Here is a 144,179-nt window from a genome sequence, read left to right on the forward strand (position 1 = left end):
CAGATATCCAATTTCAATCTTATCACACCCGCCAGCATCCGGCCCATATCCCTCCAAACCCTTCTTATTCAAAGAACCATCGGAATGCCTCTGAAATGTCGCAATTGTACCAGCCTCCAAAACCTCCTCTGGCAGCTCTTTCCTTACAAGCACCACCCTCTGAATGAAAATGTTAACTCTTAGGTATCTTTTATATTTTTACCCTCTCATCATAAACCTATGTCCTCTAGTTCTGGACTCACCGATTCGAGGGAAATAATTGAGCCTATTTATCCGATCCATGCCCCTCATAATTTTTAAACGTCGGTAAGGTCACCCTCAGCCTCAGATGCACCAGGGACAACAGGCCCAGCCTGTGCAGCCTCTCCCTATAGCTCAAATCCTCCAACTCAGGCAACAGCCTTGTAAATCTTTTCTGAACCCTTTCAAGTTTCACAACATCTTTCCGATAGGAAGGAGACCAGAATTGCACACAATATTTCAACAGTGGTCTAACCAATGTCCTGTACAGCCACAACATGACCTACAGCACCTGTACTCAAAACTCTGACCAATTGCGGCAAGTATACCAAACGCCTTCTTCACTATCCTATCTAACTGAGACAGCACTTTCAAGGAGCTATGAACCTACACTCCAACGTCTCTTTCGTCAGCAACACTCGCTAGGATGTTACCATTTAGTGTAAAAGTCCTGCGAAGATTTGCTTTCCCAAAATGCAGCACCTCGCATTTATCTGATTTAAACTCCATCTGCCACTTCTCAACCCATTGTCTCATCTAGTCCAGATCCTGTTGTATTCTGAGATAACCCTCTTCGCTGTCTACTACACTACAAATTTTGGTGTCATCTGCAAACCTACAAACTGCACCGCTTATTTCCTCTTCCAAATCATTTATGTAAATGGAAAAAAGAAGAGAGCACAGTACAGAACTCCACTGGTCACAGGCCTCCAGTCTGAAAAACAACCTTCCACCACCGCCCTCTGTCTTCTACCTTTGAGCCCGTTCTGTATCCAAATGGCTAGCTCTTCCGGTATTCCATGAGATCTAACCTTGATAATCAGTCTCCCATGGGGAACCTTGTCGAACGCCAGACAGAAGTCCACATAGATCACATCTACCGATCCGCCCTAGTCAATTCTCTTTGTTAATTCATTAAAAAACAAACTCAATTAAGTTTGTGAGACGTGTTGCCCACGCACAAAGCCATGATGACTATCCTTAATCAGTCCTTGCATTTCCAAATGCATGTACATCCTGTCCTTCACGGTTCCCTCCAACAACCTGCACACCACCGAGGTCAGGTTCACCGGTCTATAGTTCCCTGGCTTGTCTTTACCGCCCTTCTTAAACAGTGGCACTACATTTGCCCACCTTCAGTCTTCCGGCACTGCACCTGTGACTATCGATGATACAAATCTCTCATCAAAAGTCCCAACAATGACTTCTCTGGTTTCGCACAGCGCTCTCGGGTAAACCTGATCATGTCCTGGGGATTTATCCACCTTTACCCATTTCAAAACATTCGGCACTGCCTCCTCTGTAATCTGGGCATTTTGCACGATGTCACCATCTATTTCCCTCCAATCTGAACCTTCCAAATCCTTTTCCACAGTCAATACTGATGCAAAATATTCATTTTGTATCTCCCTCAATATCTGTGGCTCGACACAAAGGCCGCCTTGCTGATCTATGAGGGGCCATATTCTCTCCCTAGTCACAATTTTTTCCTTAATATATCTATTAAAGCACTTTGGATTCTCCTTAATTCTATTTGCCAAAGTTATCTCATGTCCCTTTTTTACCCTCCTGATTTCCCTCGTAAGTATACTCCTACTTCGTTTATAATCTTCTAAGGATTCACTCGATCTATCCTGTCTATACCTGACATATGCTTCTTTCTTTTTCTTAACCATATCCTCAATCTCTAATAATTCTAAATACCATTGAGTATAAATACTGTATCGTTAACAAACATTCCTAATTTGTTAATCTTTTCTTTATTGGGTTCATTCTCGTGAAGCTCCCTTGAAGACGCCCCAGTGCCAACAAATTGTTCTGGCGGCATGGACGCCAAATCTGCACACAATGTTCCAATTGTCGTCAGACAAGAGTTACACAGGCTCAGACGTACATCCCTACTTTCATATGCAATTCCTCTCAAAGTAAATGTAATAATTGCATTTATCATCCTAAATACCAACTTATTCTGCAAGTGTACCTTGAACAAATCCTGGAAAATAATTCAAATCCCTATGCATTTCAGACTTCGGAAATGTCTCCGTATTTAGAAAAGAGTTCATACCTCTCTTCTTCGAACTAAAGTTCATGACCTCACACTTCTCTATTCCCCTATACAAATCCTTCTGCACCCTCCCCGCCCCCTCAATACGAACTGGCCCTCTACTTGTTTTGTCCCATCTGCAGACTTAACCTGAACGCACAGTTCCTTCATGTAGATCGCTAATGCAGACAGTAAAATGTTTTAGACCCGAACCTGAGCATTGTGGGGCGAACACTTGTCTTCAACATCCGTGCTGAGAACGCACTTTTCCTCTTCACTCCTCAGTTTTCTGTTAGACAGCCAAGACTCTGTTCAGACATTTTTCCTACTCGATAGTCTCCCATGCAGCATCTTGTCAAAGGCCTTCTTTATGTCCACGTAGTTAAAATGCATGGACTCTCGTTTGTTTGATTGCTCCTTACTTCCTCAAAGAATTCTTGCGGTTTATTAAGGCAGCACTGCCTCTGAACGAAACGTTACTGACTTTTCTCTATTTTACCACCCACAGCCTAGTATGCAAAACTCTCATCGAACACAATGAATTCCAAGATGTTACCCATGACCGAGGTTCGGCTAAACGGTTATAATTTTCGGTCTTTTGCCTTAGCCAGTTTTGAAACATGTCTGTTGCATTAGCCTTTATTCCATTGCGCTCAGAGTCTCTCTCATCCTCATGGTTCCTGAAACATCACCATTAGGGTGTCTATTATCTCTTCGGCTATCTTCCTTAGACCTCTGAGATGTAACATATCTGGTATAGCTAATGAATTCATCTTCAGGCCATTCAGTTTTTCACATCTTCTCCTTGACCAGCACACTCAGCTCTGCCCCCTCCCCCTCTTGAGTTTTTGAAAAACAGATATTCAAACATTCAGTGGCTCATCTGAAGGAGTATGCCACCATCACCAGCAAATGTGGAGAGATCACCAACGAGAGCAATCAGTATATGCGCCAGCCGGAAATCATGGATGAACCAGTAACTACACAAGGCCAAATGTGTTTATTCAATGCTGACGACTCGGACCTTAAGAATAAATCCAGATACAGCTTCGATAAGGCCATTAAAGATACGAAGAGACAACACTGGACGACGTTTGAGAACCAACTTAACCACGTGGACATCTGTCGCTTTCAAATGGCTAAAAATAAATGAAGCCAAACACAATTTTTCACACCATACATCCCCATCTCCCAGCGGGCGCATATCGTTATAGAACCCCAGCAGTGTGGAAACAAGCCATTTGGCTTAACAAGTCCACACCGACCCTGCAAAAATTAACCTACCTGGATCCATTCCATGACGCTATTCGACTTGACTAACCCCTCACTAATGCACCTACCCATTACGTCCATGAACAGTATGTGAAATTTATTATGTCCAATTCACCTAAACTGCACAAAATTGGATTAGTGGGAGGAAAGCGGAGCACCCAGAGAAAACCCACACAGACACAGACAGATTGTGCAAAGGCCTCGTTGACAGTTTCCCGGAGCTGAAATGGAACATAGATCCCTGCCTCAATAAGGCAACAGTGCTAAACACTGAATCATTGCATTGTCTGCTTGGTTGATACAGCAGGTCATTGCAAATTTGTCGCCTGCCTGAAAGCCATCGTGCACGTACTCTCTCAGTCAACATCACATACATCCGACCAGCCTTTTTATGAGTGAACTCAAGGAAAGTGAATGGCCCAAATGGATCCTCCGGCACTGTGTGGATCAGCTGGAGGGAGTACTGGCTAACATCTTTAACCTGTAGTTGCTACAATCTGAAGTCCCCGCCTGCTTTAAGTAGGCCAACATAATCCGGGTATCACACAAATCAAATACAAGATGTCTCAATGACTACAACGCTGTGGCTGTCACCTTCATAATTATGCCTCCAGCCTGAGTTGATCTCTTGCAATTTGTCGACCTACCCAATAGGTTCACGTTACATATCATCTTTCTAGCTCAACACTACTCACTGGAATATCTGAACATCCATATGAACTACATCAGGCTTCTACAATGTGACTACAGAACCGCCTTACACCACTATGTTTCTAACCAAGCAGATCTCATCGCTCTCAGACCTAGGTAGTGGCTATTCCACCTGCAATTGGAATCCTCAGTTCTTGACCCACAGGCCATAAGCAGTGAAATGAGACAAAAGCATATCCTCCACCTCTATGTCGGTGCCTCAAAACATTATGCACTCAGCCCGTTATTATAGTCCGTGGATCCGCATGAATGTGGCCAAGCTCCGTTCGACCTTCATCTACAAGTTATTTTTAGGTTCGATATCAAATAATACTGCTACAGAAAAAAAAAGTGCTTTACGATGTTATGCAAATCTAATAATCATTACCTCAGTGTCACCTAAACTAAAGGGCTCATCATATATTTCAGGAAGCAGGGACTCGAACGCACCATTATCTACACCAATGCATCTGAGGTGGAGAAAATCGTTGGAGCCAAATGCCGAGGAATTGCAATCATTAACAATATAACGTAACGTTCCATGTGAACTCGACAGCTAACAGGTCGCAACGAATTGACATAAAAATGCTTAAGGGAATGACTGTTCGTTTGTCAGCCACTTTGATTAGTGTTGGTCAGCAATGAAAACTTAGCTCTCTGGAATTGCCTCTCTGGTATGCCATCTTCCGCATTTTGAACTCACTCATCATTGAGATACAAGCTTGTGGGCACCCCAGTCCTTCATAATATTTTCCCAGACTTTTTTATCTTTCTTTTTGAGTTTTCCACAATGAATGCTATATTTAGGTAGCATTTGGTAAGTGTACTTGCACCCTGTTAACTGTCAATGAATGTATTCTCACTCACTACTTCAGAAAACGTTTTACTTTTCTCCAGAACTTGAGTTTTGTTCAGTCCCAAAAGAGTTACGGGATTACATCTCATTTTTTTTTTGCTAACAAATTTTGTCTCAGTGTGTTCATTCAAACCACATTCCAATTTCTGCTAACCGCTATGTTCAGTCCTTTTTGTTTTGATAAGAGAAAGGATAATGATCGTCCTTTCCGTCGGAAACTCATTTGAATCTTTTCGTCTACTGCGTTTGAAGGTTTTTGGAACCATAACTTCTTCGCAATCTAAGATTCTCTGAATAATATTGACCAGAGCCTACTTTGCATATTGTCCCAGACTGATTAACTAATCTTGGAGAAACAGCTGATGAGTTTGAAACGTTCTTTTGTTTATCTTGTGCGTCAAAAACTGCTGCTGATATTGAGGTTACAGAGATACTATTGCTGCACTTGTGACGTTTATACGCGCCCTATCTGCTTTCAGATATATTTTGCTGCATTTGCCATGGGCAACTTTCAGTCATGTTGTGAAGCGCAGACTTGATTTGTCCAAGCCGAGACTGAGGGACATTTCACTGACAGATGTGATTATGTGCTTGTGAATACGAACAGAAAGGCTTTGCCAAACGCAATAACAATATGTTTCAGTACGCAGAGGAATGATGGATGGATGGGAGTTTTGTGTCAGTTCGGAAACATTACGTGGAATATTGACTCACAATTGCATCTTCAGTTTTGAGGTTAGGAGTGTCATCAGCATATTATTGGTTACATTCAGACTGTATTTCATTGCTCCAGGTTCAAGTAGCAGATAGGATGAGCCAGTAAAAATATATCCTGGAAGTGTCAGTTGTTAAAATTATGAATGGTCAGGATATGATTTCAGCAATCAGCTCATGGTTAAAAGGATCATCACATCTGGAACTCATCTCAGCCGCAGATGTTGCTCAGGCATGGGATGGAGTCAGGGAAGGAAATCGAGTTTGCAAACAAAACAGAAGATAGTGACCTTCAGGCTACAAATATTTACATAACAAGAGCAGGGGTGCAATGAATCATGATTCAAAGATAGAATGCTAACGGTCAGCACATAAACACGAGGGACAGTGTCAGAAGCAAAGAGGGAGAGTGTGGATGAACAATTTCACATATGTGGTTAGTAGTGTTTTTTTAGACTGAATAAGTGGACTCGAAGTCTCAACAATAACTTCAGTAGAATCGAATGTTAAGTAAATTTATTTTTAAAAAAGTAATACAGTTTAACATGGTTAATAGAAAAAAAATGGGTAGCGAGACTTACCAGGGACACCAACGATAGCCAGGATAGGATAATAAAAATGTGAACAATTAAAAGAGAAATTTTGATCCGCTGTGATAATGGCCATTGGTTATAATATGTCGAAAGATACCAAACAGCCGCAGATAAACCTTTGGCAATTGTTAGAACATTGCAATCGATCATTCTCAGACTTTGATTCATTTTCTGTACATTCAAATTTCTTGTTCTCAGACACTGAACTCTCCTCTCCCTTTCTCTGGAGCTGTTGATGCTGTCGGTGACGGCTCCACTCTGACTGTGGGATCACTTATTGAATGGCATCAATTTATTATTAAAATATGGAAAATCTCCACTGGGATAACAAGAATCCAGTGAGACTGACATTATTCACAGGCACTGAACAAACATTTTCAACTAACGCAATTATCACTTCGCTTTCTTCGCGCAATAGTTGAGAACATTTTCTGTCTGTATAAAATGGATGTCTGTTGCTGAACGACCAAACATAAACACTCCGAGGGTTTTTAATCTTTTATCCTTATGTATGGGAGTAGAGCCAGGGATATGCAAGATTGTGTATGTTTCAAACCATTTGGAAAATAAAACAAGGATAAAATAATTTACTTGCTGAACAAAGTGACTGCACAGTACACTGGTTAGGACACTTTTGTAACATTGTGTGCAATTGCGCTCTGCTTCCTATTGGAAAGATATGGAATTCGGAAAGATACAGAAAAGAATATTGCCAGAGTTGAAGAGTTTGTGCTCTTGGGAGAATCTGAACATGATGGGGCTGTTTTCCCGAGAGTGTTGATTGCTGTAGACTTTTATAATTCCACGAAGGGCAATGACGTAGGCCACAAACACGGTCTTTTTGCTGGGAAGGGCAAGTACAGATATGGAGGGGAATGATTTAAAAGTGATCTTTAGGACAACTTTTATCATGCCGAGGATGGGGCATATATGATGTCAGTTGACAGAGGAAGTTATGGCAACTGGGATAATTTAAAAATTTCACAATATATCTAGATCATTATATGAATAGGAAAGGATTTATGGAATATGTGCCAATTTCTGGAATTTTGGACAGATAACATTATTTATTGTTCTTTGACTTTGTGCAATCCTGCTACTGGTTTAAGAGACCTGTTATATATTTTTTCACAATGTTGAAATATCATTCAGTGCATTGACACTGCTGCTCAATGATTGGAAGAAGCATTTATGCACAAAATGTGCCTGGTACGGACGGATAGGAGGAGGTCATTCAGCCCACTGGCGGCTATTACTGTACCAGCTGAACAGGCTGAAAGTTGGAATGTTGGCAAATATTATAACGGAAATATTGGAAAGATAAGGAAAAGATACAACAGCTGCATGTGGTCTTCGTGAGACTGTACCTGGAGTACATAATCTTAGCGTTTTAGAGACCTATTGGTCATAGATGGAGCCTTTGGGCCAAGCTGGTCTAGACCTAGCTAAGTGTTCACTCAAATGCCATTTAAATATTGTGAATGCAGCTGCTTCAACCACTTCAGCTTACAACTCAGTTCATAAGCATACCACCCACTGTGTACATATGTTCCTCCGCAGGCCCAATTTTATTCTTTTCTTTCTGCCATTCAGTTGATGCCCACTCGTCCTCCATTCCCCAGTGCTAGAAAAATGTCTGACTGCATACGCCCAATGCATTTCTGCCATGATCTTATGCATCTGAATAAGGCCTGCCTCATTTCCCTATGCTCTAAAAAAATGTCCTAAATTGTCCAACGTCTCTCCATAACTCAGTCCACTTATTCCGAGCCACATTTCTTCTGCACTCTTTCTAGTATTCCAAGTGTGATCTCACTAACGTATTGCACAACTGAAAAATCACTTCCCATCTTCTTTACTCAATGCCATGCCAGATGAAGGACCGTGTGCCAAAAGCGTTCATCACCGGCCATTCTACCTTTGAATCCACTTTCAGAGAAATGTGAGATTGAACACCAAGGTCCTTCAGTTCCACTACCCTAATTAACTCCCTGCCATTCACCATCAAACTTCTACTTTGGTTTGAAACTACTTCCAAAATGCAACACTCACACTTATGTATATTAATCTCTATTGTCTATTTCAGAGGAAACCTTTACACCTGGGCACTTTCCTGCTGCAATTACTGAGAACCTTCCTCACTGTCCACAATACTGCCTATTTTGGTATCATCTGCAAACTTACTAATCATACCTTGCACATTTTCACCTGAATCATTGATAACGACATCAAACAGCACTGGCCCCAACACCGAACTCTGAGGAACGACACGAGTCACAGGCCTCTACCCCTTTCAATATTGCACTCTGCTCCCTGTCATCAACCAATCTTGTATCCAACTTGCCGGCTCATCCTGCAGTCCATGTAATCTAACCTTCTAACCTCACGTGGAGACATAACAAAACACTGACTGAAATCCGTATAGACTTTTGTTTTTGCCGACCAGCCCTCGTCAACTTTCCTAGTCACTTCCATGAATGAATTCTAACGCATTTGCGAGTCATGACTTCTCACTCACAAAACCATAGTCGGAGTCAAACCCTGTTTTCCAAATGCATGCATATCTTTTTCCTTGGAATGTTCTCAAGCAAGATATTCAGGACAGATCTTGTCCTTAGTTCTATAGTTCCCAAGTGTTCCTTTACAGCCATTGAACAATGGTACAACATGGAATCAGAAGAGAACTCAATTCGAGTGTGAGGTGGAAACGAGAGATAGTTAGGATCATATAAAGATAACATTACCGAACAGAATGGTAGGCAGAGAGTAGATGAATGTAAACGAACTGTTGGTCTGAAGTGCATAAACTTTAAAGAAATGCGTATTGTGGGCAATGCAGATGAACTTACCCTTTGGATTGGAGCCTGCGTGTATGACGTTATCGCGATCACAGAGACTTGTTTGAAGGAAGGCATGATATGGCAACGAGAATTTCCAGGAACCAGACAGGACAGAGAGGGAAATAAAATGGGTGGAGAAGTTGAATTGCTGATTCGGGATAATATCAAGGCGGTGCAAAAGGAGGGCACAATGAAGGGCTTGAACAGTGAGGCAATATGAGTAATGCAGAGAAAAAAGGAGGATGCAGTAACATCGTTGAGGCAGTATTACAGGACAGATTTCAAATTTTCCAACTTTGGCTGGGATAGATTTATATCAGTTGTCTGGAATGGACAAATTTTAAAAAGAGCGTACAGTACATTTTTCGAGAGCAGAATGTCAATTGTTCAAAGAGGGACCTTGTGTTGAGGAATGAGCCAGGCCAGTTCCCACAAATTCTTCTGGAATAACGGCTCCAATTCTGTCAGTTTTAGAATACACGTACAACAAGTTGACAGTGGTCCCAAGGAAAGAGTATATTAGATTACTTACTTACAGTGTGGAAACAGGCCCTTCGGCCCAACAAGTCCACACTGACCCGCCGAAGCGCAACCCACCCAAACCCCTACATTCACCCCTTACCTAACACTATGGGCAATTTAGCATGGCCAATTCACCTGACCCGCACATCTTTGGACTGTGGGAGGAAACCGGAGGAAACCCACGCAGACACGGGGAGAACGTGGAAACTACACACAGTCAGTCGCCTGAGTCGGGAATTGAACCCGGTTCTCAGGCACTGTGAGACAGCAGTGCTAACCACTGTGCCACAGTGCCGCCCACAGCACGAAGAAACTTGGCACAGGGTAGCTAACGACACGAGGGCTTCAACTGGCCAGTTTGGGGATTGAACCCACGACCTTGGCGTTATTAGCACCACGCTCTAATTTGCTGAGCTAACCGACCAACGTGAAGGCCAATTGTATCAAAATTCGGCAGGTGCTTCGAAATGTGGATTAGGAGCAGTTATTTGACCGGAAGTCCATATTTGATATGTGGGAGGCGTTCAAAAATAGTTTGACCAAAATGATAGGAGAGGCAAGATTCATGAAATGTGGATGACAGGAGGGTGGTCACGAGGGATCTTTCTGTTCTGTGTTCTCTCTCCAACACTGTATCTATGACACGACTTGTGGACCAGTGTCTTCAATTATTAGAACTCCTGTAACAGTTCCCATCTCTGTAAACACCTCCCCGCTCTAGAATACCTCTGCGTACTTGTTAGATGTTTCATTCTAGATGGCCATCTCTATCTATGTAACTAGGTCCAGTTTCGAAAACATACCTTATCTTGTATACTCCGCCTCCAGTAACTGGAGGCATGGAGTCATCATGTACTAAAAAAGATCGTTCGGCCCTACTTCCCCATGCTGACCAAGTTTAGTAAACTGAAGGAGTCGCATTTTCCTGCGTTTGGCCCACATCCCTTCGAACGTTCTCCTCTCTGTGCACCTGTTCAAGTGTCTTCTACATCTTGTAATTGTTTTTGTTTTTTTAACCATTTCACCGAGCAGTTCCTTCCATATACGTGCTTTGCTCTGTGGAATATATTGCACGTCACGCCCCTCTTTAAATCTTTCCTTTCTCATTCAAGATTTTCCCATTTTTTTTTGGACTGGCCTACCCTTGCCTAATCCCTTTACATATGTCCCGCATCGATTTATAAACCATTATAATGGAAACCTATAGGCCGATTTGCCAAAGGGATCTCTTCAGGATAATGTTAGAAATACCTCCATGTACTCAACACTCTGAGCAATAAAGTCATGTGTACCAAATACTGCTTTCATTTCACTATACACATGTGATATCAATTCCAAGGTACATTGCAAAGGTACCCTTGCTTTCTCTCTCCATTCGACAACGTTGCCCAGGGCACTACCATTAACTATGTTACTCATTATTTGTTTGTCTTAATAGCATCGAACACCTGAATTAAATTCCATACTGTGTCCTTGGCTGAATGGTACGGTTGATCAAGATCCCCTTTGTAAATTGCATTCACTGCCCCGTAATCTTTAGATGGCACAAAAGTATTAGTGATGCCTCCTATCCTTTCACCAAAATTGTTCCTTAAATGATACACAATAGTGTGAACAGAGCAGACCATTACTCTATACCGCCTGCCACATGCCTCCAGTCTGAACAACAGCACTGAACCTCCACTCTCCTTCTCCTATAATGAAGACAATTCTGTATCCAGTTGCCTAGATCTTCCTGATGCCATCTAACATTAACTTGCTTTCCTGTGTTTTCTGCTAAGCTCTGTCAAAAGCCTTGCTGATGTCATTAAAGAAGTCACTGCAGTGCATTAATCAATCTTCTCGGTCATATCTTAAATAAACTCAGTCAAGTTTGTGAGACATGATTTTGCATTAATAAAGCAGTGCTGACTATTCATAACCAATCCTTCCCTGTCCAGATCTGTGAAAGTCCTGATCACAGAATCTCTTCCAACAATTTACTTGTCTATCGTCAAGTTAATTGGCGTTTAGTTCCCTTGCTTTGTCTCGAGATTGGTCAAAAATGCATTATATTCTTAGTCATAGTCATACAGCACGCGAACTGACCCTTTGGATGAAGCCGACCATAATCGACATTTGAGCTCCTCCCAGCTGCCCCTTCCGGGGCCCATACACTTCCAAACCTTTCCCACGTTTTTTTTAATGTACGTCTCTTTCCTCTAAACTGAAATATACGGCTCCTGGTCTCGAAACTTCCCCATCTTCGGGAAAATAAAACTAACCTTTACGGTATCTATCGCCCTCATTATTTTACAAGACTCCTATAAGGTCGCCTCTCAACCTCCAGGCACCAGTGAGAAACGTATCAGCCTCTCCAGTCCTTCATTATAAGTGAAAATTTCCATGCCCAGCATAGAGAGCTGAAAATTGTGAAGATTAATGATATCCTTCAAATAACTGGGCGAACAAAACTGGACGCAATATTCCAGAACACGCCTCACTACACTCCTGCAAACACTCAATGTGACTTCCTTTATCCTGTAGTCAAAGGATTGAGCACCGAAGACAAGTGTGCCAAGGCCTTTTTTAGCCACCCTATCTCGCCGAGATGCAAATGTCAAAGAATAATGTGGCTGAAGTTCCTCTGTCCTACAATACAGCGAAAGGCCTGACCTTTAAATGTATAAAGTCTGCCCCCGATTTCTGGACCAAAATGCAAATCCTCAGATTTATCCAGATTGAACTCCACTTTCAGTTTTAAATGCATACACCGATTTCATCAAGTTTACTTTGTAATCTTAGAAAGCTTTCTTCACTGTCCACGATGCCACCCTCCAGTCTTCAGCACATCACTCATTGTTGTCAATGTACAAAAATGTCTGCCGGGGGCTCATCAACCTCTTCCCTATTTTCGCACAATTTTTGTGATATACTTGAACAGGTCATAAGGACTTTACTACCTTTGTGTTATAAAACCTTTATCAACACCTCTTCTTAAAATATAGAGTTTTTTTAAGTCATAAAGATGTACAAAGGGAAAGAGACCATTGGTCCAAATCGTTCATGTTGATCAGATAATCCAGATAGATCTAATCTCTGTTGCTAGCATTTGTCACACGTGGCTCTAAACCCTTACTATTCATCCACTCATCAAAATGCCTTGTCAATGTTGCAATTATACTAGTGTCTGCTGCTTGCTTTTTCAGCTTGTTCCGTACATCTATCACTGCCTACAAGAAAAAAAACCCTTCAGTCCATTTCAAATATTTCCTTCGCAAATTAAGCCTATGTCCTCTAGTTTTGTAATTACAAACACATGGGAAAATAGCTTGTTTATTTACTCTATCTATGCTCTCCATACTTTGATAAACCTCTGTGAGGTCACCTGTCAGCCAGCGATGCTTCAGTGAAAATATTCCAAGACTATTCAGGCTCTCCATGCACCTCAAACTCTCGAACCTGTCAACATCTTCTATAACGTTTCTTAAACCTTTGAATTTCAACAATATCATTCTCTGCCCGGAGTCCTGAGTTGCATACAATATCCCATTAGTGGTCTAACCAATCGCTGTTTCGTTGCCTGCCTTCCCTTATGATTCTCCACAGTAACATGTGAAGTGAAATGCTTGTTTCGGAACATACAGATCCGCCATAGTTGGCCGCATTGTTCTTTGAGGGCCCCATCTTCTCCCAATTACGTCTTTGTTCTCAGTTTACTTGCAAAATCTCTTTGGATATTCCTTAAACTTTTCTTTCAAAGATACTTCATGTCCTCTTTTTTGCATTCACGATTTCCATCCAACGTGTATTGCTACAAACACGATGATGCTGAAGGGATTCACTCCTTCCACCTGAATATATATGATATGTCAATCGTTTTTCTTCATCAGAGCCAAAAATTGTCACCCAACATTTCCTAATTCTGTCAGCATGAGCCTATTTTCTAGTAGGAACATGCGGGCCCTGAATGCTCATTTTATCTCACTTTTATATCAATCCCATGTGTCAAACTTCACGTTTACTGCAAATAGCCTCCCCAAACACCTGTTGCAAGTTCGTGTCGAATGCTATCAAGACTGGTGTTCTTTTTTTTATAACTTTCCCTTTTGGACCACCCCTCTCCTTTTCTAGAGATATGTTCAAATTAATACGATCGTAGACACTTTGATAAATTGCTCAACTATTAATGCCTCAGATTTTGCGGACCTTGTTTCCCAAAGGGAAGTCAGTTTCCGCCCCTTTCACCTGTCGGGCCATTTACATATTGATCGAAAGTTTTCTGGAATACACTTGGCAAATTTCTCTGGTAGAAATGCTTCACATTGTCGCTCTACTCGTCGAGGATTCGAAAGGTTACACACAAACACTGCCATTATCATCCTATTCTTTTTCGTGATGGCTCAGATCTCCGATAAATTTGCATCTCAGACTCCCAATGATTATGAGGGTCAGTCGAGGAATTGCATACAACTGATTAGCCAATCTTATTTTTTCATTCTAGTAATGAAGATTCCCTGGGCAATCCCGCAGCAATATTTTCTCTTAGTACCATTGTCATGTTTTCCCTCATTTTGTCTCCATTTCTATCCTTCCAGTAGCATCAGTATCTTGGGAAATTGAGCTGTCACTGCTGTCCTCACTCAGCTGTGCTTCATAATATCCGTATAATCCCAATCTCATGTTTCTATTCATGCCCTGAGTTCATCTGCCTGCCCTGTCAGGCACGTTGAATTGAAACAAATGCAATTTGATGAATCAATTTCCCTCATATCCTTCAGTGCTCGAGCGTGTGTTGTCTTTTTAAGTTGCTCTCATGAACGCCTGTCAAAAATTACAGAGCAGCAGGTGACAACCCAACAGCTTTATTTGGCAGTACGTTCTTCTGGAACGCTATACCGTGTTCAGTTAGTTGAACCCCAACTTATAGTACAGCTTCAGTACAAGCCTCCACCTTCTTTTGGTAATCACAACTGTTTCAGGTCCTACAGACCTGCCAGACCAGTTTAAGTCTTCTCCAGTATCTCTAGCAATTCGGCCCAATAGAATAAGAATCCCAGCCCTGTCCCCGATTCAGATACCTTCTACACCTGTGTTGACATCTTCAGGGATTAGCGAATTTTTCACAGATCTGACGCATGGGTTGAAACTCTGGATCCAAGTTTGCTCGCTGGTGTGCAAGTTTTGCTTTTAGATGTTGCGTCACAATGTTGGTAACAATAATCTATTACCCTCGGGTCAAACAGTGGTGGTGGTAACCAGCTTTCTATTTATGTGTTTAGACTTCATCGGTTGGTGACGTCATTTCCTCTGGTTAGGTCATTTCCTGGGGGTTTATCATTTCGTGTTTTACTTGCTCTTTCAGATTGTGGAAAATGTTGTCCATGAACTCTGTCCACGGATTTCTCTGCAACACACAAGCAAGCAAATCGCATCCAGAAAACGTTTGCCGCTCTCCCCTACATCAGTGAAATGACATACATAACTGCAGACTACTCAGAACTCTTGGCATCATAGTAACTCACAAACAATCCACCAAACTAAAACAGAAACTAATGAATTGAAAGACAATATGCATTCGACAAGCAAACTCGTGACAATTACAAAACACCTTGCAAGAATGGTAACAAATATTACATTGGACAAACAGGATGAAAACTAGCCACCAGGGTATATTACTATCAACGAGCCACAAAACGACATGACACAATCTCAAAAAGATCCTTACATGCAGGTGAAGAAGGACATCACTTCGACTGGGACCACATCCATCTGACGATAAGCCAATCAGGGACATGCACCGAGAATTCATATCAATATGGCATGCCAACAGGCATTCTATCAACAAGCACATTGAATTAGACACTGAGAAAAGAACAGTAGAGGGCAGCACCACAAGAATTGACATCACCACAACAAATGACATCAGCAACGGAATTAAAAGTAAGCACATCGATTGAAAGTGTGGCACTAACACCTGTGCTCCACTTTTGGCTCATTGATGGTGTTTCCAAGTATGGTTACGAAACATGTGAACACTAAATTTAAAGCTCAGGCAGCAAATTTACATCAGAACCTTCAGTACCCTGAGAACATTTTACCAAGATCCCTTTGTTCTGCAGTACCCGCCGTTGACCTACTGCTTACTATTTCCACCCATTGCTTATTAGATTTACCAACGCTCATTACCTCACACTGATTAGAATTAAACTTCACTTACCATTACTCTGCTCCGTTTATCATCTAATCGATATTAGACTGTAGCCTGAGACCCCCTGCCTCACTGTGGATAACAACCCCAATTTTCATGTTATCTGCAAATATCCTCATTGTAGTTTCAGGTTTCACGTCCAAGTTACTATGGTACAGAATAAATATCAATGGGTTATGCACAGATCCTTGTGGAACACCGTTGGTGAAAGGATATGAAACAGCAATTTTGGATCCAATTTACCGAATCGCCTTGGATCCCATGGGCTCCTTCCTTTTGGACAATCATTCATTTGGTACCTTACCAAAGGCCTGCATGAAGTCGAAATAAAACGCATCATACGCACTGCCTTCAACATTATTTTTATAAACCATTTTAAAAAGAAAATCTCGACAGAATTCTTCAAACAGCCACTCCCTCTTTCTCTCATGCACACACATACATATAGGTTTGTGGTGCGAATTGGCATTCGCAGAATTATGGTTGAAGATATATTCTAAATGTTCAAAAAGAGCATAAGCTACAGACTGTCAACGCAGTCAATCCATGAATTTTATTTTTTCATATATTCCTACTATAGAAATAAAGCAGTCTGAATCAAGTTTGGGAGACAGGTAGACTGTAATGCATTGTCTGAGATGAGATTAAACGCTTTTATTGGTAAACCTTCGGAAGAGATCACAAGAACGTAACTTTAAAGGAGTTCTGCAATTTACATATTAATGAATCGAAACTATCACCCATTCTAAAATATCAAAGATTGAAATGCAATCTCGGTATGTTCAACTGATCTTTTCAGGTGCATGACACTAAACGTTTGCTATAATGTGTATGAGAGAAAGCATGCGTATGAGAGCGGGTCTGCGTAGGTATGTTGGAGTTTGTATATATTTGTGCTTGGGTGTGCGTGAGAGAGTGTGTATAGTGTTGTCGAATAACCTCTCGTATGCCAGGAACGCGAAGACTCGATTGAGGCCATTGGTTTAGACAGGCTATCAGCCTCTGCTCAGCCACTGTGCATTGTTGCATGTACAGAAGTCCCCCTTGAAGGATTGTCATTTGAAGATCCGTGGCCGAATTCCCCTGATCGATAAAGTGTCCCACACTCCACCCTGGTGTGACCACATTTGGAGTATTGCATACAGTTCTGGCCAACACATTATAGGACGGATGTGTAAGCTTTGGAAAAGGATCAGAGGTGATTCAATAAGATGTTGCCTATTATGGAGGGAAGGTCTTACCAGGAAAGGCTGAGGGACGTGAGGCTGCTTTCGTTCGAGAAGAAGGGCGAGAGGCGGTTTAATTCTGACAGATCCGGTAATTAGAGGGTTAACTAGGTTGAACTGTGAGAGCATTTTTCATCGGATGGCGATGGCTGGCAGGAGGTGATATAGCTTTGAATTGAGGAGCGACAGACATACAGCAGATGTCAGAGGTAATTTATTTCCTCAAAGTGTAGGAGAGGGATGGAACACATTGCCTGGAACAGTAGTAGACTCGCCAAAATTAAGAGTATTCAAATGGTATTTTTATCGGTATGGACAAGAATGTAATATTGCAGATTATATGGATTTCATTTTGATTCACTGGTCGACGCAACATCGATGGCTGGAGGCACTGCACTGCGCTGAAATGGTCTATGCTCCATTAACTATGACTTGGAAGTAACGTCACTATCTGTGGATTGTTGCTTGGTGTCCATTCAACTGTTTTCATAGTATCTGCTTGACTTCGCGAGCAGTATCCAATGACCCCACTGGCACCAAATCTGAAAACTGCACCAAAATCGACCACACCTTTCAACTGGAAGCCACTGAAGTTCCCAGCTGAGGGCTCAATTTCTGGGCCACCACCAAAATGAAAACCGTTGATCTTGCGGGAGACAGGAATGAATTCACCCGATGAATACGACTCCGGGAATTCTTCGAAGTTGTCTGCACCGATCGAATGAGCCACCCGGTGAACCAGAACATGCATCAGAGAGATTCATTCAGGAGCGTGCAAAGAAATACACGATTTGAAGCCCTCTGGAGGGCTGCTGCCATGGCTTGACATGTCTGCACAAAATGTCGGGTTGTATTTTAACACCAGATTCACCAGCTCTACTTACAAGGTAGAGCAAAACGACACCCAGTGACAACGCAACACCATTCATGCTCTCAAAACTCGTCACAGCATTACTATCAAACCTGCAGATATAGTAGGAACGATGGTCATTCAAAATAGAACGGATTACTCCGAGGAAGCGTAGAGACAACTGAACAACCAGGATCACGTCAGACAACTGCTGGCCGATCCGTTCAAGAAACAGACCCATTCACAAAACAGATCGATCAAAACTTTTCATCCAGTTTTTTTCAGGGATCCATACGCACACTCATCTCAAGTGATTCTTGCGTAGGAGAATGCTACTGCCTTTGAAAGATACACAAAGCCAACACTTCTGCACATCTCATCCTGTCAGGCAACGGTTCCCTGAGTGAGAAATTCTCTGGCTATGTAGAAGGAATCTTGAAATCAATTCTTTCGGAATCCCCAGTTTTTTTTCGCAGCGCTATAATTGCTTAACGGCGAGAAGTGGAGCCGAAGGGAAAGCCTTATCAATAATGAGTTGCAGGCCGAGCGGAAAATGGCATAGTTTCTCCGCTCCCAGGAAGTTCTGGAAAATAAAGGGTATACCGTCAGTTCCAACCCTTGATGGTCTGCTGTGGAGGTCATTACCGTTCCTCGCTGTGGCTCGTCCAAACTGCCGATCGATGAGTTGAGCATCGCTCGCTGTTGTGATGAGGGTGTCCTTTAGCACCTTTTGGTGTCCATCGTATTCTTCCTCATCTGAACAGATCCTGTGTATGCGTTGTCCTTCTCAATAGAGGACGGATTTTATAGCATGATTACGCTGGCAGCCTGAGAAGTGCAACGTCATGACCTTATCTGTAAGTTTGAGATGAATAATGTAGTAAAGAAGCCATACAGCTTTTTTTCATGGCACTGATTAGAAAGGTTTGAGGCTGAGGTATAATTGTATAAAACTTCAGTTTGACCACATATGGTGTAAGATGTGCAGGTCTCATTTCCATACGACAGGAAGGATGAGGAGAATTTCGAGATGGTACAAAAGAGTTTTGCCAGAGATTGTGTGAACGAGAGTGTGAAAGGCGACTGACTGTGTGGAGTTTGCATGTTCTCCCCGTGTATGCGTGGGTTTCCTCCGGGTGCTCCGGTTTCCTCCCACAGTCCAAAGATGTGCGGGTCAGGTGAATTGGCCATGCTAAATTCGCCGTAGTGTTAGGTAAGGGGTAAATGTAGGGGTATGGGTGGGTTGCGCTTCGGCGTGGCGGTGTGGACTTGTTGGGCCGAAGGGCCTGTTTCCACACTGTAAGTAATGTAATCTAATCTATAACGAATCTTTAGACATCCTTCGATTGATTTTGCAAGAGTGTTGGAGGCTGAAGGCGAGCTGGAAAAGGCAAATGAAATTAAGAGAGACAATCGTACTGTCGATAGTCAGAATCTACTTTCCAATGTGAAAGTGGCAATTACATTATTTTAAGCTGATCGTGTTAAGATTTACACGAGATGTGCGAGTCATTTTTATTTCACATTGAAGGTAGACGATGCCGACTGAGGTATTCGAAGTAGAGGTGTGAGCAAAGTTGTTTTGAAATGGCATATAGATAGATGGGCCATGTGTGGGCAGATGGTATTAATTTGAAATGGCATCATAGTCAGCACAGCCATGATGGGCAGAACGACCTATGCTGTTCAATTTTCGAACTTGCCAGACTTTATCCTGTCAAACCACTCTGAATCTTGAACATTACAGAAAATTTCTCTCACATTCTTCGAAACACCAATCGGTTCAAACTCAGTCTACTCAAACTATTCTCATTAGAAAATACCTCCATTCTCAAAATCAGGCGAGTGAACCGTCTCTGGCTTGTCTCCTGTTCAAGGATATCTTTGCTCAGGTCACAGTTTTAGCAAGACATTCCTGTTTTTATTCGCCTTTACCTTTTTAAATAAACATAGCGTTTGATTTGACTTTTGTGTTATCTGTTGAAACTGGAAGTTACTTTCGTCAGTTTGATACAAAGCAACTCTGAAACCGTTTGTCCAAGAGTGTGTAACAAAACGGCGTGAGCCTAACTGTCAGATGGGAATGTGCTAGAAGATATTATAAAGGATATAACAATTTTTTTAAAAAGGCCCTTTGAACCAATGGGTGTACAGATAATTTTATTAAGTGGAAATATATTCGATGAATATGTTGGATTTTAATACTTGGTGTGTCTTCAAAAGTTAGAATAAGTAAGGTTGGTGAGGGGAGTGGCAGCTGGGTGAGTTGATTTATTGGAAATTTTAGTAGTCTCGTGACAAGTTTCAAAACGGGCTAATGAGTAACTGGAGAGACTGTATGACCCGTTAAATGTCATTCGTTTCACAACTTTCGCATGAAATGCTAAATAAAAATTCCACGTCAATAAATCTGAGGTAAAAAGACATTGAGGTTGGAACTTGGGAAATAAATAGTGATGCGTTGAAAAGAATTGAAAATAGAGAGCAGGAGGTACTAGAGGTCCAAACGTAAATGTAGACAAAACCTTCGAACTTGATGAGGTGTAAGCCAGGACATTTAGAATGATCAGGAAGTAATTGCGAAGCCTAACACACAGATGGTTGTGTGCCCCACATTCACAGTGAGGAGGTGGGAGGCTGGCAGGTGGCAAATATTGTTCCAACACGTAATAGCTGCAAGGATAATCCAGAAACTGCAGATTAGTGAGAATGATATCAGTGATGGATGAGGTATTGGAGGAGATTCTGAAGCAGGATTTTAATGCATTTGAAAAGATAAGGACTGATCACAATAGCGAACATTACTTAAAACTGGCATTGTGTCTCACAAACAGGATGGAATTTTTCAGATTGGTGCTAAGAGATGATGAAGGCAGAGAAGTGGACGTCGTCCAAATGGAATTCAGCAAAGTCTCCGAAAAGTTTTCACACAGCAGACGGATTAATAAATTGCTGCCACACAATATGAGGGAGGCCTCAGCAACTGGATGCAGAATTGGTTGGATGCCAGACGTCAGGGTGCTCGTGGAGGTTTGTCTTTGAGAGTTGAGGCCTGTTACCAATGGTGTGCCATGCACATCAATTCTGGGTCGACTATGCACCATTTACATAAACCATTTGGCAAGATTTTGTGTGGTATGTTTCGTGAGTTTGTGCATGTCACTTAAAATGTTGGGTTGTTGGGAATGAGGAAGGTTGTATACAAATGCAACAGGAGCTTGATCAGCTGGTCCCAAAGACTCTGGCATGTGATATGCTATACTCTGTTCAGACAAGACAGAACAGGATTTAAACTTTTAATCGCACCGCACATAATAGCGTTATTAAACATAAAGAATGAAATCTACAATACACAGTCCCTTGAATTTGACGTCATAATAAAACAGCGTTGTGAAGAAGGTGTTTTGAATGTTTGCATTCATTGGTCAGAGCATTCAGAATAGATGTTTATGGATGCAAAGGATATTTGTGAGGTAATTATATTTGCATGATTGATCACCTGTAAAAAAAAACCTCCACGGATTTTCATTTGTGCTGTCAGGAAGGACATTTAACGTTCTTCACCGGTGTAGCCTCAATGTGAAATGAAACCCACAGAAATGCTGCAGATTCTAATCTGACTGGCGAACATTTAGTGGTGTGCAAATAATGATGGTTCAACAAATGACACTGCCGTGCTGTGGATGAATAAGTAAAACTGCATGTTTCCTCTCTCGACGTATGCAAATATCTCCACTGCTAAAATTCGTACTGGCTTTGTAACATGTTTGAAGACTTTACCAATCTCCGTACCATACTCACCACCTCCAGCACCTGCAATTCTCCTTGCTCTATCAGCTCATTAAACCAATGCAGTCTTTCCTCTTCCTGCTGCACTTATCCTGCAAGGAGACCGCGTGCAATCCCTTTAACATTTAAATCCGCATTTGATCGCCGTTTGTGCAATCCAAAAATACATTTCAGAATTGCTACGTTAGTTGCTAGTCTTATAAGCCTCTCTTCATCGATTCTTATCCTTTACGTTTTGACTGGGGGACAGGGGGAATTTTCTTGTTGACGTTTTGTGTGTTTCAACAGAACTTCCTTTTGTTGAATATTTTTTCACTGCCACTTCAATGGTTTCCCACTGTTCATTGACGGCGGTGCCTTACCGCCTGTTTACTCTGTTTACCTTCGACAGTTTTTTTTCTCATGCTCAAGCAATCGGATTTATTTCTGTTTCAGGTTGTTTTTTTTTTGTCCTTTATGTGGTCATTTTCAAGCTTCATAATGCGTTTGCAATCTACTTTATCACAATTTCCCGGAGGATCGCCGAGTCTGCCATTCCTTATTCACTCAGCTTCATGAAACAACGATCGATCTGAGCTAGTTACGTCCCTAGCCAATTACACAATATGTTACTCAAAGAAACACAGACAAAAAACATTCTGCAACCTCCGAATCGATAGCGTGATTCTCCCATATTATACTAAGATTGAAATGTCCAAAACTATTGCAGTGCTTTTGTTACAACGTCCGATGAATTCCTGCTTAATGCAGTAATGAGCATTGAAATGCTCCTAAGTCGCCTAAACACTGTTATCCTGCCTATGTTTTTGATACATATTATCCTGAATGCGCACGTACACTGATTCGAGTTAATAATCTCATGCAAAGTTCGTTCTCCTAAGACCCTTCGCATTCCATTGCTGTCGTGGTTACTCATCGTCCTTTACCATTCTGCCTGAGTCTCCACAGGTGGTGCATCATTGAAAATTTATGTTCCTCCATTTGTTCACCTTCTAATCATATTACTACGGTAACCAGACCTCATTTCTCTTGATGTCACAGTTGTATCTATCTTATTATAGATACTCTGTCTGTTTTAAAAACAATGTGACTTTTTTCCCGCAATTACCGGTCTGAAACCTATTCAGTCATGTGTACTTTTTCTTAAAACTCTGTCCCTTCCTGCTCCGACCTGCTTATATTCAGTCAAATCCACATCCTGTTCCGATGCTTCACCTTTACTCATTGGATTTAGAAATCTTCTCTCCCCTGAACCTTGCCCCTGCATCCTCTCTGTGACTTTAAATCATTCTCCATAACCCTGGTCTAATGACTGATCAGAGCACTTATCCCGCTCTGACCCCACTGCAGCTAGTCACAATATATTTTTGAAACACTCACTCATGAATGTGGGGGTCTCTGGCTGGCCAGTATTTACTGCCCTTGTTAGCTGCTCTTGAAATGAGTTGCTTCCTCGGCCACATCAGACGACAGTTGAGAGTCAGCCACATTGATCTGTGTTTGAAGTCGCATGTTCACCAGACTAGGTGAGCATAGAAGATTGCCTTCCCTGAAATGAAATAGGTTATCTGTTTATTCCTAACATCAGAAATTCTTGATTAATATTCTAGCAAGCATAACACCAGGCCATTGCCTTAACGTTTTACGCCAGTGCACCATGAGACAAAATCCCTGCTTCCTGATCATTCTTTGGTCCTGACATCTTCCCATACCCTGCTAGTATCACTCAGATTGATAAACACTTCTTAATGAGAGGCCGACATTAAACTGTGTTGTCCTGAATATTTCTAAAACAGCACAGAAAGATCACAGTTATGATTCCAGGTCTGTCTGTCTTCGTGAGAGTTGGTACAGCAGAGGTGAAAGCTTGCCTCCCACTGCCATGAAGTCTGAAATCTTCCTGTTCTGTGCTCCCTCTCTGTCGTTTTATCTATTGTCTCGTCTTTCAGTCATACATTAGGAGCAACTCATCTGTGCCAGTACCTTGAATCTTTCTAATTGCCATAACAGCACATGCTAGATGACTCTAAATCCTATTTCTTATAATCCATTCAAACACTTCACCCACAACCGAAGTAAAGCTCACTGACCGATAATTACCAGGTTCGTCTCTTCTTCCCTTCTTGAACAAGGGAAACAATTGCTATCCTTCAGTCCACTGGCACTATTCCTGGATACAATACGACATAATGATCAATGCCAAAGGCATTGCAATCTCTTCTCTTGATTCCCAAAACCTCCTCATATAAATCCCATCCGGCCCAGCTTCGTATCTATTTTCATGCTTCCCAGAATTGCGAACACCACCTCTTTATGAACGTCAACCACATCCAGTATTACCAAATGAATGTTTCTTTTTCCAAACAAAGCTGCTATACTATAATCTGGTGTTGCGTGATTTTTAACTTTGTCTACCTCATTCCGACACTGACGCTTACACAGTCTAATAGTCTGTATCTCTGAATGCTCCTCGACAACATTGTATTTTTCCTCGACGAATACTGAGGAAACGATTCATTTTGCCGTTCTCCTATCTCCTCGTATTCCACGCACAATTTCCCACTACTGTTCGTTGCATGCCCTAACCTTATTCTAGTCATCTTTTACTCCTGACATACCGACAGAAAGTTTCAGAGTTTTCATTAATTCCACCTGCTTTTCTTAGCTCTCCTTTGGCTCCTTCCTGGCTAACTTGGACTTCTCAAGCGTCCTAACTGAGCCTTCACGTCTCATCTTAACTTGTTTAGTAAACCACGCTTCCCTCGCTAGATTGCCTCCTCCCTGCCTGACAGGTAAATAGTTGTCAAGTGCATTCAGTAGCTGTTCCTTGACGAAGATCCACGTTTCGATTGTGCCCAAACCCTGCAGTTTCCTTTGTATCCTGTAACATCAGAAGTTTTGCCACAACACATCATAATTGCATTTTTCCCCAGCTCTACTTCTTGCCCTGTAGTATATACCTGTCCCTTTGCATCAGATTATTCAACTCGAATGGATTGTGGTCACTATCACTAAACAGTTCACCTACCTCTAAATCTACCATCTTGCCTGGTTCATTCCTCAGGGCCAAATCCAATGTGGCCTTGTTGGCTTATCTGCATACTGTGTCAGGAAACTATCCTGAACACATTGGACAAAAACAGAAATATCTAAGGTTACGAAATATTAGGTAAGTTAGGTAACTCCCCTTCCCCCACCCCCACCCCCACCCTCGCCATTAACAACTATTCCGCTCCTTTTAACTGCTATTCAGAATCATCTCTGCAATCCTTTCCTCCATCTCTCCGGCAATTTTCGGAGGCCTATAGAAAACATTCCCCCGCCATACGTGCAATGCTGACTATCTCTGACGCCCGTTCCCAAACCTACAGATCTCGCAAATCTATAACTGCCTCAACTCCCTATAATCCTGCCTCTGTTTGTTGCTTCCTTTCATCTATCAAATGTTCGCCACGTCTGTCGGTTTATTGAATTCCTAATAACATCTATGTCAATGTAACTTCCAGGTTATAGAACATTCCCTACCTATGAGAATGTCTGCAACAGTCGTTATCCTTCAGCTCGCTCGACAAATTTAACCGTTCATGCCTGTCTATTAATCTTTAATACCGAAATCCTTCACAATCTATGTATTCATTCTCAGCCAATACAGGCATTCATATCTGTCCAAACATCTACAGGCCCTTGAGCCATCCTTACCTGTCCAATCTCTCCCAGACCTGGGAAACTTCCTTCTCTTTTTAACATTTTTTCACGTTCCAAAGCCCTGTCTATTGATGTAACCATTCCTGCCACAAAAGACGAACAATTTCAATAGCCTCATACAGCTCCTCCCTGTGTCTGTGCAACATCGAATCTCTCTTGCCTGCCACGTCAGGCCATTTCATTTCTACGTCTTAAATTCTACAAAAGTACTACTGCTATGTTAAGTACCCATGTTACTATTTCCTTCCCTATGTGTGTAATTTCCTTGAGTCATTAGAAATCCTTGTGCATCTCCTCTTCTAGAGAGGACCACAATATGTATTTCTATCATGAACACCTTCAGAAAAAGATTCCTGAAGAAGGGCTCATGCCCGAAACATTATTTCTCCTACTCCTTGGATGCTGCCTGACTTGCTCCGCTTTTCCAGCAACACATTTTCATCTCAGTGTCATGAACACCAGTCTGACAATTCTTCTTGTCACAGTAACCTCCACAAACTCCGACACACCTCAATATTTTTTGAATCAGCTCTTCCAGCCTCTCCGACTCTGCAATTCTCTGTGACCATATTTAGGCTGATTACATCTCCAAATCCCATTAACATTGACCGAACTGAAGAGATTTCCTGATGTTTGTAACATCCTTCAGTCACTCTCACCCTCTATATCACTGCAGCCTCTTGCAATCAGTAAGTACCTCCTACCTCATATCATACAGCGTCCTTACTATTTTGTGTTCTTCTAATCATTTTCTCTGCCTCTATTCCTGACTGTGCCTGTGTGACGTCGTCCCATACAGTCACACATCTTCCAAAATCATAATCTGTTTGGAGTCTGATAGTTTCTGCTGCTTCGAAAAACCTGCCGTCTTTCTGATCTTCGAGTTCATCAGTTCACTTTGTCTCTACAATCTGCAACATTTGCAGCTCTCCTTACATGCGTAAAGACATCCAGTCCCTTGAAACCCTTATCTCTGTAAATACTTCCAGTCGCCTCAAACTCCTATTTCAATTAACCCATCCAGTATCTTCAAATCTCCATCGCTGTAAACTCCCCCAGTCGCTTCTAAACTCTATCGTTGTCAACGCCCCGAAGCCCGTTGAACTTCTGTCTCTGTAACTCCCCCAGACACTTCTTTTTTTTTATCAAGTGTAGAACTCTTAACCCTTCAAACCTCTACCTGTGTAGGCACCTCCAGTCCCTTAAAACTCTGTAAACTCGTTCAGCTCCCACATCACTCCCAACTCTCAAGCCAAATTCAATCCCGACAGCCTCTGCAGCCCACAGTGTTAAGAACCTCCTCCAATACCCGGCATGTCTCTCGTGGACCCGTACATTTCTTCCAAATGCTACAACACTCCATGCCTTTGTTTGCCCCTACAGTAGCTAGATCCTTCTCAGTCTTTGTAAAACAGCACCTTTAACATTCTTTCTTTGTGTAAGTCTGCAACTCTGCCTCTGTGCTCCCTGTTACTGATCCTAGAAATCCCCCTCTCTCCATAAACAGCCCCAAACCGAACGAAATTTCCTGTCTCTGTAAACGCCTGCCGCTCCTACATCCCTCTTTTCTGTCTCAACACTACTCGTCTGAAACCCTCTAAAGATGTAGCGACATTACAGTCGAACTTAATTTTGGAATGCGTTCAGTCCCAGCAGCACTCCCCGTCTGTGAAATCCACTAAAATGCCCGTGACTGTCTAGATCCAGTTTCAACAAACTCACTACCGACGTGACAACATCCTGTCGCTATCAATCACCCTGACAATGCAAGCTCCGCCAGCCTCTCTGTCCATCTACTCAACTGCACAGTCTTCTCCAGCTCTTAGAACCCGATGTGTGTAAACGTCACACTCTCATGCATTCCTCACTACCTCAGGATACTCATGCAGTTTGTGCAATGTTCCCCTGTTGCTGTTCCGACCTCTGTAAACTGTGCTAGTCTCAACAGCCTTCCTATCTCTGCAATGTTCTGAGGTTAGGTCTTTCGTCATCTGTAAAGGTCTTCAGTCATTGTACCCCACCATATAAGTCATTTCCTCCGTTTCGAACAAACCTCTTTATCTCTGTATCCTTCGCCAGTCCATATAACATCCCCGTCCGTGTAAACGTCTCCCGTTTCTACAAAATCCTTTTCCGAGGAAAGTGCTCATTCAATCCTCATCTCCGTGAACGTCTGCAACCACTACAGCTGTGCAAAAGTCTGTAAACTCAATGTCGCCCAATGATTCTACCTAGTTGTGAAACTGCCTCAAGTCCCTACATCTCTCCCAATCTGAGCAGTCTGATCTAGATGAGATATGTAATGCTTTCTGTGCGAACGTCTCTACTCTGGAAAACCATTCCTGTTTATGTAACCTCCTTCAGATACCATACCTTCCAGCTTCCTGAAATTTCTTGCTGCCATTGCACGTCCTCGCTATCTTAGTTATTTCGACTTGGCTCCAATGGTGTACTGGGAACATTTCAAAGTTAGGATGAAGTCTAGAACCTGGGGCATGTTATAGATGTCGGTAATATTGCAGAATTGGGAAGAAATATGCAAATGCAAGAAAAGACATGGATCCTGCGGGATGTTAGACATAGGAGGAAACGTAGAATCTGTATGATGGAACGGAGGTAGAAACAATTGTAAAAGCAGCGGGAAGTTACAGTTTAAATTGAGGATTTTCTGATCAAATCAAGTGTGGGGTGGCCGGATTCTCATGCAAAAGGTTTGTCTCGTCAAGTGCATGATTCTGAGATCTTGCTGAGCTGAATCTGGTGCTCATTAGAAGAAAGGCTGAACAGACCTTCCGTTACCGAGGCTGGGAGATGTGAGTTCAGAATTGAATGTATTTGTCCATTCTGTCTGTGAGCCTGCCGCCTAACTGATGCTGCTTTGGTAGAAAACATCTCTGTGCATGTGGTAAAATCCAGACCTACACGGCTGACCAGAGATCATCTTATCAAAGCCTTCGTTTGGAATGTTATTTTTCCATTAATGTTAAGTGTTAGTTTTGTGAGAAGCACGTTTCGGTTTCCAATTATAAAGAAAGAAATCTTTAGCCATGGATCTGCCTCATGCAGTGCGATTTCATGTATTCTGTTGATTTCAGCAGATTATTTTTAATAGGTTTGTATCACAAAAATTCCAGATGCAGCATTTCTTTGCTTGTTTGAGTTCGCCCAATGTGAATTAAGTAGTGTGTATCTTAAGCCCTTTGCTAGGCAAATGTAATTGCGGACAGTCTGTAATAATATAAATACCTACCTGGTAGTACTGTACCAAATTGCTCAGAGATTCGTACACTGGGGTCTGAGCAGCAGGACCTGGAAAATTTATGCAGTTTCTAAGTGCAGCTTGGCACCAGGCTCGGTGAGAGCAAGTCACTGAGTAAATAATAGGCATAGAGCTTGGGATCTTCCTGTTCTGTTAGACCATGTGTCAATAAGTATTTCACTTTCATTCGTTGAGCCTGTTCTGTTTTCCAATCCCTATAATACACTCTCACGGTAAATTCCTCCAGCTGAAGAACGTCTAAGCAGCGCGATCCCCTACAGATTGGCCTTAGTCTTTTAGCTCCTTCAATCCCAAATGATCGTGTTTCTTGTTATCTCAGCAAATTCCAAGAACTGTGTAGAAGCAAATGTTAAATACGAGATGGTCATTTAGAACAATGAATATTCCCTTCTCCACTTGATATGGGAGCCCTTTTCAAACAGATATTATTCTGTCACTCCAATTCCTATGCTCGATCTGCAAACCTTAATATCTTCTTCATTGATGTAAAGTTATTGATCATTTGCGACATTTTAAAAATTCATATACCAGCCTCCAATCCCTCAATGCACCCTGTCCCTGTAATCTCGTCAACTGTTACAGCTCATTGCCTGTGTGAAATGTTCCTGCATCTGAAACTCTCTCGATTTCTGAAACCTTCTACAGAACAGCACTTCACATTTCTCTGTCCCGACTGGAAATGCTGCAAACCTTCTTTGACAGCCCTCATTAATTCGCTGAACTCCTGCAGCCGTACAATTCTGTAACTCTGGCTCTTCCAATCCCCACAATTCTCTCTGGCTCGGTGAACTGATCCATTCCCATCAATCCTCTCGAACATTGTAACACCTGCAGCTCCAAATGCCACTTTTATCTATGTCATCTCCAGTCATTGCACCTCTCCCTATCTCTGTAAACTCTTACAGTTCCAAATACCAAACATACCAGTGCCATCTAAATACCCTACAGCCATCACTATCTCTGCATCTCCTGTTGTACCAACAACCCTGCACAGCTGTATGACATCTTTAGTCACTGCAAACACCTGATCTCGACTCATGTATGTTCAATATCGTCAATTCAGAAGCATACTACCTTTTCTACAATACCCGCTTCTCTGTAAGATTCGCCAGTGCCTGCATTCCTCCTTTAACTCTTTATTTCCTTGAATGTGTGAGCCCTAACGGTGATTTCATGCCATCCCGTTCCAGATTCGTGGTCAGGGTATCCAGCTCTTAGCATCGACTTTGTAAAACGTCCAACGAATCTTGAATGTATCAAACAATTCACATCTCAATATTTGAAAATCGAATGATTCAAGTTCAATCTTCTCCTACTTATCTCATGAACATCTTTCCACGCTGAGGATCAACCACGTGAGTCATCTCTGGACTGCCTGTCGTGCCAGAACATTTTCCGTCTTCAAAGGAGACCAATCTGCTGACGGCATTCGAAGTGTGGGCTGAATCGTGCCTTCTGTAATTATTGCAAGACTTGCCAATGTTTAATCTTCATTCCTCTTTAAATCAATGTCCGTATTCATTTTGCCTTCTCTATGATGGCATAACGTCTACGCCACGTTTCTGTTATTCACACACAATGTTCAGCTTTATGCAGTCGTTCTGAAACTGAGAGATGACAACAATATTGAGGAACATGCTGCAATGTATGAAATCAGAATGATACCTGCACACGTCGAAACCAATTGAAGAATAATCGCCCATAAGGCAATAAAAAAGCAATAGAATCGGGCATTTGTCCGTCGAGTCCGCACAACCATTATATTATGGATGATACGTAATTCAACGACATTCTCTCAGCGTCTCCCCATAATCCTTGATCCACTGACTCATCAAGAAACTATACATCTCTGCCTTCAAATCACTCAATGATTTGGCCTCCGCAGCCCTCTGTAGCAAGGAGATCCACAGAGTTAACACACTATGACACTCTGTGAGTCCTCCTCATCTCAGGTTTAACTGGTCATTCCTTCACTATGAGCTGGACCATTGAGTCGTATTTTCTGCGACGAGTGAGACTACCTTGCACGCATTAAAAATCCTTAAACCTTTGTATTTTGAGAGATTGAATGAGACCCTGACGCATCCTTAAAAACTCCATCGAAAATAAGCCAATAAACCCGAACTGCTCATCTTATGTCAAGCACTCCACCCCAGAGCCTTTCTTGCGAATCTTCACTGTATCTCCCACAAAGTCAAGCAATTCCTTCCTTCGGTTTGGGACCTAAACCAACATTTAATATTCGAAATATCAATCTGACGACAGTCTAATATAGCCTCAGTTGTACATTTTCGCTCTTGTATGCGAGTCTTTGTGAAAATAATGCGAAAGATTCCTCCAGCCTTCTGACAAAAAACTGAACCTGTATGTTATGCCGAAGATAACCATGAGCGAGCACTCCTCACTCCCTTTGTGCTTCAGATCTTTTCCCATTAAAAATAATCTTAGCTTTTGCTCTTGGTACCAAAGTGCACAATCTCACAATTTTCCCCGTTCTATTTAGTTCAGCCACTTCTTTGCCCACAATCCTCGCCTGGCTTTCTGCACGGTTCCTTTTTCCTCCACACTAAATGTCCCTACTTCTCATTGCAGATGACACAAACTTCGCTACGCTTGACCACAGTGGAACTCCTCTGGTCGTCAGCTACCATCCTGAAAAAGACGCATTTATACAAACACTTTGCATGATGACAATCAACCAGTCGTCGACCTGGGCCAGGCAGGTTGTTATGAAAGCAATGTTTTGTTTTACAAACCCTATTGGATTTGTTCTTTTTTCCTGGTTGTAAACAGTAGAATGGATAAAAGGGTAGGAGTAGGGAATTTGATTGGGATGTTCAGAATCCGCTCAAAAAGTTCCTACTGAATATTCGAATAAGTAAAATGGAAACTTAGAGTTGCCACAAATATTCTGGCACGGTTTGGGAATTCTGTAACAGATAGAAATCGAAGTTGTAATCAATAGATTTATGCTCGCGCCATAGCTAATCACAAATTGGATCGCTGAATGTGTTGGATTCAAAACATCTAATGTTTGCACATTAGTTGATTGTGCAAAACTAGATGGGAGCGCGAGTTGTACAGAGGAAGTAAAGCGGGCATGAACTGTTGAGAGTTTCAGTTTTGTGGATATTCATTTCTGGGATTGGGCCATCAATTGGCTATGCCATTGTTTCTTTGCCATCTGTATTTACCTGTAGACGGTGATGTTGAGATGCCTTCCTGAGCCACTGCAACCTTTTGGGTGCAGTGACAGTCAAAGTGCAGGTGTGATGGGGCGTGGATTGAAATGGGCTGTGGAAATGTTGGTGTTCCCCTGCATCTATAACTCCTGTCCTTCCAGGTTAAAATAGTTCCGGGTTTGTTAAGCGCTGTTGAAATTGTTTTGCATAGTGATCTCAGTACTGCTTGTATATCTTCTTTTTATTGATATTTTCATTCATGTGATGTAAGTATTGTCGGTTGGGCCAACGTTTTTGATGATTTTGAGTTGCCCCTTGGAATGTGGTGGCGATCAGTGTTATGAAATAGGCTAAACCCCCCTGCTTAATTTAAGCCAGCAACACAGATACGATTACCTAGTGCAGTAATGTCTGAATGTTCGAGAGGCCAAGAATTATTTAAAGTAAAAAATAGCACTTTTATTTCTTAAGGGAAATCAGAGAATAACGGAAAAACAACCACTTACAAGTCCTTGCTCGAAACTATCTTTTACTGACCCGTTCGACAATACCAGTCCAATAAAACACACCGATTAAGATTTACCAAACGGTCAAGGTTTCAGAACAAGCCAGGTTTCAAATCATGTCTTCCTCGGTCTTATATTTCACATTTTACGGAGTTCTGTTTCACAGGTCACTGATCCATAACGGTACCATTAACAGAGCTACCCCACTAGGCAGTCTGCAGCTGATGGCGTCTCGGTAGTTCTGATGTAACTCTGCAAGTTTTCCTTGTCTTATTCCTCCAAAGCATCGTATTGTTTGATTGGCTTTTAAGACGTCAATATGCAAAATTCAAATTTGCGAATTTAAATTTGAATTCGTTGTCTCCAGTCAACTCATCTCATAGAACATTCGAATAAGTGTTAGATTTTTACACGAGCGAGTTTTGAGAACATTTGTTGGTTAGTTTGAGGTTCAAGATGTCGGTTTCCTCGCCGAGCTGAAAGGTTCATTTCTAGACTTTTCGTCACCCTTCTCAGTAACATCTTCAGTGGCCTCAGGCGAAGCACTGCTAATAATTGTTGCTTTCTATTTATATCTTTGGCTTTCTTTGGGCTTAGGATGCCATTTCCTATGGTTATATAATTTCCTGTCGTGAAGTCATTTCCTGTTCTTCTTCTCAAGGGTGGTAGATCGGCTCTAACTCGATATGTTTGTAGATAGAATCCTGGTTGGAATGCCATACTTCAAGGAAGTCTCCTACGTGTCCTTGTTTGGCTTGTACGAGAATGGATGTGTTATCTCAGTCGAAGTGGTGTCCTTCCTTTTCTACACGTGGGTACTGTCGTTTTGGAGCTAGTTGGTGTTCATACATCCTGGTGGCAAGTTTTCAGCCTGTTTGTCCGATGTAGTGTTTGTTAGAGCTCTTGCACGGTATTTAGTAAATGAGATTAGTTTTGCTTGTTGTCTGGTCTTTCAATTTCATGAGCTGCTGTTTTAGTGTGTTGCTGATTTTGTGGTCTCCCATAATGTCAAGGGTTCTGGGGAGCCTGGTAGTCATTGCCGAGATGTTTGTCAAATAGGAGAGAGTGGTTAGGGTTTCTGGACGTGTTTTGTCTGCATATTTGGGTTAGTTGCTGAGAAACCGGCTGACTCTGTTAATTGGACGTCTATTCATTTTGAATACACATATCGATGATTTTCCTGTGCTCTACGAAGTTCCTCTGTGCTGGAGTGTGTGTTGGCCCATTGAAGTAACGTTTTGATGCAGCTTCGTTTGCGGATGATTGCTTCTGTCGTTCAATATCTGGTCAGTGCATGTTCTTGTCCTGAAGAAGCTTGTTGGAAGTTCCCCATTGGATGTTCACGCTACTGTGACATCTTAGAAAGGCAGTTTATTGTTGTTTTCGTCCTCTTTTGTGGTATTTATGCCAGTAAGGGGGCTATTGATGGTCTTGAAGGTTTCCTCTAATTTGCTTCGTTTCCTGATGACAAAGCGGTCCCAATATTTGGGTTGGATGGTTGGCAGAGCTGTCTGTTCAAGTCTCTGCATTACTGCCTCTGCTCAGAACCCTAATGTCAGAGATCCCAGGCGTGTTTAGTTGTTTTATCTCTGGGCGTTGTTGTTGAAGGTGAATTGTGTGGTGAGGCATTGGTCCACTAGTTTGATGACATTGTCCTTGTTGTCGAAATTAGTCGTGTTTGATGTGAGAAACCTCAGGGTAAAACAGAAACAAATGAAGGGGAAAAAACAGTTAAATTGCTGAGGTGTTTTTTCTCACAGCACTAAAACTGGCATAATGAATTCACTGTGCTTGAGATTTAGAAAAAGAATTGGTAGGACAGGTGCAGAAAATTAGTATAAGGCAGTGAATATTGCTAAACTGGCAAATGAAAGCACAGTGGCCGCTGAAAGGTTGCCCCAGTATATAAAACCTGGTGGGAAGTTGCTTGAAAAGGAAGTGCCAGAACTTCATCAAACATTTACTTGTGAAGGCAAGGTTTACTCGCATAGGCCAGAAGCAGCAGCTAAAGAAGATGTATCATTCAAAGATAAGGAATCATTTCAACCCCTCATTTTGACCGATGGAAAGATATGTACCACAGAAAGACTATTGCTGGAAATATTGCTAGCATGTGGAATTCGTGATGAGAGGATAAGTGCTCAATAATGTAGCGTGAGTTTGGAGTGACAAGTTAAAAGTGGAAAAGTGCTGTTAAGAGTACTGGAGAAATGATGGGCTCCAGGAAAGCAGCTTGTGCTTTATACGATATCGCTGGATCACAGGTTGTCTTCCTCCGCATCGTGGTTGAAAAGTCAGTGGAGAATCAGAATCCCGTAGTATTGATGGGTTACAGGAGATATATCCTATAACCTTTTCCTGGCTATGTGATAACAAGTTTACAAAGTCAGCAGTTGGAAAAGAGTAAGAAGTCAACAATAAGGATAAGAATGTTAAAGTGGAGTTTTCAAAAAAAAACCCGTTATTGAAAGAATGATTAAACCAAATCGTGAACAGGAGAAGGACAATGTGATATTTTTCGTTCAGAAAAATTAACTGTGTTACAACAGAAAGAAGGAAAATTGAGACAAATGTATTCAAGTGCGTACACAGAAGAAATTGCTGAGTTTATACTCAGATGTTAACATCTTAAAAATCATCTTGGTAAGAAAGTGGAGGGCATCATATTCAGACTGTCAGAAATTGGGAGAAATCCATCAAGGGGTGTTACTAATGATTTATAGAAAGGAGGTGTTATGGGTCGTGCATGAATTAACACTTGAAAAAAAATACTCTCAAGCTAAAATATAACAATACTTAGTACTTCATATGGACGCAGTTAAAGGTTTCCAGGAATGTCATACTTGCCAGACAATTGGAAAAATCCAGGCGCGAATAAAACCACATTTGTAATACCCGTTCCTGTACTTGACCACTTTTTTGACAAACTTATTTTTTTTTGGGTAGGACCCCTACCTAAAGTAAAAGCCTTCGATATCTGAAGGCATGACATACAAGTTCGTGTTGAATACTGAACGCTTTGGATTTAAATATTTGACACGTTTTATGAGACATACACGAGACCATCTTGATTTATTTTTGTTTCTGTATCTGAAATGGCAGAGCGGACAAAACCATTCGTACACATCAGCGAGTCCGACCGGAATGGAAGTTCATTGCACAGTACTCCTGATCTGTTGTCAATCAGAAGAGATCATGAATCCACGTAATCTTGAGAAACAGGAAAGTGATGATATCTTGAACTATATTCAGACTGCAACAGAGAGAAGCAACGAAACTGTTTCAAACCTTAATAGTCACAACTAAAAAAAATGCGGACACGGAACATTTCACATTTTTTCCTGTTACACATCAATAGAAGGAGATAAGCAGGTCCTGAAACCTGTTCCATAATAGAAAAAAATCACTTGTCTGCTTCAACTGTTCATCACGAAAAGGTATTTAGGAAACCATTATGCCTGATAAATTGTAATAGTAGATCGCTGATCAATTTGCCTACACTGACTGAACTGTTGAAATGTGCAATGACAAGTTTAACATTTAACCATTGATATACTCAGGTAATATTTAGTCTCCATTTGCCACATTATCTCAGGAAACGATTCAGTAACGTGCAGATTTCGAACGAGTCCTGCATCTTTTGGTTATCTGTACTTGAACTGTAGACAAAAAGGCCAACTGCTGCAGTGCTTGTGCTCTCAGTAGACTCACACAGCTATTCCAGAATTCTTGCCAGCGAACGAAAGTTGAGATGTTTCCAATAAGGCGTTTAGTGATTCCGAGCGAAGTTTGCAGAGGAAAGTGCTCCCACGTATCTGCTGCTGCGTGCTTGGTAGTGATGGAGGAAATAGAAGTTGATTTCCAATGAATAAAGTGATTTTTATGAAGCAGATCTTGCAGAACGTCTCCAGTGTTTTAATTGGACCTCGGTATTGCAGGCAACGAATGTGTACCAATTGAGCCAGATGATTTGTTTTGAACGTAGCCCAGCCCAAATCAGAATTAACCCAATTTTTATGAACCTTAGTTTCATTGCCATCCTTATGCATTTCATTCCAGATTCACATTGATATCAAATTCAAAATTCCGTGGAAGTATTAAGGCTAAGTCCACAGTAGATTAATGCGTCTTTGCATTACTCATGTAGTCACTGAAATCACAATCAAGGCGTCGCGAATAATAAACACTTTTTCTTACACTTTCATAGATTCTCCCCATTTATCTTCTCGAATTATATTTCAATTAATATGAGACAGAATATTCTGACACAAGTCAGGGAGAAGTGGAATTTAGCTTAGACTTCAAGAGATGCGAAGACTAATCCACAATTAGAGCGGATACACCATCAAGAAAGGTGGTATTTTAAGACAGACTTTATATCTTTAAGCTGGAGACATTATTACTATAATACCGGATATCCCCAGTAGACTGCTCACCAGATTTAAATGCCTATGTGTCCTGTGTGACATGTCCTAAACATTTAAATTGAATCACATCAACTACAACTATTTCACCCACAATAATTAATCATGTTGGCTGAAATATTTAATTGAATGACAGAAACATTCAGACTAAGGATAGTCAGTCCAGAGGAATCTCTTCAGATTGAAACTCCCTCTGACCTTTCCAGAGCTTTAGGCATCTCTGAAGCATCTGTGACTTTCCCAGGTTCTGGACTGTTTCCTTCCGCTCGCTATCCTTTCATTGTGTGATCAGCAGGTGATTTGATTTTGATTTAATATGGTTCAATATAGGTTCACTCATTCATCTTCAGAGAAGTCAATTTCCATTTTCTGAACAGCTCCTCCTCTAGCCGCTATTCACCCATCGGTGGATATGATCCTGAGCTGGGGAATAATGTTGTGATTCATTTAGTGGGTGCGAAGTAAACGGAGGTCAGCATTCGTTAGCAGAGAAACAGAACAAGTTTATTGTTTCTGAACAGACATCTTTGCAGATCTGAAGATTTAGAGTATAACCCAAGTGATTTTCAACTCGCTTCAGATGATCGTTCCACGGGTCTGTATTCCCGATTGTAGTAATTGTTCTCCAATCGTTTGAATCCTGCCTTCTGCAAAACAACTTGCTCCAGCATTTCCCATCCATTGACTGCAATTTGTTTAGTCCAGACCCATATTATCTGACAATGGCTGCAGGTTGCGGGCATAAATGGAAATGGAGCAAGTTCTCTTTCTCCACCTCCTCTTTTGGGGGATATTGGATTACTTCCAGGCTCTTGTCATTCACCAATATGTCCATATTGAAAGCAGCTGCCGTTACTACAAATGGTAGCCACTTCCCCGATGTCATTTAGGGGCAAGATAAACTTAACCTAAAATACAAAATATAAATTGCTGGCCAGGACTGAATATGCAGTTGAGTTTTGCCAGACATACATGTCAAGTAATTTTAAAACCAAATGCAGGCATAAAACCTGCACTTTTAATACCTCCTCATGCTCTTCAGGACTCTTCAAAAGGAGTGTCAATTGATTGTGCAGGATCCCCACTTAAAAAGAACAGTGGAAGTCACTATTTGTTAACAATAATATCTGTGTGCACTACATTTTCAGAAGCCACTCCATTATGTTTTTTTAAAGACTATATACAGTGTGAATAATGGCATGTCTACCTACACCGACCCTCTGTACATTAACCTGCCTAGACTAATTCACGTTCCCAAACCTATTGCACTCCATTTACTCTTGACTAAAAGGCCTAGAAAGAACGCAATGGGCAATTTAGCATGGTCAATTCATCTGACATTCTCATATTTGGATGGTTTGAGGAAACCGGAACAATCGGCAGAAACGCACACAAATAAGTGGAGAACGTGCAAACACCCGACAGAAGCCATATCCCTATGCCACTGAGCCACCCTATCGCAACTGAAAGGATTGTCGAGAATTTCCTCATTTTTTACCGAAATTTGGACTACCCATAGAGATACTAGCAGATCCATGGTGAAAATTTACATCAAACCTATTCAAGTTTGATATGGACAGCTTCGGAATAAATTAATTCAAGTGTAGTGCGCACGGGCCAGCTTCACTGGGAGCACTGGTAAGGTGGCATCAGACTTTAGGAATGATGTCAAAGCCATTTACTCAAGACTAACCAGGTGATGGGGGCAAGGGAATTCAGAATTTAATTTTTGCCATCAGAGATGCACCAAATGACTCGACCACATTCAGTAAAATTGGATAAGGTTTTGGATGTGAGATGTAACAGGAAGAATTCTGGAAATCAAAACATTTTAAACTTTGTATTGCAGTGAAGTCTTAGTTCCAGGTCAGACGGACTTATAAAAGTATGTTTCAGTGGGCCTTATCAAGCCGTAGGAATTTGAATGAGGTGGGCCATTTGATAAGGAATCCAGACAGAGAAAAATCTCACTGAGTCTGTCATGAAAATGTGCTCAAAATATATTTTGCTGAGGAAGGAAATCAAACTGAATCTGCATCGATGTCAATGCAAACTGAAGAACCAGCTGCAGAGGATTCTGAATTGGACACTCTTGAAATGAATTTGGAAAACAATTAAGTTGTCAAAAATTGGGATAACTGATTGAATTGCCGTCCAGAGGAACTTCGAACTGGCCTGGAAGAGTTAATGCTATCTCATGGACAGTCGCTTGAAAATACGCTGGGAAGTACTATTCTAATTATGGATGATGTAGATTTAGGGGAAGATGTTCCGATGAACCAAATCCTTGTAAGCGTAACGTTAGTAAATTGGCACAATTTCAAAAGGACATTGAATGAATGCTGGAAGGCCATATAATGAAATTGAGTGACAATGTGTCGAGCCCACACATAGTATTGGTGCCAAAACGAGATAGAATGCAACGGATTTGTTTGGAGTATTGCAATATCAATGCATTTCATACCATTTATGCTCATCTGTTTCGAAAGTTGGAAGACTCCATTGACAATTTGGAAGAAGCTAATTATTTACGTGTTTGACATGTTCAGACGATACAGGCTGGTACGTTTAATAGAAAAAGTAAAGCAATTTCCACTTTCTTGACGCCGACTGTACTGTGTCACTTTAAAAGATACGGTGTTTGGCATGACAAAATGTACCATCATATTTCAAAGTTACCCAATAGAGTCATTTCCTGATCACCAAATTGTGCAGTTTGTATTGATGATCTGGTGTGAATTTTAAACATACCTGGTAGGAACATTCGCAAATTGTTTGTGAAATTGTTCGATCGACTTCTGAAGGCAGGCTTAATGATGCCCCTGTCTAACAGTAAATTTGCCAAAGCCTACGTCACCTTCTTGGGCCATATTATTGGACTTGGACATCAACAGGAAGAGATAGGATTGAGTGGATTTTTTTATCAGAAGTTCTTACTAAATGTTCGGACTGTGGCTGCTCCACTCGCTGAGTTACTGAAGTAAAATAAGAAGACTATATGGACGGAAAACTGTCTGGAGACAGTTGACAGCCTAGAATTGGTGCTTACAACTGACTCAGAGATGGGCAAGTCTAATTACACAAAACATTTCAAGATTGCCATTGGTGCAAGTGATGTGGCTGTCTATGTTGTGGTCTCCCAGGAAGACAATGAGAAGATATTGAGACCTGTAGGGTATCTCTCTGGGAAATTGATCATTCATCAGCAGAAATTTTCGACAGTTGAGATGGAGACTTTGAGGTTGATGTTAACATTGTAAAATTTCTATGTTTATGTTACCAGTTATGTACCTAAGACAGACATATACACTGATCATAATACATCGAAATATGTCCAGAAATTGACGGACACAATTTCCAGACTGTTTATATAGAGTTTGTTGTTCTAAACATTTGAATTGACGATTGTGCAGATGGCAGCACAATAGAGCACGATTGCTGACGCATTTTTGCGATTTTAAGGACAAGACGGCAGTGTTCGGTGGTGGAAGTTTTGCAGACTGAATCAGAATGTAGTAGTTCATATTTGCATGTTTATACTCAATGTAATATTTATGGAAGTTTAATGTGCACTCATTGCTTTTGAAATGGAGTCATCGTTGGACATTTATACTTTTTTTTGGAGTGGAGCTGTGATGATGCTGACCTATTGTAAAGATTATGGTGTACATGTATAAGAGGGGTTTTACCGGGAGACATTCTGATAGTTTTGAAAATATCAGCCTGAAAACAGCGTAAGTGTTTTTTTTAATAAAATCACTGTACATTGAAAGGGGAGTGATCAATTCTGTCCGTTCAGGATTCGGTTTGGTTTGATTTGCACAACTGGTTTTGGTTGTAACTGCTGGTCACGTGTTAACTGTGAATCCAAAGAAGCTGCTAGCGACCCAAAGGAGCAGCTCCATGCTTATCCCCCTTCTCTCTGTTATTGCTCCTGGAAGAATTTGTGTTTGACTTTACTTTTTTTTAAAAAAAAGAGTAGTTTGCATGCAATTATTTGTACTGTTACATTATGGTGCGATAGAGTCAATTAAGTTTATAAATGAGTCACGTTAATCTCAATCTGTTTCTCTTTTGTTGATGTTTCAGTCAGTAGTCTGTAATTAAATTCTGTTTTGTTTAAAACTGAGTGTTTGGGCCAGCTGTGCCAGTCCTGGAATATCGACTTCACACCTGCTGAAAACCATTGGAAAATGTACTGTCTAGGTTATGTTCTTCACATATTATGGGGTAACGGGTCTAGCCTGATACACAACAAAGCAAATATAAATCCACCTCTTCGGTGACAATACTAAAAGCTATATCACCTGACAACAATGTGTGTGCGTGTTTGTGTGAATTAATTCATAACTATTTAAAAGGAGAGGGAGAGATAAGTTTTTGAATCAAAATATTTTCATCAAAAAAACTGAACAGGGATATTGTTACGCACAACTAAATCGAATGAGATTTCAAAAATATCAACTCCTGGAATGGGGCTTGTCTTGCTGAGATGGTGGTGACGAACAAGTCTCTCGAACCGCTGTGGTCTCTGCGCTGCAGCAAGATGATGATGTTTTTTAAAAATGCTTTGCAGGAAGTATAACCAGCGTTGTGATGGAAATGTGATATATTTGCCCTTCCAAATACTGAATGTCTTGGACGTCTTTCAGTTGGTTGGTGTTCCAATTTGTCTTTGTTGATTTCTTAATACTTAGGACATTTAGCGAATATCTGCACTACATGTCGCAGATATTCCACACTGTCGTCACTGACGTTTGGCTGTGTAGGTGTCGATCTTTGTGGACGTGATGCCAATCAACACGGCTAAATTGTCGGGTATGATGTCAACCTTCCTTTGTATGTTATTTGTTCCGCATCGCTGTTCAGGGTTGAGCATTTGGCTAGTTGGGGGTTTTCTTTGGCGTGTCAGGAGCTACGTGACTCGTTGCAGGATTCATTGCCTCCGAGCTGCTACATTCAACAGTGTCTTTCTGTGGCATAAGCAGTTCGCCTTTATTCAATGATGAGACACAGGATGGAGATAAGTTTGGTTAATGGGAAACCTAAAATTCTTTTGTCAGAAATAAGGAAAGTAACTGCTTTATTTTCGGAATAAGTTTCAGAATCTGTGTTCGACTTTGCACCTTTCATAGTTACAATGCACTTGTTGGAGAACTTTTATCAGTGCAATCTGTTTTGCCCGAGCTGCTGCACAAGTCAATCTTTGGATATTTAAACTTTAGCAACATCTGAATTTCCAAATAAAGCCACGATGTAACGTTGACAGTGTGGACTAGGGTGAACAAAGTTAAAAATCCCACAACACCCGGTTATAGTCGAATAGGTTTATTTGGAGTACAGCTACCTCCTTCATCAGGTGGCTGTGGAGAGGATCACAGAATACAAAATTGACAGTAAACGGTGATTGCTGAACAACAATCTGGATTTGCTCCATAGACCGTTTCAGTTGCATGACATTGAGTTTTCTTTTTTGCTACAAATTATGCGTCTTATGATCCTGCTCCACAACTAACTAAAGAAAGTTTGATGCTCGGAAAGCTCGGACGTCCATATAACCTCTTGGACTAAAACGTCGTTATGTGTGTTTTTAACTTATTTCCAACTAAACACATTTACTGTTGAAATTCCTTTGCAATCTCAATTTTATTCAGATATCAGGGTTCTCTCATTGGTGTGTTTTGAGAACATATGCACACATGCACAACTGTTTCTCTCACCTTTTGTCTGATTTGCATAAAATGCTGAATGAGTTGTCTGGAAAAGCACGGAAATGCCACTGGCCAAAAGAAAATAAAGAGCCCATTGTCTATATTCCATGAGTATTGTCAAACTGCAAAAAGAACTTCCTTTGTATGTGTCATTGTCAACTTGATTTTTTTTACAAATAAAGCACAAAGTTAAAAATCACGCATCACTACGTCATAGTCCAATCGGTTTATTTAGAAGTGTGTGCTTCCTGAACGCTACTGCTTCATCAGATAGTGACTGGGGCATGTGATCATGGGATTCAGAGTCTTTAGATTAAAAGATTATTGTGCCATACAACAGACACAATGTATCTTAAAAAAAAACTACATTGCTGTTAAGTCTTTAATTAATTGGACTGTGTGCAGTTTTCGAATCACTATTATGGAAATCCCAGAAACCCGTTTAAAGCACATTGCGAAATAACTTGAGGTTTAACCAAAAGGGGTTCTATGTTAGCACGCATAATTCAATAATTGCACAATGTTAGTGTCTGCCCATGTTTCAAAATTGAGTGAGACTTGCTCTGTTTCTAAAGAAAGAATTGACGAAATGCCACATGGGGTGACTGCCTACAGGTTGTGTGTGATTTTTTTTAACAAAGTACAATGCATCTGCAAACACAAATCCGACAATGTAAATTCATCCCAGAGACTTACGTGTGTCAATGACTGAGTGTGAAGGAGAGACAGAGAGTGACAGAGAGTGCGCATTTGGCTATGCATGCGTCTGATGGTGTCTATGTCTATGAGAGGGTATATGAGAGGGTATTCGTGTGAGTGCATGTTTGTGTCTCAGGGAGAGGATACGTATGAAAAAGTGTCTGTGTGAGTGTACCAGTGAGACTGTGCATGTCTCTGAGAATTTACAGTGTAGCCGGGTCACCTGCAGTGATACCTGAATCGGAAATGTCAGTTGAGGCCATCCTATGGGTGCGAAATCTTGCTATCAGCCTCTGTTTTGCGTTGTTACAGATCCCGAAGTGTGCGTTGGAGGACGGTCACCCAAAGACCAGAGGTCGAATGTCTTTGCCTGCTGAAGTTCTCCTCGACAGTTTGGGAACTTCCCAGTGTGGGGATTGTTGCATGTTGTCAATTCATCTGTCTAAGTAGTGTCTTCCTGCTCTTGTCAATGTATCATGCCTTGTCATCAGTTCCTGCAGTTTTGAGATAGACAACGTTGGCCGAGACAAATGTGTCCCTGCCCAGCACTTGGTGAATGAGTTTCTCGATTGGTGATGGTAATAACAGTGTCGACATTCTGACACGTCTTGCATTTTTGCAATGACAGGATTGTACAGTGCTGTCCTTGATTTTGTCCTGAAGGCTGGGCAAAGTTGTGCAAATAAAGAGCTATTGCAGGTTTGACGTTGCTTAAAGTCTCGAAGTGGAGGCATACTGAAGGTCACGATGAGGTGTTCATCCTCATTGATAAAGTGTTGCAGGCTGCAAAGAACATGGCATCGTTTCTCCACTCCCACAAATTACTGAGCAACGAATGATGCCCTATAAGTCTTATCTCGCATCTGTCTCCTGTGGAGGTCATTACGTTTTCTGACTGTGGAAAGTCGGAACTGGCCACTGATAAGTTGAGCACCGAATTCTGTTATGATGAGGGCATCCTTCAGCCATTTCTGGTGTCCGTCGTATTCCTCGTAATCTGAACCGATCCTCTGTATGTTTAGGTCTTGTCTGTCAGAGGTGGTTGTTTTAATATGTGTTGGGTCAAAGCTGGTGAAGTGCAGCATCGAGAGATATTTGAAGACTTGTGGTCCAGTGACGTACTGAGGTGCCCGTCCTTCCTGGAGGTGGGTGTATTCAAGAATAAGACTACTTCTAAAGCGTAGTTAACGGTAAGTCTGATGTTGGGATGAGACTTGGCAATATTGTTGTGTAGTTGTTTCAGTGACTCTATGCCATGGGTCGACAGGAAGAACATGCCATCAAATATCTGAGGTATCGACTTGATAGGAGATCCTGTGACAATAAAGACGTCTTGTTCGAACGTGTACATGACATTTTGACATATTGGCATGCACGTTTGATCCCAGTGGCTGTTCTGTGTGGCTTGATGAAGAACAATCTGTCTAAAATGAGTGGTTTTGATTACGGACAGTGAGGAAACAGCCCTTCGGTCCAACAAGTTCACACTGCCAAAACACAACCTACCTAACAGTATGGACAAATTAGAATGGTCAATTCACCTAACCTGCACATCTTTGGACTGTGGGAGGAAACCGGAACACCCGGAGGAAACCCACGCAGACACGGGGAGAATGGGTAAACACCACGCAGTCAGTCGCTTGAAGTGGGAATTGTACCCGGGTCTCTTGGCGCTGTGAGGCAGCAGTGCTAACCACTGTACCAGCGTGCCGCCCACAATGCTGTAATGCTTGCCTTGATTAACAATGCTACCGCCGCCCGCCCACCCCGCCCTTTCAAAGTCGTCTCTGTTCTTGCTGCTATATCTAAATCCTGGGATCTGCAACAGCCATGCCTGTCTCTCCTCACGCCACGTCTCTGAAATGGCCACAACATCGAATTCCCAGGGATCTAACTATCTGGCAATTTTGCCCACCTTATTCTGGATGCTCCCGGCTTTGAAATACACACATTTCAAACCAACATCCTGATTGCTGGCGCACTCTGCCGACCTTGTAAACCTATCCCTGACCTCAGTATACTCAAACTGCTGTGCACTGGAATGTTCCCATTCCTCGTTGTCCCGACCACCCGAACAACATTAAAAGATTTCCGACTCCTCCCCAGGATAGTGGTACCCCTCTGGTTCAGCTGAAGACCATCCTTTTTGTAGAGGTCCCAAAAATAGTCTCTCCCGCACTATTCCACCCGATCACTTTGTGTTCTCTCTGTGGCGAGGCAATCATTATTTTTAAAGGTACTAAATGGCCACAGAATATAAAGAAAAGCACTACCTCTGTAAGACTCTCAATGTGGATCACAATTCTCTAATTTCTATCACGTTCCCCATCTTCAGTTCCTTACTTAGACTTAATCATTCATGAAATCCCTGCACAGTGCGAGGATTCTGAGAGGTAAAAGTTCTTTGCAACCTTGTCTGCATCTCTGTATGCATGAAGCCAGCACTGGAGTTGTAATCTTGCAGTGGTCATGCACAGTGGAGAATGGTAGAGTGTAAGAAATTCCCAAAATTCTGAAGAAGCCATTTAGTCTATCTGAAGTGTTTAACAGGAAGGAAAAGTGGTTATTCAGACGACCCTGCCAGTTACACATTTCATGGGACAGAGAACACGCCATCCATCCCTTCAAGTCACTTGTGAAGGTTTGGTGGAGGGAACTGAGGCTCCAACAAGACAAAGAAATGGAGCAGATGCTGCACATGTAGATTGTTCCACATTGTTCCTCTTTGTTCTTCATTGTCTGCAGTGCACGCATATTATTTTAACGGCTTTCTTTTTTCAGCAGCGTGAAGTGAAGTAAACTGTTTGTGCCAAGTCTCAGAAAGGCAACTTTCATCTCCGATAAGGCAAACTGTCTGTGGAGGTCAGACGCCGGTGGGATTGCCTTAATATTTTAGAATGAAAATGCTTGAGATGCTGTGGGGATTGCGAAGAACATGATGGTCAGTGCAGAGCCACACACCAATCACACATAGACAATTTGTTCAGAGACTGGATCGCTTTCAAACGGTATTCCACATATGCACGTGTACTATCGGAATTCACATGTCCTGGGTATTATCAAGGAAATATATCACACCATCCCTCGTCTGTTCACGACTTAATACGAAATTGTCTGTCACTGTCATTTTCAATGCAATTAACTCTTCATATCTCATATTGCTAGAGATCAAACATCGAGTTTCTCCACGTTCTGCTCATATTATGGCCATCAAAAGAGTGAATCTATTCTCTCTAAAGAGAAAGGAAATATTTTCTTATAAAGGAGACAGAATCTATACAAACATCACAAATACTTTGTCAACAAGAGACTCAACTAATCACAACGCTGCCTTTTCCGATATTTGCCCGTCCCCTTTACTTTGACTTGAAAGTTTATTACATCTCTTCATACTGCGACTGGTCAGACATGTTAAAGTGCCTTGATCGATTTGCTTTCTGCCTGTGTCAGTAACATCAGCAGGAGAGGTGACTTCATCAGATGATCACACTCGGGAGATAGACCCAGAAGGAAAGATATGCACATGAATTAGGGAGTTTTCACATATCTGTATGGAAATTGCAGCATGGAAGTTCAAGGGGAATACCTTTAATTTCTTATGCTTCCATGGGATGTCGTCATCCCTGTTAATACAGCATTGGACGCCCATCCTGGCATTTCATTGAACTGAGTGCCTTGGTCGGCTGTTCCATTTGAGATAAAAGATCAAAATATTTTATTGTGGATCTCCAATCACAAGTATCCTTCACCAGGGAAGGATGGCGTATTGAGTAAAGTTTAAAACTTCTTAAAATAAATGGCTCGAGTTTCACGGTCTCTTTTTAAAGTCCACCAATTTCCTTCAAATGTTATGGATCAATAACCCCGCATTATTTTTTTTGGGGGGGGGCGTCCATGTTAGTCGTCAATGACCTGACCAAGATGCAAAGGTTTCCCTGTCAGATCTATTTGGTGGGAAGAAGAAATTGATACCATTTGGAGTGTAATTGTTTTGTAAGTGGAAGGGTGGTAAGAAGAGATCTGGAACATTTGCAGCTAGTTGTAACAATGTCAACGATGATGCTTTATTCAGACGCTGCGCCGAGGTTCACGTGCAAACTGGAAAATTAGGATATTGATCCTCGTGATGATATAGAGACATCAAACACAGTTCGTCAAAACAAATTATGATGGTTCTGAAAAGTCTGATGCTTGCTCAGATATTAATAAGGGAGGGGCTTGCAATTAATCATTAGTAAAATGTAATCTGCAATTAGTATTTTGGAATTTCGAAGGATTTTCTTTTGACGTGAAATGAAGATGTTTATTTCCATCTTTCCAAAACTGAAATATAACAAGGAGCACTCTATTTAAAATTGTGTAACCGACAGAATGAATTACCACAAGAACACCAACAACAGCGACAATTTTAATTTCTCTCAACATTCAAACTAATGTAGAATATTTATAATCACTGAGTGCGATATCTGACGCATATGGAGTGAATTAATGTTGGATTTCGGGGAGTGGTTATATGTCATCATAGGTTCTGCAACGATTTAAGACTAAAGCCTGATGACTGTCTGCACATACATGTATGTACCTAGACATAACTGAGATACAAATGCTGAAACTGTTGTCCGTTCCCAGATATTCTAATATAACTGAACGAATAAGGAAACTTTGAATCTCCCTATCTGAGGATAAATACACGACGAAGAAAATATGGGTTAACAGCAGGAAGAAAACTGACATGAGTTTGTTAGTAAGGAATTGTATCTGATGAAAATAATTCAAGTTATTATTTCAGGTCAGACAAAGTAGATGATGTTGGTCCTTTTGATATTAATGATGTCAATGAAATGTGATCAAGTAATCAATTACTGGACTTCAATCACATTGTATGTGTGACCTTGTTGAAGGGAGAGAAAACTGAGAGAACTGGGGAACATGGCTGTTCACACTGGGTGGAAAACGATCTATCCAAGTCGTTAGTATTGGAACATTTCTCTTTATAACACATTACAAGAGAAGATTCGATGATACATCTACAATGAGGAATGAAAAGATACAGTATTATATCTCTGAAAGTTCTACGTGTAAGATTACTAAATGACCTCATAATGCTGGGGATTAAAAGGTGAATTATAGATAATTTTTAAAAGGCCATTGAAAATATTTTGAGACATTGCAAATTAAGTATTTTTAAATTTTCAACCGATCACCTCTGTCAGTGAACTTCTTTGCCCCAGCCTCTCACACAGTCTCCGTGTTTTAAGTTCCTCTTGTTGTTTCAGTGTATTTCGAAATACAGTGACCATCTTCTATCTGTCCCGTCGCTTTCCCCTCATTTTGTCTCGCGATCTATCTCCCACACTCCATGTGTAATACCCATTTTTCTCTCACTGACTTTGTTGCTCCCCAATTTTCCTCTCTCTATTCATGTCCTTTCTCTATATCTCTCCCCGCCCCCATTCTCTCTCTCTCTCTCTCTCTCTCTCTCTCTCTCTCCGTCTCACTGTCTATCTCCAGTCCATCTTTATATCTCCAAATCACACAATTGGTAAACTCGTGCAGTCAGTTGGCCTGATTGGCATCCATCTATGCTGGAGAAGGTCTGGTGTTTACTGTCATACAAAAATACTTGGGTGCCTGGGGAGATAAGCTGGTCCAGCGAAGAGGACACAGTGTGCAACTTCTCTGTTGCACAGCTGCCTCGAAGTGATTCTTGAAACAAGTTGTATGTAATGACATTCGAATAATTCGCAGAAAAGTTATCAATTGTTCTTTTTTGTTCAAGAATTAATGCAGAATATGATTCCAGGATATTCCAAGCAACAACAAAAAATATCGCAGCGTAACATTCATGAGAAAAGTGGAAGACACAGTTACAAATATTTTCAAGTTATACATGAAAGCAAAACAAGTCAACCAATTAGAAAACAGCATTCTCCTCCTTGTCGGGGTAATGATTATTGTCATTATGTAAGAAACATTTAGCATGTTCAGTTGATGCTTTCAATGCATTAGAAAGATACTCTAGGATGTATTCCCATTATTGAAAGCTATGGTAAATTGTACCTATGCAGTTGTCTTCAAAGATGCTGCAAGAACAGGATCGATCCATCAAAAGTAAGAGAATGTAAATGGCAATCATCGTGCAAACAATGTGATCCCGGCAGATGGCACCCAGAAATAGAACACAGAATACAGAACATTACAGTGCAGTACAGCCCCTTCGACTCTTGATGTTGTGCCGACCTATGATATAAAACTGAAGCTCATCTCAACGACAAAATTCCATTTTCATCCGTATGTTTCTCGAATGACCATTTAAATGTTCTGTAAGTTGGCGAGTCTACTACTGCTCCAGGCTGGACTGGGGGCAATGTAGCTTGGAAAGTTATAGGAAGAAGAAGGTGGGGTTTGTGAGTGATGTGTCGGAGTGGAAGGTTGAGCGGAGAGGTGTGAAGGAACACGGACACTTCAGGCAGTTCTTTGAGGTATTGGTCTGGGATAAGATGAAATCACGGAAACACTTCCCGTAGTTGCAACAAGGTTTACGAAATAATAGCACGAACTGATGTGAACAGATACCAAAATGTGTGTCTCTCTCACGTGCACGCACCCACACATTTGTTTATGGTGTGCATTTATATTTGCAGAATCATACTTTTATATACATTCTATTTTGCTTAAAAATACGTAACCTACAGATTCCACTTTAGAAAAAGAACCTACAGACTCAGGGTGCCGATACAGACAGAATCTAAGTTCTCACTTTAGCGCAATTTGTCAGCGAAGTTGGCACCTCTTGTTATAATACCTGTAGTTATTTTGAGAATGTGATTTCACGGAAATTCTAGGATTTGCATATTAAAGAACTGAAACTGACAGATACTTTCTTAAATATGAAATACTTAATCCAGGTTTGTTCAATGTATCATTTTAGCGATAAAACAACATAATTTTATACTCTACATTCAGTGTATTATGATTCTGCTTCACTGTCACCTGATGAAGCAGGGCGTAGAAAGCTAGTGTTTCCAAATAAATCTGTTGGACAATAACCTGGTGTGTGTGATTTTTAACGTTGTCCACCTCTGTCCAACACCAGCTCCTCCAATTCATGACCGCTTCTTTATGTATGGTGGGTACTGTTCCCACTACTTTCTGTACTCTTCATTGATGTTGATCCAAGTGGGTTATGGCTCGACATTTACTATGAGGCGGGAGATAAAATAGGTTTCAGAAGTTTGCAGAAAACATGAGACATGCAGTGTATGATTCGACTGCTGTTGATAGCCCACTGCACCTTCTGGACATCTGATTGTTAGTTCATCGACTTGTTCGAAGTCTGCTCCATTCCTTACAGTGTAAATGGTACTCTTGAATGCAGAAGTTCCATCAAATAGGCAGTTGGCAGTTCCTCCCCTAAAGCACTTTGCAGCGGCAATTGTTACGATAAATTATTTGGAAAGTTGCATTTATCACAGGCAGTTTGGTGATGATACCGTCAAGTATATTTTTCCCTTTTATTGATTCGCTCAGCACCTGCCTCAGTCCCATCTATCTGGCCACTGACAGGCCTAACTTGTTCTCCGAGTAGTAGCACCACCCTCCGATCCTCTGGTTTCCTTCGCGCCCCTGGCCTCTGGCAGACCCGTTAGCAGTAATTGTTTGTAGGCTCATTTGGTAGTGACAATTAAAAGTGCGTTGTCTGACTTTTCCACCCTTGATGTTGTGTTAAAATAAAAGTCCTGAATTGGTCGATACAGTATGTGATAATGAGCAGCAGACGTATTCCAAGAGACGGTATCAGTTTTGAGCACTGTCTTGCCCATCTGCATTGGAGCTGTCATCGCTACCTGGTTATGTCCTGCCCGTCAGAGTGGACATCCCAGAAATGTTGATAATGTTGTTTGGGATATAGCCATGCTCACAGAATAATCCTGTACATTTAATATTGACTCTTACTTATGAGAAATACACAACAGGGCATTCATGTTTTATTTTCTACAGTGAAGAGGTAACATCACTTATTTCTTAGCCATTTTATAACCAATCAAACGTCATTGATTTTCAATTGAAAATAAATGAATTAATCAGCAGTTAAACTATCAGAGTCCGCATGCAATTATTACAGATTTTCCTGATCATCTTGAGCAATTGATTTACGTTCAGACCACTGAACACACCATCTTGGAGTGAGTAAGGCTGTTGAAATAGCTTTGAAGATGCCTGAATTCAGATGCAGTGTTACTGGACTTCATCACTATCTTTAATACGCTTGCCATCTCCTAAATCTTTCCAGAGATTTAATCACGAGTAATGACTCGTGAAAGATCCGTTACAGACTCCCTGAAAAACAAGGATATTCATGAGCCAGAGCTGCTAATGCAATAACATAGGATCCTGTGCTGATCCAAACGCTGTATAGCATTCATACAAATTAACTGTAAAAAAATCCACGTTAAGGAGTCATATGTGCTGATTACTTCTCGTGTATTACTTCAAACTCTGTAATTCTGCACCACAGACCAGACCCGGAATGAAGGTGTTCAGAATGTGATGGGCTTCAGTAGCACATTATGTCTCACAATGAAAACTTCATAAAGAGTACTCAGTATATGTCACCTTCAAATTGTCAATGTCCAGATGGATTTGTACAGCTACCTCGATTGCCAACAGAATCCCTGCCCAGTATTTGTGTTTGTGACTCATTATAGAAATTTATATGAAATATTGTCAACATCGTTCAAACTACTGACCTCTCAGGCTCAATACTGAAGTTCTGAAAACACTTAATAATGCCTATTTCGATTGGCTAATAAGCACAAGTACACTCAATTATTTTGTGCTTTTTGATGAATAGGATACAAGAAGTAAAGATCAGTGAATAAATCACATCAAGGGATTTTCAAGCGATTTGCATGGTTACCTCATCCAAGTCGAAATTTTATTAATGGCAACGAATTGAAAATGTGATAAGACGTTTCACTTTAACGAATATTGTGGACTAATATCCGCACAGAATTATTTTAATGACAATACATTAGCTGGTTTTGAATGTACTGCGAATCCAGATGCGGTTTATTTTCTTCAAACTTATTCACGAGTGGACAGCTTGGTTTATGAATACCAGTGCCCCTGTGATTCGAGATATGTCGTGAATGCCACTGAAAAAGTGACAGATTATTTCAACTGACACTTTCCTTCAGCTGTTCAGGGCAAGAAATGTTTCAAATGAATCTAAACAGTCTGCGCTTGCCAAACACAAAACTCAGTATCATACCTTAGCCACGTTTGGTCACTAAGTTTAATTCTAATTTATTCAAAACAAGTGGACATCGCTGGCTGGGCCTGTATTTACTGGCAATTCGCTCATTTCTCTTGAGAAGGTATTGATATAGTGCCTTCTTGAACCCTTGTCTGCTGTATGTTTCAGTATAATCATAGAAGAGAACAGAATGCAGAATGACTTAACCTCTTCGAAAAACCAACATTATGCCCAATTTAGTGATGCGGTTCCTCACACTTGCAATTATCGCCATAAAGACCGCAAGGCAGGAAAAGAAAATATCAAACCAAGGGTAGAACATGAAATGAGAAGTAGAAGATCAGCCTGGACCTGATCCATTGGAATCCAGCAGCTTTTCACAATATACTGTACTAAAACACCAACCAAATCAGAGGAAAAGCTGAGCTGGGAGAATTGGCACTTTCATTGTACAAGCCTTTAATTGAAACATAAAAGGCTTTTGCCTGAGGCAGTATCTATCAAACTGACCCGAACATATCTGAGTTATATTTTTAGGCGTTTGTGTCTCTTACGACCTGTCTGACAAAAAAAACAAGAACACAATAGCGTTGGAACAGGAACAGCAGCGTGAATTTTTGCAGAAAGCCTTGTGGACGGCATGCATTGTTGCTACTAAACAGGGGTAGACGAGGGGCTAAGCAGCACTCATTCATATACGTAGGACAAGTTTAACAAAAGATTCGATGAAGTATAACCCTCAATCTGGAACGGCCCATCATGATTCCAGGACATGGCCTTTACAGGGTTCCACCCATAATAAAGTAATCCCGACTTCACTCCTTTTCAAATGTGCCCGCCAAGTTCAGCTTGACGCTGGATATTGATGAACTGAGCCGCCACGCCCCCCCCACCCCCATTTAGTACGCACTGAACAGCGACAGCATCTTACAGGAATGAAATTAAAGCACCAGCTAGACTGACCTATTTCAGGCACGCCCAGGACAATTTATTCACCGCAACAGACTAAAATTAAAACTTCCTGTTTTATCCCCAGAAAATAATGAAAGACAGTTGTAGTATTGTATTAGTGACAGAATAAAGCGCATTCTCAAGTGTGCCCATCAAAACCTCACAGCACAGGATCAGATGCAGAATAAAAATTTTCTCTGCCCTGAACCAACAAATGGTCTTAGTTCAGGTGCAGAACAGTGTTCTCGAGCACACACCCTCACGACAGGAATAGCACATGATCAAATGCAGAATAGGTCTTCTTCCATTCTAAACTAAATTTTTAAAAAAAGACAATAATCATCAAACACTCCAGAAGCAGTGCAACAAGGTTTGGATACGATGTAAACCAACTCAGCCCCTTTCAAATTTCCCAGGTAAGATTCAGCACGGAAATGGATATTCATAATTCATGTCACACCACGATCGGCATCAGACGTTCTAGTGCAGGTGCAGCATAGTTTTGAAAGAGACTAAATTTCCCTCTAATGTTTCAAAACTGAAGTAAAACTCCCACCGCATTGCATCATTAAATACTCCCATGAAAGACACAGGGAGAGTCCAAAACCAGAGTGTTGTTCACCCCACGTGTTTCGAACGAAAGGAAACTCAATGTAAAGCTACCTGTACAATGCCTCCATCAAATAACTTTAGATAAGTGCAGCGCAAGGCTATTTGGTAAAAACAAACTGCTTCTGCAATCTCTTTCATCAGAAATTCTTATGATAGGAACATCAAAGATACACAATGTTAGATACACAATGTAAGTCAGCCTCTCCACCCTCATTTAACTCCCGCACAGGACTCCAGCAGTAAATAACGAACAAAATATAGAAAGCACTGCTCCCTCCAAAAAAATTGGACAGACAGATATATCACAGCGCGTGCTATGGTCTAAAAGGTTTGCGACAATGGAACTTTTCAAATTCAAAGACGACTTCCGGCAAGGGGTTGGATATTCATTGTATAAAGTCCCATCAAAGTGTGCCAGAACAGGTCTTTCAGCGGTTCAGATGTTAAGGAAAACTTTCTTACACTGTCTCCATCAAAAATCTCAGTACAAGTAGACCTGGTGTCTATATATAGAATAGAGCTGACTCTGCAATATGTGGATCACGCAATGTCAGGACAGGTGCAACACAACATCAGTGAAAACATAAATATTAATCTGTTAAGAAAATAGACCACTGCAGATGATGAAAACCAGAAACAAAGACAAAAATGCCGAAAACGTCCAGCAAATCTGGCATTTTTTTATGCAGATAAAAGAGCGTTATAATTTCATTTCGAGACGAATCACTGAACCCAAAACATTAATAGTGTCTTATCTCAACAAGTGCTGATTGATCAAAGTATGTGAGAAGATTCGTGGCTCGGGTGCTTGGTGTTGTGTTTCTGTTCGCCGAGCTGGGAATTTGTGTTGCAGACGTTTTTTTTTCCCATGTCTAGGTCAAATCCTCAGTGCTTAGGAGCCTCCTGCGAAACATTTCTGTGTTGTTTCCTCCGGAATTAACGGCATAGGATAAACAGGAATACAGCTAACGATCCGTATCCATGAACACCAACTAGCCACGAAACCACACGACCAGCTATCCTTAGTAGCCACACAAGCAGATGACAAGCAACACGAGTTCGACTGGGACAACACTACCATTATAGGGCAAGCCAAACATAGAACAGCCAGGGAATTCCAAGAGGCATGGCACTCATCCACAGATTCTAACAACAAGCACATCAACCTGGACCCAATATACCAGCCATTGCAGCAGACAGCTGGAACTGACAACCAGAAGCGGCAGAGACAAACCACTCTAAATGCCGGAGGAAGCAACACAGAAGAGCTTCACAGGAGGCTCCCAAGCACTGAGGATGTCACCTAGACAGGGGACGAAACGTTTGCAACACAAATTCCCAGCTCGGTGAACAGAACCACAATGCTAATTGATCAATCTGGAGTCTTCTGATCCAGCACCCCAGGCCAGATAACTTGAAAGATTACACACACAGTTAAGATTTGCTGACACTCGGCTTTGTCAATGAAATAGGCAACGTTTGCCATGGAGTTCGGCCTGCATAAATCATAGTTCTCGGTGCATTCAGTAAACATTCCCAGGTCAGGTCCAAAACGGGATTAAACATTTAATGAAGATCCTCTTATACCCGCCCTTGGAAAATGAACATAATCTTTTCAGCATGGTAGATATTCATTAAATCAGACCTTACAGTCTACTTTTCAACCACTGGATATATATAGCGCACCGTTAGATGCAGAGTAAAATGTGCACTACATTGTCCCCATTGAAAATGTCAGCACAATGACCAACACGGGTTTCAATGGAGAAGACCCCCTTCACTTGTCTTCATCAAACATCTAAGCCATGAGCAGTTTCTATTCATTCAAACTGAAACTAAAACATCTTCTGTTATTCGAATCATTTCGTAAAACTGCTCTTATTCTTTTAACCTGACAGGAAAGCTCTACCAACGTTGTGTCCCATCAAAGTTTCCTATGACTGATGCAGCATAACGTTAGATACAGTTTAAAATCCCTCTACACTGTACCCAAAATTGTTCCCGGAGGAGTACGATACACATTTGGTTGAAGACTAACTCCGTATCTATACTGTTTTCCATCGAGCACTTCCAGGGCAGGTACAGTACAGGATATGATCCAGAATTGAACTCAACTCGAATTTCTAGCCTATGATCAAAATTGGTGAAAAATTAATTAAATGACCCACTTTCAAACCACTGCCGCTCCACCACCAACAACAATGTGCTCACATCAACCTCTGAAGTGCAGATATTGTGCATATCTCAATAAAGATCAATACATCATTTTACACTGTCCCCAGCAAACAGTCTCAGGAAAGAGGCAGACAGGATACAATGCAGCTTGAATCTCCACCGACAATGGCTCTGATCATTGTCCAGGCCTAATTCAGCATAGGTTAGGTATTGAATAAATCATTCCATCCCTCTCAGCCTGCCCTGAATCCAACCCTCCCAGGACAGGGCAGCACGGGTCAACACAGGGGTTAAAGCTGCATGTATTTCACCTCGAATCAAATACTGAAGATCACGTGCTGGAGCAATATCCCTTTCTGCTTTGTTGTTCACTGTCCTGGCCTGGAATACACAGCTCCCTATGCTGGATAGATATATACTCCAACTGCATAAATCAATGCACTGTTCCAGTCTGCACAACGTTGCATAGGGGACAGATATCTCATCTGAGTTTAAATCAATTCACTATTGTGTTCTGCACAGCTGTCCATGTCGGATATATATCTCACCTGTTTTGTCGATCATTGGATGGATCTCGTCTGCGTAGTGCTTCATGCTGGACAGTTAGATAACCTGAGTTTATAATTAAATTCACTGCTGTGATCTTTTCAGTGCTCAATGCTGGGCAAATACACTCCTGACTGATGTCGTCTTTCTGCTTGAAATGTCAAATCTCCTATTCCTCAGATGCTGGACGACCTGCACCACACTCTTGATTCTGATCCACAGTATCTGCAGTCTTCAATTTCACCTGAGCAAATAGCTAGTATGGATACACAGATCATGTATTGCTGTTGCCTGCACAGTGCTCCACTTGGACAGATTACCTGTTCTGAATAACCAGTACATTGATATTGCTCACATTGCTCCATGCTGAACACATATCTCATTTAAGTTTATGTTGTCTGGTATTTCAGTGTGGTGTATGGAGAATGTGCGAAAACTGGTCTTGCTTAACAATGCCCCTCTGAAAGTTCATATTTTTATGATTAAACCTGCTAAGTCCGAATCTGCCAGGTCTTCCTGTGTTCTCTCTATGCATAACATTTGCAACACATTATACATGAAGCAATTGACCAATTTTAACTCGAATAAATATCCTTTACAAATCTCAGTCTTGGGGCTTATTTGTAGCGAAGCATTGGGGTCCACCATTCGGAAGCTCAGAAACAGCAAAACAAATGTGAGACTATCTCTTTCTTTCAGTTCCTGTTTCCCAGGTAATGCTACATGTTGGACAACGGATTTCAGAAGTTTTGAGGCAAGTCTGGATTATGCGTCCTCTGCCTATCCACTGAACACTTCAGGAATCTCTCTCTGCTGACAATGTGTTCGGTAACTCGAGGAGTAACACTCAAATGTGACTGAATCAGCCCAGGATTCTAACATGTATTTCAATTAGTTTTTAATGAATTATAGTACTGGATCCCCAATGTATTATGAATTTCTACGGACATACGTTTTAATGGCCCATTCGAGATGTGGTATAGTTGCAGTATTGGTGTCTCCACTGTATCATACACCTCTGGAGTCGCTTCGTGGCTTCTGTTCCTCTTTACCAGATTACTGATGGCTTGCTGGTCTCAATACTCTCCTGTGTAAAATGTTTGATCAGCTGAGAAATTGTCTGATGTCGTGATCTTCGTGTGGAATGGAGTTGGGGGACAAAATAGCCTCTTCAAAATCTTACAGTTCTGATTGAAGTAAAGCTTTTCTCTTGTTTATATAAAACACAGAGCAAATCTGAATGTTTTTGTGTCTTGTTTTCTCTCTGTCACTGAGCAAACACTCTGAATGGATATATCTTTGTAAGTCAGAAGCCTCTTGATCTAATGTAACAGGATTTCCTCTCTGATTGACCTCCACACGTTCTTGCAAAAATGATTTCAGAGGCTAAATGGCCTCCTCCAGTTCATGTGCATCATACTCTTGACACTGAATGAACTCCTCCTAATCATCAACAACAGACTCGGGAGGTTAATGGTTTAGGGAGAAAGTGAGGACTGCAGATGCTGGAAATCAGAGCTGAAAATGTGTTGCTGGAAAAACGCAGCAGGTCAGGCAGCATCCAAAGAGCAGGAATGTCTGATGAAGGGCTCAGGCCCGAAACGTCGATTCTCCTTCTCCTTGGATGCTGTCTGACCTGCTGCGCTTTTCCAGCAACACATTTTCAGGTCAATGGTTTACTTCTTTTCCTGTGTAAGTGACTGAAAAGGTTGAACTGCCTTGAACTGTTCCTCTGAAACTGATACCATAAGCTTTTCCCCATCTGTGGATCAGCCAAGAAAGACTGATGGCCTCTCCTGCTCCTCTTCAACGGACACAAGACTCTTAACCTCCTCCTCCTGTTTCCTACAATAGAATCAGGAAGTTGAATTGCCTTCACCTGTTTGCCTGATGCAGACTCGAAATGCTGAGTATGCTCCTTCTGTACCAATGTAACAGGCTCGAGAGTGTGACTGACCTCGATCTCTACCTGTTTAGCAGATACGTGAGGCTGAATGGCCTCCTCCTGTTTCGTGGAAACAAATTTGAATGACTGAATACAATCATATAGTCCAAGAGGACGGAGACAGGCACTTTCGCCCAATCTGCACCATGCTGACCAAAATGTCCATGCACATGAAACACATTTTACTGCACTTGGCATTGAAGATGCAAACCTTTCCTATTCATACATCAGTCCAAATGCCTTTTCAATGTTGTTAATGTGCTCGCCACATTCCGTATGCTCACCGCCCTCTGTGAAAAAAACTGTTAGCTCTCTTTTCACTATGATTTCTTCCCCTCTAACCTTAAACTGATGGCTTTTAGTCCCCGATTCTCCAACCATGGAAACAAAACACTGCGTGCATTCATCCTATCCCTGCCTCGAATTCTGTTATCCACCTTCCAAAGGTACCGTTTGATCTTCTGTGGTCTGAAGAGATCAGCCCAAGCTTATCCAAACACTGCAAATAAAGCCATTGAGTTCAAGTAACCTCCTTGTAAATTTCTTCTGCACTCCTTCCAGTTTGTTAACATCCTTCCGCTGACACGATGTCAAAATTTGTATCTAACACTTCGAGTGCTGACTCACCAACGTCCGGTAGAACAGAAACATGACTTCGTAACGTCTATTCTCAGTTCCCTGACTAATGGAGGCCATTGTGCCAAAAACCTTCTTTCCTGCCCTGTCTACCGGTGAATCTACTTTCAGATAACTCTGAACCTGAACTCCAGGATCTCACGTTTCCATCGTACTCCTGAAGACCTTAACATTTAGTGTGAAACTCCGACCTGGATTTGACTTTCCAAAATGCAATCCCTTACATTTTTTCAATGTTAAACTTCTTTTGCCATTTCTCTCCCCCTTTCCCAGCTGATCATTGTCCGAATGTAATTTCCGATAACTTACCCCACTCTGCACTATACCACCTATTTTTGTAATATTTGAAAAATACTATTCCAGTCTTGTACATTCTCATTCAAATCATTAATATCGATAGCAACGATACTGCCTATTTTAGCGTCACAAGCAAACTTGTCAATCATGCTTTGCCAAATCTCGTCCAAATCATTAATATACAAAGGACAAGTAATGGGTCCAAAAGTGATGCATGAGGCAATCCACTCGTGACAGGCCTACTGTCTGACACGCATGTTTCCACTGTTACCCTCTGCTTCCTACCACCAAGCCAACTTTGTATTCAATTTGCCTGCTCTACTGGGATTACAAAAACTTCCAGGGCAGCCTAACACGTCAAATGTCAACAAAGGCCGCAATGAACTCAGTAAGGACTACGTCGAACACTCTGCCTTTGCCAACCTGACTGGTCACTTCATTGAAAGACTCGAACAAAACTGCGAGGCATGATCTCCAACTCAGAATGCCTCTCTGACTACTCACAGTCCAACCCCTGTCTTTCCAAATGCAAATACAATTTCTCTCTCAGAATTGTCTCAAATAACTTGCCCACCACAAATGTTAAACTTAGATATCGCAGGCCTTTGCACTTCTTCTTGTATTAGAGCGTAACATTCTCTATGCTCCTTTCTTCTGGGACCTTGCCCCTGTCTCATGATCTTGTAGAAATATCAGCTAAGACTCCTTCAATCTATTCTCCACTCTCTTGCAGTGTTCTAGAATGTATCTGGTCGGCAGAGGGAGATTTTTCCAAAACTGTTTCCAAGATATCCCAAGTCTTTATGTCTTCATCCATGGTAAATAGCAGGGAGAAATATTCATTGCACTCCTCTCCCATTATCTGCAATTCCACATGCACATGCCCACTTTTCTTCCTTGAGGTGCCCTATTCTCTCTTGAGTTATTCTTAGTCCTATAATTCATTTAAATTAGCTCTTTGGATTCAGCCCGCGACTATTTCATAGCCCAGTATTGCCTCCTGATATCCTTCTTCAGTAAGCTCCAGCATTTTCGGTATACCTTCAGACATTCCCTTGATCCTAGCTGCCTGTACCTCAGTAACGCATACTAATTTATTCTGGTCAAAGCACAAAATCTTGTGCCATCTGCAGTTGAGTAGTCCTTTCAGCATTACTCTTCACCCCCACAGGGACGGATAGGCATTGAACTCTAGCTATCTCACTTTTAAAGGCTTCCCGCTTGCCAGAGGTCCCTTTGCCTTCGAACAAACAGGTTCAATCAACATCTGCAAGCTACTCACTACTTCCATCAAATTTCGCCTTGACCAAGGTTCAAACTTGAATCTTTGACTGGCATCCTTTTGTTCTTTTGAACGGTTTTAGAGGCTAAATGATCACCTTCCAGTCTCTCAGTAATAGACTTGAGATGCCAAATGATCAGCAATTCATGGATTATGAGGCGTCTTTAAACTTTATTTTGTGGTGGTCCCTCCTTTCACCATTGCTGAAACACAAGCTGTGCAAAGTGTTCCTGAACTCTCAGAAAGATCTTATAGAGTTGCAGAAACAATTCAATATGCTCTTCACGATTCTTTTCGTTTCCATTCCAGCTTTCCACTTCTCTGGTGAGAGCAGTCTAGTGCGGACACAACGGTATCTTCTTATTGCTGTGTAAAAGATACACGGGGAGAGTCGACTTTCACATTTTTCCTGAGAAGCACTCTCAATGTTTTGAACAATTCGTCATGGTTAATAAAACTTTTTTCTAACAGTGCAGTTACAATTCATTTGGAGATGCAGTTTTAATAACAGCAGCATTACACAATGTCAACGAGGAATAGATATTGTTAACCTGGTTTATGATCTATGGAAATTGCCTCAACAGTCAGTTTATGCAAATGGTCTCTGAATTTATCCCTGTGACCTTTGATTTTAAAAGAATGTGGAATATATACAAGCCGGCAGTGCTCTGGCATTACTCGCAAATACAAGAAGGAAAATTGAAAAGGAATGAAAATTTATGATCCATGCCTCAGCAAAAGTTATAAATTACATCCAGAGATAACGTATAGGTTCCTTTTCTTTCTGTGATGTGAAAAGTAATTAAACAAAGAGGTTAAACTGTTTGTTCGGTGACTGTAATTAATTCTATTTTCCATGGATTCTAATTATCGCAGTGGAAAATTTCCTACTTTAAATGATAAAAAGGGCGCCCTTCACGTTGTTGTCCCATGCTTTGTGTGTGAGCATCAGGGATCTGCAGCTCCAGACAGGGGGAGTGGAGATATCAGAAACTCAGAACATTAGACTGGAATGCAAAAAACAATGGGCAGGGATTTATTCGGTGATATTTGGTTTCTTTCTACATATTCTGCTTCAATGTCATTAGCACAACGGATTGAGTGTGTACTTTTCATTCTTCAAGATTTTTATTATCCCATCCTGGCCGTTATCGGTGTCCCTGGTAAGTGTGACTGCACAATTATCATTTCTGTAAAACATGTATAATGTGGTTCTGTTCTCTTCATTTACCCTATACCTGTGGCCGCTGGTAGTATTCCTGTTGAGTCTCTTAATCTAGTCCACACTCTCCAATCTACTATCAACTGCATCAGTGAACGAATTCATTCAGTCTATGTTCTGGCAGTGTTTCTCAAATCTCTCTAATTTAACAGAATCGTTTCCAAATGAGAACCATGATTCATTAATTCACTTCTATTGTTATTCAAACATTGGGAGCTTGGAGGGTGTTATTTTCTGGTCTGGTTACAAAGTCGATCTGATTCGTCTGAATCCGTCCGATCATTAGTCAATAGCTGAGTTTCAAATAGACAAAACCCGACTGTGGTCATCCCATTGGCCATGTACTGATTCCTAATCCCATGTATTCACCATACCTAACTTCAACAGCTGCCAACTTCAGAATATTCCTCACTGCTATTCTGTCTACTATTTCAATATCCATCTGTGAGATAAAGTATTATTGATACTCGGACCCTCTGCTGATATAACCAGCTCAAACCTGCATGAAAACTACTTTTAGTCGATAATGCACAACTCCTATCATAACACACACTAAAATCCAACCCACCCACTATTCCGGTGCACATCATCCTTATTTTCACTGGGTCAGACAATATCTTCATTTTCGCAATACAAGCACGAAATCATATCTGTCCTTGAAACGTCCACCAATCTCTCTCTATCGATGACTCAAACCCCTGTCGGTTACTCATATTTAAACCAATATCCTCCATATGTGTTCGCTCTCAAATGGCATTTTAAAATATACCACACTCACCGACCACCTCAAAGACGCACATAAAATATTTTGCATTTTACAGATGTAAAATAAATATCGAGATTAAATATAAATTTATGGTAACCAGATTCACTGTTGCTCATTGTATGGGCTGCGAACTTCTGCATTCTAGCTGCTAGATCATGCATGTATTGTATTATTATATGAGGAAGATTTGTTCTGCTTCTTGTGCTTGTCATATACGCCAATTTACTGAACAGTGTATTTGCTAGTTTTCACAACTTCCCATGCTGGCTTGCGATCTTCCAATTTTTGATGCCTTGGTTGGTTGTGTAAGGTAAGTTCAGAACATTTTTGTAATCTACCATTTCAACTAATCTGAATGAACTCAAGTAAACCTTACCGATGAGAAAAAAATGTATTTAGTGAGCCTGTTTCAGGTGGTTGATTTAAACAGTGCTTTGAACATCAAGCTAGAGATCACGCTCTTTTCGATTTGGTGCTGAGTAGAAGAGCGAGGTGAAAGGATCATTAAGGAGAAATTCAATGTAATTATCATATCATTGCACCAGGGTCCCAGGTTCGAATCCACCCTCAGCGAATGTCTGTGTGGAATTTGCACATTCTGCTTGTGTATGCATAGGTTTCATTTGGTTGCTCCAGTTTCCTCCCACAGTCCATAGATGTGCAAGTCAGGTGAATTGGCCATGCTAAGATGCCCATCGTTTCACGTGTATTGGCCGACGGAGATGGGTCTTGGTGGGTTACTCTTCAGAGGGTCGATGTGCAGTGGTTGGGCCGAAGGGCCCATTCCCATACTGTCGGGAATCTAATCAGAATGCAAACCAGGTTTTGTTACTTTTTTCTAATTACGGTTATGAACCTCTGCCGTGAAAGTGAAGATTTACGCGGGGATGGTTGGCAATCTTAACTTGGTCAAGCACATGAAACAATAGTTAATAGAAGCCAGGCATTGTCTCCCATTTAACGTAACATTGACACATGCATAGCATACACATATCCCTTCAAGGTGCAAACAACAACAAGGATTGAGTATTCAATTTTGGTCAACAAAACAAATTAAAGGTTGCAGGAGTGATAGACAGTAGCTTAGGGAAAAAATGTAAGATAGGGTGGTACCTCATGGATTTTGGAAAATTACGGTAGTCGTATAGCGAGGTTACTGAGCTGACCAGGAAAATTTAGACAAAGAGCAGGAATGCAAACTATCAGAAAGCGTGAAGACTGCCGCAAATCATTTTTTGATATTTGATTGGAAAATTGAAAGCGGAATCAATCATGTAATGGTGAATTTGTTGACAAAAAATTTATCATAAAGAACAGAGAAATTACGGGCAAGCTGAAAAGTTACATTGTGTCTATCTTCTTGAAGCATGATCGAGAATATCGACGCGTATGGAATGAGCTGCCGGAGGATGTGATGGAGGCTGGTACAATTGCAACATTTAAGGGGCATTTGGATGGGTATATGAATGGGAAGAGTTTGGAGGGATATGGGCCGGGTGCTGGCAGGAAGGGCTAAATTGTGTTGGGATATCTGGTCGGCATGGACGGGTTGGACCGAAGGTTCCGTTTCCATTTTGTACATCTCTGTAACTCGAAATTACACTTAAGCATGAGACTTGGGTAAACGTAGATTAAAATCATTAACATCAGAGAAGAGTCCGTATTTATAAACGAAACTGCATTGAGCATTCATAGGTTAGTTGGATCAGGTGCACTGCACACCAGAATCTTGGAAGAAGCAGAAATACACACACTGATCACATTGGTAATCACTGTTCTTTTCGTGTACATTCTGGATAATTGGAACGTTGTAAATGTAATTTGATCTCCTAAAACAGGTAGAAAAGGATGTGATGGTGCAGCGACGTTCAGAGGTTATTTTGATTTGTTTTTCCTTTGGAAAGATGTTGTAATGCACACCTGTCGAACAGTGTCCCGAAACCAGGAGAGTAAACAACTTGTGAATCCTTGTTTCGTTTCGTGTTTGGAATGGTGGAGACAGGCTGAATGAATGTGGCGAGCTCCCAGAGATCAGGATGCCCAGGTTTTGGTTCCTGAATAACATCGCTACTGAGTTGGGTGCTTCAGTGAATTACTTCTGGCATCTACTTTCTCTGAGCATTCTCTTGATGTCATTTTTCTTCGCCCGGAAAGGCATCCGAGAATCTGTGTCTGAATTTGTCGTTTTGCCCAGCAGACTGTGTTTATGTTCCAGCACGTTTATTGCGAATTTATGCAGTTAATGAGTGACAGTTATTTTGTTAGCTTAATAAAGTAGTCCCATCGAGCTATTCTTAGTTGCCTTTCTATTTTATTACGTTATAAAAGAGCGTTTAAGCAAATTGTTTTTCTCTTCACCTCGATTTATTTGACCACTTGCGTTGCTTCCCGAACAAGGTGCTTTACATTTACTTTGGAGATAAGAGAAAGTTGCGTCCAGGTTACTTCCTTAAAATAGTTTGAGGGCACCTAGTTTGATTCATAAAAAAGGGAAAGTGTCGGATAGCAGTCCAGATAACTTGGGACCACAGTCAGGAATCATTACGGAATCGATGAATTAGCATGCACATATTTCAGAGAATAATTTATGCATATTTGAAAGGGGAATCATAATTGACAACTGATTGAAATGTTGAGTGCAGCAAGTACCGGAACCTATCCTCACATTCGCACGATTGCTTTTCCGATGCTTAAATGTTGGTCACAGCAAATTTGAATACCCTGGCCATGGTTTACTGATATTGACTAAGGCCGTGAAACCACTTACACCGCAATCCAGAATTAGAAATAGGTGACGTGGATAAGGTATTTCGATAGAAAGGTACTGCATGGAAGGTTGTTGAGTGCCACTAAATCTCACAGGATTCTGGGAGAGCTTGGCAATTGGATAGAAAATTAGCCTGAATTCAGAAGATATGGTGGTGGTAGATCGTTGTTTTTCGAACTGGAGACCTGTCACTAACCGTGTGCCACGGGGTCGGACGCTGTGTCCACAGTTGTTCATCATGTATATCATGGCGTGTTCAAACTTTTGGAAGATTTGTATCCACTCCAGAATAGTTCCAGAGATGAAGAGGGAAGGATAGCAAAGATTTTTCTGAAAAGGAGTGAGAGGGACAATTTAGTTTTATTAAGGCAGTGCTTTAACATTCCAAATATTAACTGGAATGCGACAGTTCAAGAACTTTAGATGGGGCAGTTTTTGTCCAATACGTACAAGGGGGTTTTCTGACCCAGGATATAGACAGGGCAGCAAGAAACCACATTAACCTTGGTACTGAGTAATGATTCCGACCAAGTGGAGATATCGTGGATCTAATTCCACAAAGATAGACGCCGTGTAACTTTCCTTTTTCCCTGTAAGTTCTGAGTTCTCGACAATAAATTGTTTCAGTATTGACCAACTTGATTTGCGTAGAGCAGTAAGATTTACTTCGGTTTTGGGGAAAGTGTTGGAAAATATGTTGAGTAGTAGGCTTTAGAATAATTGAGAAAGGACTAAGTTGATTAGGGATAGTCAAAACGGTTTTGTGAAGGGTAAGTTGTGCCTCAGAACCTTCATTGATTTCTTTCAAAGGGGTCCATACTAGTGAATGAGGGTGAAGCAGTTGATATGGTGCATATATATTTCAGTTAGGCGTTTACTGAGATTCCCCACGGTCGGCTAATGCACAAAATACGAAGGCAGGGAATGAGTGTGATTTATCGGTTTGGATCAGAAATCGGTTAGTTTGAAAGAAGGCAGTGGGTGGTCGCTGGAGGGACATTCCCATTCTTGAGTTAACTTAATAGTTCGGTATACTGCAAGGATCTGTTTTGATTTCACTGCTGTTTGCCATTTTTATAAACGTCCTGGATGAGTGTGTCGTAGGCAGGGCTCGTAAATTAGCTGATGACACCTTCGATTGGTGGAGTTGTGAATTGTGCAGAAGGATTTCATAGGATACAGAGGGACAGAGATAAGCTGCAGAGCTGAACTGAGATGTGGCAAATTGACTTTAATGCGGAAAAGTGTGAGGTGAATCAGTTTCGAAGAAGCAGCAGGAATGCTGGGCTAATGAAAGATTCTTGGACTTCTTTGTGATAGGTGATGGGATTGGAGGTGATGGGTTCTTTGTTGATAGGACCGGTAATTCGGTTATGTTTGCTTGAGCGATATGAACGGACAAGTATCTACCACATGGCAAGAGTTATTGCTGCAGGAAAAGAGATTATGATGCGATTACGCAGGATTTAGTATGCAGAGGATGCGAAAGGAAACTGCAGGCGATGGATAAAATTAAAATGTGGAGCTTATTCTTGGAACAGCTACTGAGGGTCTCTTGTAAGTATGTTCTTGTCAGAAAGTAAGGAAGGTGTCGAGCGTGAGGGCCGTGCTGAACTAAGGAAGTTGATTTTCTTGTCAAGAAGAGGAAGAAGGCTTATGTTCGATAAAATTTGAAGACTCAGTTTGGGAGGTTGAGACTTGTAAGTCAGCCAGGAAACATCAGATGATTCAGTTAGGAAGTGCCAGGAGGGAACATGAGAAGTCGTTTGGGGATAGGATCGGGAAAGCCCTAAGTCTTTCTGTCGGTACATCCGCAATAATAAAAATGACCATATTAAGATTAGAGTCAATCAAGGTTAGTCGTGGGAAATTGTGCTTGGCGTCTGATGAGATTGGGGAAGCGCTAAATGAATATTCTTCGTCAGATTTCACCCTAGAAAAAGACAAAATTATCAAGGAAAACACTGATAACGGTATTAGATTAGATAGCATTGAGGTAACACCTTCACAAGGAGGAGGTGTGAGCAATTCTGGAACGTGTAAAACTAGATTTGTCCTCCGGGGCGGACGGGATTATACTAGGCTTATTTCGGTAGCCACGGAGGATATTGCAGAGACTTTGGCTTTGATCTTTACCTGGTCACTGTCTACAGGAATAGTGCCAGAGGGCTGCAGGATAACAGACGTTGTACCCTTGCTCAAGAAGATTCTCGGGAGTGTCGGTGAGCAGAGCGATCTCAGTGTGCATGCGCATAGTTCCCTGAAAATTGCCACCCACTTTGATGGGGCTTTTAAGAAAGCATACTGTATGTTAGCTTTTATTAGCATAAGGAATGAGTTTTAGAATATGTGGTCATGCTGCATCTGTACAGATCTCAGGTGTGTCTGCACTTCGAATATTGCATACAGTTCTGATCACCACATTTTCGAATGATTTGGAAGCTTTGGTAATGGTTCCGAGGAGATTGCCTGGGAGGTTGTCTGGTATGGACGGAAGGTCCTCCGAGGGTCTTGAGAGTTTCTTTTATTGGAAAGAAGAAGGTTGAGAGGTTACTTATTTGAGACATACAAGATAAACAGACCTCTAAATGGGGGGACAATGAGAGTCTTTTTCCTCGTATATGACAGCGAGCACAATGCAGAATAAATTTAAATGTTATTTCATAAACATAGGAACGATATTAGAGGTTGTTTCTTTACTCAGAGAACAGTAGGGTCGTTGATTGCACTGCCCGCAGGAGACGTAGACTCGTCAACGTTAAGGGCAATGAACTTGTCATTGGATAAACATATGGACGAAAAAGGATAGTTCAGGTTAAATGGGCTTTGGATTGGTTCCGTAGACGCAACGTCGAGGGCTGAAGGGTCTGCATTTCGTTGTTCTATGACCTAGCAATTTGATGATAGTGTTGGATATATTCATCCGGTAGTTTTGCGGGTGACACCAAAAGTGGTATTGTAGCAGATGGTGAAAAAATGTTACATAGTATACAGTGAGATTTTGCACAATTCGCCAACGTTCTAAGAAATGGCAAATACAGTTCAATTTTGTCGAATGCGAGAAATTACATTTTCTTCAATCAAGTCGGGGCAGGGCTTACACAGTCACTCCTAGGGCGCTGGGGAGTATTAGAGAACATATACTTCCTTAAAATGGAATCGCAGAGACAGAGTGGCGAAGAAGGCTTTCCAAATGCTTGCTTTCTTCGGTCTGCACACAGAGTGTGGGAAATGAGCCGACTTTCTGAAGCTGACTTGAATGTCGCAAGTCCACATTTCGACCTTTGCTTGAAGTCTTGGTCGGCCTGATATTGTAAGGACATTATTGAACGAAAAATTGTTCACCGAAGATTTCCTATGTTGTTGTCTGATCGGGAGGATTTGAGATTAGGTTTGTTCAAATCGAAAGGACACAGTATTAAGGTGAGGGAGAGAGGTACAAAAAAGTTCCACGGAGCAGTTCTTCCATGCGGACAATGGCAAGTGCCTGGTTCTGGAAGCTAGATTTAGTAGTGAAAATGAGTACAATATTGCATTTTAATAAATGTTTTGAAAGGCTCCTGGATGGTAAAGGTATGTAGTGATATTGGCCAAACAGAGGTAAATGGCGAGAAACTTATTGACAAAACTGGGCAGCATGGCCAACTTGGGCTGAAAGGCTTATCTCAGTTATATAAATCTCAATGATTCTATGACTGTATGTTTCTTGTAGATAGAGGCAATGGGAAAATAATGGTGGTGACACTGTTGGATATTAAGGAGGCTTTCCTTTAGAAGGACGGGAAAAAAAGAAGTGATTTGCAATTAAAGGAACAGCTGCAAATTAAAGATAAAAGTCAGGTTTCTCTTCATTTAAAGAACAGTTAATATGTTAAAGTAAATGAAATTCAACGGAGCATTGGTGAGACAGTACCTGTTGTAATTTATGTACAGATTTTGATTTCTAATCTAAAGAACAATATAGTGACTACAGAGGATATACAAGGGATCGTCCCTTGAATATTTCCTTGAATGACAAGATTGCCTGATAAGAAATTTCCATCTGTGGTCTCTGGTCTCTGAAATTTCGAAACTTGAAAGCGATACTGCAAAACGTAAAATACTCACATTGAGGAAATTTACTAACGCAGGAACATGGAAATGTTTTGGCAGGCAAGATTCATGAAGACCAGAAGCTGTTCTACAATTACAGCCAGCGGAACAGTATAACCAGGGAAAGATAAGTACCCATTCGAAACCAAGTGAACAGTTTGTGAATGAAAGTGGATAACCTTAAACAATTACAAAATGAAAACTTTACATCTGCTTTTAGTTCGAGGAAGAATAACACTAGTAAAGAATTTGAGAAGACGGACTGTTAACGTCTTCAGGTCATTGAAACAAAATGCAATCAAGATTGATGTTTTCGATTGTTTTAAAATTGTACAAATCGTGGAACGATTTGGAACCCGGCTCCTGGGAAGATTACGGAGGAAATGCCATGACACAAAGCAGTAAGTATACTCCAGGCACAGGTGATGTGACAGAGACCTAAGAACACCTAATGTGATTCCATTTTCCAGAAAGTGAGTTTTGGAGAAAGATCAATGAATCGTGTACCATTAGTCTCACTTCAGTGACAGGGAAACGGTTTGTCGATTACCAAAGAAGGAAAATGCTTGTCCATTTCAAACAGCAGGGTCTGATATTGTGTATGTAAAAACAATGACTGCAGACACTGGAAACCATATTCTGGATTAGTGGTGCTGGAAGAGCACAGCAGTTCAGGCAACATCTTCCAGCACCACTAATCCAGATCCTCATATTGTGTAGTAAGGAAGACGTATTTAAAGAGAATTCATACCCAATTGCTTTGATTCAACGTTTTCAAGGAGACTGTTTACATGGTGTTTCAGCAAGGACGTGGAGACAATCCCACATGGGAACTGAAAAGAAATGAAACTTGTTTTCAAGATTAATGTCGTGACACGAGGCAGAGGGTGGTGTTTGAAGCCTATTCGTATAACTTGAGAAGAAGGATCTTTTATCAACCACAAGTGTCACTGCTGACTATCTTCTCATTTATGGTATTCAAAAATGATTTGGTTTCTAAAATTATAGAGAAGCACCGGATACAGTCATCGAGTCAGAGAGATCTACAGCATGGAAACAGACCCTTCGGTCTAATTCGTATCTGCCAAAACAGATATCCCGACCCAACCTAGTCCCACCTACCAGCACCCGGCACATATCCCTTCACACCGTTCATATCCAAACCAATCCAAATGCATCTTAAACGTTTCAGCCTCCGTCACTTCCTCTGGCACCTGATTCCATACACATATCACGCTCTGAGTGAAACACCCGCCCCTTAGGTCTCTTTTATATCTTTCCCCTTTCACCCTAAATCTATGCTCTCTAGTTCTGGATTCCCCGACCCCAGGGAAAAGACTGTGTCCATTTATCCTATCCATGCCCTTTACAATTTTGTAAACTTTTATAAGGTCACCCTTCAGCCAACGACGCTCCAGCAGAAACAGCCTCAACCTGTTCAGCCTTTCTCTCACTCAAATCTATTAATCCTGGAAACATCTTTGCAAGCCATTTCTGAACTCTTTCAAATTTCACAATGTCTTTCCGATATGAAGGATACCAGAATTGCACGCAATAGTCTAATAGTGGTATTAACAGTGTCCTGCACAGCCGAAACATCACATCACAACTCCTGTACTCAATACACTGAATAATAAAAGAAAGCATACCAACCGCCTTCTTCACTATCCTATCCAGCTGTGACTCCACTTTCAAGGAGCTGTGAACCTGCTCGCCAAGGTCTCTTTGTTCAGCAACACTCCCCAGGACCTTACCATTAAGTGTATACAACCACGTAAGGTTTGCTTTACTAAAATTCAGCTCCTCGCAATTATCTGAATTAAATGACATCTGTTCCTTCTTTGCCCATTGCCACATCTGGTTAAGATCCTATTCTAATCTCAATTAACCATCTTTACTGTCCACTACACCTACGCTTTTTGTGTCATCAGCAATCTTCCTAACTATGCCTCTTATACTCGCATCGAAATCGTTTATGGAAATGACTAAAAAGTAGAGGACCCCGCATCTATCCTGGTGGCATTCCACTGGTCACACTCCTCTAGTCAGAAAAAAACCCTCCACCACCACCTTTTGTCTTCTAACTTTGAGCCAGTTCTGCATGCAAATGGTTCGTTCCCACTGTGTTCTGAGATCTAGCCTTGCTAATCAGTCTCCCATGAGGAACCTTGTGGAACGCCTTACGGAAGTCCATACAGATCACCTCTACCACCCTGCCCTCATTAATCGTCTTTGTTATTTCCACAAAAATCTCAATCAATTTTGTGAGACATGATTTGCCACGCACAAAGCCAGGTTCTCTGTCCCTAATCAGAACATGCCTTTCCAAATATATGTGCATCCTTTCCCTCCGAATTCCCTCCAACAAGTTGCCGACCAGCGACGTCTGGCTCATTAGTCTATAGTTCCCTGGCTTGTCCTTACCACCCTTCTTAAACATTGACATCATTTGAGCCACCATCCATTCTTCTGGCACCGCATCTGTGACAATCGATGATACAGGTACCACAGCAAGCGATCCAACAATCATATCTCTAGCTTCCCACGGAGTTCTAGGGTACACCTGAACTGGTCCTGGGGATTTATCCACCTTTATGCGTTTCAAGACATCTAGCACTTCCTTCTCTGTAATTTGATATTTTGCAAGGTGTCACCATCCATTTGTCTCCAGAATATATCTTCGGTATTCTTTTGTATAGTAAATACTGATGCCAAATTCTCGTTTAGTATCTCCCCCATTTTTTGGGGGATCCACACAAATGCCGCCTTGCTGATCTTTGAGGGATCCTATTTTGTCCCTACTTACTCTTTTCTATTGAATGTATTTGTAAAACCCCTTTGGATTATCCTTAATTCTATTTGCCAAAGTTATCTAGCGTCCCATTTTAGCCCTCCTGATTTCCCTATTGAGTATACTCCTACTGCCTTTATCGTCTTCTAAGGATTCACTTGATCTATCCTGTCTACACCTTACATATGCTTCCTTCTTCTCCTTGTCAAAATCCTCAATTTCTCTCGTCATCCAGTGTTCCCTATATCTACCAGCCTTCCTCTTTACCCGAAAAGGAAATATCCTTTGTCTGGATTCTCGATATCTCATTTCGTAAGGCTTTCCATTTTCCCGCCGTCCCTTTACATGCGAACATCTGCCCCCAATTAGTTTTCGAAAGGTCTTGCTGAGTACTGTCAAAATTGGCCTTGCTACAATTTAGAACGTCAACTCTTAGATCTTTTCTATCACTTTCAATCACTATTATAAATCTAATAATATTATGTTCATTCGCCACAAAGTACACAAAGTCACCTGCCTTGTCCTATTTCCTAAGGGTAGGTCAAGTTTGCACCTTCACTAGTACATACATCCACATACTGACTCTGAAAGTTTTCGTGTTCACAGTTAACAAATTCCTCTCCACATAAACCCTGAACACTATGGCAATGCCAATGTTTGGAAAGTTAAAATCCCGTACAATAATCACACAATAATTCTTATAGACAGCTGAAATATCTTTGAACATTTGTTGCTCAATTTCCCTCTGAATATTAAGTGGCCTATTGAGCAATACCAATCGGTTATCATTCCTGCCTTCCTTCTCTGCTCCTCCCAAGTAACTTCCCTGGATGCATTACCCGGAGAATTATCCCTCAGCATAGCTGTAATGATATCCCTAATCAGAAATGCAACTGACCCTCCTCTCTTGCCTCCGTTTCTATCCTTCCAATAGCATTTGTATCCTGGAACATTAAGCTGCCAGTCCTGCCTAACCCTGAGCCACGTTTCAGTAATTGCTGTGATATAATAGTTCCATGTTTCTAACCATGTCCTGAGTTCATCTGACTTCCCTGTTAGGCCCCTTGCATTCAAATAAATTCAGTTTAATGCATTAGTCCTACATTATTCCTGCCTGCAGTGACTGTTTGGCTCGCTTCTGTTCTCAGATTGATTTCCTTCCTCACTATCTCGTTGGATCCGATACCCCCAACCACCCGAGTTTCAGTCCTCCCGAGCAGATCTAACAAATTTCCCTACCAGTATATTAGTACCCTTCCAATTTAGGTACAATCCGTCCTACTTGTACAGGTCACTTCTACTCCAAAAGAGATTCCAATGATCCAAAAATGCGTATCCTTCTTCCATACACCATTCCAGCTCCTCAGCATTCATGTGTTCCTTTGCCTGCCCTCAAAAGCTTGTAGCCCCGGATGTAATCCAGATATTGCGTCGATGGCCTCCTTTTCAAAATCCTGCCTAACTCTCTGCAAACTCTCTTCTGATTCTCAACATTTCCCTTCCTATGTCAATGGTTCCAATGTGGACAGTTACATCTTGCTAGTTCCAATCCCCCGTGAGAACATTCCGCACCCTCTCATAGACATCCTTGATCCTGGCACTAAGGAAACAATACACCATTCTTTTTTTTTTGCTGCAGCAGAGAAACGTCTACCTGTACCTCGGACTAGAGAACCCCCGAACACAATTGATGTCTTGGCACCCGACGTATCCCTTATTGCACTGGAGCCAGCATCAATACTAAAAACTTGGTTGTTCGTGCTACTTTCCCCTGAGAATCCATCCCGCCCCTACCTTTCCCAAAACAGCATACTTGTTTTAAATGGGTATAGCCACAAAATACTCCTGCACCGGCTGCCCACCTCTCTTACCTTTACTCGAGTTAACTCATCTATGTGACTGCATCAGAGACTTTCCTTATTCCGATAACTGCCATCCATCAAATACTGTTGCTGTTGCAAATTCCTCATTGCTTCTAACTGTCTCTCGAACCAATCCATTCGATCTGATGTGATTCGCAACCAACAGCATTTATAGTAGATATAATCCGTTGTAACCCTTAAACTCTCTTTAAACTCCCACCTCTGACAAGAAGCGCACATCACTCAACGAAACGCCATTTTTACTTCTTCACAATATATAGACCCAGACAATAACACCGTCTTATTCATATACAAACACTGCCCCAGGTTAAATTAGTAGTTATGGCTTATATTTAAAGTTAATCAAGACGCATAGCTCCAATAATATAACATCAAGAAAGAACACACTCTACTCATTACTGCAAACTTTCAGGAGGTCACTCTTCACACAACAATACATATATATGTTTCTGCGCTGTGAACTTCACCCAACAGCTTCTCCACTTTCAGTTGTGAATTTCACAGTTTGATATTTTTCCCAGATGCCCTTCAATGCCCAGCGATACAAGAAATCATACAGCAAAGACAGTGTCAGTTTCTTTCTCTCTCTCTCTCGATCTCCTGCACAGACCTCATCAAATGTTTTATTTGTCTGTTCTTCGCCCTTTTAAAACTGCGGTTATTTTGACTTCTGACAGCACATGAAACAGTAATTGCTGCTGCTGGAATTCGAGGAAATCATCGACATAATCGAAAATACCTCAAAAAAGGAGCAGCTGATACAGCAAGAATTTTTTCCAGTGCGTTTGAATTTTGGGATAACTTGCTTTTATTCAGGCCCAAGTCCAGTGTCCAAGTTCTAAGATGACGCGATTGGGTCTAAAACAGTGGCATAGATTGAGAATGGGAGGTCTAACAGGTGTCTGTGACGATACTCAAGATATTTTGTTTGAAATATTTTGTAATGGCTGGAGGAATGTGGCGAGGATTGGTGGTTTGGAGCAAAACTGTTCAACACAGATCAGAAATATTCGATTGAGTGAATCAAATGCAATCTTTCCAATTCTGCTGATGGCACAAAATTATGTAGGGTTGCGACTCATGTCAAGAAGCTAAGAAAGCTCGTAGCTTACTGTGAAAAATTGAGCGAATGTTCCAATTGGTAGGCGATGATGATTACTGTGGATAGATTCGAGGTCCTCAATTTTACTGTATAAAATATAACGTCATTTGAAGAGTGATCGATGGAAAAAAAAATGTTTGTCCATAAAGATAGTCACGTCCGCTTACTTTTTTGTTCCTGGTGAACAGATCTCTTAGATTCGTGCATGGCAGTGAAATCCAGCTGCAGAAAGCAGTACTGGGAATGGATTTGGCGCGGTGATCCGAGTTGGTACATAAAGGGAAAAGGATTTGGATCTGCTTGTGCATCAATCACTGAACATAAGGTGGTAGATAGAGAAAGAAGATTTGAAGGCTAATGGTGTGATCAATTTGATATCACCGGATATTATTATACAGAGTAAGGATGTCTCACTTAGACTGTGCATGGGCTTGGTGGCAACACAGATTTAATATTCTCGTGGCCTGTCTGAAGTTTTGCTCTCTTTACCTAATAAATGACGTCATCTCTCTAGAGACACGCAGGGAAGGAAGACCAAATGGAACTCTAGGATGGAAGTATTTTGGATGAACACGCTTTGACTTTAATTGAACCTCTAAATAATGATATTGACGAAAATGTGAGGATACCACAATGAAAAATATAAAACTCGAACAAAGCTGGAAAGATTGGAAGCTGCAGTGATGTTTGCCCTCGTTTGGACATTACACACAATGGGCCACAGTATTCGGTACAGGCAGGCAACTCCGCATTGAGATGAGAAAAAAATGACTCCACTCACAAAGTGAAGAGGCTGACGAGTTATCTACCTCATTAGGCGGCAATACAAAAGGCACTGAATACAAAGAAAAATCAAGTAGATGGATTTATGGTCACTAAAGCAATAAGCAGAGCGTGGTGTGCAGATAAACGATCAGCCATGATTATACTGAACAGATTTGAAGAGGCAAAGGGACAACTGTCCTGTTGACTTTATTTTTAACGATATTTAATCACATTAAGAGTTATACAGTGTGCTGAAATAAAGTTCAGCCGAGAAATACAATGGGTTCATAGATCCTTGGTGGGAATGCCGACTCCTCCTTTTACACTGTACCTTGGAAAGTTGTGTAAATTTCAATACAAGCTGTCAGCAGGTAGGGACGTGGATTCGACAGATTTGCGGTCCTGATACCCAATCTAATGCTTGGTATTCTGAACAGTTTTATGTTTTACGATCATGGAGTTGTTTAGCACAACTTAATAACTTGCTTGGCCTTTTCGGAGAGGACTGAAGAATTAAGCACATTTCATGTGGTTGGAGTCACTACGAAGCCAGGCCATGAAAGCGTGTTACATTTCTTCCATGAAAACAAAATGGTGAAAAAATTGGTGCTTGCAACTCGACATTTTCTTTTAAGTTTTAGGTTCGACACGCTGCCAGATGATTACCCTGATATGGAGTTACAATCAGATCAATTTTCTCAACAGCACAATATTCACGTGGGGATGTATCAGAAAGAACTGTATGCAATTTACTTCTGCATGTGTGCAGTTTGACCTTTAATTTCAGGAGTCTTCCAACAATTTCAATAATGCATTGAATTCGAAGTTGTGACGATTGGTCAGAGTTTAATTTTGCTACTCTTATGTGACCGGTTGAAATTTAGCAATCTTTTACATTGTCAGGCAAACATTAGATTGGGAGCTGCAGTGAAACAGCTTCTTTAGAGTCAGGGTTTGGTGTGCATGCTATTGTGGCTTATTGTTTTGCATTGCTGTCCCAAAGTACTTAGGTTCGAATCCAGCTTCAGGTGTATGTCTGTGCAGTGAGTTCACATTCACAGCGCATGTGTGGGTTTCCTCCCACAGTCCAAAGCTGTCAAGGTCATGTGAATTGGCTATGCCACACTGCCCAAACTATTAGGTGCTTTGTCAGAGGGAAATGGTAGTGGGTGGGGTACTCTTTGGAGAGTCGGTGTGGAATTTTTGGGCCAAAGGGCCTGTTTCGACAGTGTGGGGAATCTAATCTTAAAGTTCACAGTCTTATTGCCGGAATCGTTTCTGGCCCAATTGTTTTCATTGTATACAACCGTTTATAAATTTTCAGTTCAGTGAATTGAATTGTTCAAAGTGTGTTATATTTGAATCCATGAACATCAGGACGAAAGACAGGTAGATCATCCATTTCTGGCTGAGGATGGGACAGAAATTTCCGCCTTAAATTTTGTGTTGATCTGCTGCGCTGTTGCAACATTGTCAATGGTGATACTGATCGAGCATCCTCCTCCAATGAGGTGTTTTATAGTCATATAGCATTTATCACTGAATATCGCCTTATCTATCAGATACTGGTGCTGCTTTTGGGGATTCACGTAGTCAATTGCAGTTGCTGTATCGGATTCTCATCATGTATGTGCACATGGCATGGAGTGTCACTTGTACACCTGCGGTTGTCATTGAAACAACGCTTGGTTGATAATCATGGTAGAGGGTGGGAGTACCTCAGGCATGAGTTTCTAAATGTAATTGAAATTCCGCTGTTTGGTATGGTGTTCTGCACTACCTGAATACACAGTTACGAGATGAAATTTTTAGAATAAAGTTCTGTGTTTGTCACTCAATTTCCTCTGAAACACACATTCATCATTTACCCCAATATACAATCACCAACAATGGTTTGTGCTGTGGCGCAAGGTTTGCAATTACTGCACTGACAGAGCAAGGCGCTGGGAGTGGAGGGGAGGTTTGTGGGAGGCAAGGAACTGTCAAGGGAATTGCAGAGTGCATGGTCTTTTCGGAAGGCCGATGGGGGTGGGTGATTATATCTCTGGTTGTGGGTTCTGTTTATCGGTGGCGGAAGTGGATGGGTTGGAATGTCAGGGCTTGGGGTTTCTGCTGTTGTTGCGATTGGAGGGATGAAGTTTGGAGAGAGGCGTGGGCGTGAAAATGGAGAATGTATAAATGGCATATGAATGGTTACTTGAATAAGAAGTGTTTAAAGTTTTATGGGCCGAATGCTGGCAAATAGAGGAACTTGAAATTAGGATATCACGTCTGCTAAGGCGAGTTGGACAAAACAGTCTATTTCCATAACTTGTATCTAACAATGCTGTAGCTGCTGTTATCAGGCGAGTATTCCCTATTGTGAGGGCTCATGCTGATGAAGGAGTTTACTAAATTAGAGAGATTTGTGAGTACTTGAAGTCACTTCACATTTTGGGTGCTTTCTTAGGGCTGGTGGAGGTTTCTGGAAATTGGGTATTTTAAGCACTCGCCAATTTGCACAAAAACGAATTTCACAATGTCAGGTCGTGGTTCAGCACCCTGGACTGCACAGAGGCTGAAGGAAATTGCATCAGTTGTAGCTGGGATTGGAGATGATTACAGACCGATTAATGACACGTCGCCTAATCATTTCATCTCGCGAAGGCGCCCCAGATTGGGAGGTTCATGATGACTGGTAAAGAGGTCCCAGTGACGGACGACAGAACGTGATGATGCTGCTTTTGTAACAAGATTAGGTAGCCGTTTTATAGAAGACACGGGAACACATAGATTTGATTCGTCTGGTTTACATGACTTTATCGCCGATTTGATTATAGCTAACAGCCTCAGACACAGTCGTTTGCCTCAGTCAAAAGACCTGTAATTTAAAAAAAAGGACTGTTCTCCCAGCTCAGCTTTCCCCTGGTTTGTTTTGTTTTGGTTTTGGTTTCAGCAAGCGGTCAGTTGTTTCTTTTATGAGGCTAGAGTTCAAAGAAACGGTTTCGTGCTGATACTTTCTCACACTGGCATCTCTCCTGCAATAACCTATATACGATTCCTTAATTTTGCCAAGGGCTTGTTTATTGGGATGTTGCAAATATTTGAATCAGCATCATAAAGTTACAATACAGCTGATTTTGTTTTTCAGTATTTAAGTCATTCTGAATTCAGCTCTGTTTTATTAATCTATCCTGCGATAATCTTGCAAATCAATCCTGTTTAATATAGAACTAAGCGTTTGAGCCACCTGCATCACGCCTGGAGTATCGACACTTGCACCTGCTTAAGACTATATGCAAAGTAAGGGTCCAGACTCATTCCTTGAAATGTTTAAAGGAGATCTAGCCATTTCCATAACGTCAGAGTAATGTGCAGATATGTAGAGGTTTTAAGAAGTACAACAGATAGAGCTGTTTGGAGCTCTGGAGCAGTTTAAAGAGAATAAAAAGATATTTTTCGCTCGGGCGCGGTTTACAGAGGCATAATGCATGTATTTAGAGATATGGAGAATGTTGTATAGAGTGGAGGATCTATCGGAAACATATATGTTTATATTCACTGAAGACGCGAACTGATTTAAAAAAACACAAGAAAAAGCTTGGATTCTGGACTTTAATTGGACAGGGAGGTTTTGAGCAGACTTTCCTCTGGATTAACATATTAATCTGGACTGCAGGCAGATGCATAAGGTCATTGTGCAAGCTGAGATTATTCCTTATAAAATGAGTTTGGAAGGGAAGGAAAAGTGTGCCCATATAGGAATATAAAATATCGTCAAATCTGTGCGGATAAATAAATTGATGTAATTACTGAAGGAGCTTACATTGACATGATGTGTGACAGTGATAGGAGGATGTCACATTGATAGTGAGTTTCGCAGGAACTGGTTTAGCAGATTCGAAGGTATTGCAGATTTTTCAGATCGGACTTTTACAGGGACTTGGAAGCATTACACATAATTGGAGCAATGATGCAGTCAACATGCTGATTAGATTTTCAGGAATGGAAGAGGTTATATAAATAATGAGGGCTGTGAAAGCGTCAAGTATTTACGGGGATAAGGAGGTTCAATGGATTTGGAAGCTCTTGCACTGAGAGTGAATGTTTTAGTTGTAGAAGTTGCACAGGGAGAGCGGTTGAGGTGCAAGAATGCAACAGATGAGAGGGCTGCAAACAGATGATGGAACAGCGATAAGGTGTATTGCAGTTGTTAGAGATGTTTACAGGTTAAAGGGAGACTTGTAGGATCTGGTAGTGTCGAGAGAGAATGGGCAGGAGAGTCTGGCAGAATGCGTTGCATTTGGAGTGCATTCACTGAAGTTGAGTGATGGAAAACCAACAAGAGTGTGCAGTCACAGTCAAATTTTGAATTAGGAAACAGATTTTCTCGCTGATCTGGAAAGTTGTTTTTCATGTTTACAGAGTTTACGGATGCAAGGAGATTGTTGATAAGGAGAACTCGTGAACTGGAGTAGATCTTACAGACCAAGAAGATTATTGGAGAGGAGAGGTTAACAGAGATTGCAGGTTTGCAGTTTTGGAAGAGGTGGTGTACGTGGGGACGAGTATGCAAAGGAAGAGGTGAGTGCTGGGATTGGAGGAGCAAAAGAAAATACGGAGAGCTATGGATGTTGTTGAACATGATGTTCCAGAAATAGTGACATTCCTAGCAACTGAGCATAATTCCACAGGATTATTCTGCTTGAGATAATAACAGATGATGGAAAGATCCCATGTTCATACAAGACTCGTTTCAGATTGATTTCCAGAGCACTGGCTGAAAGGTGCGAGACAGTAATGTGAGCAATGCTTTAAATTGTCAAACTCTAAGCTAATATACAACTGAGTAATGAGACACTAAAGTTTAAAATTCAAGCTTGAAATGGCTACATTTGGCAATGGGAAAGGTGTGGAGAAACACGGACAGAAAGAAAAAGAGACACAGATCTGCAATCTGGAAGCCATACTGGGCTGTCCATCTCCCCATTTAGGACATTTGTGGTCTGCATAGTGTTCCACTCTGCATACATTGCCGTTTTGCATTGAGCTGCGCATGAGCCTGATGTGTAGCATATGTCATGGAGAAACTCAGAGAGTGAGACAGAAAGAAATACAGATGGTGGCGAAGTAGAGATCGAGAGATAGAAGGGAGGAGAGAGAAAGGAGACCGCTAGAGAGAAAGAGAGAAAGATAAAGAGACTTACATAATGAGAGACTGCAATGCTTCCCATTCTCGGCACATATCCTGACCAAGACTGTAGATGAATGCAATGATGTGGGTTGCACGAGGTGCAACTCTGGACACTTTCACAATTTGTACATGAGCATAAACACCATATCTGCCTTTCTGGCACGTGTGCTGTTTCAATGAGATGTATTGAGGATGTGACATGGCCAACTATTTCTTTTATTATTGTGATGCTTTAATTTTATGTCCTCATTCTTGTTTTTGCCCCTTCCAATATTGGTTGAGTACGACCATGCACAGTACATCACTTTGGGAAATTCCCACTGTCCTGCTCACAGCCATATCATGACTGCACCAAAGCAATTTGTCATTCTTACTCTTCTCGGTACTTCACGTGCAAATAAAGTATGGCATGCTGATCAAAGACACGCCCTTGGTGCACCGTTCAAGACATCTGATCCGCATGGCTCCCTAAATGCAACCAACCGCATCAAAACGTATCGTGCATCAGTCCAGTGGTCAGGTCATCCATGACATGGAGTAACACTTCTGATGCCTGAACATGTTTAAATAAACCTCCACACAGTACGCAGTGTACCATTGAGATATGCAATCGCTCACCGTTTATGTATTGTTGAAAAATTGACAAGTTCGGAATTAACCGTGTGATTTTCTATGAGTCAACTGTTGCTATAAACTATTCATTGACAGAGTCTGTACTTCCAATTTATATCTCAGATCCCTGCCCAAATTGGTTTCTTACAAAAATTTAATTCGTAACATTTGATCCAATCATTCACATCATTGATATTGGATGCAAATAATTAAGGACGAAAAGAATGTTCACTATGTTACTGCTGTCAATTGTTTCTTTAAAATTACAGCCACCAAATAATCACTTTTGTTATTCCGGATTTAGGGTCATCAAACTGTCCGGTCTGTAATCCGATGAATGATCTTCGAAAGACTGCGTGTTATTTACCTTTTCGTGCGTAAATTGTTTGAGAGATAAAAACTTCTTCTTCAATTACTTGAATGGTCACATGATTTATTTTGGAAAACGAACTTAAATTGCTGAATAGAATGTTTTACCATAGGTCTTGTTGTGAATGGTGTTGAACATTTTGCCGTCAAAAGTGAACAACCTTTTCTGACTTTATGATGGAGGGAATACCACTGCATTTGCAGATCCTGATGGACTCCAGTGCCTCATGGACACCCTGTTTTACGTTCCAAATCTTTCCGACGCATCTGTCGTACTTTACAGAAGGTAATGCACATAACAAAGTGGACAGTATATTCAATATGACAATGAGACTTTACCTCCTCAAGGACCATGTATTGGGCATCCACACAAATGCTTTTACGGACAGATACATTGGCGATTAGTCATTTGATGAAAATATTTCCTATTTATTCGTTCAAACATCACTTTGCATAGTTTGGTTGTCATTATTTTAGTCGTCCTGTGGAGATGCTCTGGTGCTGGAGATTGAGGTACAACGCAAGGAATACATTATGTGTCCTTATTACTCTTAACACGACCCCTTGTTTGTTTTCTACATCAAGTTGAACTGAGATCACCAAGAGGTGTTGTGGAGGGTTGCTATTTGGCATCATCAAGCTATTTTCTTGACGTCGTTTGATCCGTAACCGTGAAATTTCACGGGTTCTTCAATCACTGTTAATGAATTCCAAGGTAAATCCTTAGTCTACAGCATTCAACTGTGTCACGAACATTGTTGACCTCTCCTGCAGGCGGAATAATTTACTAACGGAATGGTTTGTTATATTCTCAAATACTTTAAGTGAAATTGGTATGATTTAATACACAGAAGATACCTAATTAATGTATGACAAATATTGGGAATGGAATATTTAGGGCAGCTTGCATTTTTGAGCATTGGGCACGAATGAAAGGAGGTGGAGTAGTTCAGCCATAAAAGGATGCCTCCTGTGTGAGCGTAAAAGATGTTGTATGAAATAGGTAATGCGTTAATGTTATTGTTTTGTTGAAACGTTCTAGTTAATGTGAAGTTATGGAGAGATCATTACCGCTAATCTATGTCGATCTCAATAAACTCATAGCATTAATTGGCTTCAGAGTCTCTGCAGCAAGAATGACTTTGGTTTACTAAAACTTGTTGCTTTGTGCCATTCCCAGTGCAACTCGCCCCTCAAACTATCTCCTGAACTTCATCAGTATCTCGGACAACAGTGACATCATTCAACGAACATAGTATTGCGAAACAACTATTTCAATCTGGAACTAAACTGAAGAGTCTCTGAGATTTGCACGTATCAAGCAGGAAGAAAATGGTGCCGCCAAACCCTCGTTGTGGGCATGTTCATGGACCACCTCTTGCATGGACTTGTGCTCAGACAGGGCTTCTTCACCTATAACCAGTGGCAGAGCCCATGGCACCAGACCTTGTCTACCTGCTTCCAGCTTGCAAACCAGCTATGCATCGTTCACCTGTTAGAGGAATATGCAGATTTCCCGGTGAATGATTGCCCATCTCCACTCCATCAATATAAGGTTAGCCCGAGTGACAATCTCGCCATTTCTCATGGAAAGAGCAATCTTGTGACAGGACGATGATCACAACGTCGAGGTAGGCTTCACAAGGCTTCTCACGAAACATAGACAGAAGTGGGTACTGCAGATGCTCCAGATTAGAATCAAGATTATTGTGTGCTGGAAAAGCACAGCAGGCCAGGCAACATTGGAGGAGCAGGAAAATCGGGCATCAGGAATGTTGAAGGCCTGACATGATATGCTTTTCCAGCACTATCCAATCTTTATGTCACCAACCATGCCATTAAGCTTGCCACAGCCCTTGTCTCTCACATTACACAGAATCGGTTCACTTCGAGCTCAGAAACATCAAGGTGAGCTTAATATTGTTGCAGGATTCTATAACGAAGTCAAAACTGGAAGACAAAGTTTGTACGTGTGAAAAAAAAAGGAAGCTGCACGTGTACGAACAGCCATTGCTGAAGGAATGCAACTGTCTGGCAGCATCCGAAAAGAGACAGCAAAATTGGCATGTCATAGCGGGAGTCTCTTCATCAAATCAATTTTAGTATCAGATCTCAAGCATCTACAGTTTTTCGTTTTATTTTAGATGGGTAAGTATATTGCATGCTGCAACATTAAGGGGATATTGATCTGGAAAGCAGCAGAAGTGGTAAAGGCAGTAGTGCTATTGATGGGTCAATCACAACCGAAGTCCCTGTCCACCAGCGTTTGAGGTATAGAGTATTCTAAGAACAGAAATGAAGTTCAATATGGAGATATCCTGCTGGGATTCGACATCGTCGAACCAGATGTGACAGAGACGAAGGCAACTGGTGGAGAATAGTCACGCTCTGCTGGCATTGTGTTCAGCCGCACAGGGAAGCCAAAGCGGAATGATTGGAAAGTATCAGGTAGCAAATTGTACTTAAAAATTACATCTTCTCTAATGTTGCATGGGGAAATACACATAGCAGACGTTCATTGGATAAACAAGGAGAAGGCGGGAGAATAGTGATTAAAAGCATAACAGCCATAATCAAATGAGATCCGAGTCTAATCGAATGTAATGGTCGAATTGTGCACATAGGTTGTACGTTCTTCGGACAATAGCATGCATTTTATTTAAACGGTGCATTCCACTCAGTGAAATTTATTCTGTACTAAAAACAAGTCCTCGTTTAGAAGGCGAACAACCAGTGCTTGACAAAGATGGTCAAGAAATGTATCCAGATACAAAGTGAAGGAAACAATATGGTAAGAAGCCGGGTAGGATGTACATATTCGTTTTGGAGCGAGTATCTTCGATTTAATGTTGCAATGAGGATTTTTCTTTCTCAGACTGTCGAAAGTCTTCATAACACACTTGCTAGAGAGCACTGGAGTTAGGGTCATGAATATTTTTGACATACGGATCGATCGATTCATGAAACCCAAGGAATCAATGGTTATCGGGTGGGGACGGGAATGTGTTTCTTAAGATACAATCTGATCCGCCATAATCATAGTGAATGGTCGAGTGAGTTGGAAGCGCTGACTGGCCAAATAATTGACCTTAGTTCTTATGTTTCTGGGCTTTGAACAAACCGTCTTTAGTTGTTCTCGTTTGGCATGCTCTTTCTTTTTTGTTTTTTTGTTTGAAATGTGGTTTGGAAACTGTTTTGGACTGGTGGATACTTTATGGAAAGTTTGGTCTTCTCCTTGTCACCCTTTATGGCCTGGTCACATTCTATTTATGGTATGATCCAGAGCATTCTATAACCAATAATCTCTGGAACATTTTATAACCATCGTCCTCCAAAACATTCTATAACTGACTCTTTTGTGAGTGACTGAACGTCAGTCAATTGGACTAAATACGAAGTCCTCTGAAAAGAGATCCCCTTCAGGGGTGAAGTAGGCCCTGGTTCAAAATCGCCTCAGGCAGTTAATGAGGTTTAATGGGCTTTCCCTCCGTTTATATTTCATCACAACAAAGATCAACGATAATTTAGACGAAAAGGCTAAAATTTCCAATCTCCATTTGTCTTCGAGTAGCATTGGAGAGAATCCTTAAGGACGAGTGAACAAGTCCATGAAAATCATGTAAAACACATCCTATTGTTAAATTTGTTTTGTCAGGAGGGAGTGTTTGTTGTGAATTGCTCACATAGTTCTAAGTAATTGGGAGGTTCTAATTTATTGCCACAAGTTCAATTATTCAAAAACATTTCAGAATGTAATGACTCAGTTGAAAATATTATGAGTTCCTTAATTAAATAGGTATATTTCCCTCTAGACTGACTGTTCTTTTGCGTTCCTCGCAGTTAATGTCTTGACGATCTATGTCCTGCTCTATAAAGATTGTGGATTGTCTCCATGTGTCAGTCGTTACCTCGTGGCCATGGCAGTGGCGGATCTTCTAGTTATTTTTCTCGACCTGATATTGAGACATATTCCGATTTCCTTTCAGCTTTATTTCTTGAAATCAATCCACGTATGTAATATCCATGCTGTGCTGCTTTATGCAGCCACTGACTGTTCTGTCTGGTTCACCGTCACTTTCACTTTTGATCGATTTGTTGCCATTTGTTGGCAGAAGCTGAAATGCAAATGTTGCAATAAGAAAACGGCGGCTGTGATCCTAGGAATAGTGACTGTGCTGAGCTGCTTAAAGAATATTTTTTGGTATTTTATGCTCACAAGTCGTTATTTGCTTTGGAACGTGCCGTGGTTTTGTTTGGTAACAGTCGATGTTCTTTACTCTCCGGTCTGGGTCACAATCGAATTCCTGCACAACATTCTAAACCCAGCTGGTCCATTTTTGCTGATTCTGCTGCTCAATGTTTTCACCGTTAGACACATTTTATTGACCAGCAAATCCCGCAGGAGGCTCCGGGCAAATATTAGTGAGGACTTACAGTGTGACACAGAAATGAGAAATCGAAAAAAATCCATCATTTTACTGTTTGTGATTTCTGCCAATTTCATCTTCCTTTGGTCAACCTTAATGGTGTATTCTATATGGAGCCGGATGAATGATTTGGGATTCATCGCTGTAGGTCTAGACAGTTTTGTGCTGGAATTTGGCTTCATGCTGCAGCTCCTCAGTTGCTGCACAAACACAGCGATTTATAGCATAACCCAGACTAAGTTCAGACAGCAGCAGAAGAATGTACTGAAATATTTCTTTACTCACATTAATCAGTTAATGAAATGCACAACTTAATCAATTCAATGTGATCGATCAGTTTGCAGGGACCCATTTAAATGCTTCTCTTAACCAGTGAGTCAGTTGAAAAGTGTGTCAATAATCTATTGTATTCATCGTTTTTATTTGTAAAGAGAAAGAACATACATTAAACTATCCTCACTGTATAAAAGTCATTATGTTGCTTGTCCTTTTGTTGAAGAATTTAACGTGAGCGAGAACATCTACCGTAAGTACTCGCACACAATGAAGCTGAGTGAACCGGTGTCGAGCTCAAGAGTTATGTTTAAGTTTATTCTTTTCTTGATTCCACCTCCAGCATCAACCATTCTGACCTAACCTCAGCAGAATTAATCTCTCTCATTTGCTCCCTCTCAACATAGCTCCCTTGCAGTCTTGCAATGCCCCTGTCCTTCACTTCTCCACCAATTTTCTTGTTTTTTTTAAATCCCCCTTCCCCATTCTGATTCATTCTCTTTCCGTTGTCCAGAATCCATAACTCCCAATCTCATATTCCATGAATCTCTTCCTCTAATGTTCTCTAAATTTCGGTTGGTAGAGGGACAGAGTGGATATGGCGCCACAAATTCTTACTACGTTAACAGAGAGGGTGTGTCTACGCAAGAATAGAGGAGTGTGGAGCTACAGTTTGTTGTGAGGGTAATAGCGTGAGCCTCTAAACAAATGTCATTGCGAGGATCTAAAGTTGGTCTGAGGCGACTGGTTGTTGCGTGGGCATATGTAGAAGAGGCAAAACAGGCTCTTGGCAAAGGAACAGTATTTGGCCTGGCATCATATTTCATTGCCATGGCAAGAGTGTAGCATTTGGAGCACAGTTCTTCAACAGTAGGGATTGTGTGAGTGGTCACTGCCTTTGCTGGGCGATCAAAGTGAAAATGTGTACACAGGCCGTTGCTGGAGGGAAAAGATCATAGTTGGAATAATGGGATTTTGCTTGGCGATCACAGAAGGCGTCGGGGCCACAATCCGTTGATGAGAAACATACAACGAGTGAGGACCAAGTCTGTTGTTAACGGAACAGAATATCACTTTTAGCAGGCAATCGCTGGTGGATCAAATTAGATGCAGCATCACTTTGTTGGTAAGAATCGGGTGATTGTGGCGCTCGTGGAAACGACTGTGTGTGGGACCACGGTCGGTTGCTATTGGAAGAATTTGGCGATGAGATGAAACATTTTTGCTCTGTGTAAAGTTTGGAAGTGGGATAGCAGGACACTGCAGAGTGGGACAGTGGGAGCTGGAGACCCGAGGTGTTGCTTGGAGAAGAAAGTGGTGTTTGTGTAAATGTCTTGTGAGTAGAAGAGTGTAGACTTGGGAAAATTTTCCTTTGGTCGGCAACCGAAATGGATGTGAGACCACTGGTCATTACTACAGGAACACAGTGACAGCGGGTCCGCAGGTCATGGCAAAGAGAACACATTAGTTACCAAGATCACTGACTGTTGCTGAGAAGTCAGTTTGGGAATGGATCTATCGGCCATCGAAGGGAAACAGAGTGGTTGTGGGGATAGAGCTTGTTGCTGTGGAACAGCGTGAGTCAATGCCCCAAACCTATGCGTTGAGAACAGAATGCAGATGTTGTTGGAGTGGAGAGCTGATGGGACCACCCGCTGTCGCTAGGGGAACAGAGATGTGATGGGGCACAAGTCACTGCGAGGGTTTGGACCAAGCGCACTCCATGTGGAAATGACTTAGTCCAGTTTTCCTGTATGATGCAAAGGGAGAAGAGTGCAGCACTTGGATGAGCAAGCTGTTGATAGGAGTGAAGAGTGAAGCTTAGGTTGCAAGTCATTGTTTGTGACCAAAGTATGAATTGATTCAGAGCTTTTGCTTGAGAAACCGAGTGAATAAATGAGCATTAACTGTTGACAGAGGAATAGAGCGGGGATGGTTCCACAGGCAATTGCTGATGAATTAGAATCAACATGGGACATTTCCAGTTGAGAAGGAACAAATTGGGATGGGAACATAAGCCAATACTCGGAGGACTGACTGGGTGTGTGGCAGAATTGCGTTCCAATCGGAGCACAGCCAGATTCGGTACCTGCTGTTGTTTGGCAATAGATTATGGATGGCATCACATGTCATTGCTCGGGAACCAGAGGGTGGGATGAACCAAGCAGCATGGCAATAGGAACAGAGAGTGGATGGGACCACACGCCATTCGCAGGGAAAACAGTGTGATGTTCGGGCAACAGAGTAAAGGTATACACACAGGCTAACGGAACGATTATTCTGGGATAACCAAGTACTGATGAGTGAAAAGAAGTGCTGCGTAGCGCCGGAGAATGTAACAAGGTTACGCAGAGCCTGTGTGGTTTTGTTCACAGTCCTGTATGAGTGGCGAAGTGTGGGACTACTGTCTGTTCTCAGCAAATAGGTGCGGGGGTAATTCACAATCTTTTACTTGGGCAATGGAGATGCTGTGGGAGCATTGGGTGCTGCAAGGAGAACACTGTGGAGGATATGTCTAACTCAGGAGCCAGCCGGCAAAACAAAAACATTTCAGTTACATTGTCTTTCCCTTCAGTATTAAAACATCAAAATGTTCCGTAACATGAGCCAAACAGAAGAATTGACGTTAGTTTGTTGATGAAGCTGAGCAGGAAAGAGTCAGAGTAATAAAAACAAGCACTGCAGATGCTGGAAACCAGATTCGAGATTAGAGTGGTGCAGGAAATGTAGAGCACTTCAGGCTGCATCCGAAGTGCAGGAAAATCGACGTTTCGGGCAAAAGCGCTCTATTCCTGATGACAGGAGTTGGCCCGAAACGTTGATTTACCTGCTCATCGGATGCTGCCTGAACTGCTGTGCTTTTCCAGCAAAAATCGAATCTAGAGTCAGACTTGACCCTAATTTCTGATCCTTTGGGTCGAGGAGGGGACAAAAGCCGAATCAGGAGTTGAGTGTACGTCACTGTAACCTTGCTTTAACCACAGGTTTCACACATACCGACGTAGACTCGGCAGAATTCATCTCTCACCGTTGTTCCATCGCGTTCAAAATCAGCTCCGACTCTCACAGTATCTCTCTGTCCTCCAGACATGAAGCTTCCAATTTATCACGTTTCGCTGCTGCTCGTTTCTTCTGGCGCTTTTCATCTCTCATCTCACTACATTCCAAACTTCCCCTCTCTCTCCCAGTTTAATTACTTTGTCTGTATTTCTCTTTCGCTCATTTTCTCATAGTTTGCGTGGCCAGTAGACAGCATGGCGTTCGAACACGAATGAAAAGTGTGGATATGTGTCCACTGTCTGTTGCTTCGTGAAAAGTGTTGATGCGATCCATTGTGTTCAACCAGGAGAACTGAGATGGAAGATCCAGAGAATGTTGCTCGAGTAAAACTTTGAAAGTAGGACGACTGGGCATTGGTCTTGGAATCAAATGCATTTGGGACCACCAGGCGTTTCTAGAGGTAAAGAATTGTTTAGAGGTATGAGACCATTTCCAGGAAACAGTGCGGGTGTGCTGACGCTGGCTGTTGCTCGATGGGAAGACTGATGAAACTGATGGGAACAGGTGGCCGATGGGAAGAATGATGAAACGAATAGAAAAGTAATCAGTTAAGTTAAAGATGGTTTCTCCAGAGCAGTGTGGGAATGGGTCACAGACAGTTGGAAAGGGAATGGAATATAGGGTGATTGATTGTTCCTATGGGTACAGTGTGTCAGAAGGGTTCAAGAAAGTGGAGAACCGAATGACATTTTTGCCATAGACTGTTGTTACGAAAACAGAGAGGATGTAGCATGATTGGCGTTTTCTAGGTGAACTATGGAAAGTAATTTCAAGGGCGTTGTTCATCGTTGTGGTTGTCGGCTGTTCTTAGATGAAGCAGTAGCTGTTTTAGCACCTGTTCTTTTTCTACAGTAACGCGTGGTTTTGGGATCGCTGGTGGTTCCCTTTTATGGAAGGAAGGTCCTACTAGAATGAAGCCTAGTATGGAAGGAAGGTCTGACGAGGAAAACCTGAGGGATTGAGGCTATATTTGTCAGACAGAAGAAGTTTGAAAGATTACATTATTTAGACACATAAGTTATTCAGAGGGTCAGATAGTCTGGACCTTGTGAGCTTTTTCATCGGATTGTGATAGCAAGCATGAGGTGACGTCACTTTAAATTGAGAGGTGATAGATATAGGACAGATTTCAAAGGTAGTTTTTTTAAAAACAAATCAGGGAAGAGTAGGGGCATATGACGCACTGCCTGCAACAAGAGTAGACTCGCCAACTTTAAGGACTTCAAGATGGTCATTGAAAAGACATATGGACGAAGATGGAATAATGTAGGTTAGATGGGTTTCGAATTGGTTTCACAGGTCGGCGGAACATCGAGGGCCAAACGATTGTATTGTTATGTGTCCATGTTCTCTTTTTCGAATTGAACCTGCTTCCACTGCCCACGCTTTTGAATTGAAAATGCATTTTCAGTAAGAGAAGTAATTTCAAGTAAGACCTGCAGACCAGTTCCAGATAACGGAATAAGTGGTAAAGAAGTGACACGTGTTCCGACAGATTGTACAGTACAACAGATCGAGGTGAAATCACGGTGGGATGCGGCAGTTTCACTATCCAAGGCTGAGAGTCGAACAAATATCATTGTGTAAGACCAAAACACAGCTTCTGTTTTCAAGCAATACATCAAGGCGAATGGTGTCTTTCCATGCAGACACTTTTTGCCATTTCATATTTTACACCCTCACAGAAGCATTCTTCACAGTCATTCCGACATTTCCTTAAGCCTGTCTAGTGAAATACACTGCATGACTTTCTGTCCTGCCACTCAGCATTATGTGGACGTTCAGAATTCTTGCAGATTTAGAAGGGTTATTTTGCCTATTATGTCTGTTATGGCTCTCTGTATGAGCATCTTTCTTAATACCAATCGCATGCTTTTCCTGGCAATCCCACACATTCATGCCTTTTTAATAAATGTCTTACTCTGCCTGCAATGTGAAGAATTAACTGATTTAAAAACATTATTGGCAAATAATGGAAGTCAAATTGCTGTTTCATTTGTTTTCCTTTGACAGCATTTTCAGATTCACGACTAACAGCTTTTTAACGAATATAAGGAGTTTGCAATGTTGCTATTTAAGAAGTTGGTTTGTTTTCTTTTTGTTTTATTTGTGACTTTAGAACTTGTGGCTTGTATCAATGCTGATAGAGGTGTATTCAGTGTGACAGAATCTCCCTGTGTTTTCCTGAGCCTGCACATGTTGTTTTCGGCAGTTGTGCCTGGATGAGAGAATTTTGTATCTCGGACATTGTCAGGAAGCCGCTAATTGCAACTTCAGTGGTCGCATTCTGCTGGCAGCGGTTTACTGGCTCGTTTTGGATAAAATCTTGCAGCTTGTCCCTGACCCATGATGGAGGCAAAGATGTGAGCATTGTAACTGTGCTTGTTCAAGTCGAATTTCCTCACAGATTTCGAGATTAACGGTGGAGCTGGAATTATGGTGGGAAAGCTTCTTACAGCTAAAATCGTCACTAATAACTACAGACTACACCATAGAGAACAGAGATGCTAATCTACACTGTGACCAATTTGGACACGAGTGTGATTGCCAGAAACAATGTGTCAAAGTGTTCAGTTCTGAACCATGGTCAATTGCCTGGGAATATTAACTCTTCTTTCTCTCCCGGCAAGCTGACATGCCTGCGGAATTTCGACTGTCCATTTGTGTTTCTTATTTTACATTTCCAGCGTTCTATATTTCAGTGAGATAACGTTTGTTGTTTCGCTTGGACTGATTATTTCCTGGATCAGTTTGATTCTTACAAAGCCAAAGAAAAGGATGTAAACCAATGTTACTGTCAGATGTTAAATACTGTTGACAGCAGATACAAAAGATAAACTCCCGCCATGTCCACATCGACACTCCATCAGTCACCCTGCAATGTGTACCATCCCTCATTCATCTGACTGCCTGTATCCAATATAGCATTGCCGTTTTCTGCATCATTATGGAAGGATCTAAGAGGTCAGTAGTCGGAAAAGGTTTACCTGGCATTGAATATGAAACCATGACTGTCGATTAATTACAGCCGAAAGCCTGAATACAATCTATAGACAGCTCGGCCACAATGCAGCTATTCTGTTTTGATGACCCATGACAACCTTTTCCTAAATTGCCACCTTGCTGTGGTGCAGATACACGAATATTCTACTGCTCCGCCACATTATTACGATCGATGTAGAGGCATGCAAGTGACATCAAAGTTGTAACTGCAGACGAAGGCTGAAACTGTGCAGAGGTCTTTGAGGTCTATATGTCACTGGCACGGTATGCTGATTGTGTCAAGGACAGTGTGCTTTCTGATGCACAACATCTTTCCTAAGCTAAAAGTTGTTTTATGCAATTCATCAATGCACAGCAATTCAACTCACCAGCCAACTCCACTGGGCTCACACTTACATATTATTAAGTCTTTTGCCGATTTGTGAGAGGTGACAGGGACAGGTATGTGAAACACAAAATGCCATGCCTTGGACCGCACTGAGCAGATGGAGCTCCATTCAGGCATTCACTCTTGGAAAAAAATTGAAGAGAGTGTTTTGACAGCTTTCTTCATGAGTGAACAGCAACCTGCAGGATACACCCTGATCGAAGAGGAGGCCAGAGGAAAGACCCGAAAATGAACCTATCCGTCATCAAACTGTCTGGAAAAATGCACCAAAAGGCTTACGTCAAGAAATCCACAATCAAACTCTCTCTAAATTTGGTTTCTACGAATCCCCTCAAGAACAAGTATACCGTTTTGGATACTTGTAGGGGGGATGACTTACCAGGGGTAAGCAACGAGGTTCACGCCTCTGGCACGGAGCCTGTCCCCGTTGCTCAGAAGGGCAGGGTGTAGAAACGTAGAGCGATAGTTATTAGGGACTCAATAGTGAGGGGCACAGATAGGCGGTTTTGCTGTGGCGACAGAGACTCACGATTGGTATGTTGCCTCCCAGGTGCAAGGATACATGATGTCTCTGATCGTGCTTTCCGGGTCCTTAAGAGGGAGGGGGAGCAGCCCCAGATCGTGGTCCACCTTGGAACCAACGACATAGGTAGGAAGAGGGGTGAGGATGTTAGGCAGGCTTTCAGGGAGCTAGGTTGGAAGCTCAGAGCTAGAACGAACAGAGTTGTTGTCTCTGGTTTGTTACCCGTGTCACGTGATAGAGAGTCGAGGAATAGGGAGAGAGAACAGTTAAATGCGTGGCTACAGGGATGGTGCAGGAGGGAGGGATTCCAGTTTCTGGACAACTGGGGTTCTTTCTGGGGAAGGTGGGACCTGTATAAACAGGATGGTCTACACCTGAACCTGAGAGGCACCAGTATCCTTGGGGAGAGGTTTGCTAGTGCTCTTTGGGAGGGTTTAAACTAACTCTGCAGGGGCATGGGAACCTGGACTGTAGCTTTAGGGTACAGGACCTTGAGTGTAGGGAGGTTAGGAACAAGGCATCGATCTCGAAAGAGGGTGCCTGTAAACAGGAAGGTGGCTTCAAGTGTGTATACTTCACTGCCAGACGAATAAGAAATAAGGTAGGTGAACTTGCAGCGTGGGTTGTGTTAGGACGGGCTACCGTCCCCGTGTTCGTTTGAAGGAGAGAAACACTGGATCTGATTCAAAATATAAGCTGTTTTAATGAGAGAGAGCCGTACAAAATACAGTGAGGTTTGCTGCTCACTGGAGAAAGCGCCTTCTGAAATCTTTCCAAAAACCCCTGCTTGATATATCGTTCGCTAAGCTAACGCTACGTAATCACTCACACACGTGATCTCTCACAGACAAAGGCCTCCTGTGAACAGGCCTCAGCCTTGGCAGGTATCCACGAGATTGTCTGTCTCGTAAACAAGGTCTCCCAGTAAAGGCTGCCATTGTATTGGTCTGACCTTGGTAGTCCGGCTGCACAGGCAGTTTCGGTAAACAGTCCAAACAACAGCTCCGCAGAGCCCCCCGATTTCCCAAGCAGCAACTACAGTTCTACCCTCCCTAGGCTTATTGGATATACATCCAAACACTCCCTCCCTTGGCCTCTACTGAGGCCACAACAACCCAAACCGTTACAAACGCAATGTCGCGCGGCAACCGGGGCCGGGTGTGTCGGCGGACGCCCCCCTCGCGTCCCTTTGGCTTCTCCAAACACGTTATCTCAACCAGGCCGACCGGTCCTAGGGATACACTAGTTCGGAGTGAAGGGATCCTTAAGCAGCATACCTCTACAAAACAAGCAACAAGCAAAAATTAACAAATAGTAGGCAAACCTAGGTTACTTCTTTTAAAGAAAACATATACAAAAAGCTATCGCAAAACCAACAAAACGATTAAAAAAAACATTCATACTGAGTATGATAACAAAAGCGAAGAGAACCAGAGGAAAACACAAAGTGGATGAGTTAGGACGCCTGCAGAATGAAGGTCTGCTGTCCAAAGAACACCCAATTGTACAACCGCCCAGTAAAATCGGTCGTATTATACCATGGCATCTTAAAATAAATTTTCAAACTACTGACATAGTGTCAAATCTTTTTTGCAATAGGATTCAATGAGCTCTCCTTCCTTCCCAAAGGTTTGTTGTTAAGTCGGTTCTGGAAGATGCCACAAAACCGGCATTTTCCTTTGTCAAAAATACAGTGAATACAATGTCAAACTGCTGGGTCCACGATTTTCCTTATATCAAGCTGCTTTGCAAGCCAGAAACTTGACCAGATTCCCGACACGGATACAAAAGCCAGGCATCTGTTAAAACCACATGACCACAGGCCACTATTCTGAAGGTCAAAGCACGACTGTGCCTGTCTTAGGTTGTCCCTCACTCGAGGAATCTTACCCGTCATTGGCTAACCAGTCACCTTCACTTGACCAATAAAAACCCACATCCATTTTACAGCTGTCAAGTACGGACACGGGCAGTGGTAACTGGCTTATCATTGTGAACAGTGGCCGTCGAGACCAATCGAAGCCATTTAGGAATACCAGATGATGGCTAGGAATCTCTTGAGTGAACAATAGTCTCTTGAGTCTTGAGGCATATAGCACTTCACAATCTCTAACTGCAGCATAAAAGCACAAATTTACCTGTTGTCAATTTGAACGGGAAAGAAAAAAAAATACGCAACTAGGGGGTCTCTGCACCTCAGCCCTCACATTCTGAGGCCCTAATATGGGAAGGATTAGAAATGAGAGATACAGTTATAAAGTAAAATCATAAGTTGTCCCGCGCTTCTCTCTCAGGCATATCTCCTCCATTCCCTCTGATACCGATCCCGTAATCTTTCCTTGGGGTGCCCCCATCACAGGCTCCTCCAGCACCGCTGCCTGGTATGCGGGTGGGGGTTTATCCTTTCCCGTCAGGGCATGGTCGATCGTTCGTGTCACAAGCGTCCTGATACATGCTATACAACAACAACCACAGGTAATAAAGATAGCAACTGAGATGCATAAACCAAGGGCCAGCTGTCCCAGCACAGTTCCCCATCTACCGAATGTGCTATTCAGCCAATCTATGACTGGGTTTTTTAACCCCTGACTGCTCAGAAATGATGCCAGTTGTTGTTCCCCTCCCTGTCGTTATCAAAATCATAAGCAGAATGGCTCTTTCTTCCCTTTTTAGATCAGGACACTCCCGCCCAAAATGCCCTATCTTCCCACAATAATGGCATCCTGCCTGTGGAGACCTTCGTCTCTGCCCCTGTCGCTCAAACTCTCTATCAAATGCTCCTCCATATCTCTCCGTACTCCCTTTCTTCCCTGCCCTACATGCTATCACTCGCTGCTCCGGTTGCTCACTTTTGGCTGCATTCTTCTCCTAATTAACTCATCAACCGCAGCTACCATCATTTACGCATTCTGCTCCTGTCACTCGCCCTTTCTCTCTTTACAAACACTTTCTGTGCCCCTCCTAACAATTCATTTAATGGATTTATCCCACTTCACCCTTCTATCTTCCGTATCTTTCCCTATCCAGCATCCCCATATAAGTCTCCTTTCTCCCGCAGTAAATAGTATATTCAAAATAGACATTAACTCAGCCCACAAATACAGACTGGGCCTCAAAAATAAATTAATTTGTTCTGACAATCCTATCGGATTCTCAACCAGGACCGTCATTTCCCTTTAAATGTTCCGACCTCCCCACTGGTGAGGGGGTCATACACAAACACAATCTCCTTGTCCCCTATCGGCACTTTAGTCATTACGTTCTTCCTTTTTTTAAGAAATATTGCAATGTCCCTAGCTTCTTATATCCTCAGACACCAATTTATTAATTCATGCTCGACTAACCTTAAGGCCTGTTCCTAACTTGTAAACATATTTATATATTTACGTCCATTTATTCAGTATTTAATATTTAAAATGTAAAATGCATACAGTTCCCAATTTTGAAATCCACTGTAATCGTCCAGATTTAGTACCCTAATTTAGATCCAAAATTAGTTTTCTTATGTACTCCTGACCAATCATTTCTCAATTACAATACTTTAGGTCGTAAAAATAATCAGAGCTGTCTTACAACAATTTGTCAATTCAAGTTAAAAACTTCTAATGCATGCACAATGGACGAATCCAAGGTCACAGATAATAACCATGGAAACTTTCGTTTTTTACAACTACCCACTGTCGAACGAAACTTCGACTGTCCTTCATATATTGCTTTTATGTAAAAATAAAAGAGCTTAGTAAGAAAAGTAGTTAGGGAGTCATGACTCATAAAAGAACAGAAGTTAGTGGCCTTAAAAAAATCATGTTAAGCTCACATAAAAAGAAATCACTTTAAACAGCAGTCCCGGAACTCAAGCTCTAGAAACAAAAAACACGAATTCAATCACCAAGCAAACAGATGCATCTAAATCATGTTAAGTTAACATAAAACGAAATCACTTTAAACAGCAGTCCTGCAACTCAAGCTCTAGAAACAAAACTTACTCATTCAATCACCAACAAACAAAATGTGCATTCAAACCAAATCACAAAGGGTTAAATGTTTTGCTAGCTATACACGCGCTCTCTCTCTGTTTGCACAGTCCTTTGCGAATCTCCTTACCCCTAACCCTTATTTCTCGCAATCCCTCTATCTATCCTTCTCTCTTGCTTCCTTTTCCCTTTGTCTCTTTTCACCTTCCATTTTTCTTTATCTGTCTCTGTTTGTTCTGAAACTTGAGATTGTTATTTTGGTTAAAAGAAAAAACAACTCTGTCTGCAACTTGACCCTGAAGCCACTGTCAACATAATACTGGGTCCAGGGCGTTACATAATTTGGCTTTTTATTGATTGAAAATTTTTTTTAAAAAAAAAAGATCTATGAACTGACACAAGGATGACATAAAAGTAAACCTTATAGATTCAGTAATTATACCAAAGTTCAAAGGTTTTTTTTGTCTTGTAATGTTTTAAAAACTTTACTCACGCAAAATAGAGCGTCTGAGCTATAGCCAAATCCCACAATACAAATACTCTAATCTCTGGACTAGAAATTGTTTCGTTAATAATCCTTATCTGCAGTGACTGCAGCTTTAATATTTTAATTTGAAATTGAATCAACAATTAGTAATTTAGAACATTAATTATTAAAATCAGTTTGTATTTCATCACAGATTACTAAATTCCATATTAATTTAGTTGCATTATTGTCTTGATTCCCACAATATAGATATTTCAAGCTTTTTGGACTCTATTCAATAAGATGCACTCTAAGCAAGATTATTTTTTGAATATTAATTTGTTTTCCGACGTGTTACCTGGTGTGATAAATTTTGAGCACGATTACCTGCTGTCTCCTCTATATTTATAAGAACATTGGAAGAGTTGGATGGAAAACTCTTTTTCTACTAGAACATATTCAAATTCACAAAAATTGCCAATATAAATAGTAATAAGTTTTACTTGGTATTTACATCATTTGTTATTCTAAATATGTACATTATGTATATCTGTATTTACAAGAAGGTTTATACAAAGTGCATAAACCGCATCTCATCAGTCAAGAAATGAATGCGCACTCCAAGCTTCGAGAATGCATCCCTCGCGAATAGGTTCACTGGACACTTCAGAGCAAGGAGTTGGGGTAGAGTGATTTTATGTTGCTCAATCGTTATTACAGTGGGCTGTGTATATGGCTGTTTTTCAATCATCCCCGAGAATCACACAGCTCTCAATACCCTCCCTGAGAAGAGAAAGCCCTCTGGTAATTTAGCAAACGCCCCTGTGTACCCGGAACACAGAAGGCTTTTTCAAAAAATGCATAATCTTAGGGTCATGGAAATGAGAGATTCCTCGCATTCCCCACCTGTACTCCTCGGAGTACAATAAATCTAGTATTCCTTATATTTTTTATATTCTTTGCCGAGATCCAAACACTCTTTTCTGCCTCTCCTGCCCTCTGGGGTCTTCTTTCATAACACCTCATTCCTCTTTCACTTGCATAGGTGATTTAAAAGCCTGCCCCCCCCCCCGTTTCTGTTTCTATCTTTCTTTGTCACTATCTCCGTCGTTTCTCACTGTAAGCTGTTGTCAAAAATAAATTTTCCTGCTGTCCACCTTTTAATACTTTCATTTAAACATAAAAATTTCTCCCAAAAAAAAATGGGGATCAACCTTATCAGATACCACCTAATCTTTTCTCCCTCTCTCAATATCTATTAAAATTCTATCCTGAAAGAAAATCACGTTAAGCATTCATGAAATTATAATCAAAAATCGCACACTGAATCAAATGACAGACAACAACTTTTAAACATAAAACTATTAACAAACAGATGAATTCAAGCCAAAGCACAAAGTGTTAAACTGCTTGTTAGCTGAGAATGCCTTCAGCCAGTCTCTCTCTCTTTCACACAGACACACTGCCGGCGCACGCAGCATTCCCTCTCTCTCTCTCTCTTCCACAGACACGGTCTGCTAGTGCTCAGCAGCATTCGCACTCTCTCTCTCTCTCTCTCTAGGGCAACAATGCAAACTTCTCCCACAGACTTTCACACACAAACTCTTCTTCTCCCACAAACTTTTACAAACACAGAAATACGTATACACACATACAGACGTTTACACACCCAGAGACTCTATCTTTCTCATAGACAAAGTCCCTCTCACACACACATACACACACACAGTCGCTCTGTCCGTAACTCTGTGTCTGTCTCTGTCCCCTCGTACCGTTGCGTCCGTTATTATGTCAGCGCAGTGGAAGCTTCCCAGTCCCCAAGTCCGTCAGCGCGTGGGTTTATACTTTTTACCCCTAACAATACTTACAGCGCCCACCTAGAGCACTTTTTTTTTCTTCAACACACTACCCACCTTTAGGACTTTCAGCGCCCACCTAGAGGACTTTTTTTTCTACAAAACACTACCCACCTCTAGGACTTTCAGTGCCCACCTAGAGGACTTCTTTTTCTCTTCAAAACACTACCCACCTCTAGGACTTTCAGCACCCACCTAGAGGACTTTTTCTCAACAAAACACTACCCACCTCTAGGACTTTCAGCGCCCACCTAGAGGACTTTTTTTTTCTACAAAACACTACTCACCTCTAGGACTTTCAGCGCCCACCTAGAGGACTTTTTTTTCTCTTCAAAACACTAATACTCACCACCCCTAGGACTTTCAGAAATGGCGCGGCCGGGATGACCCTTCACCTAGGGGACTTTTCTTCATAAATAAACGGTCCGACTCTCTCTCGGGCTGCCAAGCCCACAATTTCGGTTGGCAAAGAGTTGTGAGACGCCGAGCAAATAAGAAGATAGCGTATTCAAATCCCTACTGGAGATTTTTTTGGAAAAGGCGCCTCCGAGCCTGATTAGATGTGGCCGGCCATTCGACGACCTCTCAATCCCTGCCAACAGGCGTGTCTCCACTCCCTCCACACGTTCGGGGTCACCAAATCTGTTAGGACGGGCTACCGTCCCCGTGTTCGTTTGAAGGAGAGAAACACTGGATCTGATTCAAAATATAAGCTGTTTTAATGAGAGAGAGCCGTACAAAATACAGTGAGGTTTGCTGCTCACTGGAGAAAGCGCCTTCGGAAATCTTTCCAAAAACCCCTGCTTGATATATTGTTCGCTAAGCTAACGCTACGTAATCACTCACACACGTGATCTCTCACAGACAAAGGCCTCCTGTGAACAGGCCTCGGCCTTGGCAGGTATCCACGAGATGGTCTGTCTCGTAAACAAGGTCTCCGAGTAAAGGCTGCCATTGTATTGGTCTGACCTTGGTAGTCCAGCTGCACAGGCAGTTTCGGTAAACAGTCCAAACAACAGCTTCGCAGCGCCCCCGATTTCCCAAGCAGCAACTACAGTTCTACCCTCCCTAGGCTTATTAGATATACATCCCAACAGTTGGTACCTGGGACTTCGATTTTCTGGCCATTACAGAGACGTGGGTTGAACAGGGATAGGAATGGCTGTTGCAGGTTCCAGGATTTAAATATTTTAGCAGGGTCAGAGATGGGGGTAAAATAGGGGGAGGTGTGGCATTGCTTGTCAAGGATACTATTACAGCGGTGGAAAGGACGATGGAGGAAGACTTGCCATCTGAGGTAGTTTGGGCTGAGATTAGAAATAGGAAAGGTGAAGTCACACTGTTAGGAGTTTTCTACAGGCCTCCTAATAGTCCGAGAGAAGTAGAGGAACGTATTGCTAGGATGATTCAGGAGAAGAGTGAAAGTAGCAGGGTGTTTGTTATGGGGGACTTTAACTTCCAAGATATTGACTGGGAAAGCTATAGCTCTAGTTCGTTAGATAGGTCGGTGTTTGTCCAATGTGTGCAGGAGGGTCTCCTGACACAATATGTAGACAGGCCAACAAGAGGTGAGGCTATACTGGATTTGGTTCTAGGTAATGAACCAGGCCAGTTGTCAGACTTGGAGGTAGGTGAGCACTTTGGGGACAGTGAACACAACTCGGTGACTTTTACTGTAGTGATGGAGAGGGATAAGTGTGCAATGCAGGGCAAGAGTTATAGCTGCGGGCAGGGAAATTCTGATGCGGTGAGGCATCACCTAGGATGCGTGGACTGGAAAAATAGGCTTCAAGGGAAGAACACAAATGATATGTGGAGATTGTTCAAGGAACAGCCATTGGGTGTCCTTAATAAGTATGTGCCAGTCAGGCAGGGAGTAAAGGGTCTTTTGAGGGAGCCGTGGTTTAATAAGGAATTGGAATCCCTTGTGAAAGGGAAGAGGGCGGCCTATGTAAAGATGAGGCGTGAAGTTTCAGTTGGGGTGATTGAGAGTTATAAGGTAGCCAGGAAGGATCTAAAGAGAGAGCTAAGAGCAGCGAGAAGGGGACATGAAAAGCCCTTAGTTGGTAGGATGAGGGAAAACCCAAAGGCTTTCTTAGGTATATCAGGAATAAAAGGATGACTCGGGTAGATATCGGTCCAGTCAAGGATAGTTGTGGGAAGTTGTGCGTGGAGGCGGAGGAGATTGGAGAGACACTAAATCAATACTTCTCGTCAGTATTCACTCAGGAGCAGGACACTGTTGCTGATGTGAATATTGAGTCACAAGTGGTTAGAGTGGATGGCCTTGAGGTATGTAGGAAAGAGGTCTGGGGAATACTGGAAAGGATGAAAATAGATAAGCCCCCTGGGCCTGATGGCATTTATCCGAGGATCCTCTGGGAAGCTAGGGAGGAGATAGTGGCGCCATTGGCCTTGATTTTTATGTCATCATTGTCTACGGGAATGTTGCCAGAAGACTGGAGGATAGCGAATGTGGTCCCCTTGTTCAAGAAGGGGAGTAGGGATAGCCCGAGTAACTATAGGCCAGTGAATCTCACTTCTGTTGCGGGCAAGGTCTTAGAGAGAATTGTAAGGGACATGATTTATGAACACCTAGATAGGAATAATGTGATCAAGGATAGTCAGCTTGGTTTTGTGAAGGGCAGGTCGTGCCTCACAAACGTTATTGAGTTCTTTGAGAAGGTGACCAAGGAAGTGGACGAGGGTAAAGCTGTAGATGTGGTGTATATGGATTTTTGCAAGGCGTTCGATAAGGTACCCCATGGTAGGCTAATTCAAAAACTACGGAGGTATGGCATGAGGGTGCATTAGAGGTTTGGATTAGGAATTGGCTGTCTGGAAGGAGACAGAGGGTAGTAGTTGATGGTATAGGTTCATCTTGGAGTGCAGTTGCTAGCGGGGTTCCACAAGGATCTGTTTTGGGACCATTGCTGTTCGTCATTTCTTATAAATGACCTGGAGGCGGGGCTTGAAAGCTGGGTGAGCAAGTTAGCGGATGACACAAAAGTCGGTGGAATTGTAAACAGTGAAGAAGGATGTGGTCGGTTACAGCGGGATATAGATAAGTTGCAGAGCTGGGCAGAAAGGTGGCAAATGGAATTCAATGTAGCTATGTGTGAAGTCATTCACTTTGGTAGGAGTAACAAGAAGATGGATTACTGGGCTAATGGTAGACTACTTGGTAGTGTGGATGAGCAGAGGGATCTTGCTGTCCATGTACACAGATCTCTGAAAGTTGCCACCCAGGTAAATAGTGCTGTGAAGAAGGCATATGGTGTACTGGGCTTTATTGGTAGAGGAATTGAGTTCCGGAGTCCTGAGGTCATGTTGCAGTTGTATAAGACTCTGGTGTGGCCTCATCTGGAGTATTGTGTGCAGTTTTGGTCGCCATACTATAGGAAGGATGTGGAGGCATTGGAACGAGTGCAGAGGAGGTTTACCAGGATGTTGTCTGGCATGGTAGGAAGATCGTATGAGGAAAGGCTGAGGCACTTGGGGCTGTTCTCATTGGAGAGAAGAAGGTTTATAGGAGATTTGATAGAGGTGTATAAGATGATTAGGGGTTTAGATAGGGTAGACACTGAGAACCTTTCACCGCTAATGGAGTCAGGTGTTACTAGGGGACACAGCTTTACATTAAGGGGTGGTAGGTATAGGACAGATGTTAGGGGAGATTCTTTGCTCAGCGGGTTGTGAGTTCATGGAATGCCCTGCCAGTAGCAGTGGTGAACTCTCCCTCTTTACGGTCATTTAAGGGGGCATTGGATAGCCATATGGAAGTTATTGCGCTGGTGTAGTTTAGGTAGGATTTGGTCGGTGCAACATCGAGGGCCGAAGGGCCTGTACTGCGCTGTATTTTTCTATGTTCTATGTTCTATGACCTGACCAGAAATATCAGTGCGCACAACACGGGTTTCAACTGCTCTGCATCATTTTCTGAAGCAAAATAAAGAAATGGAACTGTTGCTCCTGAAATGAGCATACCTCAAAAGCTGAATGACGTGGGGAGATTATTCTCACCATGTTTTTTTTTCCTGGGATCATTTTCAGGACCCCACAATAATCGTCTAAATAAATTATCTTACCTTTGTTTGATCTTTAAAAGTATCCATCTGCTTTGACCATCAACTGCTGCCTCCCATCTGGACAATGTTCCTGTTATATTCGTGCCTGAAATTCGAAATTTAATTCCAGCATTGGTCAGGTAATATAATCGCCTTGTCTTGCTTCAATTGATGTATCTGAATAGTAAGTGTCCCAGCCTTACCATTCGACAAACAAAGCAAACATTTTTTTTCAGCTAGAAATAAAACAAGAATAAAGTGTTTTGCGCAAAATCATTTAACACATTCCATGCTAAGGGCGTCAGCAAAGTTTATGAAATTCGCCCCGAGTGAGTATTATGAATTTGGGGCTGGGGGTGAGTCGAGACATTGAAGTCGATTGTTCATGCTCAGTGCAGACGCAATTGACCAAAGGGCCTTTTCTTTGTTGTGATTATCTATGAATCTACAACTCTAAACAACCACCAAATTATTCTGGGCACTCAGTATGTACAGGCCAACATTCTGTCTTATGTCTCACATTTTTCACCAGCCGTAAGGTAGGAGCATGGAATTTTTGTACCTCCCCCATAATATCTAACAAAAAAAGTGGGCGCTGATGTGATTTGCCTCATAATAAGGCATTTTTCTTAATATACATATCCTTGCTTCCAGAGCCCTGCATGCTTCCCCGATTTCAGTACATCGTCTCCTAAAGACCACAAACAGGGGAGCTGTCTGCCAACCACAGTTTGGGTCGTCGGTGTCCCCAACTTTAATCAATTCATCATTGAAGATGAGGCATTCAGTTGGGAATGCTAAGAGGTGGACTGTGTCTGAACAACGCCCCGGGGGTACACCTGCAAGGTGTGCTTCAAAAAAGATCAGTGTGCCCCTGTGCTGAAAAACGAACATTTCCTGTGTTGCATCCCAACACACTTCTTTTTTTTTAGAAGAAGTCGAAATAAAATCACTTCAATGCACCAGAGTAAGCAGTACCATGTTATAGATCCCAATACAGTGAATTAACGTTGACATAAGTCTAATATGCAATTTCCCTGCTTATTTCCACGTCACAGTTAACATAATGACAATCATGATACTGAGTCGTCAAGACTGTCGTCTCTCCAAATGTGTCATACGATACATATTGGCCATGGCAGTGGCGGACATACTTGTTATTATCTTCGATCTCATCCTCGGGCATATTGTACTGGTCTACAGAGATCATTTTCGTTTCATATGGACCATTCGCATATGTAATATACATGCTGCACTGTTAAATGCTGTCACAGATTCATCTGTGTGGTTCACTGTCGCTTTTACATTTGATCGATTTGTGACCATTTGTTGCAAGAAGTGGAGAAGTAAATATTGCACCACAAAGCAGACATGGTTCTTGGAAAACTTGGATTATTATGCTGTTTAAAAAACATCAGCTGGTATTTTATGTTAACTGGTTTCTACGGAATTTGGAACACCCCGTGGTTTTGTATCATGGCTGAGGAAGTTCAATTGTCTCTGGTCTGGACAGCAATCGAGTTCTTGCATCACATCTTCTCACTGGCCGTTCCATTTGTGCTCATTGTGCTGTTCAATGTTTTCACCATCAGACAGGTTTTAATGAGCAGTCAAGCCCGCAAGAGGCTCCAGTCTCAGAGAATTTGGAAGTGTCATGGAGATTCAGAGGGAGACAGCCGAAGGAAATCTATTCTTTTCTTGTTCGTTATCTCAGGAAACTTCATCCTACTACGTGGGTTGATGACGCTGTTTTGTTTGTGGAAACGGATAGCACACTTGGGATATAAGAATGTAGATATACACTACTTTGTACTTGAACTGAGCTTCATTCTGCAAACCTCGGGCTGCTGCACAAACACTTGTGTTTATGCTGTTGTCCTGTCGAAGTTCAGAAGACATTTAACAAATGTGCTTAAATATCCTTTTTCTTCTTTTTTCCAACTCATTAGACGATGTAAATAACTGAAGCATCGGGTCCTTAGAATTGATGTTCATTTCATTTCACATTGTGGGACATTGAGTGAGAGGTTCCTGTGGTCAACTCCACATGGTGAAGCAAACGTATTCCTGAGGACTTTTATCATTGGCAAAAGGAGTCATTTTTTGATCTCATTGCCACAGTGATCAGATTGTGTTCAGCAGACCGTTCCTTTGGCAATCGATATGTTACATGGCGTTTGTTTAGAAATACAATTACGACGTTTTAATGACATTTGCGTAAGTACAAGAATAGGAAAGTTAAAAAGAGATTGGGTCTGGAGCAGACAGATGGGACCAGTTCTGTTTGGAATTATGCTCACATTGGACTGGTTGAACTGAAGAGTCTTTTTCCGTGGTGTATGACGTTGTGATTCTATGATGATATGCAGTGACAACAGAGTGAAAGATGAGCGGTACTAGTTCCCTTTTCTGAGAACATTAACAAAACACGCTCACCTATTGCAGTTAACAAACATAATTTGCATGAGCTATGGCCAGCCCTCGCTACCCGCGATGTCCTGTTGACAGGATAACAAGAACATTACTGAAGGACGTAAATCCGAGTATAGAACCCGACAGTAATAAGATCAAAGACTTATATTCAGTCTATTTGAACAATGTTGACGTCGGATAGGGCAGATCATCTGAAAGGTTTCCTCAGCGTTTCATTGTGTTCTTTTCATTTCTGTCCGCAAGTCTGAACATTTCATATCGATATTATATTTGATTTCAACCCCCTGCCTTTATATCAGTTGCAATGGTTACACTTCCTGGAAAGCCATTTGAGATCATGTTCTGTTCTTCCATGTGTAATGCTTTTGACATCGTTTCTACATGCTTACTCTTGTGAATTGATTTGAAGTCGTGTCCTCCGCTTTTGTCAAGGGAGGCATTTTCACCATCCAGGGTTTAACTTCCCCTTCACGGAACCACCCTGATGAATTTATTTGAACACTTTCTGATTTTGATATCTCCCAAAGACACCGGGACCAGAACTGCAAATTATATACTCTTCGGTCAAAGTAAGCATTATTGAAATATGGCATAACTTGACTTATTTACCATTCTACTTTCATATTGTTAAGGCGGATGTGCAGTACACTTCAAGGGCTGTGATCACAATCTGTCATAGCAAATCAAATAAAACCCTTCGACATAAACCCTGTGCCTGTTTACCATCGTCTTTTTCCAATTAGCATGCTGGGTTTAATATTCCAGAAATGTTGAAATACGTCAACAAAAATGATTGAGAACATTTCACTCTGAATTCATGTGCATCAGCTCCGATATCGATTCGGTACTCTTGCCTCCCCTCTGGATAATTCACGCAAATTTAGGTTTGCCCATCAGGTCAAGTTTTGAGGTAGTACTTCGCATAGCAATATTTAAACTTCAGTACATGTCAGAAAGGACAGAAATCAGAAAACCGATTTTGGTGAATTCAGCTCGAAGGAATTCTCATATCGATAACAACATTGCAAACACGCATCATTTGAAGCATTTTTACGTTGTAAGTTTCCATTTAGACATGATTAAAAAACATTGCTATCGTGAACAAACAGTCATTCCACCCTAATATGCAAGGCATTTTATATATAAGCCTCCATATTACTGAGGTGAGTTCACTGGACCTGAGGTTGCCTGATCAACACAGTATGATTTTTGAAATACGTGCTGCAGAGCTAGAATGACGCACTTGAAGCATTATCCGAAAGTCGACTAATTGCTGCTCGGAATTATACTCATCAAATAACCTGATCTACAATGGAGAAAGTTGATGGAGGTTAATTGAAATAGAAATACTGTGTAGAATCCATCTCTAAACTTTCTTATCTGTTCTCATTGTGTTTGAGGACATTTCTCTGGACCTGACATATAATGACTTCACACTATTTCACGTGCAGAATATCTCTCAGCAACTTTGAACTTCAGTCTCTCAATGGAACTGGGTCAATTTGTTTGTTTCTAAGTACACGTGAAATCCTTTTCAATGTTATCATTCTATCTCCTTTTCCTGTCAGAATGTTCCTAGTTCCCAATATGCCATTACTTATTTGCCTTCCATTCGGCAGCACGGTGCCTCTGTATGTACCCTGCTGTTGTACAGACCCGGGGACCATGGCTGGATTTCAGACTCGGGTGATAGTATATGTGGGGTGTGTGCATTCACCTTGTGTCTGCATAAGTTATCTCCCAAAGTACAAAGATGTCAAGTTTCAGTGGATTGCCGTTGGAATGCCGGATGACACGAATATGATAGGGAGTGTGCATGGTTGGCATAGTCTTCAGCTCTATATAGATTCTCTTGGCCCAATGGCTTACTTATTCATAGGTATTCTATGATGAGCGTCTTATCTTCATGTCCCTTAAATTGACTCCGATCTTGCTGATATTAACAAAGACAGATGCACATACGGTTCAGGTTTTATCAGAAATAGTACAAATTAAGCTTATTGTCTTTCGAAGTTTGAATGTTAAGGGATGGTGCAAGCAAAGTCTTCAAGGTTTGAATAGAAAACCAAGAACAGACGAACGTAAACACTTTCAACTTGTTGGAGATTCCATAAAAATGGGAGATTACTTGAAGAAATTGGGGCCAGATTGTTCAGGAGAAATGTCATAATGCTCCTCTGAGCAGAAAGGATGGAGATGTTCAGAGTGATTTTCTTTATACGGCTGTTGATGCTAGATTATTTGATAATGTACATTGAAGATTGTCTTTTATTGTGATTATTTGTTAAGCGAGATTGCGAGAATAGGACAAAGGTAGATATGAGGAGTTTGAGAACATATCATCTCATTGCATGGCAGAACTGGCTCGATGGGATAAATGGTCGATGCTCTTTTGTTATTCTCATGTCCTTTTCTCATTACCTGTGGAGACTGGACTTTCTGGTGAAAGACACCTTGTCCATTGCTGCAGTGAAATTTGTTAATAACGCTGCAGTTCCTAGTGCGCATGGCTAAAAAAGAAATAAAATATTGATGCTGATGGATTGAATGCTCATCAAATGGGCCGATTTTGCCATGGATTAGATTCGAGCTTCTTCGATCTTGTTCGAGCTACACTCCTCTGAACAATGGAGAGCATTGCGGCGGAGAATTTTTGGCTGTGCCTTGCAGGCAGTGCACAAACACTGAACAGTAATATGTCGAGTTACTCCCGACACCTATGCATACGTTTGGAGATCAGAACAAAAATGATCAATCTCAGAGTCATCGTATAGATCTAAGTTAAGGAAAATGACTCAGGCCCCACAAGCCTTGTGTGGTTGTCTGTTTATTCAAGAACTCACTGGGCATAATTCGAGAACGATGGTCACAGGTCACAAGTCACTCCGATGAGGTCGAGAGTGTTGTGTGGTCACATAGGTTCTAATCATTTAACAATTAGTAAACGGTTAATTGAACCATAATGAAGCATTAGGCCCAGTCATGGAGCTGTCTGGAAAGTGCTGGTTAGTGGTTGATGAACAATTAGTGTAACAAAAGATTCTTGTAAAAGAACACCATCCCCATTTTGGAAAGAATTCACTATTATGTGCTTGTACAGCTCCAAGGTCAGCCACCTCATTGAGCCCGGAAGGAGCAAGCAGACACAAATATGAATATTATAATGGATTCCAGGCTGTCCATATGCAACAAAATGTCTGCTTGGGTTATAACAGATCTCCCACAATTCCTTCTTTTTTTTTCTTCTCACCAAATCAGAATGGCAGTTCAGTAGATTTGGCAAAAGAAGGAATATTACCTGTCCCAGGGGGTTGTCAGGTGATGCGGGTTCATGGTCATTTAGGTAATTATCAGATGAAGAGATTTCACAAGTAATAGAATCAGAGATTTCATAAAATGTTGAGGATACATTAGAGACAGAAAAATGTACAAACTTTGAAGAAACTGGGGAAGACGGTACCAGTCGTGCCCAAAACGGGCAGGGCATCGTTTAGAGCTTAAAAACGTGTTGCTGGAAAAGCGCAGCGAGTCAGGCAGCATCAAACGAGAAGGAGAATCGACGTTTTGGGCATAAGCCCTTCTTCACGAACGAAGAAGGGCTTATGAACGAAACTTCGATTCTCCTGCTCTTTTGATGCTACCTGACCTGCTGCGCTTTTCCAGCAAATGATTTTTAAGCTCTGATCTCCAGCTTCTGCAGTCCTCACTCTCTCCTCGGGCATCGTTTAGATAACGGGCTGGGCATCGTTTAGAGCTTGAAAACGTGTTGCTGGAAAAGCGCAGCGGGTCAGGCAGCATCGAAGGAGCAGGAGAATCAACTTTTCGAGCATAAGCCCTTCTTCAGGAATGAAGACGGGCTAATGCGCGAAATGTCGATTCTCCTGCTCCTTTGATGCTGCCTGACCCGCTGCGCTTTTCCTTCAACACATTTTTAAGCTCTGATCTCCAGCATCAGCAGTCCTCACTTTCTCCTAGGGCATCGTTTAGATAAAAACAACGACAAGGGAAAACAGAAGTGAAATTGCAATTAGAACCACAAGGCCCTGTAAACATGTGAAAGATCTAGAGCCAAATAAACTATCCACACATGTCCAAAGATCTAAATCTGGGCTTACATCACGAAGAGAGGACGCCACTCTGCGAATATGTACAGGTATGTTTGCAATGCTTTCACGAGAATCAGGGGTACAGGTGCAACATTCAGAGGCAATAAGGGCCCTAGTGTTCCCTTTTTCAGCTGAACGATAATCAAGGGCCATGCGATTCTGAAGGGCCACGGTACGGATAGCTACATCTCTTCATTTCGGCGGTCAAAAGCTGAAGCGGTGGCATTTGAAATCTCCTCCAAACTCGTGGCAATCATTCGAACTTGAACCACATGTTGAAGGGTGCCACAGGGAGGAGACAAAAGAAGTCAAAAGATATTGAAAAATAGTAAGTGATCTTTTCGTCCGGGGCATCGGACTCTCAAACGGTGAAGTGTGGGAGTGTCAAAGGAAAGGGACAACATACGCAGCAGCCAACCCTGGAGACTGGTAGTCAGGGGTAGGCCTTCTGACCAGAAACAAATTTAGTGCCATTGAAAGCGAACAAAAGATCACTTTCCACAACAGACCAAAAGGCGGTGAAAGATTATTAATGACAGTCCTGTTAGGAACAGTGAGAGCAAGTGTGCTGCCATCCATAGTAGATGGAAAATCAGATGTTGAAAGGAGGATTGAGTGAAGGTATTTACTGAACTCAGGCTGCCAACCCAAAGGGTGTTTCTTTTAATGCATATACTTCGTCATGGTGCAGTCGTGGATGTGACATTTGCGAGGAGTAGAAACTGGGGTATACGTGATAGATTATACAGAGTTTGGAACCAGCCTTCAAAAGTGCCCATCGCATATCCTGGGATCACCACTGTAAGCGGGTTTTATCCGCATAAGTGGAAGAAGCACACATCATTTTTAGGAAGTTGGGGGAATGCAAAAAATCATAGCAGCAGCAGAACGACTTTGATGTCACCACCATTCAGCAGTGTCAGATTCATTCAAAGGGACCGCCCTCAAGGGAATTCCATCTTTGGAATGGAATGTAAATTGAGTGAAAACCCAACATCCAGATTGGCTGACGTCTTGTACAATAAAAAAAATGTCATATAAAGGAAAGTATTACAATAGAGTTTCCTCCTCGCAGGGGCCACTTGGTCACAGCGACGACTCCAAACAAATAAGAGTATCATCAAAAAAGCAAACAAAACAATAGTAAAAGAACGGCAAACAACACTAATTGAAAATATCTGTGTTCTTTGGTTGCATTGCTAATGAAGCCGTAGCCAAAAGATTTTTTCCATGAGGTGGAGCTCTCTTGCAATGAGTGGCATTAGTCCTTTCTGCTTTCCCTATGACTTTGAGAGCTGCTCGGGTCACCAAAAGGATAATGAATGGACCTTTTCATCTCGGAGAGAGAGAGTTCTTTACAAATGATTGAATCATAACATCATCCCCTTGCTGGAAGGATGCATGGGACCAGTTTTAAGAACAGGGATTTCCGAATTGACAATATCATGATTTCTAATTAGAAGTTTTGAAAGAGCACTAGTATAATCAAACAAGATTTGTGTCAGAAACAGGATGACGTCAACTGGCAGCACAGGATGCCCAGTTGCAGTACGCATAGGTCTACCCGTTAAAACCTCAAAAGGGGTGAGAATTGTTTAACGATTAAACTGATTCCGAATGGAAATAAAGCGAAGGTAATGCGTTGGGCCAATTCAAACCTGTGTCTTGCAAGATTCTGGTGAAGACTACTTTAAGTATGCCATTCATCCTTTCCACCATATCGAAGGTTTGCGGCTGATAAGGAATATGATGTCGCCAGGAGATAGCAAGAGCTTTACAAATAGTCTATAAAACAGCTGTAGTGAAATAAATGCCCCATCACTACCAACAGAACCAGGGTCTCCAATTATAAGGCTGGCATCCCGCATCAGGCCCTTATCAAATCTCCTACCATCATCTTTTTTTGTTTGCAAAAGCCTCAAACCATTTTGAGAACATATCAACAATGTCCAACAGGTATTAAGAACCAAGTCTTTTGGGCATATGGGCAAAATTATTTGAAATTTCACAAATAGGTCACCGTGGACAGGAAGATGGTCAAACTTGAACAATGGCTTTGAGTTATCGTTTTATAGGTAAATAAGACAACGGGATAACAAAGCACAAGCAGCAGTGGTAAACCCAGGGACAAATCAAAAATCCATGAACACATGACTCATGCCTCATTTGCCAATATAGCCAACCCCATGGGCGGCTATTGCCAGGATATGTGAATGGGATCTAGGCAAATTACCGGCCATCACGAAGTGTAAGTAATCGGATCAGTGACACCATAATGCCATCTGTGCGTTTCAGACACAATCTAATAATGTAAAAATCTGGATCGGTAGGAAAATGGCATATTTTAAGTTAATGCGGTCTGTCCATGCTTGGGCTACTGGTAGTCACCTGTGAAGTACTGTCAGTGAAGGCGTTGCCACAAGTGATGACGTCTCCAGCCACCATGTGTGCAGTGCATTTAGTAAAAGCGACGGCCTAAGGGAGGATTATGGCCTCCAAAAGGTTATGAATAATTTGACGGTGCTGTGCTGGTTTACAGAGGAAGTGATAAAACCTCTATGCTTTCAGAGAGTCCCAAAATCTTGAAACCCTCCGAAAGTATAGCGGGAAACAAGATAAATATGATCTGATTTTCCTGAAGCTAAAATGCATGCCCGGGTAAGAGCAAAAAAAAAGATCAGCTGTTTGTGCAGATGTGTCATTAGGGAGAGCACCAGATTCGAGGATGTCAGATGGTGTGCAGACAACATAGCCCGGTATTATTAAATGATCTGCAGGCCTGTTGGAGGAGAGACCAGTAAAAAAGTAGCATGGTAGGGTTTTTTAGGGGGTATTCAGAAATGTCGGGACGAGTGGTAACAACATCACATACGACATGTAAATACTCATGATCAGGTTACTCTAAGGAGTCAGTAACGGGAAGGAGGATAGCGGGATTCAAAACGTGGCATGTCACGGAGTGAGATTAGACCAGGACAGTAGGCTGACCTTATAGCCCATATGGCTAGAAGCAGTAAAATGCTGCGTATCTGCAGAATTTAAGAGCAGGGAGATTGAATGTGGAAGAAAAACTGTGCATAGATGTTTCAAAGCAAGGGGTTAGTTTTTTCCATTACTGAGGCAGCTGCCACAGTTTGCAAAAATGCTAACATTCCCCTTAAAGCAGCAGGCAACTGGACAGAATAAAAGACAACAGGGCGACAGAGATCCCCATGCATATGTGTCAAAATTCCAGAAGAACAACACTCCATTTCAACAATATCAAGATAAAACCACTGAGCATAATCGACAAGACCCAAGGTAGGTGCTGTACTTGGTACAGATTTTCAACGTTTATTCCTGTGTCATTTCAGGAGTCCATTGTCGTTTCTATGATTTCTTGGGCTGCAGAGCTGCATTTTGTCCAATGAAACTCTGCAGCCATCCTGTGCCAAACAACACAGCAGGGCAATGGTATCCTGCATACACGTAGCAGACGTAGAGGAGGCTATGAGCAAATCACTATCATATTTACAAGTTCACTGCTGCAGTGCATGTGCAAAGCTTCTAAAGTACGCTGTACAGTGGCTAGATAAAAGTTGAGTTCTCCGCACAACGTTGGGTTATCCATGCATATTGCTCCACGTGTATTGACGACCGCCAAAAATGAAGGCAAAATGGTACTGACTATCAGCGGACATATTAATAGAAAAGAAGTCGGAGCAGAGGTCAATCATGGAAAAAACAACTCGCCGAAGAAGGGATGGAAGTAAGGATAGCATTTGTATCAGGACTACGGGGTGGCAAGGACCAACAGCAGCCTTAATACATCCTGAACAAATCTCCATCTGTCAGACTTATCAGGTTTCAGTTCAGGCAGATTAGGGATATTGCCTGGGTTACACATATGAATAAGGATACCCTGAATTTAAAAGGGAAGCAGTAACAGATCTAATGCCTTCAGTACCAGTGGGTGTGAACAGATACTGATGGACCGACGGTGATTGAGCTTCTGGATTTAACGTAACAGGTTTTAGGACAAAATCAGTAAAAGGAGACACCACAGAGCGAAGAAACTTGAATTTTGAGGAGGAAATAGAAACCTCAGCTGAAAACCCCTGAACGCCAACACAACAAAGGCTAGTAAGGGTCATATCAGAAATTGTACTAAAGTGAAAATCAGCAAATGCAGTGTTTGGCGGAAGAGGGACACAGAGGTGGGCCATGGAACAATAAAAATCCTTAAAGGGAGAATCTGTAAACAGGATGCAGTGCAGAAAAGAAACGCGGGGGATCATAGGGGCTCCTGTAGTTGCACAATGAGGGAAGATAATAATGAAAAGTGACTCAGTAGCACACTGCCAGATCTACACGGAAGGGGGCGGTGGTGAAGTTTCAGTCACGGCCATACGCAGCATAGCGTAGCGTGACTCAGGAATCTCCAAAACCACAACTTCAGGGCAACAATGAAGTAGGCATTAAGTTTACCAAGTGCCTCACGATCTCGCAAAGTAATCGGGCAGGAGGGTGAAATAATGGGTGAGTCTGGAACTGTAACAATAAGAAGGATAGTATTACGGAGGGGATCAACCAAAGTACAGCAGAGGCACCGATAGCATGGGCTGAGTCATAACCAAGTGGTAAATCCACAGGTGGAGGTACAGAAGAATGAGTGGTCACTGAATCCACCAAAACCGGAATGGAACGCCCTCCCATTTCCACTCTCATTACAGGATGTTCAGATGAGGCGTTGGAGAGTCGTATCAAGGCGGCCTGCAGCAACTCCCCCCCCACCCCCCCAACACTGGGGTAGCCCGAGTCACTAGGGGAATTGGAAGAATCTTCAAATGGCTGGCATTGGCGTTTGTAAATTCAAAGTGTACATGGTGGCTCAGCATGCCGTGAAGACGCCACATGGCAGTTCTGTTCCCAGTGTCCATACTGACCACAAGACCAACACTTAACTAGTCAGTTGTCAATGCAGGGCAGACCCTGGGGATGAGAGGGAACAAAATTAAATCGAGGATAAACATCTTTATCAACTTTAATACAAAACAGATCTTGTCTATCCATGTTGTTAAGTGTAGTAATAGTATTTCTCCATGAGACAATCTGGCAAGTTAGGATCTTAACCTTATAAAGCTGGGTATGATTAGGTCGGATACAATTCATAAGTGTCTTAACGGCTAGTTGATCATTATCCTTTATAAAAATTCCAGCTGAACCATCCCATGTATCTCGAAATCGAGCAAGAAAATTAGGGACAGTCTCAGATGCACTTTACAGGCAGCATATAACTTCGCCAAAACCACTCTGTTGGCTAGTGGCATTCGATGGCATCTCTGACACATCTGCCTAACCAATTAGACCGCACCTCAATCGTGTTCCAATGTTGTGAGGGAAAATTTAACTCAATCCTTTAACGGAAGACCAATAGGAACCGTAAGCCAGTTTCAGTAATGTCTGTACAACCTGGGGAAGGTATTCATAAATGTCACAAATTTGCAAAAGCCAATTATAAAAGGGAACAGGCTGCTTTATCGAGTCTGGGATGTCTTGTAAAATGTCTCGGATATCAATGTGAGTCCATGGTTTATCAAATGGAGTGCGACATATTATTATTCCAGGTAATTGCGGGAGCAGAGAACTGTCAACGTCTGAGGGACCGTCACCTTCTGACTTAAGGCCTGGTTGCTGCTGGTTTCATCGAGTAGCGTAAGAATGATCATAGTGTGTGGAAGTAGGTGGCTGTTGCAATGCAACGTCGCTTGGGACGTTGCAGGGCCAGCTCTTTGGGGTGGCACTCAAAGTGTGTTGCAGGCACTCGGCACAGCTTTCGCCTGCTCCACATTGCAAGCGGTAACAAAGACAACAATCTCCTCCACAACAGGCGAGATTCAGAAGGCGGTACAGGGATTTGGGTAACTGAGGAGAATAAGGCAGGGGAGCCGAAGATGCAGGAGAAGGGGAACATTCATGTGATCAGTGAGTGTCTTTTGTTTTGGGAGGCTGTTGTCCTTTAGCAATGTGTTTAAACTTTTCGAAACGTGTAAACATATAATTATGACCCCAGGAATGATCACTGCACCCTCCCTGAGTGAAAACCAACCAATAGTCAATCTTATCCAGTTTAAATGAACCCACAAAAGGCCAGTTTCCATGGAACCACCCATGTAACTCAAGGGTAAAGGGAACAACGTAATGGCTATCACCCATCTCCCTTGAAAAGATAATAGTGTACCAACAGTTCTCCTACCTCATTCACGTATTTACCACGATATTGCAGAGTCCTTTTGGAAGGTTCGAAATGCTGCAGACCGCCCTTCACAGCAAGGCGAGGTAACTTCATCCGGGGGGGAAGCTCGTCGCTGTCGATCTTGAAAAGTTGCGAGCCCATCTTAAAATTGTTAGTTACACAGCGCAAATATACAAGACAAAACAGCCAAACCAAAAAAAAGGACACATGACAGAGACGCAGAGACAAACACCAGAACTTGGCTTCCCGGCCAACAACTCTAGGCGAATGGTGTTAATTTAATCTGTTTTAGTGTGCGAACAGCTTCCGACACTCGCCTTTTGGCTCAAAGAAGGAACAGCCACAAACTGACAAAGGAGAACCTTTAAAGGAGTCTTTAAAAACAACCTTTGTTCAGGTATCGTACGCTAACGTTTTGTTTTAACATTTTAAAAAACAAATCCATAGAAATGTATGAGAGCTAACGCACTAGCCTCGACAGAGCCCAAATGCATTTATGTCAGCTGATGGCAGAGAGAGGAAAATAAAACACCCGCAGTGTACACAGCTTATCCCTTATAGGACACAAGCAGAGAAATCGCAAAATGAACCCGCTGACGACTTGAAAATAAAACCCGCCGAGTAATTACAAAATGAACCCGCCGGCTTTTCGCAAATAAAACCCGTCAAGTAATGTCAAAATGAACCAGCCAACTACTCACAAAAGTCCTGCAGACTGGTCTCGAATAAAAGCAGGTGATTAGTTGTAAATAAAAACCTCCGACTCAGGCAGGCTAAATAATAAGTCAAAAAGAGAAGAAAAAGGGAAAGATGCGGTGACGCCATACAATTGAGATCCTGCCGGCTACGCCAAGGTGTTGGAGATTGGAATGAAAATATTCAATGAAATAATCGCTCGTATCGATCAGAATTAAGGAAAATGACTCAAGTCATACAAGCCTTGAGTTACTGACGGTTTATAGGTGAGCTCACGGGAGAGAGACAAGTCGAACATGATGGTTATAATCACTCCGAGGAGATACAGAGATTTGTGTCGTTGTATAGGATACAATCATTTGACAATGAGCAAACTGGTAATTGAACCATAATGAGTAATTTGGCACTTGGTCCAGTCACTAGTCCCAATCTGGACGATGCTGGTAAGTGGTTGATAAACAATGTGAGTATAGCAAATATTCTTGGAAAAGAAGAGCATTCCCATGCTGTGAAAGCATTCACGATAAGGTGTGAGTACAGTACAAGGTCAGCCACCTCACTGAGCCTTGGAACGCATGAGCAAACACGAATATGAAAATAAAAATGGATTCCAAGCATTTATTATGTGACAAAATGGCTGCTTGGTTTATACCAAATCTCCCACATCTACCCAACTTTTGTAGAGATTGAATAATTCATCCATTTCAGTTCAATTCCTGTTGAAGTTTGGTCTTGACTAATGAATAACATTTATTTGCATTCCACTTGGAGGATTCAGCGATAAACTTGTCATGAAATGTCACAGATAATGTATGTTCCGACTGTTTCTTGAAACTTTCTGGCCAAAACGAGGCCATATTTTCACGTCTTATTGCATAAGTGCATTACGTGATGCATTGTTTAAGGTAAATTGTTTTGCTGTGTCATCAATGCCAATGTCTACGCTGATGAACTGAACAGTCTTAGTTAAATTCCTACTTGCTCCGATGGTGTGTCATCACATCTCCGAACAGAATAACTCAAAAATCTACTGGACGTCGTCATATGGACCTCTGACAAAGACACCCTGCAGCTTAATGATTTGTTTTCGAGATGGAGTTTTTGTCATGCTTGTCCTTGAATTCAGGACGTAAGGATACATGGGATATAGGGAGGTTGGCTGCCTGCATAAAGAAATTGGCAGAGTTCTGCAGCATCAAGAACCTTCATGGAAGGCAGAGGTTGGTTAGAGATGGCAAGTATTCAGCCTGGAGCTCGGTGATCGTTTGTGTTCCGCAATGATCTGTTCTGGGACATGTGCTCTTTGTGATATTTATAAATGACTTGGATAAGATAATGGAAGGGTGGGTTAGTAAGTTTGCTGATGACATGAAATTTGTTGGAATTGTGTACAATGCGGAGGCCTGTTGTGGTTTGAAACTCGATAATGACAGAATGCGGAGCTGGGCTGAGGAGTGGCAGATGGAGCCCAAACTGGAAAAGTGTGAAGTTGTGGGAAAAGGTTTGCTCACCCACGATAGGCTCAAAAAAGCAAAACTGTACTACTACACAGAGAATTCATGGATGACTTTGGGATAGTGAATGGGGACGAGCTGAGAACAGTTCACAGGTCGGCGCAACTTCGAGGGCCGAAGGTCCTGTTCTGCGCTGTTTTGTTCTATGTTCTCTGTTTTATGATCTATTCCCGAGCGGCTGTGTACGCAGGCAAGACGATACAGTTTAAGCTCCAATGGACATGACAGGTACGTCAAAGCCATAAGGGCAGTTTCACAGCCCAGCAATACCAAAGCTAATCAAAGACCTGGACAGACAGACAGGCAACAGCAAGGACATGCTACAGGTACAAGACAATGAAAGCACCTCACCACATCAGAAGAGACATTTACACCTACATGTGAAAATGAATAGAACCATGATCTTGTCAGGATATTGCATTGTGTGAAGGAACAGACATTCATCCGATAACTATTTTCCAGTTTGCACCTTGGAATTAAATTACTCCATTTCAAGAAAAAAAATGTAGTTGCCCATTTCTTAATCTGTGTCATTTTGCAGCATTACAATAAAAATGGTCTCATCCTCAGCTCTGGGATGAGAATCTCTGACCTCACAGACCGTCAGTTCTGTGTCAGCCTTGTTAATTTCTCTTCCAACGATATTACTTGCAATAAACTGTTTTGTGAATTTCACTTCGAACTGTGTTTTGTGATCTCTAACCTGTTGGGCAAATTTCTCCGACAGTTTGGCTTTAGTCGGCAGGCCATTTTTTTTTCTCTCTCAATAGAGTAAGCGAACCTCACATCTTAAATTTAACCCAATTCGCACCTCGTCGCAGGCCCAGTGGTTCAGACCAGAGAAAGGTTGGAGGGTCTATCCGGCAATATCCATTGTCGCCGGCAGCAGAAGGTATCAAGCCGGTGATTGACTCCCTGCGACAGCAGGGTATCCTAGTTCCAAGAACCAGCCTCTACAATGCACCCATCCTTCCCATCCCAAAACCCAGGAGGCCAGGAAAGTGGTGCTTTGTCCAAGAGTTTAGAGCCGTAATTGCAGTTGTAATTGTAGTGGTTCTGTTCGCCGAGCAGGAAGTTTTTGTTGCAAACGTTTCGTCCCCTGGCTTGGAGACATCATCAGTGCTCTGGAGCCTCCTGCGAAGCGCTTCTTTGATGTTTCTTTCGGCATTTATACATCAAAGAAGCGCTTCGCAGGAGGCTCCAGAGCACTGATGATGTCTCCTAGCCAGGGGACGAAACGTTTGCAACAAAAACTTCCAGCTCGGCGAACAGAACCACTACAACAAGCACCCGAGCTACAAATCTTCGCACAAACTTTGAGCAGTTGTAATTCCCTGCTCCACAGTGGTCCCGGATACTAATGCCATCCTCACCATTCTCCCTGCTACCGCCATCTGTTTCTCTGCAATCGACATCCGCTCAGTCTTTTTTCTCCATCAAATTGTTTCCTGAGAGTCAGTAACTTTCTGATTTTGCGTACAGCGGCTGCCAGTGCACATGGACCAGACATCCCAGGATTACACAGAGAGCCCCACAATCTATGCCGCTGCAGTACACGGTACCCTCTGTGCATTACACCTGCCATGCAACAGCACCCTCTTGCAATGTGAGGATGATTTGTCACTGGCCTCCACCTTTGCAGAATTATGCATGCAGGACACTGTGACATTGCTTTGCTGTGTGGCAGCGGACGGACACAGAATATCCATCGAAAAGATCAACTCTGCCAGCACACGGTTCAGTATTTGAAGTACAAACTCTCACATGGCCTCAGGGCATTAACCAAAGAAAGAGTCGCAGCTATCTCTAAGTTTGCCCCTCCAGTCAGAAGGACTCAGGACAGGCTTTCCTGGGGATGGTGAATTATTGAAGGCACTGGATCCCAGACCAGCGTGCCATTTACCACCCCCTACGGGAGGCAGTCTCACGAAAGAAGCCCGCAAAAGTAACGTGTACACAACGGATGAAACGGGCATTCATTGAATTAAAACAGCGACGTGTGTCTGCTCCTACCCTGGGGGTCCCAAACTACACTTAGTCCTTCTACCTATATGCTAATGAATCGGAGGGGTTTGCATTCGGCATCCGAACACAGCTCCATGGGGATCTCCGACGCTCTGTTGCTTTTTACTTTGTGCACTTACCGCCTGTTGTAAGAGGAATGCCACCATGTTTGAGAGCTGTGGCAGCAGCCGCGGTAACAGTAGAGAAGGAGACCCCCATTGTGCTCGATCACCCATGCACTGTTTAGGTTCCCCATTCGATCTCCCTGCTACGGAATTCAGCGGCAACCCAGCAGATCACTGCCACCTAGAGAACTGGTTATGAGATCGCTTTATTGTCCAAGGCCAACCTGTCCCTACAACGTGCCCCTGCACTGAACCTCGCCACCCTGCTCCCATTCACTCAGAACGCCGTTGCGGACACCACGACTGTTTAGGCTTTATTCAGCAGGTTGCCACCCCACGCTCTGAGCTCTCTGCAACAGCTCTAGACAATCCTGTCATCATACTCCATACAGATGGCTCATCCTTCAGGCACACAGACCACTGTACACTGGCAGGGTAAGACAACTGCTCCCCTTTCACAGTCCAAAAGTGAGCTGTGCTGCCAAAATACACAGCCACACAGGCTGTGGAGCTGTTTGTGCTCACTGGGGCTTGTATCATTGCTAAAGAATTCAAAGCAAAGATTTAAAGAGGCTTGAGATATACCTTCGGAATAGTCCATGATTTTGGCGCCCTCTGGAAACTAACTTACTCCATTTCCAGAAACATTGTCGTTTCCCATTTCTCAATCACTATCGTTGTGCATCATTCTACAAAACTGGTCTCATCCTCAGCTCTGGGAGGAGAAATCAAATTCTCTGTGCAGACTGTCAGTTTTGTGTCAGCTAGTCTGTTTTCTCCTCCAGGAATATCCTTTGCAATGAACTCTTTGTCAATTTCAGTTCGAGCTGTGTTTTGTGCTCTCTAATCTACTGTCAAACTTAATGCCTTTAGAATACACAGCACTTCCTCCCTCCTTATGCCGACTTGACCTATAGTAATTGAATATTTATACCTAACGTCAACATCCACCATGTCCCTCTCCTTGGTAAATACAGATGCGAAGTACTCATTACGAATCTCACGCATTTTCTCTGACTGCATGCATATCCTTCCTCCTTTGTCCTTGAGTTGGCCAACGCTTCCACTAGTTACCCTCTTGCTCCTTATATATGAATAAAAGGCTTTGGGTTTTCCTTAACCCTGCTTGCTAAGGATATCTCATGACCACTTTTAGCCCTCTTAATTTCTCATTGCAGATTGGTCTGAAATTCCCGAAGTTCTTCTATGACTTCATCTGTCTTCAGTTGCTCAGAAGTTATGTATGCATCCATTTTCCTCTTAGCCAGTCTCAAAATTACACCTCCAATCCATGGTTCTCTAATCATCCCATTTCTATCTCTCATTTTGGAAAGGAAACTATCTTTCCTGAGCTCTCATCAACTTCTCGTTAAAAGCATCCCACGTATCAGATGTGGATTTAACATCTCATAACTGCTCCCAATCCACATTCCCCAGTCACTGCTGAATTTTGGTTTTGTTGACCTTCCCCCAATTTAGAACTAGTCCTTTACGACCACTCTCACCTTTGTCTTTGAGTATTCTAAAAGTTATAGAATTGAGATCGCTATGTCCAGAGTAATACCTACTGAAACTTCAACTACCTGACCAGGCCCATTTCTTAATAACATTTCCAGCATGCTCCCTTGCCGAGTTGAACTATTCGCATACTGTTTGGAAAATCTTCCTGGATGCTCCTTACAAATTCTAGTCCATCAAGATCTCCAAAGCTAATTCGATCGCAGTCAAAGTTGAGAAAATTAAAATCTCCTACCACCATCACACTGATGATCCTGCAACTTCCAATGATCTCTTTCCATATTTGAAGCTCCATCTCAAGCTTGGAGTTGGGAGGACTGCAGTACAACCCCATTATTGTTACTGCATCGTTACCGTTTCTGAGTTCTGTCGATATTTCATCACGGTTAATTCCTCCATACTGCCCTGCTTCAGGACAGATGTGATATCCTCTCTGATACGTAATGCAACTTCTCCCTTTTACCTCACTCTATCCCGCCTGTAGCATCAATGGACTTGGATATTAGTTGGCAATCATGTCCTTCCCTAAACCAAATCTCAGTAATTGCAGTGACATAATTCTCCCAGGTATTAATCCAATCCCTAATCATATGCCTTACCTACTACACTTCTTGCATTAAAACAAATGCACCTCAGACCAGAAGTCTGTTTACATTCATCTGCTCCCCGCCTGCAATTGCCTTTAGTCATGCTGACTTTGTGATGTAGTTCCTTACAGGCTTTAGTTCCTACCTCCTTAATGTCCATTAACTCCCTCATTTGCTTCCTATCTGCTGCCACATCAATTTAAACCCTTCCCCAATAGCATTAGAAATAGCACCCTCGTGGATGTTGGTTCCAGTCTGGCCCCGGTGTAGACCATACAATTTGTAGTAGTCCACCTCCGCCAGGACCAGTCGCAATGTCTCAAAAATCTGAACCCTTCTCTCCTGTAACATCTCTCAAGCCACCATTTCGTCCTGATTGTTCTGTTATTCGTACTCTGACTATCACGTGGCACTGGCAGCAATCCAGTGATTACTACCACTGTGGTCCGACTTTATAACGTGGTTCCTAACTCCCGAAATTCTGTTTGTAGGTCCCCATCCCCTTTTTTCTTACCTCTTTGATTGGGGCCTATATGCAACACGACAGCTGGCTGTTGACCATTTCCCTTCAGATTGTCCTGCAGTCAATCTGACACATCCCTCACCTGTGCATCTGGGAGGCAACATATCATTCGGGCATTTCAAATGTGACCACAAATTTGCCTAACTACGCCCGTTATAATTGGATCCCCCATGACCACGGCTCTTCATATCTTTTTCCCACCATTCTGGAAAGCACAGCCAACTGGCCTGAAACTGGCTACTGCTGCTTTCCCCGGTGAGCCATCTCTCCGAAACGGTAGTGAGGGAGGTGACTGTAGGGGACATGTACACTGCCTCCTGTTCTTTCTCTGCCTTTTGGTCGCCCATTACCTTTCTCCCTCAGTAATTCTAACCTGCAGAGTGACCAATCCACTAAATATTAACTCTATGACCTGCTCAGCATCGCGGGTGTTCCAAAATGAGTCCATCCACAGCTCCAGAACTTTCATGCGGTCTAACAAGAGGTGCACCTAGACACACGTTCTGGACTTGAAGGGGCCAGGGACATCAGCTGTGTCATTGAGGTCCCACATTGAGCAAGAGAAGCATAATATTGATCTGAGATCTCCTAGCATTTTTAAAATTAAGCTTAATTTTTGTAGCTCGAATATCAAATACTAGATAAGTGAAAATGGAAACAGGTAAACAATGCCAATCACACGATAAAAAAAAAACAGAAAAACTTACCTTATTGACATACAACCGAGTCCTTGTGTTGTTTCGAGGACGCAGAGAAACGTGAGTGGATGTATTGTCTCTGGTTCAGCTACTGCCCAAATGAATCAGTTCACTCAACCTCCCGGAGTGCAATTTCAGCTCTCCTACTCAGCTGCTCACTCACTGCTGCGAAAAAGGACGGCGGCTGATGCTCAAGTTTTGTCCTTTTCGAGGGAACTTTGCCTCCCCCACAGCCCCCTTGTCCTCGCTCTCACTGCTCCTGCTGCTGCTGAAAGTGAAGACCACTAAGGAGTATGAGATGCGGACGAGTCGGTGTATCGAATATACTGACTGAAGTGAGTAGGCTGCAGGTTTTGAGGGATTGAAGTGCAGAAAATATTGTGAGTGTGATACTGTAACTTAGGAAAATGGGATGTGGTGACTGTGGAGTTTGAGATGTAGGAACTAAGCAAAATGTGGGCAAGTGATCGAGTGAAGTGGGATTATTGACTGTGAGGCGTGGTGTCGTGACAGAGTGAAATATGATTTAAGAAATTCATACATCAGTCACTGAAGTTAAACATATCGGGCAGCAGGTGGTGACGTAGGCAAATCACAAATTAGTTTTAACAGTGAAAGGATTCGAAAACAGGGGAAGCGGGATCATGATTCACTTGTACATTGCTCTGCTTAAACTCCAAACGAGTGTAATGCGCAGATTTGTTTACTTTCTGTGATGAAGGATGTTCTGGCTATAGAAGGAGCAGTGGCAAGTTTTACTGGACTGAGTCCTTGGATGACGGTATTGAAGTGTGAGGAGAAGTTGAATCAGTTACAAATATACTCACTTCGTAAAAATAGCTGGGATACCATGTAATCTTACGAAATTCTAAGAGAACTGAAAGGGTGTAGATGTGGGAGAGTACGAAAACGAAAGTTATAATCATTGGTTAATACTGTTAGGTACCATCTGTTTCAGCACCTCAACCACCCTTCTCCAACCAGTACCCCCTGCCCCCACCATCCCCCACACATCGAGATTGAGAAAAAAGAGGGGGAGACAATCATGAGGAAGTCAGTTAGAGACCCGGCTGTACAAAAAGGGCAGAAACGGATTCCTTTTTCTTGACAACTCCCAATTTTCAAATTTCCTGAGTTGGGGGTTTGGAGCAAAGTAATATTATACTGCTCCTTTGTCACATGCAGCTTGCCTGGTGCCTCAAATTCATTGCAAAAAGGGGCACTTTAATTCAAAGCGCTGAATGGCCGATTTGAGACTGCAGACTGTCTCGTGGATGTGGAATAGATTTCATATGTCTACCATTCTCCTAGGTGGCAGCTTCAAGAGGAATGCCCCACTGCTCTTTTTGTCTTAGGTTCGAGAATGACTCTGAATGGTGCTGCAATTCCTCTGGAATGTTTCTGAGAAGAAATCTGAACGGTCCTCTAATTATTTTGCTGCTCTTTGGTTTATAGGTGTCCTCTTCAAATACCATCTTCAATTTGTATCTCATTTTATATCACATTTTCCCTCTTCCCTGTCAGTAATTGTCTTTCTCTACCATGCTGCTATTGGCTGTCTTTTACCTCCGCCTGTTATTATCACATTCTATTAAATCCCTGTCCTTCATTTTTGTAATAATTGCTTCAGACTTCCATGCTGTATCAGTTCCCTGCCAGTCCCTGTCTCTGTTTGTCTGTCCATATTTCTGTAACTCAGTCTCCTTTCCCCACTTTGATACAATTCACTTTAATTTCCCTCTCTGCTACAACTTCGTAAGATGGGCAATATGTGAGCCAGTGAGTGACGTGGAATTTGCCCAGGAAGAGGAGTACTTCTTGGCTGTGGATCCTCCCCAAACTTTAGAAGACTCACCATGCTCACTGTTATCCGATACACGGCAATTATACAAACGTGCTGATTTCAGCAATGCGACAGAGACTAAGCATTCCCTACTGCAACTTGAGCCGGGCAAACCTCTTCTCATGGGTTCTCCTTTAGAATCGAAATGTACTCATCATATGCCAACATCTAGTACTCCTTCTCGTGGATTCTCATGGATCCTTCCCCTGCCTCTTTTAAATAGTTAGTCACCAGTTAGCAGGTCAACATAGAATAAGAAGAAACCACTTTGACTGCCTAGTCATTCAATATGAATACGGATTTTAACATCATCTCCAAGTTCATCAGATATTATATCACCCACTCTGTAATCAAGAATCAAATACATTTGCTGTCAACACACGGAAATATGCTGCATCCATTGTCTTCTGGGCAAGGGAATACCAAAGACCCACAATTGTCTGATGCAGAAATCAAAACGTTTTCTTACCTTGATCTTAAATAGTTGCACATTTCGTTCAAGATTATCTCACCAAAGGGAACCCTCTTTCCAAATCTCCCTTGTATCCGTCCCCTGAGAATCTCACGTCTCTAAATTCAGTCACCTCTGACTCTGTTAAACTCCAGAGGAGGGAGGCCAGGACTATCTGGACTTTCTTCATAACGCAAAGCTGAAACAGAAAATAAAGCAGCCACAAACCTATTGAGATGTGGAGAAGCTGGAATGGCCGAGTGGATTTCTCTTTCTCCATCGTTATATCTTAAAGATCTATGGAAGATGGATTTCTAACAAGAGGACCGGAAGATACACCAACCGACCCTTTCCATTTTGTTACAGTGGACGAACAGACGAAATGAAAAAAGGCTGAATTTGTAATTTATTGAGACAAGGTGTATTTGGACTTTCAAAGGTAACGTTGCAACGGGGAGGTGTGCGTATCAAAATCATACTGTTGTGGTTCTGCTCGCCGAGCTGGAAGTTTTTGCTGCAAACGTTTCGTTCCCTGGCTAGGGAACATCATCAGTGCTGTTGGAGCCTCGTGTGAAGCGCTGCTTTGATGTTTCTTCCGGTATTTATATTGGTTTCTTCTTGCCGCTTCCGGGTGTCAGTTTCAGCTGCAGTGATTTGTATGTGGGGTCAAGGTCGATGTGTCTGTTGATGGATGTTCTTGCCGTTTCCGGGTGTCAGTTTCAGCTGTAGTGGTTTATATATGGTGTCCAGGTCAATGTGTCTGTTGATGGAGTTTGGGGATGAATGCCATGTTTCTAGGAATTCTCTGGCTGTTCTCTGTCTGGCTTGTCCTATGATAGTGGTGTTTTCCCAGTCAAATTCATGTTGCTGCTTGTCTGAGTGTATGGCTACTAGAGATAGCTGGTCGTGTCGTTTTGTGGCTAGCTGATGTTCATGGATGCGGATTGTTAGCTGTCTTCCTGTTTGTCCTATATAGTGTTTTGTGCAGTCCTAGCATGGTATTTTGTAAACTACGTTAGTTTGGCTCATGCTGGGTATTGGGTCCTTTGTTCTAGTGAGTTGTTGTCTGAGCGTGGATGTTGGCTTGTGTGCTGTTATGAGTCCTAAGGGTCGCAGTAGTCTGGCTGTCAGTTCTGAGACGCTCCTGACGTATGGTAGAGTGGCTAGTCCTTTTGGTTGTGGCATGTCCTCGTTCCTCGGTCTATCTCTTAGGCATCTGGTGATAAAGTTGCGTGGGTATCCGTTTTTGGCGAATACCTTGTATAGATGTTCCTCTTCCTCTTTTCGCAGTTCTGGTGTACTGCAGTGTGTTGTATTTTGAATAGTGTCCTGATGCAGCTTCGTTTGTGTGTGTTGGGGTGGTTACTTTCATAGTTTAAGACTTGGTCTGTGTGTGTTGGTTTCCTGTGTACCCTTGTGGTGAATTCTCCGTTGGGTGTTCTCTCTACTAACACGTCTAGGAATGGGAGTTGGCTATCCTTTTCCTCTTCTCGTGTGAATCGGAGTCCTGTGAGTGTGGCGTTGATGATTCGGTGTGTTTTTTCTATATCTGTGTTTTTGATGATTACAAAGGTGTCATCAACATATCTGATCCAGAGTTTGGGTTGGATTTGTGGTATGGCTGTATGTTCTAACCTTTGCATAACTGCCTCTGCTATGAGTCCCGAGATTGGTGATCCCATGGGTGTTCCGTTGATTTGTTCGTATATCTGATTGTTGAATGTAAAGTATGTGGTGAGGCACAGGTCCAGTAGTTTAAGTATGCCGTCCTTGTTGATAGGTTCGGCCTCCTGTGTTCTGTTATGTATGTCCAGTAGGTTGGCTATTGTTTCTCTGGCTAGGGTTTTGTCAATTGAAGTGAACAGTGCCGTCACGTCGAATGATACCATGGTTTCTTCTTTGTCTATGTGTGTATTCCTGATGACGTCCAAGAATTCCTGTGTTGATTGTATGTACAAACCAATATAAATACCGGAAGAAACATCAAAGCAGCGCTTCACACGAGGCTCCAACAGCACTGATGATGTTCCCTAGCCAGGGAACGAAACGTTTGCAGCAAAAACTTCCAGCTCGGCGAGCAGAACCACAAGAACGGATACCCGAGCTACAAATCTTCAATCAGATTTTAAAGTGCCACACTCTGTCGGCCGCCCCGCCTCTCTACAGAAGCAACACTTTTGCTTGGAAAAGTTATTAAAGATAATTAATCTATCATGTTTGAATTGAATTGTAATTATTGTTAATAAATGAGCACATTGAAACGCTTACAATGCCCTTGCTTATGGTCCCAACTTAGTTTGAATACACCCAGGTACAGATTCTTATTTATTTGGTACAGATATTGTAAATATAATAATGGGTAATCCAGGAGAAGAGCAAGAAAAATAAACAGAAGAGACTCACTTTACTATCATTTCATGTCAATGTGGGTGCAAGTACAATGTCTCCAGAACGTACTGGGCCCAGTTTCCAGAACGCACTGTGCCGAGTCTCCAGACTATGCCGGGCCCAGTCTCCAGACTTCATCTGGCCCAGTCTCGAAATCGCACCAGTTCGAGTTTCCGGACTGCACTGGACCCGTCTCCAGACCACACCATTCACAGTCCCCCGCCCTTACTGGACCAGCTATCCAACCACACGGGGCCGAGTTGCCAGACTGCACTCGGCACAGTCTCAAGCCCACACTCGGCTCAGTCTCCTGATTGTACCAGGCCTAGTCTACAGAGTACACTGGGCCCCGTCTCCAGACTACACTGAGTCCAGTCTCGAGATTGCATCTGGAAGATCTCCAGACCATATCAAGCCCAAGCTCCAGACGGCATCTGGCCCAGTCTCCATTCGCACCAGGTCCAATCTCAAGACTACAGCGGCCCCGGGCCCAGTCTCAAGACCACAACGGTCCAGTGTCCAGGCAATATCTGGCTCATTCTTCCAGATTTAAAGAATTGTGCTTTAAATCTCGAGGCCTCGTCCGCCACGACACCAGCCTCTGATCAGTGACTACCCTCTGGTTAGTGACATACCTCCTCCAATCGCGTCTGAGTTACTTTACAAGATTAAATGTTTGGGGAAAATGCACTTCAGAAAACAGAAAAGAAGAGAAACAGATAAAGCACAACGTGCGACTTCGAGGAGCTGGTGCTGGAATATTCCAACACTTCCGCCCTCTTTAGGACATTTAACGGCTGTTTCCTTCTTCAAAGAATGACTTTGCAGACTCAGAGCAGTTTTGTCTGATTCCCTGTAATGCTGTTCCTGAGATATTAACCGAAGGAGATGAACATGCCCAGAGTTAGCCTATGTGCCGGCATTGGGTTTGTTTCAGGTTTTTTACAATCTGTTCTCAATACAATTTAGAAGAGTAAAGCAAAAACTTTGGCAGATAGAGAAAGTGCTATAAGATTCATCTACATTTCTTCCAAAGAGCTTTACTCAGAGTGACCAACCTACAATTTTGTTGCTATGGTCTGCATAGCTCCTGGTGCTGAATAGACATCCTGTCCGTGTTTGAATTTCAATGCACTTCTGCTCTCTGCAAATTTCCCAGTGATGAACGGATATCTATTCCGTGTTTATAGATCAATGCAATCATGTAGCCTGCATTTATCTCGGTGTTAGAATGATAACTATTCCCAGCACTGCATTTGGTCATTAACTCCGGTTTTAAAGATAATATAATGATCTGGTCTGCATAGGACCTTCTGCTGGGCAGACCTCGAGATTGGGTTTATAATTCAATGCACTGCTGTTGTCAGCACACGTTTTTACACTTGGCTGATTGCTTTGTGCGACCAGGCAGAGCTTGGACGACAGTGTTCTCTGCTGAACAGACGTATCCTCTGCGCGTATGGTGTCTGAACTGGTTGTGTGAGGTGGAACTGAGAATCTGATATAAGTAACCATATTAGCTGATCTGATAATGCCTTTACTTCGTGTTCTGATTCTTGTGAGTGTACGCTCCATGTCTCACTCCACTAAGATTGCAGTGTGTCCATGCACACTACATCATATTGCTGAATACCCAAAGTCCTAACAGCAGCCAGAGCCTCTTCATTCAGAAGCAGTCAACCATTCGCCTCGCCTTCTATTCTCCACGTAGTTAGAAATTATGACGTGTCAGATAAAGGCTGTACCCTTCATACACGGTTCAAAACATCCCCACCCTCACCACTTCCCACTGGCAAATAATTACATCAAAATATCTCGTGTGCAAGAAGTGCAGTGATGCTACTGCGAACGTCAAGGAGCAGACAATCAGGGAGATGGCACAACAATTACGATGTCTGATAGGGTCAGAGCGAAAACTCCAGTACAGACTGTATCCACGACCATGTCTGATCTGTTACCATGTATTTTCCCGGATACGGAAATCAATGTTGGGGAATTCCAGGATACCTTCTTTCCTGATTGTACACCTTGGTGCCCCCACGACTGGTGGTTGCGCCCCGGCAGTGGGATAGGATATAACCAGAGATGGTGATGCGGCTGAAGGAGACATTACCCTTCAGATCTGATTCTGTAGGTATCACAGTGTCAGACTGTTTCCTTAACAGGAATAAAGGTTACAGTGGAGTTTTGGAAAATTGATTAAAAAACTGAATGAAATGTCCTCTGTCTGAATGTCAGCATGCAATAAGCGAAATGTTTATGATTAAATGCCATTGGAGAGACATGGCAGCAGGGTTACCGATGTTGGGAGTTGCATATTTTGCAGCTGAGACTGTCAGGCAGCACAGAAAATGAGGTGGGTGTGTGGGAATATCTGAATAACGGATGGCATCTGCATAATTGCGAAAGAAGATCTTACATCAAATCCTTATCTTTTTCTCAAGTTGCACCTTGAGGCTGAGTGGGTCTCACCAAACTACTGAGCAGAAGGGCCTTTGTGATGTGGGTCTTTATGACTAAATTATGTTTTATAAACAAACTTCTCCACAATATTCTCTACCCAGCATACCCCGGAAAATTCCGTACACAACAGTCTCTGCAATACTGTGGAACTGACATTCTCTGGCACATTGTGTGCTCGATATTCCCTGTAAGACTTTAGACACAGTATTCCCAGAACCATCTAGATGTGTCCTTCCCCGGAACATTCCGTATCCGACATTGCCTGGAACATTTAATACGCGATATTGTTCCGAACATTCTAGATCGACATTCATCAGAACATTCTACAACTGGCATTCTATGGATTGTTGTTTACTGACAGTCCCCTGAACCTTTTGTACCCACATTCCCTGTAGCATTCTGTATCCAAACATCTCTGGAACACTATACCCGACATTCCACGGAACATTCGACAAACGACATTCCCCAGAATGTTTTACACGCGACAGTCCTGGAATATCATGTAACTAACATTATCTGGAACATCGCAAAATTGCATTTCTCCACAATATTCAGGAAATGACACTTCTTGGAGCATTCTGTAATCGACATTCTCCGCACCATTCTACAACTGACATTCCCTGGAACATTCCGGTTCCAACATTCCCAGGAACATTGTATGACTGGCATTCTCTAGAATATTCCACAACTGACGGTCTCTGTGACCTTTCATACCTGACATAGTACAGAAGATTATATGCCCAGATCTTCCCCCAAACAGTCTGGAGGCAATATTCTCTGGAACACTGTGTAACTGACATTCTCCTGCACATTGTGTGATCGATTTTCCCTTGAACATTCAATACACAGAAGTCCACAGAAAATTCCAAAAATGTCATTTCCCGGAACATTCCTAACCTCGGATGCTGCCTGACATGTTGTGCTTCCATAACGCAAGATTTTCGGTCCCATGCACCTGCAGTCCGCATCTTCTCCGAAGGAACATTTCATATGTGATATGTTTTGAAATGGCCAAACATCAGTGAATTGAACAAAATATCAGATCCCGAGGGAGGAGATCCCGTTCCCGAGAGCAGGAGATACTGTTGTGAAGTCCCCTTAGGCAGTAAATCCGGTGAATACGCATTCCTTGTGTTTTAATTTCCACACGGCAGAGGATCAAACAAAATTTAGATACAAAGATAAAAGTTTCGAACTTCATTTGCCTTCAAGGAACTGGGAGAATTTCCTCCAGGACGACAACGTTATGAAAGAATGTGTTGTTATGTTCCAGAAACGATCTGTCCCTATGGCTGGGTTTCTGTGTTATGAGGAAGGAGCGTTACTTGTGTTTTACACTACATTTTCCTCAGGAATTCAGGCCTTCCCATTTGTTATTTCAGCTCCAATTATTTTCTTAAATCTCTGAATACAGTGAAACATGTGAAAATCTCACTGGACCCGTTAGGTAGCTTTGCCTGCAGGATGATGAATAATTTGTGTGATTTCTTTCCTCATAGTTAACGTAGTGACGATCTACGTCCTGTGCTATAAAGATTGTGGATTGTGTCCATGTGTCAGACGTTACCTGGTGGCCATGGCATTGGCGGATCTACTGGTCATTATCCTCAGCCTGATATTGAGGCACATTCCCATTGTGTATCGGCAACAGTTTTATTTCGTGAAGTCCATCCTCGTGTGTAATATCCACGCTGTCCTGCATTATGCAGCTAATGATTGTTCTGTCTGGTTCACCGTCACTTTCACCTTTGATCGGTTTGTGGCCATTTGTTGCCAGAAGATGAAAAGTAAATATTGCAGTGAGAAAAAGGCGGCTGTGGTTCTGGGAACTGTGACTGTGCTGAGCTGTTTAAAGAACATTTTCTGGTATTTTATGCTTTCGGCTCGGTATCGTCTGGGGAACCACCCCTGGTTTTGCAAAGGACGAGTCGCCATTTATTCCTCCCGTGTCTGGGCAACAATCGAGTTCCTGCATCACATACTGACCCCAGCTGTACCATTTATATTGATTCTGCTGTTTAGTGGGTTCATTGTCAGACACATTTTTGTGATGAGCAGAGTGCGCAAGAGTCTCGGGGCTCACACACGTGGGGATGCTCAATCTGATACAGAAACGAAAAATCGTAAAAAATGCATAATTTTACTATTTATGATATCGGCCAATTTCATCATGTTATTGTCAACGTTTATGGTATGTTCGATCTGGACCCGGATGCGGGTTATTATGGATAAACCCGTGCGGTTAAGTCCCTTTGTGCGGGAATTAGGCCTCATGCTGCAGCTCCTCAGTTGCTGCACAAATACTGTGATTTATGCTATGACACAGACTAAGTTCAGACAGCAACTGAAGAATACGCTGAAATATCCCTTTACCGAAACAAATAAAACAATCAAATTCACTCAATAGTCGATCCATGCGTGATTTTTCTCACATCTGTTCAAGGTTTCTGCAATAAAGCAGTCTGTCACTATTGTAACAGACTGAGTATAATACTTGTTTGCCCAAGCTTATCCCAGAAGGGGTTACAGGAACACACTGAAATGTTTCTCTCAACTCAGGGGTTAGTGAGAAAAGGCACCATCCCACTGACTGTATCTATCAATTCAATTTGTAAGATTTAAAAATGTTGATTGAATTCGCTGGGCAGCAGAATAAACAGTGTTGCTGTTTGATTTTGTTTTGAAAAAGATGAGTTGGAGAGAGCCAGACTCAGACCCACATCCTGGTCCTTGGGGAAGGGGAGGGAAAGAGTTCACAGGTCGGTGAAACATCGGGGGCCGAATGGCCTGTTCGGCGCTGGGTTGTTCTGTGTTCGGTGCTCTATGTTATATGTTCTATGTGACCGAGAACAAGAGAGATACAGACAGAGACGAAAGATAGATACCGAGAGAGAGACAGACAATGAAAAAGATAGATGGAGGGAGATAAGGAAAGTCATGTAGATTGACAGAGCGACAACGAGAGCTGGAGATAGAGATAGGGAGTTGGTGAGAGAGGTGGGGAGAGAGCAAAAGAGAGAAGTACACAGAGAGAGATAGAGAGAGAATGTTATAGAGAGATAGAAGATTAGAGGTAGAGCGAGAAAGAAACAGAGAGAGTGTGTGACAGATAGAGAGTGATAGTGATAGAGATCGAGATACCGAGATAGAGGCACACAGAGAGGGATAATTAGTGGGAGAGAGACGCAGACCGGGGAGGTAGATTACATACAAGAGGAATAATAATGAGGATAGAGTCAGAGAGCGCGAGCGAGCGACATAACGAGCGATAAAGACAGACACAGACAAAGGTAGAGATGCAATGAGAGAGAGATACTCAAAGAAGTAGAATGAGAGAGATACAAAAAGTGATAGATAGATAGATAGATAGATAGATAGATAGATATACAGGGACAGACTTAGAGACAGAGAAAGAAAAGAGAAATAGAGAGAGAAATGCTGGGAGCGATAGTGGGAGAGATAGAGAGATGATGAGATACAGGTAGAGAGTTTGAGAATGAATTAGAGGGAGACAGAGAGAGAGAGAGAGATTTGATAGATTTGCTCCGGATTGAAATCTTTACTGAAAGCAGGAAGTAGAAGATCATACAGAGACAGCAGATTCAATGTGAGTGATAAGATATTTCCCGCAGCATTGATGAGATTTTACAGGACAGGGAAGTGTTTCAATGCATTGAATTCGGATTGATGGGCCCAGCTTCCTTTCACTGGGCTGGGTAACCAGGCTATAAAACAATCAAAAATTACACAGATGGTGCTCACTGTGATGGTACACTGGCTAGGTAGTTAGCATGCTCTTGGGTCTGCAGGTGAGGTTGATTGGCCACGTTATATATCCTCTTTTATCCAGTGGTCATAGAGTCATAGCGATGTACAGCATGGAAATTGACCCTTCGGTCCAACCTGCCCATGCGGACAAAATATTCCAACCCAATGTAGACCCACCTGCTAGCACCCAGCCCATATCCCCCCAAACCCTTCCTATTTATATACACATCTAAATGCCTCTTAAATGCTGCAATTGTACCAGCCTCTACCAAATCTTCTGCCAACTCATTCCATGCACGTACGTGAAAAATTTGATCCTTTGGTTTATTTTATAACTTTCCCCTCTCACCCTAAACCTATGCCCTCTCGTTCTGGACTCGCCAAACACAGGTGTGTACGTAAGAAAGTAAAGTAAAGTGAATTACCAATGCGTAACATGGTTCTAAGATCAGAACTCACACCACCACAGAACAGACCAGATGGCCTCCTTCTTTAGACACCGCAATTTGCCTTCCCATGAGGTTGAAGATGCCCTCCGACGCATCTCATCCACATCCCGCACTTCAGCGCTCAAACACCGTCCCTCCAAGCGTAACAAGGACAGAATTCCCCCTTGTCTTCACTTTCCAGCCTACCAACTTTCAAATAAATTGCATCATCCCACGACATTTCCACCACCTCCAAACGGACCCCACCACAAGATATATATTTTCCTCCTTACCCCTTTCTGCTTTCCGTAAAAAAAATTCCCTGCGTGACTACCTGGTCAGGTCGACGCCCCCCAACAACACACCCTCCCGTCCTGGCACCCTCCCCTGCTACCACAGTAATTGCAAAACCTGCACTCGCACCTCCTCCCTCACCTCCATCGAAACCTCCAAAAAATCCTTCCTCATCCCCAAAGCTTCACCTGCACATTCACCAATGTCATTTAATTGATCCTTGCTCCCGTTGCCGTCTCCTCTACAATGAGGATACTGGACGCCTCCTCGCTGAGCGGTTTAGCGACATCTCTGGGACACCTGCACCAATAGCCCAACTTTTCAACACCCCCTCCCACACTGCTGAGGACATGCAGGTCCTCGGCCTTCTCTACCGCAGCTCCCTCACCACACAATGCCTGGAGGAAGAATGCTTCGAAGCAGTTCAACCTCAGGGCATCATTCTTCTCTTGCTGATCTTCCCCCACTCTCCTCACTGACCTATCACCTCCCTCCCCATCCCCATTCAACTATTGTATAATTTGCTACCTTCTCCCCAGCACCCCCTCCCCCACTTAACTCTGCACCCTGGAGGCCACCGGCCTCCACTCCTGGTGAAGAACTTTTTCTCGAAGCGTCGATTTTCATGCTCCCCGGATGCTACAAATCCTGCTCTGCTTTTCCGGCATCACTTTAATCTAAACGCCCGTTTGTTGTTCAGTAGGTTTATTTGCAGTCTCCAGCCAGACCGCTGCTCCTTCTTCAGTTGAAATATACAGTGATAGAGATTGTTATTAGGTCTGTTTGGGATGATGTTCAGAGGGTCGCTTCAGATTCGAATGGATGAATTTTGATCTGCACGGTAGGGATTCTGTGTTTTATTAGGGAGGGCATGGGCAGTGTTTGTGAGGCACTAAAAACATTAGAGACAATGATGTCTCGGTTCACTGCGGATGGTATGTTATTCACTTGGAATGCTGAACAATTTGTAACTGTTATCCCTGAACCAAGGAAAATCTAAAGGCGGAATTCCAGATGATGTGAGGTTTTGAAGAGAGTAAATCGTTGGAAAGTACACTTTTTCATGTAAGTCAATATCGACACACCTGATATTCAAAGCCATCGTGGGCTGAAGGGCCTGTTCTGTGCTGTACTGTTCTATGTTCTATTTACTTTATAGGATAACAATCATACTGGCAAAGAACGTCTGTCACTCCGAGATGACATTTACAAAATATTTGGAAAAACGCAGATGGAGACAAACAAGGAGGGAAACAATCTCTAATTTAATTTTATTTCAAGGTAAAGAATTTTCGAGAACATGTCCAACTGAATTGTGTTGCGTAAGAAATCCTTAGGAATTTGAAATATTTGGCATAATATTCCACTCAAACCATTGCAAATAGAACTGCGTGGATTGTTTTTCTTTCTTTAATTTATATAGGAAATATTTTCCATAATGTAGATGAAATGAGCAGAGATTTATTTCCTGCTTTAATCGTGTGTCTTACTGATGTGCCCAAAACCACCATGGTGTTGAGTCCATTCATTACTCAATGAAACCTGTCAAAGAATACAGCAACAAGTCAGCATTTTTCTTCCGCAGTGAGCCCTCTGTTCTTCTCAGCAATATTTTCTTTAAGCCGATATAATTTCGGTCAAAAGTTGAATACAATATTGAACGTTGCAATATGACAAATGTACTTGACTTCCAATGATTGCAATCAACATTATGAAGCTGCTTTGAAATTCATAAAATGGAACAATCAAAGGAAAGTTTCTTGGAATTTAACCCAGTTCAGGTTCAGCTAAATGAAACAAGACCATCGAGCTAAAATAAATCACATTCAATTCTCTCTCCATAGCTGCTTCTTCATCAGGGGACAGACAAACTAATAGAATAAATTTCGAGTCGAGGATAAATGGGCTTGCAAATGTGACTGGAAATGTTGATTGATTCATGCATTCTAACCCAGTTTTCACTCCGAAAGAATCAATTATAGCTGTTCATTCCATGGAGTGTGGCGTTTCACGACTTTTAATGTCTTTTTTTAATGCTGCCAAAAGCAGAAACATAATGGCGTGGATTCGATTCTACCCCAGTAATTTCTCATCCACTACTTTCAAAAGTTGAAATTTTAATATGGTCAAACGTCAGCGCATTTAATCTGTGACGGCGTGGCCGAGAATTTGAAGTGATGGGTTGTGATGCTGTTCCACTCTGGACGTGTGGGTTTGAATGCTTCTATTAATAGCCACTACTGTGGTTTCTCTTTATATCTCACTTTTGGTATGAATTAGAGCTGGAAGTTTTTTATTTCTCTTTTCTATTCCTCTACCAGAGATTAGTGAATAAACGACACTATTGTAAAGTCGAAATAAGTAATTAGAGCCTGTAGCCTCATTTGTATTCAATGTTTTATTAAAATTGGATCATGAAAAAAAACATATTTTTCCTTCCCTTCTTTCATTCCATCTTGATATTCCCTAAATTTTAATCGACTGAAAGAAAAACAAATAATAAGAGATCAGAGGCACCAGGTTGTCCAATTGGATTGCTAATGAGTATTTTAACCTAACACTAGCCAATTTTCTGATCAATATGTTAAACATTCAATCGTCAATGGAACAGCAGAATGCATATCCAATGGCATGAATCTTCTATTCATTCACAACCTTCAATTGTGCGTGAATCCAACATTCAGTATTATCATAGATTTCCCAATTGATGTTGGTACGCCAATTTTCTTCAGCAATCATAGCTGCTGCATATATCCATCGAAAAAGTTGCCTGTGGTATGCAGTCTGCGATATGTTCCCTCCAGATCGCAGCATATGTCTTTGCATGAGCTCATGAGCCCAGTTCATGATTTGTCAAATCAGGTTGAAAGACTTTCTCTGCCACTGCAACTAATCTTGATCGGACGATAGACCAAATGATGTCAGAGCACAAATCGGCCCTTCAGCCGATTGAGTCAGCTCCGTCATTCCGTGAGGTTATGGCTGATCTGACAATCTTCAACTCCATTCTTCTGTCTTCGCCCAATAAACCTTGATCGTCTTGCTGATTAAGCTTCTGTCTAGTTCAGTTTGAACAAAAAAAAAACAAATAATACTGCCTCCACAACCGTCTTTGGGAAAGAATTCCACAGATTCATCGGGCACTGACCAAAGAAATTCTCCCTCTTTTCCGAGTTAAGTGGGCTCCAACGTTTTCCGAGATTGTCTCCTCCTGCGCTTGACTCTCAGAATAAGGCAAACCAAATCTTCAGGCATAACCTGTGAAGACCCCACGAACACTGAATCCACTTTTTTTTAAGGTAGTCATAACTCACCCCGCCTCTGGTCCAAGGAGAACAATCGCAGCATAACAATCATTCCAAATCAGCTCCAATTTACACAAACTGGCAATAACCTCGTATATATCTGCTGTACTCTGCACAGACTCTCTATATCATTAAGGCAGGTGGAGAGAGATTCTGCTCAGCAAGGGAGGCGTGCATAAATTTCAGGCATAGCCGTGAATCAGGATGTGAAATCAGACCTGCATTAGGGTATGTTTGATGCTGAACACAAAATGTTGAAACAGATTTTTCGTAATTCTGAGAAACTGCAGTTATGTGACCGACTGCAGAAATGGCAAACCTGCTGAGGTAACCGATGTTCAAATCGAATATTCATTGAAAAATACCTCCAAGCTTATGTGCAAACAAACTTGCGAATGCAAATGAACATTTACCAAGCGAAAATATGAAAGTATATTTTCCTTTTGGACTGCAAAAAGTAGGAATCAGAAGATAACCAAGAATAACTAGGGTACTGATATTGTCTGATTTCGGCGGCTGGAGACTGGGATTAGGTAATTACCTTGTGTGAGGGAACTGCCGACAGAGACACTATTAAACTGAAATGCCTGTTGAAAAAGAAATGCAATAATATATCCCAGCAAATTATATTTCCCATCAGAATATTAATCTTATTCGTAAAGCGAGTAAAACAAATAAAGATTTCATTCAGAATGTATGGAACGGGAGTTCAATGCAACCACTCAATCCTTCGAGTCTATCCCACTATCAATATGATCATGGATGACCTGCGAATTGCATTCTGAGTTCTAGAAACTCAGTCTGCTCTTTGCTAAGTATTACTATTTGTCTAGTAATGTTTGGCACAACTTTATCAACCGCAGTCAGTATTCTTTGTAATTTTGTTGGCTCAGCATGTAGCGTAATTATTCTATTACGGTTCGACATCTGCATTGTTGTCGCAGCAAATCTGATTTGCATTTCAGAATTGAGTGGTGGCATCTCAGTACATGAACTGCATCCCTTTTATTTCACCTTCCAGTTTGCAAAAAATGATGCAACCAGGAATAAGTTAACGTTGCAAGGAAACGTGCATTTCAGTAGTGAGATCTGCAGAGACTGAAAGAGCAAGAATGAAGCAAGTCATTGGGTTCATCACTGGTTATGAAAATGTGAAGCACAAGTAAGTCTGTCTTTCTACGAAGTTTTAAATGGAATGAGCTCTGCGCGCTCATTACAATCCTCAATTCCCGTTAGATCTTCGTGGCTGCCCCACTTAGTTTTTCTGATTCAGTGCATGGGAACTCGGATTATATAATCGCCTGCAGCAATGCTTAATTCCTTGTGTGACGAAACTGCTGTCGTATCCGTTGTTGAACGACATTGCTGTTGTAAAATACATTCCTGCTCTGTCTTGCACCATTCTCTGAGAATTGCCTTTTTCATAGAAATTTATCAATCTTAGTCTTTAACATACTCAGTGACAGAATCTCCATAGCTTCTGGAGACTTTGAAAATAAGGATTCATTTTATTTTGAATACTCACATCTCACAATGTTCGCCAAGTAATCTTTTGTGTATCTGTGATCTTGCTAACGCTTCCTCTGCCACTCATTGCTCTTTTCATGAGTGCTTACCTGCGTGAGGCCATGATCGTATAGTAGTTAGTTTGTACATTGTTTCTACAGTAGCATCCGCTCGAATCCGGATCAAGGCTGATAGTTTACTCAATATTGTACAACATGTGAGATGTTCGAAGGCAATGTGGTTAGTAATTGTTAGTTTTTATATAAAAATATTATCTGAGTTGTTCATTTTGTTCCTTCCAACCCACCTTCTCACCCATTTGACAGCCATATATCAGGATTAAACCCTACCGTTCTCGGGGATCTCTCTCCCTCCCACAACCACTAACGGTCACTTACTGGCCCCCACTCCCGACTTCACTGAGGAACTGCACAATCTCACACTCAATTTCCCATTGACATCTTTCAGTCTATGCTGCTGCTGTTGTTACTGTTATGGAGTCATAGAGTCATTGAGATGTACAGCATGGTAACAGATCCTTCTGTCTAACCCGTCCATGCCCACCAGATATCCCAACCCAATTCAGTCCCACGTGCCAGCACCCGGACATATCCCTCCAAACCCTTTCTATTCATATACCCATCCAACTGCCTCTTAAATGTTGCAATTGTACCTGCCTCCACACATTCTCTGGCAGCTCATTCCATACACGTACCACCCTCTGCATGGAAAGGTTGCCCCTTAGGTCTCTTTTATATCTTTCTCCTCTCACCCTAAACCTTTGCGCTCTAGTTCTGGACTCCCCAACCCCAGGGAAAAGACTTTGTCTATTTATCATATACATGCCACTAATAATTTTGTAAACCTGTACAAGATTGTAGCTCAGATCCTCCACCCCTGGCAACATCCTTGTAAATGTTTTCTGAACCCTTTCAAGTTTCACAACATTTTTCTGATACGAAGGAGACCAGAATTGCAAGCAAGATTCCAACAGTGGTCTAACCAATGTCCTTTACAGCCGCAACATAACCTCCGAACTCATGCATTCAATACTCTGACCAATGAAGGAAAACATACCAAACGCCTTCTTCTCTATCCTATTGCTGTGTGAATATGCCCTAGTCTCTGCACCAACTCTTCAAACTTCTGGATTCTTATCAATAGGGCAATTGTGAGATAAACGTTCATGTAGCAGCTTCATTGACATGGATCCGCGATTACTGGAGCATCAGGCGCTGGAAAAGGACTTAGAGCAGTATTGAGCAAAAACCGACTTTATTGTAAAACATCTGTTTTTGCATCAGTTATTCTTTTGGTACCAGATCGAGGTCAAAGTTGGCAGTGGACACGCCAACATTATCAAGGTTCCCAGAATAATAGACAAAACAAGTGCAGAGAAAAATAATACAATGCATTTGGAAGAAGGAATGGCGAGGGACAACAGGGCAAACTAAAATGGAATGGAGTTAGCATTATTTTGTCAACACTCATTAATCATTCTGTGCTGTTGGATTGAGCTAAAATTAAAATATTTCAACAAAACTCTGGATGTCTCAAAAAGTTGAAACGTTGAAAATGATACAGCTGAGATAAGTTCTGGGAAAATACACACAAAAGAGATAACTGCTTGAAACCATTGTTCATCCCGAAAATCTTATTCTCACCTCAAGTCCAAAATACCAATTAATGAGATATGACACACGTGACCGAAACTTAACTTTAAACTTCGGGCTACGCCGAACCGGACATTATGGACATTAGACAGATGCCAAAATATTCAACTTCGATCAATACTCATGTGAAGAGCTAACTGACATTCCACTCTTATCAAATACGTTCACTCATACCTATTCGTGATTTGGAGCCATCTGTGTCAGACGGGGATATATAAAGTTAGAAATCACCTAACACCAAGCTATAGTCCAACATCTTTATTTGGAAGCATTTAGTTGTGATCTGATGAAGGAGCAGCGCTCTGAATGCTAGTTCTTCTCAATAAACCCATATGACATTTATCTGGTGTTGTGTTAAGTTAAAAATCACACAATACCAGGTTACAGTCCAACAGGATTAATTGGAAGCACTGGCTTTAGGAACTCCACTCTTTCACCAGGTGATTGTGTGATGTTAAATTTATGTACCGACTATTAAATGTCAGGAAGCCAATTGACATCAATAGGAACACCAGTAACACAATAGGCAACTAGTTACTTTTTTTGATTTTGAAGTTTTTTTCAGATGTCTTGTTGGGAATGTAGAGTAGTTGGAATGCAGGTTAGGACAGCTGTTTGCTCTGCCTGCAGATTGTCTGAGAAATGACTGCCTCTGCGGGAATTGCACGCAAATTCAATTTCTCGAAAACCGTGTTAGACAACTGGAGCTGGACTTGAATAAAGTTCAGATCACTTGAGATTCGGAGCGGTTATAGTGAAAAGTTAACAGGAAGTAGTCACACCTCAGATAAAAGCTGAAGATAGATGGGTTACTGTCAGAGAACGAAAAAGGGAAGCGACAGGCAATGCGGGCCTCCCCTCAACAACAAGTGAAACGTTCTTGGATACATTGACTTGTCAAGGGTAAACAATGGGGTATAGGTCGCTGTTGCTCAGAAGGTAAGGGGAAAGACAAGCAGAGCATGAGCCATTTGAGACTCCATAGCTAGGAAGTTCTGTGGGACTG

The sequence above is a fragment of the Hemiscyllium ocellatum genome, unplaced genomic scaffold (assembly GCF_020745735.1).
Source record: "Hemiscyllium ocellatum isolate sHemOce1 unplaced genomic scaffold, sHemOce1.pat.X.cur. R4, whole genome shotgun sequence".
NCBI classification, from domain to species: Eukaryota; Metazoa; Chordata; class Chondrichthyes; order Orectolobiformes; family Hemiscylliidae; genus Hemiscyllium; species Hemiscyllium ocellatum.